General features: G+C 37.8%; 1 protein-coding gene across 2 annotated transcripts; it reads right to left on the bottom strand.

Annotated features, from left to right (window-relative positions):
* Positions 1–18,847: 18,847 nt before the first annotated feature.
* LRP12 (LDL receptor related protein 12) lies at positions 18,848–89,384 on the bottom strand. 2 transcript variants are annotated; one of them, XM_049853816.1, is made up of 7 exons: positions 88,944–89,384; positions 58,789–58,869; positions 41,173–41,308; positions 30,805–31,007; positions 26,347–27,451; positions 24,383–24,515; positions 18,848–21,148 (listed from the first exon to the last, which is right to left on the bottom strand). In XM_049853816.1, the coding sequence occupies exons 1-7, from the start codon at positions 89,020–89,022 to the stop codon at positions 20,279–20,281; spliced, it is 2,607 nt and encodes an 868-aa protein (XP_049709773.1). In that variant the 5' UTR covers positions 89,023–89,384; the 3' UTR covers positions 18,848–20,278. The 2 variants fall into 2 exon arrangements, with proteins under 2 accessions (XP_049709773.1, XP_049709774.1); XM_049853817.1 differs by having other exon boundaries at positions 58,789–58,845; positions 88,944–89,382.
* Positions 89,385–110,690: the final 21,306 nt, after the last annotated feature.

Raw genomic sequence — 110,690 nt, 5'->3', positions numbered from 1 at the left:
GACAGAACGGACGTGGGGCGGGGCAGGGAAGGGGAGGGGGCGGACCACCACCCGCCACAACGACAGAAACACCCGCACCGACCCTAACCAGAACGGAACCACTTGATCTGGACTTCCTTTTAAATATTCTTTGACTATATGAGGAATAAATCTTCAATTTCACTAATTTGTAGGCCGAGTGTGAAAGCTCTGAGTAAAATGTATTTAAACCAAAACAACTTGATATCAGCTGTTCAAGGAGCCCTGGTGGAGCACCTGTTAAGCACTTGGCTGCTAACCTAAAGGTTGGCGGTTGAAACCCACCATGGGGGAGAAAGATGTGGCAGTCTGCTTCCATAAAGATTTACAGCCTTGGAAATCCTGTGGGGCAGTTCCACTCTGTCCTATAGGGTCACTCTGAGTCAGAGTCCACTTGATGGCAATGGGTCTTTTGTTGTTGTTATCTGATCAACTGTTCTCCAGGTTTTAATGTTGCAGCATATGAGTAAGTTTTTCTTGGAAAATAACACACTGTAACTCTAAAGATCTAGGTTTCTAGTCCCAGCTTTTCCACAAAACTAGCGTAGAGGTCCTCAGTTAAATCTTTTATCCTCTTGGTTCCTCAGTTTTCTCACAAAAAGCTGAGATAATACTGGTTCCGACCTTCCCTCCAGATTTGCTTTGAGAAGCAAATATGATGATGGCTGTGAATGGCACAGAAAATGCTATACAAATTCACTCAACAGCTACCAGATTTAAGGACAGATCATGGTGGGGTATTGGAAAGACAGCTAAGTGGTGAAGACAAACATTTCTACCCTCAAGGCGCTAAGAGCCAACCGCGACCACCTACGTATTTCAATGTATAGAAAAGAAAATTCTATCTTTGAGAGAGGGTAAAGAGTTTAGATGAAAGGGAAGGCTTATTTATGGCTTGAAGGAAACTAGATGTAAATATTCACAAAGAGATATTTGAACCAGGATACAGAAGATAGAAATGTGTAGACATGAGGGCTGGGAAGAGGAGATGGCATTCTGGATAGTGGAAACAGGGTGGGTAGAGGCACAGAGGGGGAGATGGGAAGTCTAGGAGTCTGAGCTCTATTTGATTAAGCTAGGAGGGCTAGAGTCAGACTGAACCATGGCCACACATTTACTCACAGGTCGGAAGAGGAAGAGAAGTCAAAGAACGAACAGATAGAAGAGGGCACTGTGAGAGAAGGCAAGAATGCAGAATTTTAAGAAGGGCCACAGGATCAGATGCTGCGGAAGGGTGGGAGAGTGTGGTGAACAATTGTTCCAGCATACATTCTCTTCCTTATTCTGGTAAATTTCTTTGAAGGGGAACTGCCCATCCACATTCTCAATGAACTTGCTGTGGTGAAACCAATGGTACCTGCAGCTCTGAGACTGAGCTTCTTGCCTTGGCTCTGCAAGTCATGGTAGGGCATCCTCCCAGCCACTGCGGTGGGCTCAGTGATGGGCACATGTTCCAGGCACACTAGACATGCACCCAATGACAACTGATCCCCAACTTTTGTTGGGTTGAACAGACAAGAGATTTGTCTTTCTTGCCCGCCTTGAACTGCTCCCGCCACCCCCAATTATGAAAAACAAAAAACATTGCCATCAAGTTGATTCTGACTCATAGCAACCCTACAGGACAGAGTAGAACTGCCCCTTAAGGTTTCCAAGGCTGTAATCTTCACAGAAGCAGACTACCTCATCTTTCTCCTGTGGAGCAGCTGGCGGGTTCAAAGTGCCAACCTTCAGACTGGCAGCAGAGCTCTTAACCACTGCCTCAGGACTCCTTGTCTTGAATCCGGGGTGATGTAAACAAGAGGCTTCTGGGAACCATCTAGACAACACAGGAAAATAGTCTTTCTGTGAACTAAGCCAACACAGAGAACAGGGGGTAAAAATGAAGAGAGACTGGGTTCTCATGACATTGAGCTCCTGAAGCCAACCATGCCTGAAGCTCTCCTTGTCTAGATTTTTCATTTAAAGTGGTTTACTTTGGGTCTTCTGTTACTTTCAACAGTCAATTGGCAGAAACTAGGAAGATACCTATGGGTTTGGTGGTCATGCGTGACCTTAAAGACAGTTTCAGTAGTGTGATGCAAGGTATTATTTTTGCCAAATTTCTTCAAGCCTCAAATTACACAAACCTCAAATGGTGAAAAATTAGAAAGCATCAACAATTTAAAGTTCCACAGATTTGGCTGTCAAGCCAGGAAAAAGAAACCCAAGAAAATTGTGTAATTATTGTCAAAAGACCATTATGTAAAGGTGAAATATAATAATACCCCTACAAGCTGTGCAAGTAAGCACCATACTAGGAAATTAAGATTGGATGTCAGCATGGTTGTGACATCTTTTCTAGAACTCCAGAGATTAAGGATTTCAAAGGTTTCTTTATCTTAGACACTTTATATTATGAAATGCCCTGCAATACAACACAAAACACTCTCCTCACATCTAATTAATACAAACTTTTATCAGGAAAGGAGATTGTAGAATGTCACTGAAGCAGGAAAAATGGCTCATTGAAAGTCACAGGACAGCAGCAGAAGACAGAGGAGGATATGTTTAAGCATGAAATGCTGGCTTGCTAAAGGGGTATTCCTCACACCACTGTGCAGGTTGAAGCTGAGCCAGGGCAAGCAAGTATGCTTAGAGGTGGAACACTGTCTTCAGTACACCCTCAGCTCCCTTTTCTTTGCCCCATTCAGCCACTTCATTCCCCGGACACTCAGTGCCCCCATTAGCAGTAAACAAGGATTACTGAGACTCAAGGTAGGCACTGCTGAGGAGGTGGGAGGAGGATTCCTGCTGGTTTACATGCTTCCTGCTGGGGAAGGAATCAGTTTAGAAACATTGCTCCTCAGAGGAGTATTTTCATGTGAAGGGAAGGTTGCAAAGATTGTTGATGCATAATCCACAGGAACACATCTGCTTCAAGTGGGTTGTTATTGTCATCATTTGCCATGGAGTCGGTTCCGACTCATGACTACCGCATGTGTGCAGAATAGAATTGCTCCGTAGGGTTTTCAAGGCTGTGACCTTTTGGGAGCAGATCACTTAGCCTGTCTTCCAAGGCGGGTGGGTTTGAATTGCCAACTTTTTGGCTAGTAGTTGAGCACTTAACTGTATGCACCACCCAGGTGCAACTGGGAAGGAATACCTACACTGGCAGTTTTAAGCACATCCTGGAAAAGTTGACTATAGCAGTGTGCTATGGCTGCTGAAACAAATTACACAAACTTGGTGGCTTAAAAAAACATAAATTTATACTCTTACGGTTATGGAGTCCAGAAGCCTGAAATCAGTTTCACTGGTTAAAAGTCAAGGTGTTGGCAGGGCTGATTCCTTCCAGAGTCTGGAGGGAAAAATCTGTTTTCTTGCCTCTTCCAGATTCTGGTGACTGTCAGCATTCCTTGGCTTGTGGCCACATCACTCCAATCTCTGCTTCATTGAGCTCATCACTTTCTCCTCTTCTGTATCAAATCTCCCTCTGCCTCCCTGTTATGTGGACAATTGTGGTTGCATTTAGGGCACACCCAGATAACCCATGAAAACCTCCCCATCTCAAGATCCCTAACTTATTCACATCTGCAAAGTCCCTTTTGTCATATAAGATGCATTCACAGGCTCTAGTGATTAGGACCTGGGTGTCTTTGAGAACCATAATTCAGCCTGTCATAGTGCCACTTAGGTGGCTGACCCAAGACCCTGCCTTCTTAAATGCTGGGATAGAACACCAGGCTCACATTGAAAGTCTGTTCTGCCCATCCTGCCAGCAGCACTAACTTATGATTCTAGAAACTATCATTCTCCTTTGACTCACTTATACTGTGTCTTATTATTTCCAAATGATTTTGAGAATTCTTAACAGTATAAATTCCAGCAATGTAATAATGCTTAGGAAAATAAACTGTTCACTTGATTAGAAAGAGTATAGTAAATTGATTGTAAGCTTGCACTTGGAAGCCAAATTGACCTGGATTTGAGTTCTGGTTTTAGCACCTGTTGGTAGAGAGTCAGGGAAAAAGAGCGAGACCCTCAAGAAGGCGGATTGACACAGTGGCTGCAACAACGGGCTCAAACACAGCAATGATTATGAGGATGGCACAGGACCGGGCAGTGTTTTGTTCTGTTGTATGTAGGGCTGCTATGAGTCAGAACTGATTCGATGGCACCTAACAACAACATCTATGAATTCTTTTCTAAGCTTAGTAACTGTTCTAAAGCACTGTTTCTCACTAACAGTGGTACCAATTAATATCGTGACTGCAAACTTAAAAGAATTCATTAAAGCACAGCGTTTGCTAGAAATTAATAGAAAAATCAACTGTTTTATTCTACATGCCAACAACTTTCTTCTTTGTGTTAATTTTTTAATGTCAGATTCACAAGCTCATGAAATGCTTCCACCAGTTTTGAAAATAATGTTTTTTAAGAAGAGCAAATCTTTGAAAAAAAAAAAAAACTGTTTGTAGTTTTGCTACATAGACCAAATAGGATTTAATATTGTATTCTATACTTTTAAAAATAAGAAATAGAGTAAAATTCACCTTTTTCAGTGTACAGTTCTATGAATTTTGACAAACACAGTCATGTAACCACCACCACAATGAAGAGAGAGAACGTTTTCATCATCCCTGGCAATCACTGATCTCTTCTCTATCATGCGTGTTTTATTTTGTTTTTTAAAAGAAGCACATTTGGCTTTAAGCTTGAATACAAAGCAAACTGCAGGGTGTCTTCAAACCAGAAAAATTTACCGACTTCCTTTCTAAAAGTCACCTGCAACCTTGCAGTACTGTTCTAGTCCCCTACATCCAGGAAAAAAAACTAAAACCCTTGATGCTGTCTAAAGAAAAAGGGACTCAGTGGCAGACCCTACTGGGATTCACTCCAAGCTTTTTGGGAATTCAGGGAGGGCCTAGGCCAGAACCACAGCCAGGTCCAGAGCAGGGGAGCAGGTGCTCCTTGGAGCCTTCACAACACTTTTTTAAAGTTATGTAGACGTAACGGTCTTAAGACTCTCATGAGCCAGATGTTAGAGGGAAAAAGCAAGACTACAAAATACAGATTGAGGACACTCAACATGTATTCCCTTTTATAGGTGCTTGTTCCCTGGTGGCACAGTGGTTAAGAGCTTGCCTGCTATCCAAAAGGTAGGCAGTTTGAATCTACCAGTTGTTGTTTAGAAACCCTATGGGGCAGTCCTAGTCTGTTCTATAGGGTCACTATGAGTTGGAATTGACTCGACAGCAACGGGTTTCGTTCTTTTTTGGTTTGCCCCACCAAGGCCCATTCCCTCTGAAGTTAGAAACTTCGAACCTTGCTACCTCTGCACTTGCAGTGCCTGGGTGGTGCAAACGGTTAATACGCTCAGCTGCTAAACAAAATGTTGGAGGTTCAAGTCTACCCAGAAGTGCCCCAAAAGAAAGGCCTGGCAATCTACTTCCAAAAAATCAGTCACTGAAAACCCCATGCAGCACAGTTCTATTCTGACACACATGGAATCACCATGAGTCGGAATTGCCTGGATGGCAGCTTGTTACTGGCTACCTCTGCACTGTTTACGTCATCCAGTTTTCCTTTGCCTTTATCCCTCTAATGGAAACGGGAGGTGGTGGAGTTGTATACCTTCCTTCTTCCTTAAAAATGCTGTTCACCTTAAACAATTACTTCTTGGGAGAGAACTACTATTTCATTGTAAGAGGTATTTATTTAGTACCAGACATGGTAAACAGAGTGAAAATATTGTTTGTAGGTCAAGGATGATGCCTAACTACCCATCTGTTATATAATCGTGTGCTTAAGGACACTAATCTGTGAACTTCTGGAAAACAAAAACTGGATCATATTGACCTTTGTATTCAAAGGCCCATCACAGAGCACAGCAGTACACGGCAAGGGCTCGCTGTTTTCATTTTCACCTTGTGAACGTTACGGTGTTGTGCTCTGAGCGGGACTTTAGTGTTTGGGTCATATTAACAAAAACACAGTTGGAGTCTCCCTTAGATTTCTTTGGAGCTTCAAACTCAGTTTCAGCCTCATTTACTTCTTAATTCACACTTTTGTCTTCAAGGAAGTTCATTTGAGCGTTAGGAAAAGCAAGTATTGTTGCAAAATATGTTAATTGCAATGCTGAAATGAGCCACTAGATGGCTTCTTGGAAGAATGATTCTTTTGGTTTGCCCAGCAATTTGTCATCAAAAAATGGTAAATCACTCCTGGTGACCTATGTTGACATAGTTGTTATCCTTTATTCAAAATTGGGAAGGGAAATACCTTGTTTATTTGTTCCCTTAAATATGATTAATGCATCCTTTTGTGAACATCTATAAGGTACAAGTCCGGTTTCATGTTATAAAATGACAGCTTACTAGATTTATAAAATGTCTTTTTTACATTAAGCAAAGTTTTCACATTGTGATTTAAAGAGTATATAGTTTGATCATGATTATTCACTTTTTAAAAAATAACGAGAGTTCTTTAAATCCTGAGCTTCCACCTTGCATTTCCAAGATCATGTAGTTCACATACATCAGATTTACACAGTCCTTTTCAGGTATGTGGCCTCTCATCAACTACACTCGAATCGTTCATGTATACTAGAACACTCACAGAAATACCAAAACCCTAGTCACACATTCAATAAGGAAATAAGTAACCACTTTTTTTTTTTAAGAGAGAGCGATGGAGAAAAAGAATATGATATTAAAGTTATTCCAACAGTATCGAATTTTGAAATACCATTAAAATTCTTTTCTGATTTCTAGTATTTTCCCTCATGTCCTTGAGATATATTTATTCCTTTTTATATTTTTTATCTGGGAAAATACTATCTGGTACATAGAAAATTGATATAAATGACTTTTTTTAAAGTAAGGCATTTTTTTTTATTGTCACAATATAAAAACTTGGATTCCCTTTGCAATGGGACTTTCAGAAGAACAAGAAAAAATGTTAATTAGAAATGTAAATGAAACAGTCACGAGAAAACACTTATATAGTTCTGGGACACAGAATACACCATTACTCAAGTCAGTAATTCCTCATTTATTATAGTTAAAACCAAACAGCTTTCAAGTGGAAAGACGAACTATTGGAAACACAGTTGTGTAGTTAAAAGCGAAATGGATTTTGGCTTCTCATTCAAGGGCAAAGAAAAAAGTGAAATGGACCATAAGTGTTTTTCCAGTTAGCAGAAAGAGTTCAGTGTTTTTAATCTGATTCATCTCTAATGCATCATCTGTGGTTCAGGCCTAGGGTGGAAGGGTGTCATTGTCAGGTACAGTCCAGTGGATTTTCAACTCACAGCAACCCCACGTGACAGAGAACTGTCCCCTTGGGTTTTTGTGGTTATAATTTAACAGAAGCAGGTCACCAGGCTTTCTCCCAGGGAGCCACTGGGTGGGTTCTGACTGCCTGCCTTTTAGTTAGCAGCACAGCACTTAAACGTTGAGCCACCCAGCGTTCCTTTTGATTCATCTTTATTTTGCATACTGTTTTATCCCCAGTGCTAGCATTTGCAATGCCCAGGGAAAAAGGATACATGGAGAACCCACACCTGAGAACTTCCCACCTGAGGTGCTGTCCTGCACTGTGAGAGGCCTTGTGTGCTTGTGTGTGTGGGTACCCCAGGCTGCAGGTCCACCCTTGGTGTGTGCAAGCTGGTGGCTTAGTCCAATCCTAGGAAAAGAGATCCAGGGAAGAAAACAGACAGATCCTGGATGAGGGTTCAGGCCATCTGGACAGGGCATTCTAGGGCTCTCGGTACCAGCAGTGTGATCTAGCAGTGACGGGGGAGGCAGGCACGTCTTTGGGACTGTGAATTCCTTGCCCCACAGGGAGGCTGGACGGAGGCTTTCTAAAGCAGGAAGCTCAGGTAGTTCAGGTCACGAATGGGCATTAGCTAGAACACTACCTGCACTTAGTAGTCCTGTCATAAATATCTGTGGAATAATTAGTTTTGAATATGCTAGGCATTGGGCTAAGGCCAGTACATACATTGTCTCATCTATACAATAACTCCATTCAACAGATGTAAGAACTATGGTCAGAGAGGTTAAGTAAATTGCCTGAGTAACATGCTTACTTGATCAGATTTCAAGGCCAACAGTATCCACAAGCACCACACTGTAATAAGTAAACGAAGACGTGCAGTATTTTGTATTTAAAGTGATAAAACATCTTTTCCTGCAGAATAGCCAAGTTATTTATAGAGGAATAACTTAGATTCAAATCCAAAAGCAAACAAAGGGGGGGGGGGAGAGGATATTATTTGTGTTTTTGTTCTCTAATCTTTTTAAACAGATTTTCTCGAGATTTATATATGACAAAGTTCACCCATTTAAACTGTGCAGTTCAATGGTTTTCGGTCTACTGACAGTTGTACAATTTTCACAGAATCTAATTTTAGAACTTTTTCATCATCCCCAAAAGAAATCTGTACCTACCTGTCAGCAGTCACAGCCATTCCCTACTCCTTCCTTAGCCCTGTTGTTAGGTGCCATCAAGTTGGCTCTGACTCATAGTGACCGTATGTACAACAGAATGAAATGTCTGATCCTGCACTGTCGCTACAACCATTACTATGTTTGAACTCATTGTTGCAGCCAGTGTATCAATTCTTCTTGTTGAAGGTCTTCCCCTTTTTCACTGACCCTCTACTTTACCAAGCATGATGTCCTTCTGCAGGGACTGGTTCCTCCTGATAACATGTCCAAAGTAAGCGGGATAAAGTCTCATCATCCTCATCTCTAAGGAGCATTCTGGCTGTACTTTTTCCAAGATAGATGTGTTCATTCTTTGGACAGTCTGTGGTATATTCAATTTTTTTTTACCAACACTGTAATTCAAAGGCATCAATTGTTTGATCTTCCTTATTCATTGTACAGCTTTCATGTGCATATGAGGTAATTGAAAATATCATGGCTTGGGTCAGACACACCTTTGTCCTCAAAGGGGCATCTTTGCTTTTTAATACTTTAATACTTTTTAATACTTTTGCAACAGGTTTGTCCAATGCAATCTGTCCTTTGATTTCTTGACTGCCGCTTTCATGGGTGTTGATTGTGGATCCATGTAAAATGAAATCCTTAACTTCAATATTTTCTCTGTTTTTTGGTCCAGTTTTGAGGATTTTTTTTTTTTTATATTGAGGTGTAATCCATAGTGAAGTCTGTGTTCTTTGATTTTCGTCATTAAGTGCTTCAAGTCCTCTTCAGTTTCAGCAAGCAAAGTCGTGTTACATGCATATCTCAGGTTGTTAATGAGTCTTCCTCCAATCCTGATGCCACGTTCCTCTTCATATAGCCCAGCTTCTCAGATTATTTGCTCAGCATACAGGCTGAATAAGTATGGTGAAAGAATACAACCTTGACACACACTTTTCCTGACTTTAATCCACGCAGTATCCCCTTGTTCTGTTTGAACAACTGCTTCTTGATCTATTTACAGGTTCCTCATGAGCACAATTAAGTGCTTTGGAATTCCCATTCTTACCCACGTTAATCCATAATTTGTTATGACCCATACACACAAATACCTTTGCATAGTCAATAAAACAGGTAAACATTTTTCTGATATTTTGTACTTTCAGCTAGGACCTATCTGACATCAGCAATGATATCCCTCATTCCATGTCCTCTTCTGAATTCAGCTTGAATTTCTGGCAGTTCCCTATCGCTGTACTGGTGCAATCACTTTTGAATCATTTTCAGCAAATTTTTACTTTCACATGATATAAATGATATTGATAATTTTCACCTCCTTAAAAAGCTAGAGAAATAGAAATACCATATGATTCAGCTACCCCACTCCTATGAATATGTCCTAGAGAATAAGAGCTGACATGCAAATAGACATACGCAGTCCCATGTTCACTGCAGCTTTATTCACAATAGCAAAAAGATGGAAACAAACTAAGTGCCCCTCAACAGATGAACTGGTAAACTGTGCTACATACGCACAATGGAGTACTATGCAACAATGCAATGATGAGTCCACAAAACATCTTGCAACATGGATGAATCGGGAAGCATTATGCTGAATGACATAAGTCAATCACAAAAGGACAAATATTGTGTGAGACCACTATTATAAAAACTCAAGAAAAGGCTTACACATAGAAAAAAAAAACAATCTTTGATGTTTACAAGGGAGGGGAGGACAAATCACTAACTAGATAGTAGACAAGTGTTAGCACTGGTGAAGGGAAAGACAACACACACTATAGTGGAAGTCAGCACAACTTGACCAAGCCAAAGTCATAGAAGCTTCCTAGACACATCCAAACACCTTGAGAGACTTAGTTACTGGGGCTGAGGGCTAGGGATCATGGTCTCAGGGGACATCTATGTCAATCGGTATAACATAGTTCATAAAGAAAATGTTCTACATCCTACTTCGGTTAGTAGCATTTGGCATCTCAAAAGCTTGTGAGTCGCCATTTAAAATAAATCTATTGGTCCCACTTCATCCAGAGCAAAGGATAATAATAATAATAATAATAAAAACCCAAAGACACAAGGAAAATATTAGTCCAAAGGACAAATGGACCACATGAACCACAGCCTCCACCAGCCTGAGCCCAGAAGATATAGACAATGCCCAGCTACCACCAACTGCTCTGACAGGGATCATAGTACAGGATCCTGGATAGAGTAGGAGAAAAATGTAGAACAAAATTCAAATTCACAAAAAAAGACCAGGCTTACTTATCTGGTAGAGACTGGAGTAACCCCCGAGACTATGACCCCTACATGCTCAGAACTGCAGCCACTTCCAAAGACCAGCTTTCAGCCAAAGATCAGATAGGCCTGTAAAACAAACAATAACACACGTGAGTAATATGCTTCTTAGATCAATCAAGTATACGAGTCCAAATGGGCAACACTTTCTCAAAAGTAGAGACAAATAGGCAGGAAGGGACAGGAAAACTGGACAAATGGACACGGAGAACCCAGGGTGGGAAGAAGAAGGTGGAGAGTGTTGACACATTGAGGGGATCAATGTCACAAAACAGTTTGTGTATATATATTTTTGAATGAAAAACTAATTTGTACTGTAAACTTCCACTTAAAACACAGTAAAATTAAAAAGAAAACAGGACAGTACCTACAAAAAAAATGTGTTCTTTCAGAAAGCTCTACTAATATACAAAAGGCATACTACAAGGTAAAGAGGGAAGCTCTCCAAAGAGGTTCTTTTCATTTTGAAAACGAATCGGTAATATCAACCATTGTTTTAGTTACCTAGTGCTGCTATAAAAGAAATACCATAAATCGGTGGCTTTAACATACAGAAGTTTATTTTCTTACAGTTTAAAAAAAAAAACAACCCAGTGCTGTCAAGTCGATTCCGACTCATAGCTTTAGGAGGCTAGAAATCCAAATTCAGGGTGTTGCCCTAGAAGAAGTCTTTCTCTCTCCTTGAGATTCTGCTCCTGGGTGATCTTCATGCGGTTTGGCATCTGTCTTCCACCATCATCTGCTTCTTGTTTAGTCTCTTTTATATATCAAAAAAGCCTGACTCAAGAGCACCTTACACAATTCCTGTCTTACTAACGTGACGAAGACAATCCATTCCCAAATACGATTATTACCACAGGCGTAGAGGTTAGGATTTACAACATTTTTTTGAGGCACACAATTCAATTCATAACAATCAGTAAAATTTATTTTGCAACCTCAATGTGTAAGGCTCTTAAAGAGGCTTTTGCATAGTCTTTTTTTCTTTCTTTCATTTAACCTTACAGTAACCCTTAAGGGTAGATGTTGTACCCATTTTTCCAGTGAGACAGCAAGTCTTAGAGAGATCAAGTGATTTATTCAGTTACGAACCTCTTAAGTCGTAGAGCCGGGATTCAAACTGTGATGTGCCTGTCTCCAAAGCTCATGCTTTCCCATCTCACTGTACCCCATTATTCCTCATTAGTGAAGCTACCATGTTGCTTTTTAGAGTATTAAACTTCTTTGGGCTTGAGCCTCCCCCAGAATTTGGGAAAACCCACCCTAACTGACCCTTCAGTACCTTTACTTGAAAACACTCTTGGCAAATTCTTTTAGAAAGACATTTCATTATCAATGAACCATGTGTGTCCTAAGGTAGCATACCAAAACCGGTTGTCATGGAGTCAGTTCCAACTCATGGCAACCTCATGTTTATCAGAGTAGAGCTGTGCTCCATAGGGTTTTCAGCAACTGAATTTTCAGAAGTAGATCACTAAGCCTTTCTTCTGAGGTACCTCTGGGTGTACTCAATCATCAGCCTTTCCGTCAGCTGCTGAGCTTGTTAACCATTTGCGCCACCCAACTAAAACCAAACCAAACCCATTGCTGTTGAGTTGATTCTGACTCATAGGAAACCATGGTGGCATAGTGGTTAAGATGTACAGCTGCTAACCAAAGGGTTGGCAGTTCGAATCCACCAGGCGCTCCTTGGAAACTCTATGGGGCAGTTCCACTCTGTCCTATATGGTCCACTATGAGTTGGAATTGACTTGACGTCAATGGGCTTTTTTTTTTTTTGATTCATAGCGACCACCCAGGGGCTTGCAAATGTTCTAGTACTGGTTTTCAAATTTCCTTAATCCTCAGAACACTAACTGTACTCATGAGGAATCTGTGTGTAGATCAAGAAGCAGTCATTCAAACAGAACAAGAGGATACTGTGTGGTTTAAAATCAGGAAAGGTGTGCATGAAGGTTGTATCCTTTCACCATACTTTTTCAATCTGTATGCTGAACAAATAACCTGAGAAGCTGGACTATATGAACAGGAACATGGCATCAGGATTTGAGGAAGACTCATTAACAACCTGAGATATGCAGATGACACAATCTTGCTTGCTGAAAAGTTAAGAGGACTTGAAGCACTTACTGATGAAGATGAAAGACCACAGCCTTCAGTATGGATTACACCTCAAAATAAAGAAAACAAACATCCTCACAACTGGACCAATAAGCAACATCATGATAAACAGAGAAAATATTGAGTAAAGGATTTCATTTTATTTGAATCCACAATCAACACCCAGGAAAGTAGGAGTCAGGAAATCAAAGGACAGATTGCATTGGACCAATCTGTTGCAAAAGATCTATTCAAAGTGTTAAAAAGCAAAGATGTCCCTTTGAGGACAAAGGTGTGCCTGATGCAAGCCATGGTATTTCCAATCACCTCATATGCACATGAAAGCTGGACAATGAATAAGGAAGACTGAAGAAGAATTGATGACTTTGATTTATGGTGTTGGTGAAGGATATTGAATATACAATGGACTACCAAGAGAACAAACAAGTCTTTTTTGGAAGAACTACAACCAGAATGCTCTTTAGAAGCAACCATGGCAAGACTTCAACTCACAAAGTTTAGACATGTTATCTGGAGGGGCCACTACCTGGAGAATGACATCATACTTGTAAAGTTGAGGGTCAGTGAAAAAGAGGAAGACCCTCAATGAGATGGATTGACACCATGGCTACAATAATGGGCTCAAGCATAACAATTATGAGGATGGCACAGGACTGGGCAGTGTTTCGTTCTGTTGTACATAGGGTCGCTATGAGTCGGAACTGACTCGATGGCACCTAACCCCAGTTAACGTCCTGGATATATGACAGAGGACCTGAGTTAATATCCTTTTAACAAATGAACTGTCTGTAAAACTTTTTTCTACTTAAAATAGTAATAGTTTCAATTTAGTGTTTCTTATATATTAGGTACTGTGCAGTGGTAATGATGGTCACAAATTCTTTGCAATTTCTGCTATTGAGAGTGGGGTCTATTTCTTTTCCCATTGGATTTGAGTTGGTTTTAGTTATTCGACCAATAGAACATGGTTCGACATCCTGGGACTTCTAAAACTAGGTCATAAGAAGCCTTGCAGTTTCTGCCAAGGTGTCCTGGAACACTTGTTCATAGATCACAGATTCTATGCTGTAATGAAGCACAAGCAGCCAAATGGAGGGGCCCACATGGAAAGGATTCAAGACTCCCAACTGACAGCCAGTATTGACTTGCCAGCCCCATAGGTGAGCTCTTTTAGGAGTATATCTTCCTGCCCCAGCTGATGCCAAGTGCAGAAGGGATGAGCAGATCTCACTGAGCTCTGCCCGGATTACTGATTTGTGAGCAAACTGACGACTGCCTTTGCTTTAAAGTTTGGAGGTGATTTGTTTTGCAGCAATAAATAACCAGATCATGTGCTAAGTCCTTTATATATCTCATCTCAGTTTATTCCTCACAATAACCCTAAAATCCTAAGGTAGTTATTATTACTTTAAGATGAAGCTGAGGTTCAGTGAGTTTGCAGTGGAATTTGGATAATAATCCAGGTATCAAAACTGCAAATTGAAGATGGTTGTTTTCTCCTGATCGATAGTATATCATTATTCACTTTATTCACAAGACTAAGACTACAGTAAGGTGAAAGCTTAGTTCCACCCTTACTGGCTGTATGCCCTTGGGTAAATAGAAGATGTAGTTTATATTCCACAGGACTGTGACGATTCCAAAGATACATATAAAGAACCTGGCAGACAGCACTCAACAATTGGCAGATATTTTTGCCTTGAGAATTCTTCCCTATAATATGATAAACCATGAGCAATATATGTGGCTTATGTGTTTGTTTTTGGTGTGTGCCATCGAAGTTGATTCCAATTCATAGCGACCCTATAGGAAGAGAACTGTCGCCCAGGGTTTCAGTGGTTAAGAGCGTGGCTGCTAATCAAAAGGTTGGCAGTTCTAATCCATCAGACACTCCTCAGAAACCCTATGGGGCAGTTCTATTCTGTCCTACAGGGTCACTATGAATCAGAATTGACTGGAGGACAATGGTTTTTTTTGAATCTTTACGGGAGCAGATCACCAGGTCTTTCTCCCATGGAATGCCTGGTGGGTTCAAACCAACCTTTTGGTTAGCAGCCACACACTTAAATCACTGCGCCATCAGGGCTCCTTCCCTTGTTTATGTGTATGTACCTATAGGTGGCACAGGGGTTAAGCGCTCAGGTGCTAACCAAAACGTTGGCAGTTCAAATTCACCAGCTTCTCCTTGGAAATCCTATGGGACTGTTCTACTCTGTCGTATAGGGTTGCTGAGTCAGATTCAACTTGACAGCAACAGGTTTGGCTTTTAGTATGTATATATAACATATATGAGTATATAATTAACACAGGCTGCTTTGAAGTCTAGAAAATTACTGATTAGTCACTTTTATCTATATCACTTCCTCATTATGAAGATCCCTTCCAGCTCTAAGTGTCTGTGAATTTTACTTTCCTCCTTCTACCACCCCAAATGCTGAATACCTTAGAATAAAATGCAATCACAGTCAACTTCAATCCCATGCCAACATTATCTACAAGCAAGCTGGAATTCCTATGCTATTCCTGAATGAGTTATTCTGAGAAAAATAACTCTACTGGCTGCTTCTATCAGTTTTTAAACAGGGACCTACCCGAGTCAAACAGGTTCTATGAAGTTGGTATCTCCTTCTGGAGTTTAAGGGAAAAGGAGTGAGGGAATTATCAAGCAGTTTGAACGAAGAGCAGCAGGAATGTAAACTGGTATAAGCAGTATAGGGCCCACAGTAGGTACTCAATAAATATCTACTAAATTGATGTACTCTTTTATCCCTTTTAACCTGTCTAGTCCATTTATTTCAAGCTCAACAGCAGATGATGGCGGTAGCAGCAGTAGCAACAAACACCTGAATAGCTTCTGGAAAAACTCCTCTTCATTCTGTGCTTGACAAGAGCTAATGCAGTGGCTACTGGCCCTAAAAACCAAAAAAAAAAAAAAAAACCAAACCCAGTGCCATCGAGTCGATTCCGACTCATAGCGACCCTATAGGACAGAGTAAAACTGCCCCATAGAACCCTTCTAATACAACTCCTTTTGTTTCTATTCTCTCCCATACTAATATTGGAGCTCTGACTGACAGGCTGATAAGACAAAACAAAGTACTGGATGGAAGGTCAAAACCACATAAATATAAGTAGTATCGGTTAAAATCTGTATCCTAAAAACAATACATCTTTTATAAATGCTCTTGGCGCATTTAAAAAACTGAGAAAAGACAAGGAATTTCTCAAAGTAGATGTAACACAGACAACATTCTCTAATCTTGATGTCATAAAAATAGAAAATCAGAAAACAAAACTGCCATCCACATGAGAAATCCTATCTGAAAGAAAAAAAAAGTTAAAAAAAAAAAAAAGCCTCTTTTATACAACTCTTAGGTCAAAGTCTCATAGTGACTGTAAGTTGGAATAAACCAGATGGCAACGGAGGTTTAGGTCAAAGGGGAAATCAAAACTGAACTGCAAAACCCGTAGAAAAAATAACAATGACAAGACTAATGTATCTAAGTTTAAGCAGTACTCAGAATTAAGTCTATGCATTAAATCTCATATTAATGATTAAAAAGACATCATAAATGAATGAAATGACCAACTAAAGGAGCTAGAGAAAAAGCAACAAAATAAACTTAAGGAAAGCAAAAAGAACATTTATTTAAGTGGAAATTAATTAGAAAACAGAAGAATGATAGAGATATCCAAGGCATAGTACTTTGGGGGAAACAAACACATAATGGAAAAACATACCTTAAAAAATAAGGCAATAAACATAATACAAAATAAGGAATAAGAAGGCGGAAAGAGCTGTATAGAAGAGGAAGAGAGAACTTTCCTCAACTGTGGGCAAATAAATTTGAAAACCTGGATGAAACAGGTTATTTCTGACAGAAAACCTCCATGTACCAGTTGCCAAAGAAGATACCAAAATCTTCTCAAATAACGTCCCAAACATCCTCCAAGCTCAGACGATTTCACTGAAATTTTAAGGAACAAACAGCATTAGCTATTTTAGCGGTTCCAGAGCACAGGAAAAAAAGGAACCTTTCCAAATTCTTTTTAGGGCATCAGCATAAAATTGGTAACAAAACTCCTAAAAGACAACACAAACATGAAAAACTACAGATGAATCTCACTGATGCAAAGAGATGCAAATATCCTAAATAAAATATGGAACATACTTCAGAAAATAATACACACTGACCAAGTGGAGTTTATTTCAGGAATGTAAGGTGGTTCAAAATTACAAAATACATTAATATAATTCATCATATTAAAAGATCCAAGGAGCAAAACTGTATCCTCTTCATAGATGTTGAAAAGGCTTATGATAAAATTCAACATAAGCATTCTTTATTAAAAATTTTTTAAAAAACAGGGATCAAGGGATCCTTCTTTAACATGACTAAATGCATCTACCTTACCTCTGTACATTAGAGCCAGAGCTATTCAACATTATTACAGGAGTGCTAGACAATACAATTAAGACAAAAGGCTACGCAAATTGGAGGGAAAGTTGTGTTTCACTGTTTACAGATGACATGATTGTGTAGCTGGAAATCTAAAGAAACGAGCTGAAATATTACAAATTAAAAAAAATAGAGTTAGGTGGCTGGTACAAAATTAACATTTATAAATCGTTAGCCTTCATATAAACTAAAATCAGATTAAATCATATTAGAAAGGCCTTCTTTAATGATGGTAACAAAGAGGAAATTCCTAAGAATAAATTGTAAAAACATGTATTATATCTCTATAAAGTTAAATTTAAAACACTTTTGAAGGGAGTAAGTACAGATGACCTGAACAAATAAAGGGCATCATGAGTTAAAGTTTCAACATGACAATGTCAAATTTCCCTAATCTATAAATTTAAAGCTGTTAAAAAAAAAAAACGGACTTGTTTTGTGGAACTCAACAAGCTAATTCTAAAGTTCAAATAAAAAATAAGAATATATGAAACATATTTTAAAGTCACAGTTATTAAAATAGTGTGGGACTGGTACAAAAAGAGAAAGGCTGATCAACTGAACAGGTCTAAAAACATACTCAAAAATGGGAATTTACTATATGATAAAAGTGCCATTTCAAATTAGTGGGGAAAGAATGGATTATTTAATAAATAGCTTTGAGATAACTAGGTGGCCACCTTAAAAAATAAAAAAAGGTGAAACCCTAAATTCAGGATGGGCCAATGATTTAAATGTGAAAATTGAATAATAGAAATACCCAACTTTAAGTATTTAAACTCTAATTAGGTATGCCAACTTTTCCCTTGAAAACAAAGGTATAGAAATGTATGTACAGTATGTTGCAATTTGCACTACCATATATGGCATTTATAGAAATGGATAATTTTATGTATGCATATGGTATCTCTGTAGGGATATTCAAGAATCTGGTATCTGTTTCCTTGCACGGGAACTAAAAGGCTGAAAGTCAGGGGTAAGAGACTTACTTTTTACTGTCTGAACCAGGAGAATGTGTTACTTAAATTAAAAAAATAAATTAAAACACGTAATAGTAAACAGCCCCTTCCCGCCTCCTTTATATGATAGTATGTGGTGGATTTCAACTGCTGACCTTTTGGTTAGCAGCTGAGCTGTTAACCACTGCGCAACCAGGGCCCCAGTATATTAGTAGGACCTAAGGAACATTAACTTGGTAATCTAAACCCTATCAGGAGAATATTCTATAGGGGTCTGAGATGTAGCTAAAAATAATATAAAAAGAGGACTGATTGAGTTATTCCATGTTACACCAACTAAGAGGCTGTTTCCTCATAGGCAAAATAATAATCAGGCCCTCAGGTATCCTTACCCTGGAGTGTTGGTATAAGCTATTACTATTAGTTTAGAATATCTCCTCTTCCCCCTTTGTTTTCTCTTCTGGATATACTGCATATTTTATGGACTGAATTTGTACGTGCACCAAAATTCAACAAAAGCAAAGAGCACATGTGATTTAAAAAGTACCTCAAGGCAATATAAAAAAAAGTCATTTTAATTTTTGATACATATTAAAACATTTTAGTCAGTCTCCTGACAGCATAACACAATACACAAGACCTCAAACGTGCTTTAAAATGACATTCAGCAAAGTATTTAAAGTTTAATAAATAGCAGTAACCACACACAAATACATTATTCATACTCAATCATTAAGGTACTAAAACAAGACAACTAAAGAATAAATAAACAGGAATTGACAATACAAAAAATATGCAGGGTCTTGCAATTCACTCTACTTAAAAAGGGGGGGTGATCTGAATCATGTCTTGATTTGCGTTTCTCCAACATTAGTACAAGCCCCCCCATGAATAAAATATATTGAAAAAAAAATCACTTTCTTAAAATAATGCAATCTTTAAATACAACAAATAAATATGAAACCAGCAAAGCAATTTAAAGTTGTAATAAAAATGCACACCTCCCCCCCCGCCCCAATAAAAGCTATGGAAATACACAGTCACTGTGGTAGCAAATAATTGTATTTAAAGTGATAGTGCTTGTGCACTAAACTCATCTGAGATCTTGGTAAGATTTTAGTGCAAATCCCTACGGTCCAATATGAGCATAACCCTGTACCAGGGAAAGACATTACCAGTTGGAACTTATCTTGTACAATTTTTGTACATATTTTATAAAGTTCAAGATTTAATGCATAGTAGAGTATCTTCATCCACTTAATTCTGTCCCTAAGTAGAGATGAAAGAAGAAATGACTTGGGATTTTACCACTTGGTTTGTACCATATTAGAGTATTAAAGTCAACATTAGAAAATCTATAAAAGTTTTGTTTTTGCCAATATTTTATCTAACTCTATCTAAATGTCACATCACTGCATGTTAAACATAAGAGAAAAATATTTAGAGAAAGATATTCCTCCCTCTGACAAGTTCATATGATGATGAAATACAATAATATTTAGACAAATGTTATATAAATAAAAACACAGGCGAGTATAATGGTTTTTTTTGTTTTTGTTTTTACATTAACAACCTTAACATCTAGTAGATTAAGTTTCAAGATGTGCTGGCAAAAGCATAAAGGGTTCAATTAAATGACGATATTATATTGTACAAATAAACCTTAAACATAAGATAAACTGATGGTAAAATGAGTTTCAGCAGCCATATTTCTACAGTAAGTACCAGGATAAAAACAATTAGAAATATATGGAAGAACATCACTGAACAATATGAATACATAATGTATTTGTAGCTGCTAAAATAGTAAACTCTGAAAGTTTATAGGTACAAGAGTTACTTAATTTAACCATGCAGGCTAACACATCCCAGTAAGAAATCACCCTGCATCTTTTTTCATTTTAAACTAAAACTAGTTTTAACTGTAAAGTTACAAAACAATGAATTGATATTGCTCCATCTTGTATACAATCTCTTATTTGATTCGTACCTAACAAAGCAACAAAGCCTCGTCATCACTTGTTTCATTTTTTAGTGTTGCTTCTAAGCAAGTGTCTGGTATCTGTGCAGTGTGGACGATGCCACAGTGCTCACACGGACCATCTCCTCGATTACTTGGCCTTACTCCAGGGTTTGTTGCACTAAATGGTTGTCTAAACCCTTGTCCTTGATCTGAGGCAAGATCAAGAAGAGGTCTGGAGCAGTCATTCACATCAAAGTCTGAAGCTCCATCAGAAACTGGAATTAGCATTTCAACATCATCATCTTCTTCTCTTCCATTTACCCCATTATCAAGTTGTCTCAAGGGACTTTGGTTCTGATTTATGGAGCTTGATCGCCCTAATGTAAAACGTACCCAACGGAGCCCCTGAGTCATACGGCTTAGTGCACTTGTGAGCTGGTGACGTGCTGGACTCACACTTGGGGGTTCCACACTTGTCACATCCCTTCCATTGTCTGTATTACCACCTCGGGTACTCTGAGTTGAGGAACTTCCACATGCTGCCACAGTTGCTTCAACTGCTGTTGTGGGAGGGACTTTCTGGGGTAAAGGAGCTGCAACCCCACCAGATGCTCCTGCGGTCTCTCTTCTCTCATTTTCTGTGTCTGTGTCATCAGGATCCACGGAAAACAAACTTCGGTGACTACTGTTTCTTTCAGGTTCTCTGCTGGTACCCTGAGTAGGGACAACCTCATCTCCATCTGCTGATACCAAAGCCAATGACCCTGAATGACGTGATCTTGCAAAATTAAAAATACGATTCCAGATGTTGCTGGATCTGCCTGCCATTGGAAGCCTAATCGAAGTAAATCCAAGCTGAGATCGTACAGCTAGCCTCAGGTTTTCCAAAACAGAAGCCTACAAAAGTAAGAAAAGAGCTTTAAAGATGGCTAACAACAAGGTACTGAGACGAAAAACACCCTTCTATTAAGAATGTGTTGTGGCAAAAAATTGTATTACCTGTTGATGCTAGGGTCTAGGGAGAATGAATTAAATTCTCTTACTTCTAGAGGTTTACAGCACTATAGAATCTAATCTGTAATTTGAATCACTGCTCACTGTGTTTAAAAATTTCTTGACACTTCATTTTATATATACACCTTTAAGATACTTAATGTCAATTACAAGAGCTATTTTGTTTCAAAACTGAATAGTGCCTGTTTTCCCCCCTAGTAAGCCAATCCTTGGTACAGAAGGCTAGAAAAGGAAATTATTTGATACTTCTACAGCCAAGAAAGTAAAAGGACCTCCAGTACAACTGACTAAATGACCTAAAATGTCTGTGAAAACTAGGCCCTTTATTTTCGTAAAAATGCTGAGCAAGTTAGATTCAATTTACACAGCTGAAACTATTCCTAAAACACGTGAAAAATATATTTCACAGAGTTGGCTCTCAAGGATTTGTTGAGTGAATGGATACTGAGGACTTACTTACATTGTCACAAATGAAGGATTTTTTGAAAAAGAGCACAGAAAACAGAACAACAAAAAAGCTAGAAAGATTAGTTTATAGCACTACACAATGGTATTCTGAGACATTTGGATTCCCGCCCGGTCTTCAAAGATTTTAAAGTTTTATTTTCTATGGTTTAGTGTTAAGCATAAATTACCATATCCTTATTCTTTGAAAACTGGTGATCTTTAATTGGTATATGGGAGGTACATAATCTGTACATATACAGATTACCTAACGGAAAGAAAATCTTTTCTTTATTCTAGATTAACGAGTTTATGAATTATTTTTAAAACCTACAGCATTTACTTAAAAAAAAAAAAAAAAAACTTTAAGCGCCACCTAGTGGTTATAAAAAAAAAAGTAGTATTCAAACTTGGACCAAACAAAGCTTTCCTAAGTCTGGCATTTAGTATTTAAAATACAACATTTCTAGGAAACAATGGTAAGTTGATATTCTCTGTACCAAATGATGACTATATAAATAACAATATAAAAAAGTCATTAATTAAGGTTTTTCCTACTTTGAACACAAAAACCAACCCATGAAACTTTTAGTTAGCAAATTATACTCAGAGAAATGTTTCTAAAATACAAATTCTTACCAACAATTTTCTATAAAAGGCTCAAAGTGACGGTAACCAGGCTCCAATGGATGAACTCTTAAAATCCAGTTTCCCCTGTCAAAACTAATGTCTCTTGCCTTTCCCCTCACAGAAAAAGGAGGAGGAGGAGAAGGAAGATGAGATAGTGTTATGTTCTCCATCCTTCTTTGTAACTGGTCTTCATTTATTTGTGATTTCCATACATAATCCCTCAAACATAATTCATGGAAAGCTAAGAAGCCACAATCATATAGGAATATTTCAAAATCTGGCCTTAGTATAGCACGAAGTATCAGTAAGAAGTTCGGATATCAACACACATGGATTTCCTACACAAATGAGTAAAATTATTCACTAATTAACAAGTGCCAGGAGTTGGAACTGACTTGACGAGCAACTAACAATATCAACAACCATAAAAAAAAAAAAAAAAGAAGTGGTCCACACCCCTTATGAACCTCTCCACAGGCTTGGACCTCAACATTTAGCATTCAAGCTCTAACTAAGGCTCTGTGTGAGTAGTACTACATTAGTAATTCAGCAATAAACAAAAGGCTTTTCAGATGTTCTTGGGTTTATCACCCATCAAGATCACCAATGCCTTCAGCACACTTTAATGCTGACTTTAACACTATACTCTGTCGAAATGAGATGAAGCTCTCTACTCAGCTGAAAAAAACATAAAAACAAACCAGTTGCATTGAGCCAATTTCGACTCATGGAAGTCTTTAATTAAAAGACTGACAACTTAACATTATATTCTATGAGGGGTCTCATGAATACCTTAGGAATCACTTTATATACTTCTTCAGTTTAAAAAGCAGAAAGCATTCCTATTTTGAGATGGTGAATAAATTATTTTTCTTTTGAAAAGCTGCTACAGAAATTTGATAATTTGTTCCCAAAAGTTTCAAGCTTGTGAGTTTAATAGAATAAAATCTAGTTTACCATTTATTAACATATTTTAAGACTTTGTTGAAATAGAATTCTCTCCTAAAAGTAAATTATAACCCTAGAGAACAGGGTAGTCTAAGAGTTTGGTGGTGGTGGTGGCAGGTAGAGGATGGAAGAGAGGTGGAATGACAGAATTAACTGTGGTCTCAATTCCTACCTAAGAGAAACCATCCCCAAAGTAGAGCCAATAACAAAAAAGTCACAATTTAGGTTTTCCCTATTTTGCACACAAAATACAATCAGTGGGCCTCCTATTTAGTTAGTAAATTAAGCTCAGAGAAATGTATTTAAAACACAAATTCTTACCAAAGATTTTCTAAAAGACTCAGAGTGACAGAGAGTAACCAGAATGCTTATTAACTGAAAAGGAGGTGGTCTTCCATTTTGAACAGAATTAAATCACTGGCAAAATAATGTTTATCAATTTTTCTTAACTCCAATACCAGGAACAATGTTTAGAAATGTTTCTGGATGAATTTACATTTTAACTGTGTAAGCAACATGCCTAAGATGAACCCTGGCACATTTTAGGCATTAAAAAATATTTTTTAAAAATTGCAGAGACATTTAAAGCATGCAGAAACATTAATAAAGGATTTGAGTTACTATTTAAATAGATGAACTCTTAAAATCTTGATGTGAAGAAAATTTCCCTCAAATCAGACGAAAAGGTTAACTTCATGTCAATTACTTTTACTTATAAGTGGTTAGTCTAGAATGTTACTAATATAGTCCTAGCATATTAATTTTAGTATTCACTCTTAAACCTTCTAAATGTTTCATTCAAGTAGAAAATGATTTCTCTAACTTTACTTCTGGATTTTAATGCACTAAACTATCTTAAACAGTAAAGTCCCATAACCAAAGCAGCAGCAGTAAAGAACAAATGCAGACTTTTGGATTTTGTAGTATGTTAACCTACAATGAAAAAGCGTAATTTTAAGTCCTTCGTATATTTAATATTTGACTTGACTGTAAAAATTCTGGCATAGTCTTGGTCAAGGGCCTTTGCTTTACCACATACACATATAGATTTCATTTTAAGAAGTATTGAGACAGAAATCATAAATTGCAATATACCTGATTAGGTGAACAAACAGGAAAATCTTCAACTGGTGGAATTAAACCCTGAGCAATCAACTGTCCATAAGAGGGGGGAGCTTCTCTTCTTAACAATTCTGCTTCCACTCTTGACAACTGTGTTTCAAATGATCTTTGAGAGTAGATGGGGGATAAAAAAGTAAATAATAATAAAAAAAATCAAAAACAGGCAAGATAAAACGATGTTTTTTTTTACAAATTATTATTAAAACAATCTGAATTTTAGTATATGTGAATCACTTTTAAAATTTAGTCACTCAACAAAACTGAATATCTAAACCATCCCTACACTGGGAATACAAAGATGAAGCAGTCTGTCCTCATGGGGCTCAACAGTGGTAGGTGCCTGGGTCACTACGTTTCAATAAATCGGAAATGCCTGTAAAAGGGAGAAATAAAGATACTAGGTCTTTAAATCCCTAAAGTCACAGGGGTTCAAGACATTAGATGAAAGTATTTGAAATCTATTAGAAGACATTTTATTCAAGTCCAACACACTTATTTTTGAGATAAGGAAAGGAGTGAAATGAGTCACCAATACACCTTCTGGAACTGCTAGTTCTTGAATTCAAGGCCTCTGTCTCTTCACTGTGGTCTTATGCTGCAACGTGGTAAAAGGTTTTCTTGGCCATTTACACTTGCCCAAAGAAAAGGTGCAGCAATGATTATTCTGATACTGTACATCTGTGTGCATCTGTGTCTTAACTATCTCATACGTAAAGCTTGTTGTTGTAGTAGTTATTTGTAATCTGCTGGAATAGAAGGTCATTGTCTCCACAACAGCCTCCTTCCTAGGTGGCCTTTCCACCATCAACTTCTCTCAGGCTTATCCATCCTTCACCACCCTGAAGGTCAGCTCTGACAGTGGGACTCCATGTCTCAAAAACGCTTTAAGGATTAACCATTTCTTACTGAATCAAAAAGAAATCTCAAGCGTGGCTCTCACTGAGTGCCACAACATAACACCAGTCTTGTCTTCTATTTGTCCTTTGTATGTATTTTAGGCTCCAAACAACTATGTGCTTATCCCCTGAGTAATACTGAGCATTCCTACTTCTATATATTTGCCCAGTCTATTTTTTTCAATTGCAATCTTTCCCTATCTACATTCAATTAATTTTTCAAGGTACATTTCAAATGGCACCTCTTCAATGAAAGCCTTCCCAATTCCCCATCAGGTTACCCATTGCCATCAAATCGATTCTGACTCATAGTGACCCTATAGGACAGAGTAGAACTGCCTCAGAGAGTTTCCAGAAGTGCCTGGTCCATTTGAACTGCCGATCCTTTGGTTAGCAGCTGTAGCTCTTAACCACTACGCCATCAGGGTTTCCCCCACCAGGTTAGTTATCTTGATTTTACAGCACTTTGTTTTCGAACTCTTAAGAGTGCTTATATTTTTGTCTACTACCCAGTCTACTATTTTTATTTTATTCCACTCGGCATTCCTTCCTCCAAATTGTAAACTCCATGTGAGATTATGCTTTATATGTGAAATAGCTGAATTAATATATATAGAAACACAGGCTAAAAAAAATGACAAGAGTTGCAGCTTGCAAAATTCCTATAAAACAGAATAAAATGAAAACAAACTGGTAAATACTAGCTTTCGTCTAAGTAATTATTAGTTCTAATGTGTTCAGCCTTTTGAGTCCTGGGTTTTCACACTAATTTTACATATTATAAACAATATTTGGAAACCCTGGTGGCATAGTGGTTAAGAGCTATGGCTGCTAACCAAAGGGTCAGCAGTTCGAATCCGCCAGGCGCTCCTTGAAAACTCTATGGGGGCAGTTCTACTTTTTTTTTTTAAACAATATTTACCCATTTCTATTATAAAACAAAAATATATCGCTAATCACACTAGAGTACTTATGGAAAATATTTTGGTCATGTCTTTATTGTAGAAAGCATACCCACTATAGTTTTGTCTTGATACTGACCTTCGTTCAAACATTCTTAGAGAATAAAGTTTACAAGTACATCCCAATGCGATGACGAGTAACAGGCCACAGATAAGGCTCCCTATGACGGCTGCAGTTATGACTCTGGTAGGCACAATGACTGGGCAATTCTCCTCATCGCTGCCATCACCACAGTCATCTTGAGAATCACACACCCAGCTCTCAAACACGCAACGATTGTTTTTACAATGAAAATTTCCTGGCTGGCAAAAAAAGCAGTTTTTTTCATCTGAACCATTTGGGCAATGATTCTGGTAGTTGCAGCGATCAGAACGAGGATAACAGACACCATTTCGGGAACATGGAAATTCTTCCTTTTGGCACATGGTACAATTGATTTCATCCCTTCCATTTGGGCAATGCCAGTACCCATCACAACGCTGCTGCTCAGTATAACAACCCCAGTTACCCCCACAGGGTATTTCCCATGGCAAGCAGAAGCCATCCACTTGGTAAGTAGCATTAAATCCTCTTGCAGCATTCACTTTATCAGCACAAAAATGTACCCTTATTTGTCCAGAAGAAGAAACAACTGTAAGGGGTGCATGAGAATCAAAAGCAGTTAACACACGCAAAAGCTTGTGTGGATTCTCCTCTAACCCATCGTATATTTTGACATAATCGCCGTAACCAGTACCATCAAGTTTAAAGTCAGTGAAGCGTAAAATGACTTTACGATGATCACCAGTGTCTATTAACCAGGTGCAATTGCTTCCAGGAGGATAAAAGTCTGGATAATTGGGAGAATTAAAAGTACCATAAAAATATTTCAATGACTGCCCACAAGTTGGCACATCACAATCTATTTCATCTCCGAGATCTAGGCAGTCAATGTTTCCATCGCATTTTAAAGATTCAGGGAGGCAAGTGTAAACTTTGGTGAACCGAGACAGACACTGGAACTGGTTGTAAGCACAAGGTTGAAAAGCAGCAGCTGTTGGAGAATTAGCTTCTTTGGCACAGATCTCTTCATCGGAACTATCTCCACATTCATCCATGTTATTACATTTCCAGGCTTCTGGTATACACTTTCCATTACCACAACGAAACTGATCACAGGCACAGTTTGGTTCCTCGGATTTCCCTGGAAGTGGGGGAGGGCATAAGGAAGGAGGAGGAGGAGAGAAAAACATACTCTTCAAAATATACATAAAAGCCAGTGATTAAAAAAATTTTTTTTGCAGTTTTACTTTTTAAGAAATTGTTGTAAAAGATATATATATATATAACACAACATTCACCGATTCAACATTTTCCAGTGTACAATTAGTCACATCAATTACATCAATCATGTTGTACAACCATCACCCATAATTGTTACCAATCTTCCCATCACCATAAACAAACTCAAACTAAAGCCAGTGACATTTTTATAATCAAAGTTGATTTAAGCCCAAGTGATAGGGGTTTTAAAGAAACTTATTTTTAAAAAAAAATAGTTCTAATGACAAATTTGTACAGGTATAGTAATTACTCAATTCATACTGCTTTATATTGTTTCAAGTAATCCTAACACAATATTAGTATTTTGTAATTTCTGTTGTTTTATCACAACGGCGAAGTTAAGTTTCTATAGAATTCTAATTCTCTTAGTGATCATTCCAAGTCCGTAGCGAAAACAAACAATCCAACATTAGATCCCTGCCTATACGCGCTGCCACTGAGTCAGTTCCAACTTATAATGACCCTACAGGACAGAGCAGAACTGCCCCACAGGGTTTTCAAGGCTGTAATTCTTCACAGAAACAGACTGCTACATCTTTCTCCTGGGGAGCGACTGGTGGGTTTGAAGCGCCAACCTTTCGGTTAGCAGCTGAGCGCTTTAATCATCACACCACCCAGGCTGCTTATTGGATCCCAAAGCCCCTAAATTTTGACAATGTTAGGCTAACATTTATTTCGCCATTAACAAGCCATTCATAGTAAAGACTTTCTTCTGAGGCTATAAAGGTCAAATCAGGTATGCCTTTTCTTTAAAAGTTTATAGACAATGATCAATCATATGAAAAAAAAAAATATTCTGAAGTAACTTCCAGGGTATGGGTAAGCACTTCAGGGAGAAAACAATTATTTTTTAAATAAACATATTGAACATATTTAAAAAGAAAACTGATCTTAGCTTATAACACTAATTATCGTATCAGAACAAGTCCACAAGAGCCAAAATATGACCCTGAGTATATCCCACCTGAATTTAGAGACCATCTGAAGAACAGATTTGACGCATTGAACACTAGTGACCGAAGACCAGACGAGTTGTGGAATGACATCAAGGACATCATACATGAAGAAAGCAAGAGGTCATTGAAAAGACAGGAAAGAAAGAAAAGACCAAGATGGATGTCAGAGGAGACTCTGAAACTTGCTCTTGAGCATCGAGCAGCTAAAGCAAAAGGAAGAATTGATGAAGCAAAGAACTGAACAGAAGGTTTCAAAGGGCTTCAAAGGGAAGACAAAGTAAAGTATTATAATGACATGTGCAAAGAGCTGGAGATGGAAAACCAAAAGGGAAGAACATGTTCAGCGTTTCTCAAGCTGAAACGAATGAAGAAAAAATTCAAGCCTCGAGTTGCAGTAGTGAAGGATTCTACGGGGAAAATATTAAACGACGCAGGAAGCATCAAAAGAAGATGGAAGGAATACATAGAGTCATTATACAAATAAGAATTAGTCGATGTTCAGCCATTTCAAGAGGTGGCATATGATCACGAACCTATGATACTGAAGGAAGATATCCAAACTGCTCTGAAGGCACTGGCAAAAAAACAAGGCTCCTGAAATTGACTGAATATCAATTGAGATGTTTCAACAAGCAGATGCAGTGCTGGAGGTGCTCACTCGTCTATGCCAAGAAATATGGAAGACAGCTTCCTGGCCAACTGACTGGAACAGATCCATATTTATGCCTATTCCCAAGAAAGGTGATCCAACCAAATATGGAAATTATAGAACAATATCATTAATATCACACACAAGCAAAATTCTCCTGAAGATCATTCAAAAATGGCTGCAGCAGTATATTGACAGGGAGCTTTCAGAAATTCAGGCTGGATTCAGAAGAGGGCGTGGAACTGGGGATATCATTGCTGATGTCAGATGGATCCTGGCTGAAAGCAGAGAATACCAGAAGGATGTTTACCTGTGTTTTATTGACTATTCGAAGGCATTCGACTGTGTGGATCATAACAAACTATGGATAACATTACGAAGAATGGGAATTCCAGAACACTTAATTGTGCTCAGGAGGAAACTTTACATAGATCAAGAGGCAGTTGCTCAGACAGAACAAGGGGATACTGATTGGTTTAAAGTCAGGAAAGGTGTGCGTCTGGGTTGTATTCTTTCACCATACCTATTTAATCTGTATGCTGAACAAATAATACGAGAAGCTGAACTATATGAAGAAGAACGGGGCATCAGGATTGGAGGAAGATTCATTAACAACCTGCGTTATGCAGATGACACAACCTTGCTTGCTGAAAGTGAAGAGGACTTGAAGCACTTACTAATGAAGATCAAAGACCACAGCCTTCAGTACGGATTGCACCTCAACATGAAGAAAACAAAAATCCTCACAACTGGACCAATGAGCAACATCATGATAAACAGAGAAAAGACTGAAGTTGTCAAGGATTTCATTTTACTTGGATCCACAATCAACAGCCATGGAAGCAGCAGTCAAGAAATCAAGAGACCCATTGCATTGGGTAAATCTGCTGCAAAGGACCTCTTTAAAGAGTTGAAGAGCAAAGATGTCACCTTAAAGACTAAGGTGCACCTGACCCAAGCCATGGTATTTTCAATCGCATCATATGCATGTGAAAGCTGGAGAGTGAATAAGGGAGACTGAAGAAGAATTGACGCCTTTGAATTGTGGTGTTGGCAAAGGATATTGAATATACCATGGACTGCCAAAAGAGCGAACAAATCTGTCTTAGAAGAAGTACAGCCAGAATGCTCCTTAGAGGCAAGGATGCCGAGACTGCGTCTTACATACTTTGGACATGTTGTCAGGAGGGACCACTCCCTGGAGAAGGACATCATGCTCGGCAGAGTACAGGGTCAGCGGAAGAGGAAGGCCCTCAACGAGGTGGATTGACACAGTGGCTCCAACAATGAGCTCAAGCATAACAACGATTGTAACGGTGGCTCAGGGCTGGGAAGTGTTTTGTTCTGTTGTACATGGGGTCACTATGAGTCAGAACTGACTTGGCAGCACCTAACAACAACAGCAGCAATCATATTAGGATTAAAGGAAACATGTTTTTGAGACCTAGGTCTATGGCAACTGAACGTTTAGCTTCTAGGTGCTCGGTCTCATCTCCTTTGATGACTGAGCCACAATCAAATGGACAATGTTAAGAAAACTAGCCCCAAAGTGGCTAAGCAGTTAATACTATAGAATTAAGTTGACTTTCTTATTATTTAAAAACACACCTGAAAAATATGCCAGTCTGAAGCCTTTTCTAGATATGTTGTCATCCGAATGGAACCTGATCCAGACGTGGTCTTGTGAAGAAATATACGGCGGTGGAATTGTGGAACCACAAGCTCTGTAACTTTCAATATTCTTGTATGTTTCTATCGTCAACCAGTCTAAACTGCATCTTCTGGACCCTTGAATATCAAAGTCCTGAAAACTATAAATAAAATGTCAGAAAAGGCTATTAAAAATAATTTTGAAAAAAAAAAAAAACTTTAACAATACAGCATAACCAAGGGCATTATTATAACACCGCATACCTTAACTGATTCTCCTGGGTTTTCCAGGCACATGACCTTATCATTCACAAATGATAACAGTGCTTCTTTTTTCCTAATATCTGCATCTCTTTCCCAGATTCAAGAACAATACTTACATTTCATAAATAATACCAGATTCCAGAAAAATGCTAAAAAGGGGACAGCGGGCAACTTTTTTCTTCTTCATGGGAACGTTCCTAGCCTTTCACCATGAAGGATCGTCTGGATGCTGCTGGTTTTAAGGTATGCTGAGTTCTTTTTTTAATATCAAAAGTAATATATCAATAGGCTCATTGTAAAAATTCAAATAATACAAACATTTATAGCGTGATAAGTAAAAGACCTTCTTTAAAACCTTCCCTTAGATTACTCCCTGGACCGGGAGTAACTACTAATCATGTTGCTTATCCTGCCAGACGGCTGGCCATGAATTCACTTACAGCACACGTGACTTCCTCTATATAAAAGGAAGCGCACCTTAGATGTTATTCTGCAACTTGCTTCCAGCCAAGTGGACGTGGGCATCTATTTGTTCCTTTCACTACGCAATGGTCACACCACAATTTATCTGTCTCTTTCAACAAGTTTTTCCCTTTAAAACAAGGCTTTTATTTGGTCACATCTTACTAATCAGACACATCACTTATTACACTGGTTCACTGGATTTTAGTCTCGTTATAATGCTTAACTGCTCAGAAACTTCTCTTTGTTTTCTGATTCCTGAGTTTCAAATAATGCAAAGCACAATGATCTTTTCGGAAACTCTGTACAATAAACGGTGAGAGAGTGAGAGGGAATATATGTTGTGTATACTTAAGAAAGACCACTTTTAATTCAGAACATCCTAAATTATTCTGGTTTTGAGCCAGAAACACCACTCTATAAATCTGATGAACTGAAGTATACATACAGCTTTCTTTTAGATTGGATTAGATTTGTTCATCTGCTTGCTTAATGTAAATATTATAGTTTACTTTTCCAGGAAAGAAACTAGCACATATCTGAGCAAAGTAAAAAATGAACAACGACTTTTCCATAGAAAGCCGTGAGTTTTGGAATACATTTTCACATAAATCATCTTATACCCAAACATTACATCTTATAGTTCATAAAATAAGGGCTTGAGTAAAAGGCAAAAAATCAAATAAATAAATGCACGTACAAAATTAAATACTGCTTATAAAAAAGGAGAAACCAAAATGTCATTTTCCTCGATCTGAACAGGCAGCACCAAGAAGGGGTCTGACTTTATTTTCTTGCCTCTGTCTTAACTAAGCGATAACGAAGTCTACAAATTTTACACCATGATGTTTCTTTAAAGATTCTGAATAAGTGTAACAAAGGCTGATAAGACAATGGTTTCCAGTTTTTCACTACTATGAATAACACTTTAAAGAATTCTGAAACATGTATCTCTCTGTATACATATATATGAGCAAGTATTTCTCTAGGACAGACATTTTTAGAAGTAGAATTGCTAAGTCAAAAGACACAATTTCACTTTAAATTTAAGACACTGGTTATACTAGTTCACAATTCCACCAGAAGCGTATCAAAGTACCACGCCTTTGGCAAAATATGATGTTCTAATTTTTAAAAAATCTGTTGTCAATTATGCAGATAGAAAAGATTTATCACTGTTCTATTTTACATTTCCTTAATTACTGAGATTGAAACACTTTTTCCTATGCTTATTGGCTATTTCTGTATCTTACTGTCAATTTGTTGCATCCTTTGTCTATTAAAAAATTTCTTATTTAAGAGCTCTTTATATATTATAGACAGACACCTATTTGGGTCCATGCCTGTTATGTAAGATACATGTACATCCACCCACATCCACATTCTCCCCAATAGTTGGTGTGTCAGTCTTTTTAATTTTAGCCATCGGTGGGTGTGAAATGGAATCTCTCATTGTGGTTGTATGTACATTCCTCTGAAGATTAATGCTGAGAATTTTTTCATGAGCTTACTGACCATTCTTATACCTACTATAAGTGTCTTTTGCCCATTTTTAAATACTGGGTTGTCTTCTTGAGTTATAAAAATTCTTTTTATATTCTGGATAACAAGTCCTTTGTTAGATATGTTTTGCTAATATTTCCCCTAGTCTGTGGCTTGTCTTTTCATTTTCTTAAAGTTATTTTTAGTGACCAGAAGTTTTAAATTTTAGTTTTGATGAAGTCCAATTTACTGTTCCTTTATGTTTAGTGCTTTTAGCATTCTAAAGTACCTCTGCCTACTCCATGATCAAAAAGATATTCTCCAATGTCTTCTACTAAAACTTCATAGTTTCAGCTTTTACATTTATATCTATAATTCATATTACATTAATTTTTGGTGTGCTCTTAGGTAGGGGTTGAGATTCATTTTTTTTTTCCTCCTTATATTTCCCTAGTTATTCTAGCACCAGTTGTTGAAATAACTTTTTTCTGTTCACTGAGCTGCCTTGGAGCCACTGTGGAAAATAAACTGACCATACCATGTGTGGGTCTATTTCTGGGCTCTTTTCAGTTCTTTGATCTATTAATTGTATCTTTCACAACACTACACTGTTTGATTATTGTAGCTTTAAAATATGTCATTAAATCAGATTGCACGAATCCTTCAAGTTCGTTTTTCTTTTTCAAGATTGTTTTGGTTATTCTAGGTCCTTTACTTTTCTATATAAATTTCAGAACCAATTTGTCAATTCCTATAATCATAATAATACAGGGCCCTGGTGGCTGCTAACCAAAAGGTTGGCAGCTGGAATCCACCAGCTGCTCCTTAGAAACGCTGTGGAGCAGTTCTACCCCGTCCTATGGGATCGCTATGAGTCGGAATCAACCTGACAGCAACTTTTTTTTTTTTTTAATAATCATATCATTTGTGAATAAAGGCAGTTTTGTTTCTTTCCAATCTGGATGCCTTTTATTTATTTTTCTTGCCTTATTACACTGGCTAGGACCATCACTACACGTTGAATAGATCTGGTTGAGAGTAGATACCCTTGTCCTGTTCCTGATCTCTGGGGGAAAGCATTACATATGATGTTAGCATTTGGTGTTTTATAAACGCCATTTATTAATTTGAGGAGGTTCCCTTTTGACTGTATACTGACATCGTGAAGGCTATGTTCTAGAAACTGGTTCAGAAAACTTTGTATAAAAAGACTAGATAATGTTTTAAGCTTTGTAGGCTACACAGGGTCTCTGCTATATATTTATTCTTCCTTGTTTTTAACAAGCCTTAAAAAATGTAAAAACCATGCTTAGCTTGTAGCCTGTGGCCATAGCTTTAGCTTGCCAACACTTGTTCTAGAGAGTCTAGATTTGGTTATTTTCCTCTGAAAATATTAAATTTTGTTCCATCATCCAGTTAAATTACTGCCTAATCACTTTGAACTTAGGGGGATTTAGTTTACACTTTGGTAGAGAAGGTTTGTTTTGGCTTTGCCCTTAGGGTGAGTCTTAACCTTTGGACATTGTCTTTACTTGTAAAGCATGATTCTTCTGGGTTTTCAATAAAAATCCCAAGGTATTTACCAAGCCCTCTAACTGAGCAAGATGTGAACTCCAAACATATCTTTCCTGTGATGGACAAGATTTAAACTCCAAACTCTGCCTCTGTTATTGTGCCCAGTGGTTGAAATTCTTAGTTTTTTTTTAGCCTTCCTGCTTTCTACTGGGTTCTGCTGCTACTTTCCACTGACTTCCTTGGAGTCTCCCTTAAGCATGCACAGTTCAGAGGTCAGCCAAGGATTTGAGGAGAATTTATATACAGAGGTAGGCCCTCCCTACTCTGTAGCTCTCTCTCTTCCAGGACCTGCCTCTTCAATTTCCGGTCACTAAGACAGCCTCACTTCCATTCTCTGACACTTCAGGCTGACAAGACTGTGGCTTTCTGCTTGGGTTCTAGGGGAGATAAGGACTCCCCTAGAACGGGGGCCTGGGCAGAATCTTTAGGGAGCAGACATGAAAGAAACATACACTCATCAGCGTGGTTTCCTCCTTTCATGGACTGAATCCCCTCTGGTTTTTGCCTGCTTCTGGTTAATCTCCAGTGCCAACTTTTTTTTTTTTTAATTTTAATCCAAAGTTGATAATTGATATTTATAGAAGGCTAGTCCTATTCAACCTAAGGAATATAGTTTTAATCCACTAAAATGTTTAAACTTCATGAGAACAGGGACCTTGTCCAGAAAATGAGAAATAATCAATACCTATTTTTTTTTTTTTATTCACATATACACTACCGGATTCAGTTTGCTAATATTTCATTTAGGATTTTTTAATATACTCATAAACAGAATTAGTTTTTCTTTTTTATGCTTCATAACAGTTCACGTAACACAGTCATTGTTTACATACCTGTGCCTTGTGCCTCTTTAGAATATAAATTTAGAATAGAGATTTTCAATTTATCCATGTTTTTTGGTTGAATTGGCTTTTCCTAAACTTCTTGTGAGTCAGTTTTGATCATTTAAATTTTCTTAAAAATTACTCATTTATTTTGATATTAAAATTGATTAATATAAAGCTGTACAAAATTTCTTACAATTAAAAAAATTTTCATATATGAGGTCTTGAAATTTGCTTGAATTTTTTTATATAAACATATTATTGGCACTTTAAGGAGAGTTTTTGTCTCTTCCTTTCTACTTTTTATATCACAAATTTCTATTTGCTATCTTATTACACTGAATAGGACTTCTAGTACAAGCAGTGAAAGCACAAACTCTTCTCTTGTCCTGACACTAACTTCAACATTGCTTTTTGTTTTTTTTTTAAAGAGACATCATTTTATTAGGTTAAATACAGTCCTTATCTATTTACTGGGTAAAACTTTTCTGTAAAACTCTCTGGGTGTAGAATCCTTTTTTGAATACTGATTCAATTTCTTTAATGGCTACTAATGTAATGTTTGCAAATTCTTCTAGAATCAATTTTGGTAATACACATTTTTTATAAAATAATGCATTTTATCTAATTTATAAAAGCATTAACATAAAGCTGTTCATAATATTTTCTTTAAAATCTCTATTATTGTATTTATAATTATAATTATAGATTTCTTTGTTCATTTTTTTTTTTACTTGAATCTTTTTTTCTTCACCAGTCTTACCTTAAGATTTGCCTATTTTCCCAGTTTTTTAGAGACCCAGTTTTCTGTTTTACTGAATCTTATTATTTTTTCCTCTAAGATTTACTCTGTAGTTCATCTAAACTCTTGAGTTAAACGTTTAGGTTATTTATTTTCTATCTTACTAATTTTTAAATCAACGCATTTAAAATTGTCAACATTTCTCTAAGTACTCACTTTCAATGTCTCCCAAAAGTTTTAGCATGTAATACTTTCACTATAAAAACCAAAAACCCAAACTCATTGCCCTCAAGTCAATTCTGACTCATAGTGACCCTACAGGACAGGGTAGAACTGCTCCATAGGGTTTCCAAGGAGCGGCTGGTGGATTTGAAGTGCTGATATTCTAGTTAGCAGCCATAGTGTGCCGGAGCCCTTAACCACTGTGCCACCAGGGTTAAGAGCTTGGGCTGCTAACCAAGAGGTAGGTAGTTCGAATCCACTAGCCACTTCTTAGAAACCCAATCAGGCAGTTCCACTCTGTCTTATAGGGTCCTTATGAGTTGAAATTGACTCAATGGCAACTTTTACTATAGTGATTTAAAAAATATTCTGATTTCCACTGTGATTCCCTCTTTAATGCAGGAGTTATTTAGAAATATGTTTACACACGTCTAGGCTTTGTTGCTATTTTTTCCTCAGCTTTTTTATCGTTGGTCTCTAATTTCACTGTATGTGGCCTGAGAATACAATCTGAAGGAAGCAGTCTTTTACACGCATTCAGACTTCCTTTGTGATTTAGTGTATAATTTTTTAATAGATGTTGTACATCTTTGGAAAGAATGTGTACTCTCTATTCACTGAAATAGAAAAAAAACCACATATACACAATGCATGCTCCTATGAAAGGAAGTCTTAATTTTATCAAATCTTCAATATCTTTACTCGTTTTTTGTCTGTTTAAGCTTTTAAATTTTGATTAAAGATGTGTTCAAAAACTCCCACTATGATTGTGAATTAGTCAAACTTTCTTGGTAATTTCCTACTTTTTGTTCTGCATATATTTTAGGATGTATTAGGTACATGAAGTTTACCATTACTGTTTCTTCTCAGTGATTATCCCATTTGTTACTAATATTTTGTACCTTAAATTCAATTATATCTGATGTTACCTACCTATACTAGCTTACCCTTGACCACAATTCCCAAAGCTTTTTTTTAAAATACTTCAGTTTCTAGAGCAGTTTTGGGTTTACAGGTAAATTGTATATTAAGTACCGAAAGTTCCCATATCCCCCCCGGCCCCGCACACTGCACCCATTATTAACATCTTGTATTTCTATGGTACATTTGTTATAACTGCTGAACCAGTATCAATGCACTGTTATTAACTGAAGTAACATTACAACAGGGTAACGTTTTTCTACCCCCATTTTAGACTTTCTGAGTTGATTTTATTCTAGGTGTGTCCTTATAAGCCCTTTATAGGGGGACTGTATAAACCAACTAACCAATTAAGAAACCCAATCAGATCTTCTGATTTTAAAGGACAGATGAGTTAATCCATTTGTGCAGTTTATTTAATATCTTTTTTTTTTAAATAATTTCAGAAAGAGGGGGAAGGTATTCTTTTTTGTATTAATAGTTTTTTTTAAAGTTCCTTTTCGTCTACTACATACTCGAGACTATTGTATTTTTTTAATAGTTACCTTTAGATGTTTTAATTCAAACACTAAAACACTCTTTTTCTAACAAAGCCCAGCCCAGAGTATTCAGTGTTTCTATTCTCTTCTCAAATCAGGTAGAAAAAAAAAATCACAACTTTATTTTCACTAATCTCTAATTGAAAATTAGTATTTCTTTCGATTATGAAGATAAGCAACAAACCATAATAGTATTTACAGTACCTGTCACCAACAGGAATCACATATCTCATATCACATATTTTCATCTTACATTTCAGTTGTTTCATGTATATAAGAATTTTATTTACGCTCAAAACTACTACTCTGAAATTCCAGTACTTATTGGAATCATCACTTGATCTCATTCATGTATTAATATGCATATCTGCCATACTATAAATATTTAAAAATATCTGATAGCTATACTTCAATGTAATTGGTTCCCTTTGTAACATTACAATGTATTTTATGACTTTAAAAACTTCATTCTGGGAAAGGGTCCGTAGGTTTTACCAGACTACCAAAAATGTCCATGGTATAATATAGCTATGAAAGAACCCCTCACATAATAAAGTTTACATTATCTGGTGTAAATTCGTGTTCCAACTTGATTTTGTTGACGGTTTTAGCACTAGATTTTCCACATTCTGGAATTTTGGGTTGTAGGTTGCAGATTTTTTGGTTCTCTTTCTTTTTCACCCTTCCTCCCTCTATGGTCCCCCACTGTGTCTGTTCTGCAGTTGCTTTTAACTGAATCTCCACTCCAGCACCAGACTGTTGCTCCTGTCATGGAGCTGGTGGTGGTAGTGTGTGGCTGAGTTGATTCTACCTCATAGTGACTTAAATTCATATTTATTAGAGTGTGTCCTCCCACCTTTCTAAAAGCCCGCAGTCCCTTATAAGTTCAGACATTGGTTAGTGAGTTTTTTTGTCAGCTTCTTTCTTGAGCAAAACCCTAGTCCTTGGCGTTAAGTATCCTAAGGGAGCTAGGAAAAAAAAAGGATCAAATCCTCTATCTCCTACGGCCTTTGCTGACTTAGGTGGGTTTCAAGGAACAGGCGTGAAGTAAAAATGCCTTTATGTCACCATCTTTAACCAGTTTTATATCAAGAGCTCTCAGTCCGGTTAGTTTACAGTCCATAATTTTAGTTTCCCTCTTTTATCCAGATTTTAAAAACCATATTTCAAATTCCATTTTTATGAAGAACTTTATTTTTATTTTAAATTCAGGAAAGACCATTCATTGTCTTTTTATCAAAATGCTTTAAAACATCTATCTAAATCATATGGTTTTTCTTTTGACTTGTTAATATGGTAAATTAATAAAAAATTTCCTATACTGACTCATCTTTGTATGTTTACATGAACTGAACTTGATTATGGTATATGATTCTTTTGAATAATTTATTTAAGCTTTTACATCAATATTCACAAGTGAAACTTGTGTGTCTTTGTGTATATGTGTGTCATCTTCTTCATGTTTTAGTACTACCATGATAATAAATATTCGGCGAAAAATTAGAACAATTACTAAAATCACCTTCTAATCCTTATTAAGTTGTGTAAGTCTAAATTCATTAACTTATTCCAGAATTTAAGAAATCTCTTTCAGAAGTAGGGTTTAGTTATAATTTTGTTCTGCATCAGTATTGTGCTTGGTTTTTAGTGTATCTCACTTTGTGAAATCTCAAGTATCCAACATGATCAGAACCAGATGGTGGTACTCTACATAACCTCCTCTGTGCTAGCAAGGATTTCCAAGTTTTACATAATGGCAAGTTTAATTCTGGGGTTGGATTTTTAGTTCAAAGGATAAAATCTCTACAAATTCTAGTTTTATGTTGAAAAATATCCAATATTTGGAATCTCTATGGTAAACATGATTTTTTTCTTTTGTAAACACATTTATATTTAGTCATATTACAAGTAAAAGAAAATAGGCATATTTTTCAGATTCCAACACTGGTATCTTTGTAGGATAATCTTCATAGTGCACCTTACCAATCAATCAGGTAAGACAATCAACCATCTCACAGGGAAATGGAGCAGCTTGTATATAAGCTCAACTCCAGGGTTCCAAAGGATGTGGCCCGTGACAGAGGGGACCAGAAATAAAACAAACCACATGGCCCTTGTGAAACAGGGGATGGATTACAGTTGCATTTCTCAAGAGAAACTGTCTCTATGAGTTAATAAATATAAAAAGAACGATGGAAAAAGATATAAATAAGTTTTATTTACAAGCTTTATTTTTACAAAAGTAAAATGAAGGGATCTGAGTTTATGACCTGCAAAGCCTCTTTTAAATCTAAAAACTTCCATGATTCCTACCCATAAAAATGTTACATGTGAAAGGATGCCCAGGGTGCCTGCAGAACACTGTCTCTGGGATGGGTGTGACATCCTTCTTTGTGCTTCAGTTCAAATTGCAGTTCTTTGTTGTTGTTGCTGTGTGCCATCCAGTCGATTCTAACTCACAGAGACCTTACAGGATAGAGCAGAACTGTCCCAGAGGGTTTCCTTGGCTATGATCTTTACAGGAGCAGATTGCCAGGTCTTTTCTCCTGTGGGGCTGCAAGGGGGTTCGAACTACCCACCTTTTGGTTAGCAGCCAAGCACTTAACCATTGCACCACCAGGGCTCTTAGTTTGCTTAGGCACACTTTTTTTTTTTTTACTTCAGGGAAATATATATTTTTAAGTAGCCTTGATACAATTTCCTTAAGCAAGCAGTATCTAGTTGTACTGAAATTTTTTCTCCTTAATACCCTATTTCCACAGTTTTTCTCTGTAACTAATTCACTAAATGTTTTTATAATTAATCTTAATCTTATTTATATCACATTTATTTTAGAATCATAAACTCTTGGTTATTTCCCTAAGAATGTCTTTCACTTTGTATTCTTAACAAATGCTCTTTTGTTCAGAGTTGTAAAAAGACTAAGGTTATAGGCTAGATCCCCAAGTAGATTGGCGAGTTTCATTTGTCTGTCCTACGGCCAGTGATTATAGTGTCGATCCTAATAAGCCATTCTGTGAATGTGTACCTTTTGTTTCAAAGGTGGGTAGAAGAATTTGGGTGGCTCAATGCTAACCTACCATTAGAAAATATTCAAAACACGCACTCTACTAATAGTAGGTAAAGGATGGGTCATTATTCTTACCTGTAAGATGGAACTGATAGGTATAATTTATTACATTTTCTAAAAAGCTTCTTTTTATATTACTGTATGTGTGAACAATGATACCTGGGAATTGAATTTATATTTTGTAATAAAATAATATATAATAATACAGAAAGGTATCAGAATTACCTTATGGTAATGATTTCCCCTGGGTTTGCCCTTATGAACCAGCTACAGTTGATTTTTGCAGGATATTCAGAAGGCCAGCCTGGGCTGGTGATTATACCACTTGGTGCTCGAATTTGTTCTGGAGTCTCTCCACAAGCTGGAAGATAGCCAAAACAATCTTGGCTAATTATTATACTTTAAAACACAGTATTAAACATATCAGTGTTTATTAAAACAAAAAAACTTTAGACATCAAATCATATAAAACGTGGTATTATCAACCATGAAGAGTTTCTATTACTCTAATGAGGTAGGTTCTTTCCCTCCCTTTTAGTCAAAGTCTCTTATCCTAATTAAATACACATTTTGAGCAGGCATGCCCAAAACTAAACCCACTGCCATGGAGTCGATTTTGACTCATAATGACCCTATAGGACACAGCAGAGCTGCCCCACACAGTTTCCAAGGAGTAGCTGGTGGATTCGCACTGCCGACCTTTTGGTTAGCAGTCGAGCTCCTAACCACTGCGTAACCTGGGTAGATATACACGTTTTTGCATTGGATCTCTGAATTACAGTTTAAGAGTCAGGATTGCTAGCTTTGGTCACAGAAACTGAGCTATCTATTTTCAAAGCTCACCTTTTAAATTTGTTTTCTATATTATAAACTACCTAAAATTCAACATTTACTGAACTACTCTGTGTTTATATTCTTAGGAACACCATACTACACATTTAGGACAGTTTAAATAAAAGAATATAAGTAGTGTTCTGAATAAAATATAAAGAGAAAGCACATAAACATGCCTGTAAGATGCTGGATTTTAATTTTTGTTAAGAAGTTAGCCAAAAATTGAATAAAGCAAGCAAAACGTTACCTCAAAATTTTTGCAAAATTATTTTAAAATCTGTTAATTAGTACTCCCAAGCTTTATTACAGGGCTATACATAATTCCTAAATTATTTAAAAAATAAAGCCTTGAAATAACCAATGATTAAAATATTATTTTATGATTAGATATCTGAATATCATAAAAGAAAATACTTATGCATACATAATAAACTACTATCAACACTTTCCTTGATTATACTCCTTGCATTATCTTGAATTCTCAGTATAAAACTGTTACCATCTTACTTACCCAGAATTCAGCTGACAATCTGACAGATTATTCTCTCCCAATTAAAAAAACATCATCAGGGTTCAAAAAATTATGTGATAAATATTTACGCCTTCAGTTGAACTTAAAATCCTAAAACCACTTACTTAATACTATTTCAACAAATTAGATTACTGAATTTTACAAAAAGAACAGGTGAGAAGTAGCAAATTAGATGTGAGGAAAATAGCTGCCAGAGGTATGCAGAGTTATCAGAAGTGAGAGGCAATTTACAGAAAAATAATACAGAGTACATACATAGTGAACTGAAAAATCATGAGAGTTCAAAATATATAAATTACTACCTATCTTCCAAAAGGTAAGAAAAGACTTGTGTTATAAAAAATTAGTTAAGAGACATACTGATCTAAAAGGCTTGTTGAATGAATAAATGAATTGATATAAAGAATGTGCTTGATTCAACACATGGCCTGGACTCCCATGCTATTTGAGTTCTCTTTAAAAATCTGGTAACTCAATTTGTAGACAGCCAAATATCTCTACTGAAATTATAATTTGGAAAAATGACTTAAAAAAAACAGATTATAAGACTGTTCAAGAATGCTGAGAAATATACTATGTAATTTAGAAAGGATTTTTATCTCTAATGATCAAAACAAAGTAAGCTATATTGCTTAGTCAATGCTTATTTCTACAAAATAACCCATTCCCTAAAGAAAACATGTAGTCGAAGTTTTAAAAGTATATTCTACTACAGAAAAATGTTTATGTCTAAAATGGGTCCACTCCAGAATTAGGGTAGATTAGCAAAAGGATCTTGTTTTGAATCACTCATAGAACACACAGATTCATGCCATAGAATACAGGGATATATATCAAGGGCCTTTTTTTTTTTTTTTAGCATACATCTCATCGCCCATGCAAAGTCAAAGCTTTCAATTTTTTAATTGTTAAAATTAAGAGTCAATTTCCCTTATAAAAAATTAAATTTTAATAAGTGGTACTTTAAACCAAAAACCAAACCCAGTGCCGTAGAGTCGATTCCAACTCATAGCGACCCTATAGGACAGAGTAGAACTGCCCCATAGAGTTTCCAAGGAGCCCCTGGCTGATTCGAACTGCTGACCTTTTGGTTAGCAGCCGTAGCACTTAACTACTATGCCACCAGGGTTTCCAAATTGTACTTTAGAGACAATTTATCCAAAGGTAATTCTATTTTAAGAGCTTATTAACAATAAAGCACCAGAGCTCTGCTTCTACCTGCTCTAATGAGTTGTATCAGTAATGTAATGAAAAAGATAGCCTGAGTTACTTCTAAGATCTTTTTCTTTATTATCTCTTGCTAAACCATTCTGGAGTAACATAACGAAGGAATTCTTAAGTTCATGAACATATAAGTATACAAATAAACAAGGAAAACCAATCATTCACCTCTGAATGTAGAAAATTATTCATTTTCATTAAAAGATTCATCTACATTAGAGAGAATACTACAATTTTGAGTTACAGTGTATTTAACTACCAATTACAATACCGACATATAAGTACTCAAATACTTACTAGCTGATTTAACAGGAGTGAGATAAAAACTAGGTGGGATTTTTATTCTGACAAAGCAGAAAACTGTTAACTTTTAAATAAATTTATAAACTTTGGAAAAAGATTAGAAAGAATGTGATTAGGTTCTTATTTCATTAGGTTTTGCTTAAAATTCTTTTTCCAAATTTCTTAGAAACCTATAGGTGGTGCTCTTATACCAAAAACTAAAGTTATATTCTGGTATAAAACCAAACCAAACCCATTGCCCTCCAGTTGATTCTGACTTATAGTGACCCTATACGACAGAGCAGAACTGCCTCACAGGGTTTCTAAGGAGCAGTTGGTAGACTCAAACTGCTGACCTTTTGGTTAGTAGCCGTAGCTCTTAGTCACTGAGCCACCAGGGCTCCCTTCCGATACAGATGCTCAAAAAATACATACTGTGAATATTTTATTTTCACAGAACTGCCCAAGGACCAGACATAACACCCGTAAATAAGAACAGTTAATTTAAGATTCAGTATTTTACATTTCTAATTCAATAACTGCTTTTATAACATTATTCTGAAATTTAATGAGCCTTCTCAATCAAAAACAAAACTATAGTATTATGAAGTTTCTCCCTTAATTGGTTATGAATACATATATTAATTTTTCACATTTGCAACATGATTTTAACATTTTGTTTCAGAGCCAGTGGCTTTTTATTCACATAATTTTTCCATGCACAATACACTGAGTATATAAATAGTGATACTGTAGAACAATCACAACTTTTTCCTTTCTATATCTAAGAAGGCAGTGAGTTTTCTTTTTTTTTTAAATCTAAGAAGGAGGAAATTCAAATGCTAAAAAAAAAAAATTAGTATAACCCCCCATTGCCGTCCAGTCGATTCTGACTCACAGCAATCCTACTGGACAGAGTAGAACTGCCCCCTAGGGTTTCCAAGGAGCAGCTGGTAGATTCGAACTGCCATTCTTTTGGTTAGCGGAGGAGCTCTTATCTGCTATGCCACCAGAGCTCCAGATTAGCATTACAAACCATTAAATAATTTTTTTCTATCTGTTTTAGGTTAAGAGTTTGCTTATATATACTGGTAGATTTGGCATCAGGAGACCTAGTCAGATACGCATCTGCTCTGTCACTTATTGGCTTTGCCATAGTTGCCAACTACTAAACCTTTTTGGGTTTTGGTTTTCTCATGTATTAAACTAAGGGCTTGGTATCTGAATATCTCTAAGGTCCACTTCGAGTATCAATCTTCTGTTCTTCAAAAAGTATTTTTCCTTACTAGTATTTGTTATCTTTCAACACAAGTATCTACAAGAAACTTACCTATATAAATTTACTCTGGTCAGCATCTTTATTTATGAACATTCAAGTATTTTTGCATGATGTCAAAATACCTATTTTTTTTTAAATTGTACTTTAGATGGTTTACAGAGCAAACTAGTTTCTCCTTAAACAGTTAGTACACATATTGTTTTATGACACTGGTTAACAACCCCACAACATGTCAACACTCTCCCTTCTTGACCTTGGGTTCCCTTTTACCAGCTCTCCTGTTCCCTCCTGACTTCTACTCCCTGCCCCTGGGCTGGTGCGCCCCTTTAGCCTTGTTTTGTTGTATGAATCTGTTTAATTTTTGGCTAAAGGGTGAACCTTGGAGGTGGCTTCATTACTGAGCTAAAAAGGTGTCTGGGGCCCATACTCTTGGGGTTTCTCCAGTCTGGGTCATACCAGTAAGTCTGGTCTTTTTTTGTGAGGTAGAATTTTGTTCTACATTTTCCTCCAGCTCTGTCTTGGGACCCTCTATTGTGATCCCTGTCAGAGCAGTCAGTGGTGGTAGCCAGGCACCATCTAGGTGTACTGGACTCAGTCTACACCTCCTTAATTTTTATACATTTCCCATGACTGCAGAAATAGAAACCTCCAAAATCAAAGGGGTTTCTAACATTTATTCAAGAGACAGAAACTCTCAAGTTGGACCTCATCTTCTTCATAGGTGTATACAGTGATTAAGTTACCTGACTAGTCTCAATAAGCCTATTTAATTCACAGTGGAATGACAAATAATAGACAACGTACTACATGATTACAATGCTAGCTGTGCTGCAGCCACCACCAGTCCGTCAGTGGAGGCTTCATGCTGCTGTAATGCTAAACAGGTTTCAGTGGAACTTTTAGACTAACATGCACTAGGAAGAAAGGCCTGGTGATCTACTTCTGAAAATCAGTCACTGAAAATCCTAAGGATCATAATGGCCCAATCCACAACCGATCACTGGAATAACAGAGGACTGGGCAGCATTTCATTCTGTTGTGCACGGGGTCACCATGATTCGGGGGCTGACTTGACAGCAGCTAACAAGTTAAGCTACACTAAAAGGTTAACCTCCTCTTCTGGTTCCATGTCCAGAACGTGGCACCAGGGATATCATCGCTGATGTCAGATGGATCCTGGCTGAAAGCAGAGAATACCAGAAGGATGTTTACCTGTGTTTTATTGACTATTGAAGGCATTCGACTGTGTGGATCATAACAAACTATGGATAACATTACGAAGAATGGGAATTCCAGAACACTTAATTGTGCTCAGGAGGAAACTTTACATAGATCAAGAGGCAGTTGTTTGGACAGAACAAGGCGATACTGATTGGTTTAAAGTCAGGAAAGGTGTGCATCAGGGTTGTATTCTTTCACCATACCTATTTAATCTGTATGCTGAACAAATAATACGAGACGCTGGACTACATAAAGAAGAACGGGGCATCAGGATTGGAGGAAGACTCATTAACAACCTGCATTATGCAGATGACACAACCTTGCTTGTTGAAAGAGAAGAGGACTTGAAGCACTTACTAATGAAGATCAAAGACCACAGCCTTCAGTATGGACCGCACCTCAACATAAAGAAAACAAAAATCCTCACAACTGGACCAATGAGCAACATCATGATAAACGGAGAAAAGATTGAAGTTGTCAAGGATTTCATTTTACTTGGATCCACAATCAACAGCCATGGAAGCAGCAGTCAAGAAATCAAAAGACACATTGCATTGGGCAAATCTGCTGCAAAGGATCTCTTCAAAGTTTTGAAGAGCAAAGATGTCACCCTGAAGACTAAGGTGCACCTAATCTAAGCCATGATACTTTCAATTGCATCATATGCATGTGAAAGCTGGATAATGAATAAGGAAGACCGAAGATGAGTTGACGCCTTTGAACTGTGGTGTTGGCAGAGGATACTGAATATACTGTGGACTGCCAAAAGAACGAACAAATCTGTCTTGGAAGAAGTGCAGCCAGAATGCTCCTTAGAGGCAAGGACGGCGAGACTGTGTCTTACATACTTTGGACATGTTGTCAGGAGGGATCAGTCCCTGGAGAAGGACATCATGCTTGGCAGAGTACAGGGTCAGCGGAAAACAGGAAGACCCTCAACGAGGTGAACTGACACAGTGGCTGCAACAATGAGCCCAAGCATAACAACGACTGTAAGGATGGCGCAGGACGGGGCAGTGTTTCGTTCTGTTGTGCATTAGGGTCGCTACGAGTCGGAACCAACTCGATGGCACCTAACAACCACAACAAAGGGTTAAACTAAATAGAAACTAGTTTTGAATTTATCATGCATGCTGTCAGTTAAGAAAGGGAGATTTAACTGAGGAATGACTAGGTAGCGATTCTCCGATGGACTTCCCGATGAGATGATACCAGTTTCTTGGTTTAAAATACAAAGATCTCACTGTATAGTTTAGAAAACAGAGGGTGAAACTGATTGAGAAAGGATCAGGACTTGATGTTTATCCTAACACTATTTTAATAATTTCAAGAAAAGCACGGAACTGTGGTTTAAAAACTAGATTAATGTGCCATACCCATTATCTTTAAAACAATTATTTAAAAAATAGGAAGTTTTCAAACAACCTCTAGTTAGAGGACACAGGAAAGATGATGACTTCAAATTATCAAATAAACTGCCCTTCAGTGGGAGGTTTTATGGTTCTAAAGGCTGAAAAAAGAGGTAAGCAAGGAAATTTATGATTAGAGCTGAAGTACTTACAAAAGAAAAAGGAAAGTATAATTTCCCGCTCCACAGATGAAGAACTGGATTTCTTTTCAAAGCTGACAAGGGTTGACACTTCATGCCTAAAAGTAGCTGAGACTAAAAGTTACCTGAAATCTTTGTGCCTTTGGTTTTAATAAATCATATGACAAATTCAAGTAAAAATCTGCTATGTTAGCTGACCACCTAACTACCTGAGACACATGAAGGACACAAAAGAAGCAAAGAGAATTCATCCTCTCATGGAAATTATAGTTTTGTAAAAACAATAGATACTTATTAACTGAATCCAACAAACATATAAACAATGATTGAAAGCATTAAGACAATTCAGTAGAAAATGCCATAATGCATATTTAAAGTAATTTTAAATAAACTGTCACTGTACATGTGGTACTATTAAAAACACAGAAACAAAGGTCCATAAAAAAAGAATGTGTTATATAAGCATAGAATGGAAACCCTGGTGGCATAGTGGTTAAATGCTACGGCTGCTAACCAAGAGGTCGGCAGTTTGAACCTGCCAGGCGCTCCTCGGAAACTCTATGGGGCAGTTCTACTCCGTCCTATACGGTCGCTATGAATTGGAATTGACTCAACGGCAGTGAGTTGTTTTGGTTTAAGCATAGGACAGGGAGTGTTACACTTGACTGTAATGAAGAATTTCTTTTACAGGATCAGTAATAGGTTGAGCCAGAGTAAAGAGCACATTACAAACTAGTTAAAACAATTCCACAGACACTAGTCAAGCCAAGGTGGGCTACTATGAAAGGAAGTGATGTGATTGAAATATTTTATAAAGATTACTTTGCAGTGTTACAATCTGTGGGAAGAGATAATGGCGAGGCAGAGAAATTAGCTAAAAAGCCAATACAGAAGCTCCTCTGTAAAATTTTATTTTACGAAAACTTCACTGGAGAACAAAAGCATGTTCACTCTGTTCATGAGCAAACAATAGCATTTATGGTCAATGGTGGTCATTTGGCCATCTCAGTTTTCAGAGTATAGAATGTTTTATAAACATTATTACTTTCATTATGGCTGACAAGTACAAGCACAAAAGTATTGAAAATGCTATTATGAAGGGTCTGATTCCAACGCAAGTAAGAGTATGTCTTTAAAAAAGTCTCCAAAACAGAAAACCAGTCAGCAAATGGTGACTGCTGGATGGCTATATTGGACAAGAATATGAAAGACTAACAAGTGAATCAAGCAATATATAGACAATATTATGTCTATGCAAGCTATAAAAAGTATTGAGACATGGAGAAATCAGAATATGTAACTTAGATAATAGCATGAAAATCAGTCATCTACTGGCCCAATATTAATTTCGAAGGGTAGGAGTTTGAAGACTTAAAGGCTAAGTACATGGAATGGTGTGAAGGATGAGATTTCTGTTGCAAGTCATAAGTTTATGGTTTATAAGTTCAAGTCTGTGAATATCATCAAAATGAGGGGTGTGCTAACGTTTATTGAATTCTTACTACCTATCACGTACTTTCTTTTCCCATTCTATTTAACCAATGAGAAAAAACAGAGGCACACAGAAATTAAGTAACATTCCTACGTTCACAGAGCTAGTAAGTGTCACAACTGGGATACGAACCCACACAACAGGCTTCAGAAGCTGTGCTCTTAAACATAAGGCATACTACTGCCCACTAAGGAGCTCTCTATGCCACTTGGAATAATCATCAGAGTGAAGGGCCGCTGTGTCAATGGAATTTCAATTAAGACCAAAGTGGTCTATTTTGGGGCAAAAAAAAGCCACCTATGGGTCCTATATTAACATGGAGAGAAAGGGTACAGAATCACATAAGGACACAGATGAAAAGAGTACATTTAGTTTTAAGCTGATTCCCATTTGCTAGAAATCCATCTAAGAACTGCAAGCAGGCCTCAACTACATCTTAGTCTCCTCAGCATTAAAAAAAAGGGGGGGGGGGTTTAAAAAAAGAAAGAAAACAATTTTATAAACAGCATTCTAGAACCTACCTTTAATAATAAGAATGTATGTATACTTAAGGGTGTGATGATAAGGGCATGAAGTAATAAGGGATCAAGCGAAGGCTAAGGAAAAAAGGGACAGGGCAACGGAAAAGCAGAGAAAGCTGGGTGACTAATAAATAGTAGTGTTCAAAAAGATGGTTAAGAGTGGAAGGATACTTCAATTTCCCGAATGAGGAAAAGAAATCCATTTTTGAAGCTTGGAAGCACAAAAGAGATAAGGCAGAAATCAGCATTGGAGCCAACATAAACTGGCCTTGGAGCTCACTATTTCCTAAGCCATCTTTATCAGCTGTCACATATACAATAGGTCAAAGAGTGCCTCTCCCTAAATTCATGTCAACCAGAAACCTTACTTGAAATACGATCTTTGCAGATATAATCAGCTAAAAAAGCTCAAGGTGAAATCATCCTAGATTTATAAAAAAAAAAAAAAAAAAAATTTTTTTTTTTTATCCAATGATCAAAATCATCACCATTTTTTGCTTTTCTATTTTACATTTTACAGTTCATATGGGTGTCTGGGTTATAAAATAAGAGGACACAAAAACACACAGAGCAAAGAAGACCATGTGAAGATGGAGGCAGACTGGAGAAGCAGTTAAGCTGCCACAAGCTAATTAACATTAGGAGCTATGAGAAGCTGGAAGAGGCAAGAAAGGACTTTCCCCCAGAGGATGTGGAGGGAGCACAGCCCTGCCGACACCTTGATTTCTGACTTCTGGCCACCAGAACTGCAGGAGAATAAATTCCTGTTGTTTTAAGCCACCAAGTTTGTGTTAATTTGTTATGGCAGCCCTAGGAAACTAACACAATGTGGTTTTCAGTATGCTCACCATCTTCTTCTGGGAGTGTTCCAGTCTCCTAGCATCCTTGTGAAGGGTGGTACCCAGAAATGAACATAATACTCTCAGTATGTTTAAGAGAGGAGTAAAGAAGAACTGCCATCTGCTTTGCTCTGGGTACTATATTTCTATTACTGTAGTTTAATATCTAATCACCCCCTTACTTATACTGGGCTACTGGTCAAGTAAAATCCTAAGTTCAGGTTGCTCACAGGCTAAGTGACTAGCTTTCGCACAATAATATAAAAATATATAAAGATCTTTTTATATAGCTTAATAAATATTTGATTATATAACGTTACAACTATATATAATATTACGGAAATATCTGACATAAAATATATTATTACAAAATAAAACATTATACATAAGACAGGCAAGATTGTTGTTGTCAGGTGCCGTCAAGTCGGTCTGGACTCATAGCGACCCTGTGTACAACAACAGGAGGAAACACTGCCCAGTCCTATGCCATCCTCACGATTGCTTTGCTTGAGCCCACTGTTGCGGCCACTGTGTCAATCCACCTCACTAAGGGTCTTCTTCTTTTTCACTGACCCTCTATTTTACCAAGCATGACAGCTAAAAGGACTGATCCCTCCTGATAACACATCCAAAGTATGTGAGACGAAGTCTCACCGTTCTTGCTTTTAAGGGAACATTCTGGCTGGACTTCTTCCAAGACAGATTTGTTTGTTCTTTCAGCAGTTCATGGTACATTCAATATTCTTCAACACCATAATTCGAAGGCATCAGTTCTTCTTCGGTCTTCCTTATTCATTGTCCAGCTTTCCCATGCATATGAGGTGACTGAAAACACCATGGCTTGGGTCAGGCGCACCTTAGTCTTCTAAAATGACACATATAATTATAACATATAAAAATTATAATACCTCCATAAGTTTCCTTTCTAAAACTTAATAGGAGCGCTCTATTCCAAAGCTTAAGTGTCTCATAATAAACATTCTGAAGGTAGGCAATGGCTTTAAGAATTAATAGTACTGGAAATCATGGCAGCATAGTGGTTAAGTACTACGGCTGCTAACCAAAAGGTCGGCAGTTCACATCCATCAGGTGCTCCTTGGAAACTCTAAGGGCAGTTCAACTCTGCCCTATAGGGTTGCTATGAGTCAGAATCAACTTGATGGCAACTGGTTTGGTTTTTTTGGTTTTTATACCAATGTATGTGTTCTTTTTTTTTTTTTAAATGGACTCAAGTCTTGTATTTCCCCACTTTCTTACTTTAAAGAATAGTGTCTTGAGTTCACACTATATTCTATTCTTATATTTTGAAATCCTAGAAACCCTAATGGATTTATTATCACTTAAAATATAATAAACTTTCCTTCCTTTCTTCACCTGAAACACAGATAATTATTATAACACTGAGTCAAAAGAACTGGTATATCTTTTAAATAAGTTTAACGAGAGGGTGGATAATTGTAAAATAATATTAAAACCACATGGAAAAAGTGCAAAAGACCACCTGTACCTTCTACTTCATTCATGTAACTTTTCATTACAAAAAAATATAAACGGCTATTAAAGAATCAGTTTAAGCTGTATTTCCTTTCAGATTCTTTATTTGGAAAATCTGAAAATTGTAAGATTAAAAAAAAAAAGAGTTATTAGACAAGATGTTCTTGTCTAGGCAACTTGCCAATTACTTTTTACTCCTTAAAAGGAGATTCAAAATGCCATGTTATAGTACTTAAACCTAAAACTGTGGTTAAAAAAAAAGTCATTTTACTACAGTGCTGTACACTATTATAAAATGTTGCTAACTTATCTGTAAGCAAATTAACTGCAATTTAGAAAATAATATGTCCAACTAAAAACCAAAAAACCAAACCAAACCCAGTGCCGTCGAGTCAGTTCCGACTCATAGCGACCCTATAGGACAGAGTAAAACTGCCCCATAGAGTTTCCCAGAAGCACCTGGTGGATTCAAACTGCCGACCTTTTGGTTAGCAGCCATAGCACTTAACCACTACGCCACCAGGGTTTCCCCAATTAAAAAGGCCACAACTAAATCATTAGGTTTAAAACTTACAGGACAGGACTAGCAATGTGCTAGGCCTTTGAGTTTAGAATAAGAACTATAAAATGCAAACACACAAAAGCAAGAAATGGTGACAATTTTGATGGAATAAAAATTCTAAGAAAATAAAGGATGAAAAGCACTTAATGAACTATTTCAAGTTTATTTTATACATGCTGCTAATTCAGTTAAGAGGAACAAGGACTAAAAAAAGATCTTTCTAAGTTAGATATTCTCTTTCTCGGCTCTCAGAAATCTATCAGTTTTGCCATGACAAAAGATTCCAAGTCAAATGTAGACTCAAGACCAAATTAACTCAGAAAGAGCTCTTAGCTATTGCTGTTGAAAGGTAGGAACACTTAGAAGCTGTATCACTGGTGAAGTGGGGCTAGTTTGTTATGTAACAATCTTCTACCTGAGAAAGCAGCAAGCCCCAAAATCCGTTCCCATCAGTAATGAGAAAATCTTTTTTTAAATTTCAAGCTACATTTGCCTAACTACAAAGGAAAACGAACTTCATTCTCTTCTTTGCAATGTCACAACTTTAGGCCATGAACTGAAAAGAGAAGCAAACAGTACATTTCTGAACAGGCTGGGGAAAATAAAAGGCTGGGACTTTAGAGGAAACACAGCAAGAAAAAAGTTAAAAAGGCGCTCATAGCCCAGTGTAAGGTCTCTTATACATTGCAAATAGCTGTGTATGCTGGTAAATCCTTTTTGAAAACCATCTGTCGAAAGGTTTCCAGGGTCGTTAAATTATTCATGACCTTCGATACAGTATTTCTACTTCCAGAAATCTATGCTAAGAAAATATTCTTATAAATAAAAACAGCTAGACATATGTTACGGAGTCCTGGTGGTTCACTAGTTAAGCGCTCGGCTGCTAACCAAGTATGTACCTGCAGCATGATCTGGGCTACAGAAAAGGCACTGGAAACAACCTACTGATATGTTTAAGGACATTACAATACAGCCACTTGGTGGAAATTTTATAAGGCATTAAATTAACAGTTGTGAAGACCAATGAAAAAAATAAAATGCATTCTACAACCAAATGTTAAGTAGAAAGGGCAGAAAATAAAATTAGTTATGATCCAAATGCATATACAATTATACTTAATATATGCATAGAAAAACAATAAATGAAATAAATTACTATCATTATACTAGAAAGTAAGATTAATGGGTGATTTTCTTAGTTTTTTTTTTGTCTTTTTTCAATTTTACTACACATTTAATAAAACTATAATGAATAAATAGGATTTGTGAAAACAAACAAAAAACCTGATCTGGAAACAATCAAGAATGCCAAAAACCAAAACCAAACCCACTGCCGTGGAGTTGATTCTAACTCATAAGGGCCCTACGGGAGAGAACTGCCCCACAGTTTCCAAGGAATGTCTGGTGGATTTGAACTGCCGACCTTTTGGTTAGCAGCCATAGTTCTTAACCACTATGCCACCAGGGTTTCCCAATCAAGAATACGAAGGACATAATCATCTTACTTCTAGAATTACCCTGATTCAAATCAATATCAAGACTGTAAAGTTCAGTATAAAGTAGATATATTTTAAAAATCAAATATATTTGTTTGAAGTGTGCAGAAGGCCTTACTACAAGTCAACTTGACCTAAAAAGTTTCACTGCATGTAGCAGATGAGCAGTAATTTAGCTACTTACAAAAATTCAGACATTAAAAAAAGAACATTAGATATTTAATTTAGACATTTTTTAGAAAGAACATTAAAATAGCCCTTCCTGCTCTCTCCTATATGCAATTAAATTACTTGGTAGTTACTATGATATAATTTCATAATGATTTTCACATTTTAGTAGATTAACAAAAACACCATTTGTCTTTTCTCCTTTATATCTGAACCAGATTTACCATCTGGACCACGAAAAATTCTAAATTAAAAAAAAAAGATTTTATCCAATAATTTTTTCCCATTATATAAGCACTGGATACATACTTCATGGTACTTTATTTACTTAAGCTTTCTTATGACAATTCTGTGGCAAAAGAACACGCAAAAAGGTAAAGACATCTTTCTTGGCAAGGATTTGAGGACGAGAAAGATGAAAATGAGTATTAGAAATAAAACAAATTATCCCAAGCAGAAGAACAAAAAAAATATTATGAATTAGAAATTAATACACATAAAAATTCATGAGTAAACAAAAATAAGCACTTTTATTCTTCCTAATTAATAAAATAACAAAACCCAGCACCCAAAATAACAAAAGCCACTATTAATTTATTTACTATCCCCCAGACACAATAATTGGGTCTTTTATAAATTCATCATCTATTTTTATATCTATGTGCCATAGGATTCCCCACATTAAGGCCACATTATAGGTGCACTGCGCATACTTTATTACTTCCCCCATTAAATGACTAAGCTCCTTGAGGCGAGAGTATCTTACTTATTGCTTACTCCCACCCTTCCTGGCACAAGGTCCATATCAGGGGCTTAATACATACTAAAAACCAGTAACCCATACTAAGTGAACGGAATTCATTACAGGTAGAGTGACTATCATCCTGGTTTGTCCGGGACAGTCTTGGTGTTGTCTCTGGTGCCAGCATAATAAAAACAACGTACCCTTTCAAAATGTCCTGATTTGGACACTTAACATATTAACACCAATTGTAGACAAGTTAAAAGTTGTCAATAACTGTCCAAAATGCAAAAAATGAAAGGACTAGGGCAACGAGCACAGTCAAACAGAGTAACAGAGGTGAAAGAAGCAGGTGGAAAGCAGAAGCAGGTAAAACCACAGAGTACTGAGGTACCTTACCATTTCTGCTTCTTGCGGGTCTCCTGAGAAAGCAAGTCCTACATTTAGAGATTTTTCCAAAGGCTAGTTCTCTTATTTAGGCCAGTGAAAGGGCTCGGGTTTCAACTTGGGATGCAAGGAATTCAGGAGGTTTATACTGTATTGGGAAGCCCTGGTGGCATAGTGATTAAGAGCTACAGCTGCTAACCAAAAGGCTGGCAGTTCAAATCTATCAGGCGCGCCTTGGAAATCCTATGGGGCATTTCTACTCTGTCCTATAGGGTCACTAGGAGTCAGAATCAACGTGACGGCAATGGGTTTGGTTTTTGGTTTTAAACTATATTAGGAATCCCCAGGTGGTACAAGCAGTTAACATGCTCATATGCTAACCAAAAAGGCTGGAGGTTCAAGGCCACTCAGAGACACCTCAAAAGGAAGGCCTGGAGATGTACTTCCAAAAAAAAAAACAACCATTGGAAACCCTATGGAGCACAGTTCTGCTCCTGACACATACTGGGTTGCCATGAGTCGAATCAACTTGAGGACAACTGGTTATTATTACTATACCAAACATTACATCTCCTATAGCTCAGTACTGGCCTAAGAAAAACTGATGGATCTGTGTATCCAGAAGCACCTTTTGAGACAGCATCCACTTATTTTTTATAATAGTATAATCAGAATACATTTCATATTATTCTTCTTCTCATTCCATAGATGATTTTACAAGACTGCCTTTTAGGAAAAATATCAGCCTTTAATGAAGTTCCACTGGCCTCTGAAATGAAGTATTTTACTGTCACATAAATACATTTAATTAAAACATACAGTTCTAAGTATATGGTATTCAGAAGCAGAAAAAAAGCCAAGACTTAAACATGTAAAACATTTTTCACATAGTGCTAAAATTTTTAATTGTTGAATTATTTTTTCAAATAGGAATTTAAGAGTAATTGCTATGCTTAACAAGAGCTTACTAGTTTAATTTCAAGCAAACAGATAAAAATAAGCAGACTCTAATCTTGGTGAGTTGAAGCAAAATTCAGAATTTAATTAAATACTAAATCTGTCCAAATTTCCGTAACTTCTCACACTCCATATAAACCTGCAAAACCCAAAAAAAGCCCAAACAAATCCACTGCTGTTGAGTCTATTCTCACTCATAGCAACTCTATAGAACAGAGTAGAACTGTCTCATAGGGTTTCCAAGGTTGTAAATCTTTAGGGAAGCAGACTGTCACATCTTTCTCCTACAGAGCGGCTGGTGGGCTTGAACCGCTGATCTTTCGGTTAGCAGTCAAGTGCTTAACCACTGTACCACCAGGGCTCCTTATGTAAATCTGCATAACTAGGCAAACTAATATTTTGCAAATGACCAATGTGTACTACACAATTATGCATGGGTAAAAAACCACTGATAGTTCAAGAAAGGCCAACTGGATTTTAACGTTAACAGAGAGGTTCACTAACATGATTTCAGATTCTACACTGCAACTGGCCTTTAAGGAACTACCTACCACTTGCTGAGTTTTAGTGCATTCTCAAAGAAGAATATTCACAATTATCTGAAAAGGCTATTAAAATACTTCTTCCTTTTTCAGTTACACATTTGGTACACGGCTGGGTTGGCTTCCTATACTTCCGTCAAAATACCATGTCGCAAAAGACCGAATGCAGAAAGATGAGAATCCCACTATCTTCTTTTAAGCCAAACACTAATGACTGCAAAAGTATAAAACAGTGCCAATGCTGCTTCTTTTTTTGAATTCAATTCAATTTTTTATTTTTCTTATTAATGTTTTTGTTTTGGAAAAAATATTTTTCACAGAATTATGTATTTATGCTATTATTTAATAATGGGTTTATTACTATTATTTTCAAATAAATGAATAAACCTTAAAACGATTCTCAGTTTTAATTTCTAATACAGTAAATACTGATATATCAAAGCCCCCCCCCACAAAATCTCTTTTGACGTTCTCAAATTTTAAAAGCTTAGAAATGGTCCTAAGACAAAAATTTTGAGTATCAATGAAGGGGATAATAGCCATTTGGTTGTACCAATTAATGTATGTTTTCAAATAATCTTCTTACTTCATAGTAACGCCTTGGAAAAAGTAATCATAATTCTCATTAGCTACTCAAAATAGAAAGAAATGGAAAAAATTAAGGTCACTTTTAAAATAATTTTATTTCTAACTGATGTACATAATTATATGCCACTTGAAAGCATAGGAAAATAGTAAAACAAACTGTAAAAGAATTAATGCAGGCTACTGAGGCAACTGCTTTTCATTTGCAGGAAACCAGCTTGTCAATGGGTTTGACTAGCATACATCAACTCTTAGATTATTTAAGTCTGTTAACTTTCTGACTATAAAATCAGACATAAAACAAAAGAACTTAAGAGTTTTGCTTTATGTGAGGAAAAATAAACCATGAAATGACACACAAAAATCAATCAGTGGACTGATATTGTCAAATATACTAGGCGTAATTTTTTTTTAAACAATACAAAAGTTATCAAGAATGTAGGGAAATAATAAAAAAAACAGTAAGAAACCCTATTTCAGTAGTGCAAGAATAAATGTTTTTCTTCTCCTAGGAAAAAAATAGTAATTTGGCTGTGGAAGTCACCTAAAAATGAAAATTTTTATAGTAAGGGGCCTTTAAGAAATTATTAAGTTATAAAACCTTACATGAGTGGGAAAAATGCATTTACCACAACCAGTTTTTGAATTTCATGGACACAAATATGTTGTTGTGTTGCTTTTTAACAGCAAATAAACTGTGCACCCAAGTACAAAAGCTTTATGTAAAGCAGTACTTTAATGTAAATATCAAGCAAAATGCGTAATTGCTAAGGCTCTAATGGTAGGAATTGTACTCAAAATTACATTTTAATAAATTTCATTCTATATAACTTTGTATGGAAAGAAAATACTAATTCAATTTGAGCTAACGAGCTAACTTTTGTCTTGGTTCAATGTTTGTCTAAAAATATAGTTACGCAGTCTGTTTAGAAAAGTGTAATAAATCCATAGGCATGCAAGTATCAATTTTATCTTATAAGAATTTCTCTATGTTCCAGTTGCTTCATTCCTTATTACATGCTGCAAAATGCAGTAATAATTTTATTGCCAAATATCACTTCATAAGATAGCAGGTGGCTTTCAATATTTACCATATAAGTCATGCATGAAATTTAAACATTACAAAAAAATGACTTACCAGTTGACACTCCTGAAATATGCACAGTCTCAGAATGTTCTGCAAGAGGACCATTTCCTAAAATTAAACATAACGAATAAACTAATTTCCAAAATGAAGTTTATAAAAAAATTTCAGATTCTCCCTTTAAAAGAAAAACTACATTGAACTATTTTTAATACTCATAAACTAAAGTCTCATATACTAAAATATTTGAAATGATACTATGAAGCCCAAAATCATAATGATAGTAAGGAAAACAAAATACGGAAATCACAATATGCAAAGTCTGTTTAATACCAGAAAAAATTTCCCATCAAGTTAATAATCAAAAGGGAACTTAGTACTATTACTAGAAAAGAGGGAACCACATGCGGGTAAAAAATAGTGTTCTTCTAGGAGCATGCTCAATCCATTCACAAGTTGTTAAAAAAAAAAAATGACTTGCATTCTCCTTTAAATTTTTTAATTTTTTCACAGTAACAAGTCTTACATTTTTAAGAGCAAGGACAGAATTATATCTTACTTTGGTAGCCCCTGATTCACTATACCTCCTAGCACAAAGTTGGGAGCCTGGAAGCATTCAAATAACTTGCTGAAATGAGTTACGGCGGGTCATCTAATAAAAGTATCACTTTAAAAAGACTTGCACAGAAAGTACTGAGGATATTTACTTCTTCAAATTAATGTGAACAGTGTCCCTTCAGGCATTTATTTTTATAACTCCGTAAAGTATATTATTATTACTAAAGAATAAAAAAAGTGATAAAACTATTTTTAGCTCAACTACAGGTAGGTATATCTTCCAAAATAAAAAGAAATGTGTCTTTCCATTAATTAATTTAGAACGACACAGTGGAAATGGTGACATAGGCATGTAAGCCATATTAAACCCAGTGCCGTTGAGTCAATTCTGACTCATAGCAACCCTATAGGGCAGAGTAGAACTGCCCCATAGAGTTTCCAAGGAGCGCCTGGAGGATTTGAACTGCCGACCCTTTGGTTAGCAGCCAGAGCACTTAACCACTATGCCACCAGGGTTTCCATAAGCCATATTAAGTACACAAATAAGTTTGATCACCATTATTTTAAAGTACTGTACATTAATTCCACATAAGCCACAATTTACATTTCCCAATAATATAAAATGCTATATTCATAGAATTGAAGCTACTAGAAAATCTTCACCCATTTCTTTACCACACAAAACTTAGAAAAACAGGTAGCATCAACAAAATGACATAAGAAACTGATTCAATAAAGCAACCAACAAGGTTTGCCAAAGATGAGTATATCAATTGCCTACACTTGTGCTACTAGCAAGGAGGCCGGCCTTACTGGCATCTTCAGGAGCTTATTATCAGAATCTGCATTTTAACACACCCTTCCGCCCACCCAGTGATTTGTAAGCACATCAACAAACTTGAGAAGCACTAGCTTAAACCTCCTACATCTATATGATACATCATTATACGGTTGTGTAATTTGTGATCCTGAGGGTTCCAATACCCTTAGGTACACTGTTAAAGCATATTCAGGAGACTTTTAATGTTAAACATATTTTATACATTAAGCTTCTTTTCCCAACTCAATAAATAAAGATAGGCAGAAGGAAAAAGGCAACATAATGTAGTGTTTTAGAGTGTTGACTCTGAATGAGATTGCTAGCATTTTAATACCAGCTCTATCACTTACCTGCTGCATGATTTGGGGCAAGTTTCCTAACCTCTCCACACCTTTTTCATCTCTAAAATGGAGATAATCACACCTACTTCATAGGATTAGATGAGCTTAGTAGAATTGGAGCCCTGGTGGCAAAGAGGTTAAAGCGGTAGACTGCTAATTGAAAGGTCTGTGACTCCGCTGGAGAAAAATGTGTCAGTCTGCTTCCATAGAGATTTACAGGCTTGGAAACCCTATGGGGTCACCATGAGTTGGAACTGAGTCGACAGCAGTGGGTTTGGTTTTTTTCAGGTGTATGTGTGTATGTATGTGTTTGTCTGTGTGTGTTGATGTCAAGTCAATTTCGACTCAGTGGCCTTAAAGGACAGAGTAGAACTGCCCCACAGGGTTTCCAAGGAGCGCCTGGTGGATTCGAACTGCCAACCTTTTGGTTAGCAGTCAAGCTCTTAACCACTGTGCCACCAGGGCTCCATACATGTATATGTATATATAAAATTAATCTAAATCTTCATCAATATGCCAATAGATAAATATAGCCTTATAGTAAAATATTCAACAAACTGAACAAAATAAGTCTTTATGTCCTAACTTGGGAAGACAGGCACATTAAAAATGTTTCAGAATAGCATTAAAGTGTGATTTAATTTTAACTCTAAAATTATGTACATATAGTTTAAAATATGCATATTTTATATAAGCATGTAATATACATGTATACGCATTTATGTAAACATAGAAGAGTTAAGGATATATATATAAACTATAGAGGGAAACCCCTGGAACTGGAACTAAAGCCAAAACCAAACCCACCGCCATCAAGTCAATTCCGACTCATAGCGACCCTACAAGACAGAGTAGAACTGCCCCAAGAGTTTCCGAGAAGCACCTGGTGGATTCAAACTGCCGACCTTTTGGGTAGCAGCTATAGCTCTTAACCACTATGCCACCAGGGCTTCCAAACTGGAACTAGAGAAGATTTGTTTTGTATACTTCAAAATTGATCAAACTTGTTATAACAGGCACAGACTTCTTTTTTTAAAAAAAATTTTAATATTACTAAAAGCAAGCAAGCAAGCAAACAACAGTTTAACAGAACAGTTCATTTGATACCATTCTGGATAAACCGAAGTCTGATAAATACTATTAAATATTATAACTTCAGAAAAGTATTAATGATTTTTAAAGCCAGTATGGGCATACCTCGGAGATACTGCAGGTCTGGTTTCATATTATCACAATAAAGCGAGTCACATGAATTCTTTGGCTTCTCAGTACATATAAAAGTTATGCATACACTATACTGTAGTCTATTAAGTGTACAACAGTATTGTGTGTAAAAAAACAATGTATATGCCTTAATTAAATACTTTATTGCTTAAAAATGCTAACCTTCAGTAAGTCGTAATGTTTTTGCTGGTGAAGGCTTTTGTCTTGATGTTGATGTCTGCTGACTGATAAGGGTCGTTGGTGGTTGCTAGAGGTTGGGGTCACTGTGGCAGTTTCTTAAAAAAAGCAAACAATGAAGTCTGCCACATAGACGGACTCTTTCTTTCATGATAGAGTTCTCTGTAGCAAGTGATGCTGTTTGATAGCATTTTATCCACAGTAGAACTTCTTTCAAAATTGTAGTCAGTTCTCTCAAACTCTGCCGCTGCTTTATCAACTAAGTTTACATAATATTCTAAATCCTTTGTTGTGATTTCGACAATGTTCACAGCATCCTTACCAAGAGTAGATTCTATCTCAAGAAATCACTTGCTTTGCTCATCTACACGAAGCAACTCCTCATCCATTCAAGTTTTATCATGAAATTGCAGCAATTTAGCCACATCTTTGTGCTCCACCTCTAATTCTAGTTCTCTTGCTGTTTCTACCACATCTGCAGTTACTTCCTCCACTGAAGTACGGAAGCCCTCAAAGTCATCCACGAAGGTTGGAATCAACTTCTTCCAAACTCCTGCTAATGTTCGTATTTTGACCTCCTCTGAATCATGAACGTTCTTAATGGCATCTAGAATAGCAAATCCTTTCCAGAAGATTTTTAATTTACATTGCCCAGATCCATCAGAGGAATCACTATCCATGGCAGCTATAGCCTTACAAAATGTATTTCTTAAATAATAAGACTTGAACGTCAAAATTACTCCTTGATCCATGAGCCGCAGAATGGATGTTGTGTTAGCAGGCATGAAAACAATATTAATCTCCTTGTACATCTCCATCAGAGCTCTTGGGTGATGAGGTACACTGTCAATGAGCAGTCATATTTTGAAAGGAATCTTTTTCTAAGCAGTAGATCTCAACCAAAACAAAACAAAACAAAAAAAAAACCCTACTTCTATCCAGTCTATTCTGACTCACAGCAACCTTATAGGACAGAGTACAACCGCCCTATAGGGTTTCCAAGGACTGCCTGGTGGATGTGAACTGCCAACGTTTTGGTTAAGAGCTGAACTCTTAACAACTATGCCACCAAGGTTTCCTAGGTCTCAACCAAACCCTCTGCTGTCGAGTCAATTCTCATAGAAACCCTATAAGACAGACAGTGGGCTTAAAATACTCAGTAAACCATGCTGTAAACAGTTGTGCTGTCATCCAGGCTTTGTTCCATTTCTAGAGCACAGGCAGAGTAGATTTAGCGTAAACTCTTAAGGGCCCCAGGATTTTCAAAATGGTAAATGAGTACTGGCTTCAACTTAAAGTCACCAGCTACATTAGCCCCTAACGAGAGAGTCAGCCTGTCCTTGAAGTTTTGAAGACAAGCATTGATTTCTCCTCTCTAGCTATGAAAGTCCTAGATGGCATCTTCCTCCAATATAAGGCTGTTTTGTCTACATTGAAAATCTGTTGTTTAGTGTATCCACCTTCATCAATTATCTTAGTTACATCTTCTGGATAATTTGCTGCAGCTTCTACATCAGCCCTTGCCACTTCACCTCACCCTTTTATGTTATGGAGATGGCTTCTTTCCTTAAACCTCATGAGCCAACCTCTGCTAGCTTCAAACTTTTTTACTGCAGCTTCCTCACCTCTCTTAACCTTCACAAAATTGAAGAGAGTTAGGGCCTTGCTCTGGATGAGAACTGGGCTTAAGGGAATGTTACAGATGGTTTGATCATCTATCCAGACGACTAAAACTTTCTTCGTATCAGCAATAAGGCCGTTTTGCTTTCTTATCGTTCATGTCTTCACTGGAGTTGCACTTCTAATTTCCTTCAAGAAGTTTTCCTTTGCATTCACAACTTGGCTGTTTGGCTCAAGAGGCCTAGCTTTTGGTCTGTCTCAGCTTTTGACATGCCTTCCTCACTAAGCTTTATCATTTCTAGCTTTTGATTTAAAGTGAGAGATGTGGGACTCTTCCTTTCACTTGAACACTTAGAGGTCACTGAAGGGTTATTAACTGGCCTAATTTCAGTATTATCATGTCTCAGGGAATAGGGAGGCCTGAGGAGAGAGAGAGAGATGGAGAACAGCTGGCAGATGGAGCACTCAGAACACACACAACATTTAGTAAGTTTACTGTCTTGTATGGGCATGGTTCGTGGCACCTGAAAACAATTAAAATAGTAACATCGAAGATCACAGACCACCATAACGGATGTATTAATAATGAAAAATTTTGAAATGTTGTGAGAATTACCAAAATGTGACACAGAGACATGAAGTGATCATATGCTGTTTGAAAAATGGTACTGACAGACTGGATCAATGCAGTGTTGCCACAAACCGTCAATTTGTAAAAAACGCAGTATCTGTGAAGCGCGACAAACTGCAATAAAACAAGGTATACCTGTAAACAGCACCTTAAAATAGAAAATATTATGCAGCTAATTTTTCATACATTTACTCTATCTTAACCATGGTCCTATTTAGAAGTTAAAAACCAATGACAATTTCCGTTAACATCAAATAACTGTCCTTTTTTGGGGGGGAGAAGGGGGTTTACAGGACAAAAAAACAAAACAAAACAAACAGTAGCTATCAGGTTGATTCAGACTCATGGCGACTCTGTAGTTCGGAGTAGAACTACACATAAGGTTTTCAATGGCTGTGACTGTTGGGAAGTAGTTCACCTTACAGTATACATTTCTTACTGTAAATACCAATTGGAGCAAGTGGGCTACTTAATTTAGGTGTACTGCCATAACAAAAAGTATTTTTACAAAGATGTGACTTATATAACACAAGTATTTACATGTATCAGCAGACAGCTCAAAAAAACAGATTTCTTGATACAAGGCAAATCACATTCTTCTTAATGTCCTTCTCCCAGCCCCCAAGAAAAGAAAACCCTGTACCCAGAAGTATGTACACACACACCATTCTCCCTACTATAATTGTTCAAATGCAGCCATTTTAGACGTCTTGCAGAGGTCAACCATTAATGGTAGCATACGCTGAAAAAAATATAGTCTGATAAAATATTTCTCTAACTATACATTAGTAGTTGACTAACTAGTTAACTGATCAGCTAATTAACTAGAGAACTTCTAACGAACTGTTTCTCAGGTAGGAAGATTTCATTACCACCTAAATCAGAAAATAAGTATGCATGAATCACCAAAAAGGAGACCAAACAATTCCACTCCTGGATATTTGCCCAAGGGAAACGAAAATATAGTCCACGCATAACCGGGGTTTCAACCATGCTTTTCAATTTTAATTTTCCTAATTCTTTTGAGGGCCAAACAGACAGGTCTTCCATTCCACCCCCACCCCCATTTTTTTTAAGACAGCAACAAAAATAAAACCTCTTCTCCCTCTATCTCCACTTACCAAATTTTTAGTGAAATTTCAAGGCTCAGTTAAGCGTCAACTCGACAGAAAGCTTTTGGAGAACACGCTAATCAGAAGTGACTACTACTTTTAAACGCGTATGGTCAGCATTTGGCATCCTTTAATGAACAAATGGTTAAGCACTTGACTACTAATCAAAACACTGGCAGTTCAAGCCTACCCAGAGGTACCTTAGAAGGCAGGCGTGGCAATCTGCTTCTAAAAGGTCACAGCTTTGAAAACGCTACAGAGCAGCTCTTCTCTGCACATACAGGGCTGCCATGAGTTGGAATGGACTCAATGACAACTACCAACAATGAACTAATGCATCTTGTCATGAAACATCAACAGCTGCTAACATAAGAAAAAAGGAGATAAGAAGACATCAAGTGCCATGATGTCTTTAGTGTGGAAGAACACACTAAACAAAAGAACTTGAAACTGATCAAGCCTCTACCTAAAGCAGCACCGTCTAACAGAACTTTCTACAAAGATGGAAATGTTCTATAATACTGCTATTCAATATGGTAGCCATTAGTCACATGTGGCCATTCAGCATTTGAAATATGGCTAGTGCATATTAAAAAAACCCAAAAAACCAAACCCACTGCTGTGGAGTCAAGTTGATTCTGACTCATAGCGACCCTATAGGACAGCGTAGAACTGACCCATAGGGTTTCCAAGGAGTGGCTGGTGGATTTGAAATGCCAACCTTTTGGTTGGCAGTTGAACGCTTTAACTACCATGCCACCGGGGCTCCAGTGTACCTCAGGAACTGAATTTTTTATTTTCCTTAATTTTAATTAACTTTGAACTTCAACAGCCACATGAGGCAAATGACTATTACATCAGACATTGCAGTTTAAATCTAATTACCAATTTATAGGAAAAGCTTTAGACAAAGGAACATTTTTAAGTTACACTACAGAGGTACCATCAGCAAACTCCAGACTGTGGGAAACTCTAAAGAAATAATGTCTTTAACAAATGTACTATAAGGTAAAAAAGACAGACAGAGGGAAAGACAGGAAGGGAGAAAGGAAGGGTGGGAAGGAGGGAGGGAGGGAAGAAAGGGAGAGGGAGTGGGAAGGGAGGGAAGGAGGGAGGGAGAAGGGAAGGATGGAAGGAGGTAAGGAGGGAATGAGGGAAGGAAGGGCAGATGGAAGGACTGATGGAGTGAGAAAAAAAAAAAAAGGTTCTTTGGAGGGGTACCTATAAATTAAAAAAGACTTAAGAGAAAAAACCCAAAACCAAACCCACTGCAATAGTCAGTTTCGACTCATAGTGACCCTGTACGACAGAGCAGAGCTACCCCATAGGGTTTCCAAAGCTGTAAATCTTTAGGGAAGCAAACTGCCTCATCCTTTTCTTGTGGAGTGGCTGGTGGATTTTAACCTCTGACCTTTCGGTTAGTAGCAGAGCACTTAACCCCTGCGACACCAGAGCACCTGCTTAAGGGAAGGATCAAGCAATTATATGTAAATTACTTGGATTCTGATTAAAAAACATTAATGACATTCATGAGACTGTAAATTTGAACCTAATAATTTAATGAAATTAAGAAAAAATTAACAATAATTCCTGAGATATGATAATGGCATGATACTTATGATTTAAGTAAAAGCACCCTTATCTTTTAGAGATGCATTCTGTAATCCTTATGGATGAAACGATATGATGTCTGAGATTTTCTTCAAAATAATATGGGGGAAGAGGAATTTAATAGGGCATAAATGCAGCAGGATTAACCCTGGGTTAATGGTTGTTGGGGCTAGGTGTTGGGTACGTGGGGTTCATTATGTTATCTTATCTACTTTTATAAATATTCTATATTCTCCATGACAAAATGTTTTTTAAAAAATAAAAAAACTCTCTAATAGCATACTATGCTATTTATATGGCACAAAAAATGCTCTGTAGTAGAAATTTGTGAAACGACTTATGTACCCTAAAAGTGCATAGGTGTCTTAAGATCAGGTATTTTTAATCTTATGCATATTTGTATTCCCTTCAGTATCTTAACCTAACATCTTATATATGCAAATTATGTGAAATAAAACCTTTCTAATAATTTATTATAAGCATGGAGACCTGGTAGTGCAGTGGTTAAGAGCTTGGTTGCTAACAAAAAGGTCGGCAGTTCAAATCCACCAGTTTCTCCTTGGAAACCCTATGAGGCAGTTCTACTCTGCCCTATACGGTCACTATAAGCTGGAATTGACTCCATGGCAATGGGCATTATAGATTTAAACTTCTTTCTATATATTTAGTTTTACAGACAACATTGTAAGGAGCCTTATGCATAATTCATATTAAGCTATGTGATGAGAAAGTAATAGAGAAGAGCACAAAACCCAGGTCCTAAAATCCTCAAATCTGATATGCAGTAGCCTGGCCATCATCTTTTACTGTGAAGATGTATGTACAGACAGCAAAGCCAGCCAAATATATACTTATGTTTTACCACCAATAAGGCTTTTGCCTCCAAACCCTCACACAGTCTGCTAAAAAGATAAGCTTGATAGTGGAGGGCTCGTTTTGCCTAGGCTATACATAGACAGGAAGAAGTCCTTATGGCTCTGTGATGAAGCTCTTGGCTGCTAACTGAAAGGTTGGCAGTTCGAACCCACCCAGCTGCTCCGTGGGAGAAAGATCTGCAATTGACTCCTATAAAGATTACAACCTAGAAAACTCTATGGGGGCAATTCTACTCTGTCACACGGGGTCACTATGAGCTGAAATCTACTTGACGGTACCCAATAACAACAACAGTCGTAGGCAGGCCTAAGATATAGAATTAAAGCAGGCCCAGTAGCCATTTTCTCATTTCTCACATTCAGATTGAGTCTTGGCCCTCTGTTTCTCAGAATGTCAAAATGGAGAAAAGGCCAGATGTGGGAAAAGTACACTAAAAAGCACAAACTAGACAGTGCACAGGGCACAACGGGTCCAAACTCCTCCTTCCTGGATTTCTCGGGGGGTCTTAAATGTGAGCAGAGATACTCCTACACTAAAAGATATCAAGAGAGAGGAGAACCATGTTCCTACCACTGGGTCCCAGTAATGATCTTCACCATTCTACTTTGGAGACATGCAGAGAATATTTTCAAGCCCATAGACATGCAGTCTAAATGTCTCTCCAAAGCTTAACTCTTCGCTACAAACATCCTCCACACCAAATGGTCACAAATCTTGTACTTCTCTATTTCAAGTGACAGGAAAAATCAGTTTTTATAATTCAATCCATTCCATTTTGATCATCTGTGTTAGAAAATCTTTCTGCAGAAGCATCTAAAGAAACTACTAGGACTATCTCTTCCAGTAAGCTGCTTCACATTTGAAAAGTCCAGTCACTCCACCAGACAACAATTCTTCGAATACTTTTAAACTATTCCACGAGTAATTGATATTACCATTTTAAGGTACAGGATGTTGAGACTCAAGAGATTACACCCCAAGCCTAAATCTCATAGCTAATGAGGAACAGAAGAACCAAGTATGAAATGCCAGGGTCTTTTGCCACCAAGACTAGCAGATGTAGAACCATCCTTGATAGATGCTCCTCTGTTAATGATATAGGGCAGTAGGAGAAAACCAAAGGTACACTTACATACCCCAAGGAATGAAAGAATTTTTAAAAGATGGGTTGGCAACTATTTTCAAAAGCAACCCAAAAGACAACACTAAAATCTAATATAGATAGTATATGATAGCAAGATGATAGAGTGGAACGTATATGAGCCTTGACAATCAAAGACCTTGAGTTTAACTCCTGCTTTTGCTACTTTTTGCGTGTGTTAAGTAAATGCCATAATAAATTTCACTTCTACATACCTCAACATGCTTCTCTAAAAATACGGACATTCTCTTACATAACTAATGCTACTACATTAAAAATCAATAATAATCCTTGACATCATCTAATATACAAAACCAGTTGCTATTGAGTCAATTCCGACTCACTGAGACCCCATATGTTTCAGAGCAGAACTGTGCTCCATAGGGTTTTCAATGGCTATGACCTTTTAGAAGCAGACTGTCAGTCTTTTTTTCTGAGGCACCACTGGGTAAATTAGAACCACCAACCTTTCAGTTAGTAGCCAAGTGCCCAACAGTTTGCTCCACCCAGGACCCCCATCTAACATAAACCAAAAACCAAACCTGTTGCTATCAAGTAGATGCCAATTCATGGTGACCCCATGTGTTACAGAGTAGAACTAAGCTCCATAGGGTTTTCAAGGCTGGCAAGGAACTATAATCTTAAATTCTATGGGTAGAATTTAATGACACATAAAGCAGTACAAGAACCATAAAGTAGTATAATCTTTTTTGAAAACACAAACCTTGGTTTTAATTGTGACCTTGAGAAAATTATTTCTCTGTGGCTTAGTTTCCTGTAAAATGGAGTTAAAGCTGGGTCCATCTCATAGTTTTGGTATAAAGGTTAAATTAATATATATAATGCATTTACAGCAATGGTGTGAGGTGCAGAAAGCAATTTGGTCTTTGTTCTGGATTCCTGAGAGATAGACCACACCTGAGGTTAACGACTGGGAATTGGCCAGACCAAGAGGAAAGACCTGGTGGCCACATGCTGACATGAAGTAATCATGGCCAAGTGCGGAGGCAGATAAGAGCCCAGAACCCAGACTCAGATGGGCTTCCTGGTTGGCAAGAACATCTGTTCTCATGAGAGTTGCACATCCCTAGGGACACAGAAGCTTCATGTTGGGAACCCTCCCAAACCTCCCCCTATGCATCTCTTTGTTTATATCCTTTTTGGTTATAATCTGTAGCCACAGTATGGTATACTGCCTGTGAGACTCTAAGTCATTCCAGTAAATTATTGAACCCAGTGGGACAGTGGGAACAAGCAGGTCAGGAAGTGAGGGTGTTGTGTGGTCTCCCAAGTTTGTGGCTGTCATCTTGAAATGGTAATGGGAAACCAGCCCCGAATCTGTGGCGAGCAGACCAGAAGGGTGAGATGTGGTGTGAACTTCCCAAACTTAGGGCTGGTGTCTGCTTATTTGGCAGTCTGAAGAACGGTGTTCTAACTTGTGACCTTTGACCTAGTTCCAGGTGACCGGAGTCAAAGAAGGGCTGCTGAGAGTTGGTCTGAAGTGATCCAGCTCCAGGTAGCTGGCACTGGAGAAAGAGTGTTTCTTGGGTGGCTGACAAGAATGGAGAAGTGGGAAGGTGAAGACTGGATCAATCTCCGCATTTTGGGCAATAGATCTCTACCGATCTTTGCCACACCACTGACAACGAAGGTGAGATTTGCCACTTTGCCTCTTCCTTAGCATAAATGCCTGACACATGATAAGTGTTCAATAAAAATTAGGTTATCATTTTATTTTTGTTGAGAGTTTTGAAAATATCCCAACTTTTTGACCCAGTAATTCTACTTTTACAACTCAGTAATAAGAAAAATAAAAAATCCAGTTAAAAATTAATAAAAGCAACATTAATTTAAGCATTACTTATGACTTGAAAAAACTGCACACAGCCTAATGGCCAACATAAGGGAAACAGTTTATGAAGAAGGAGTAACATGGAAAACGTTCAAGACATGCCAATATCAATAAGCCCATCTGCCAAAGATCGCCATTTCTACTAGTCACATATGGATGTTCATTTCCTCACATTTTGATTTTTATGTCTTGATTGAGCATTTGACCACTTTATTGAACATTTTGATTTTTACATAATTACTAAATTGGTATATGGTACTTTATTTGTATTTCTTCGACTGCTTGTAAAGTTTTGTTTCTAATTTTATTAGTCATCCAATTACTGCTCCCACAAATTGCCTTTTGTCTATATAAATCTACTGAGGAAGAAAATTAAGATTTGATGTAGAGAGTATTTACAATAGTTATTTAATAGCCTCACAACAAATCTCCGGGGTAGATATCATCAAATCCAGCATCTTGCCATTTAGAAATCTCAATTGATGGCAAACCAAAATTAATGCAGAAAAACACTAATGATTTGGCACCTCTGGCTCATCTATCAGCACCATGAGCAGATGAGTCCCAGAAATGAATTAAAAAGAGTAAATGTATCAGGAATTAATCAGCTTACTTACAAGCTACATTAATGAGTTTTGGGAGGTGTTTAAGTAAAACTACAAAGAGGCCGATGGTTATGAGCACAGATTCTGCAGCCATACTATCTAGGTTCAAACCATAGCTCTTCCATTTACTAATTATGAAGGCAAAGACACTTAGCTTCTGTTATGGACTGAATTGTGTTTCTCCAAAAATATGTGTTGGAGTCCTAATCCCTACACCTGGAGATATAATCCTGTTTAGAAATAGGGTTTTCTTTGTTTTGTTGTTGGCAGGCATGAAGTCATTTCGGACTTAAGGTGACTCCATGTGTTAAAGTGTAAAGTTGTTCCATAGGGTTTTCTTGGTAGTAATCTTAACAGATGAAGATCCTAAGTCCTAAGTCCTTTTCCCCTGTAGTACCTCGGGTAGGTTCAAACTGCCAAACTTTAGGTTAGGATTCCAGTGCAAACCACTTGTGTCATCTAAGGACTTTGTTTGTTATAATAATGGAGCCATGTAAGTGTAGGGTGAATCCTAAATCTAATCATTTCTGAATTATAAAAGGCAGATTAGACACAGAAGCAAGCACAAACAGGGTGGTGGTGTGGGGGATAGATGCCACGTGAAGATCGCCAAGCAACGGAGGAGCACCTGGGCTACAGAAGCTGAAACAGACAAGGATCTTCCCTCAGAGCCAATGGAGACAGAGTCTTCCTCTAAAGCTGGCACCTTGAATTCAGAGTTCCACCCTCCTGAATCATAAGAAGAAAGATTTGTTTTTTTAAAGTCACCCACTTGCAGTATTTCTGCTACAGCAGCACTGAGCAAACTAAGACAGCTTCTCTGTTCCTCAGTGTTCTTATCTGAAAAGTAGAAATAATAATAGTATTTAGGCTCATAGGGTTGTTATAAGAAGTAAAGGAGTATGTGTGTATATACCTACCTGTATGTACATACACATACACAAAGCAATTAGAACATTGCCTGGCACAGAGTAACTGCTATGTAAGTGTTTGCTACTATTACAAGAATGAGTCTATACACTGGTCCCTCGTCTCCTTGCTACTTCACATAGCATAGCTTGCTACTCAAATACTAGTATATTGTGACTATTTCAAAATAAATATTTCTACTTTAATTAGATACACACAGTTGGGTGATCAAGGTATGAGTAAAAAAAAGTGCTCATGATGATACTACAGAAATAATTTCTTAAAAAAAAAAGTAAAAACAGGAGGAAAACAGAAAAAGAAATCAATATAGATCACATCTACCACAGGGGTTTCTAATCTCCTACAGCAGTGCTTCTCAAACATGAATATGAAATAAATCACCTGCAGATCTTGGTAAAGTGAAGACTCTAATAAAATACTGGGGGGCAGGGCCTAAGATTCTGCATTTCTAACAAGCTCCCAAGTGGGGCCAATGCACTGGTTTAAGAACGATACTTTGAAAAGCCAAGACCTGGGGTTCATGAACTTTAAGGAGTTCTGGAGTCACACGAAATCATATACAAAATTTCCTGTGAATGTGCATACGTGGATTTTCTTTTTTCTGAGGAAAGGACCTGCAGCTCTTACCAAACTCTCAGAGGTGGGGGTGGGAATAGAGAAAAGGGCAAAGATGGAGTTAGAGAGTTAGGGAGAAAGATGAGAAAGTCACAAATCAGCAGATAACACAGAATAAGATTATATTATCAAAACCTTGTATGTGAGGTCACTCAGTAAGTTGTGGAGTAGGGTTTGATTCCAGGTGGTCTGATGCCAAAGTCCCTGATCTTAACCTACACTGAAATGCTGGTCATATACCAGGCTACTAAGAAAATCAATGAATCAGAAACAGTGAAAGTTCAACAGGTCCCAATTTACCACACAATGGAAGTTTAAATGGAAAACAAAGATAGCTCCAAAATCTAACCACTTGAAAACACAAAAATGCCTTTCTAAATAACTATTGGGTTAAAACAAATGTTAAAATGAAAATTACAGTTCACTTAAAATTTAATGAAAAGTAGAAATATTCATTGTAAATGTGTGGAATATGGCCAAAGCACTACTCAGAACAAAATATACACTCTTTTTTTTTTTTTAAGAAAACTGTTGTTGTTAGTTGCCTTTGGGTTGGCCTCTGACTCATGACAACCCTATGTTGTCAGAGTAGAACTGTGCTCCATAAGGTTATCAATGGCTGATATTTCAGAGATAGACTGCTAGGTCCTTCTTACAAGGGGCTTCTGAGTGGACCTCAAACCTCCAACCTTCCTGTTAGCAGCCAAGAGCGCTAAGTGTTTGCACTACCCAGGAATATCTTTCAGATAGTTTTGTTGCTGTGTGTTGTTAAGTCGATTCTGCATCACAGTGACCCTACAGGACAGAACAAAACCATCCCACAGGGGTTCCTAGGCTGTAATCTTTGCGGGAGCAGATCACCAGGTCTTTTCTCCTGCAGAGCGGCTAGTAGGTTCAAACTGCCAACCTTCTGGTTAACAGCTGAGCATCTGACGATTGTGCCACCAGGGCTCCTTTTTAAGAAATTAGATAAAATTAAATATAATCAATTGGAGCTCTGGTTCCAGGTAAGACGAAGCAAACACGTATCTTCTATTACCTGCCACTGAATTCAACTATAAAACATACATGGGCAGCTACTTTTGAACTCTGAAAAACAAATATAAGGAGGCAGATTGGGGAAGAACAGCAGAATGTAAAGTCCCACACCAAGTTAATGGTGTGTTTCACTTTTTTTTGCATCTGGTTTCCCCCAGGGTGAACTCAGTTCAACCCAAAACTTGGAAGTGACCACTACAGTGCAGAGTGAGATACAGCTCGAGGAATGCAAAAGGGCACACTTAAAGGGGAAATACTTCAGGGCTTTTTCTCTCTTCTGTCACATTCCAGCCCTAGGGTTGTCCCACAGTAGTGGCAGAAAGAGAAGTCAGAAACTGAAGTCTCCACAAGCCAAAATTCTGAGGGAGAGGAACATTTCTCTCCATTCAATGGAGCTTCAGTTTTCCTCTTTTGCTTTCTTCCCTCCCTCTATCCCTCCTACCACTTGGCCCTAATGACAGTGCAACACGAAACTGGGAGACTTTGGGCTGTATGGTCAAAAAAGGGGGGTAGGAGAAAGAGTCCAGGGAACTGAAAAGTAAGAGCGAAATAACAGAGGGTGAGGATTTCAGGAAAACGACCCCATAAAGTTTTTTATGAACTCTTGGTGGGGGGCGTTGCAGTCCTGACCTGCACATGCATAAATTTGATCCTAATTAGCAGAGCAAAGGCTATGGAAACTGAGCTAAAAGGTAGATTTCCACCCAGGTGCAAGACTGATGACTAAGAGTCTCCCATGAGGTACAGTCCTGAATAGCATTGTAAAGGCTTTTAAAATAGAGCTGAACCAACTGGTCTCAAACCACCTGGAGCAAAGGAGAATGAAGAACACCAAAGACACAAGGTAATTATGAGCCCAAAAGACAGAAAGGGCCAGATAAATCAGAGACTACATCAGCCTGAGACCAGAGGAACTAGGTGGTGCCCAGCTAAACCAATGACTGCCCTGACAGGGAACGCAACAGAGAATCCCTGATGGAACAGGAGAGCAGCAGGATGCAGGCCTCAAATTCTCATAAAAAGTCCAGGCTTAATGGTTTTACTGAGACTAGAGGACCCTGGAGGTCATGGTCCCCAGACCTTCTGTTAGCCCAAGACTGGAACCATTCCCAAAGCCAACTCTTCAGACAGGGATTGGACTGGACTACAGGATGGAAAATGATACTGGTGAGGACTAAGCTTCTTGGCTCAAGTGGACACGTGAGACTATGTGGGCAGTTCCTGCCTGGAGGGGAGATGAGAAGGCAGAGGGGACAGAAGCTGGCTGGACAGACCTGGTGAATACAGGGTGGAGAGAAGGAGTGTGCTGTTTCATTAGGGGGACAGCAACTAGGAGTACAAAGCAAGGTGTATACAAATTTTTGTATGAGAGACTGACTTGATTTGTAAGCTTTCACTTAAAGCACAATTAAAGAAAAGAAAAAAAACAGAGCAGACACTGAAACACTGAAAGGTAAGGCAAAATATCAGCATTTCCTACAGGATATAAACAAGACACAGACTCATAATACTCCAAATGTCCAAGATACGAACCAAGATTACTCAGCCTCCAAAAAAAATCATGAAAATGCCAACTCATGTAAGACAGTAACAGATGCCAACAAGTTGATACAGCTGTTGGAATTATGTGACTGGGACTTTAAAGGAACTTTAAAAAAATGTTCAAATGAGCAATAAAAAAACTAAAATATGAAACAAAGAGAAGAAATAAAAATGGAAATTTTTGAATCGAAAAATATAATAATCAACATTAAAAACTAGACATGCTATACAGCAGATTAGAGACGACAGAAGAATCAATAAAACTAAAAAATAAACCAAAAAACCAAACCCACTGCTGTAGAGTCGATTCTGACTCATAGCAACTCTGCAGGACCAAGGAGAACTGCCCCACAGAGTTTCCAAGGCTATAATCTTCACAGAAGAAGACTACATCTTTCTCCCATGGAGTGGCTGCTGGGTTTGAACTGCCGACCTTTCAGTTAGCACCTGAGCTCTTAACTGCTGCACCACCAGGACTCCTTAAAATCCCCAACCTGAAGACAAAAAAAAAAAAAATGGGGGGTGGGGAACCAGACAGTCAGAAATTCAATAATGAAAGGTCTAACATTTGTGTCACTGAAGTTCCAGGAGAGAAAAAGTGAGTGGGGCTTAATTTTTTTTTTTTTTCTTTGAAGAAATAAAGGCCAAAAACCTACAAAGTTCGGCAAAAGACATAATCCTACAGATTATGAATTCTACAGATTCATTCAAGCTGAGCAAACCCCATCCAGGATAAACCCAAAGAAATCCATACCCAGATATAATCAAGTTTCTGAAAACTAAAGCCAACAAAAACAAACCTTGAAAGTAACTAGATAAAAAGCTATGCTGCATCTACAAGGACCAATGATTTGAATGACTGTGGATTTCTCATCAGAAACTATGAAGGCATGGGAATCAATAGAAACTATCCTTAAGGAAATCTAAACCAAAAACTAAACCCATTGCTGTCGAGTTGATTCCGACTCACAGTGACCCTACAGGGCAGAGTAGAACCACCTCACAGAGTTTCCAGAGAGCACCTGGTGGATTTGAACTTGCTGACCTTTTAGTTAGCAACTGTAGCACTTAACCACTATGTCATCAGGGTTTCCTAAGGGAGTCTAGGTGCTGGATTTACTATACAAAGATATGATCAAAGAGCTAAAAAAAGTCTAAAGAACTGAAATAAATATGAGAATGATGTCTTCCCATATAGAAAGTGCCGATAAAAATGATTAAAAAAACAAATAGAATTTCTGGAGTTGAAAAATATAAAATCTGAAATGGAAAAATTCACAAGAAGGGCTCAAGAGAAGATCTGACCTGAGAGAATTAAAAAAAAAAAAAAAGAAACAGAATTTAAATATAGGTCAATTATTATTATCCAGTATGAGAAACAGAAAGAAAAAGAATGAAGGAAAATGAACAAAGCCTCAGAGACCTGTGAAACACCACCAAGTATAACAGTATACTGAGAGTCCCAGAAGGAGGCAGACAAGGGCAGAAAGAAAATTTGAAGAAATAATTTGATTAAAAAAAATTGATCTATACACCCAAGAAGTTGAACAAAATCCAAGTAGGATAAACTCAAAGAGATTCACACCTAGACACATAATCAACCTATCAAACGACAAAGGCAGAATCTTAAACACAGCAAGAGAGAAGCAACTCATAACACATTGACAGTCTCAAGATGATTAACAACTGATTTCTCATCAGAAACTATGGAGGCCAGAGGTAGCAAAACTGTCCTTAAAAAATGAAATAGAGATTGAGATATTCCCAGATAAATACCGATCAAGTGGATTCATCACTAGATTCTCCATACAATAAGTACTAAAGGGTGTGAAATGAAAAGTGCACTAGACAGTATTCAAATTCACATGAAGAAATAAATGGTAAAGGTAACTACATAGATAAACATAAAAGACAAGATAAACGCATGTTTTGTTTATAATCTATTTTATACTATTTGATTTGAAAGGCAACTGCATAAAGCAATAGTTATAAATCTGTGTTAAGAGATACACAATGTATAAAGATGTAATTTGTATGACAACAATGGCACAAAGATAGGGAAAGAAATGGAGATACAAAGGAACGAAGTTTTTGTGAACTACTGAAATTAAGTTGGCACTAATTAGAACTAAACTGTTATAAATTAAGGTGCTAAATGTAATTACTTGGACAGCCACTTAGAAAATAACTCGAAAAATATAATAAAAGAAATGAGAGCTGAATTAAAATGGTACACTAGAAAATATTTACTTAACATAAAAAAAAGGCTCTCTACAAAGGAACAAAAAAGGCATAAAACAGAGAAATAAACAGCAAAATGACAGATGTAAAACCTACTTTATCAGCAATCACATTATATGTAAATGGATTAAACACTCCAATCAAAAGGCAGAGATTGGCATAATGGATTTTTTAAAAAGACCACACTTTAGATTCTAAGATATGTTTTTCAAGGAGTGGCTTGTGGAACTGACATACCAACCTTCTGGTTAACAGCCGAGTCCTTAACCACTACGGCTCCAGGGCTCTGAGATAAAAATAAGATTGAAAATAAAAGGATGGAAAAAGATATACCATATAAACAATAAGCAAAAGACAACTGAAATGACTACACTAAAGGCAGACAAAATTGTTACTAGAGACAAAGAAGGACACTTTATAAAGATTAAAAAAAAACTCATACCATCAGGAAGATATAACAATTATAAACATGTATGTACTACTAACAATAAAAAAAAAAGTCCCCAAATATAAAAAATATTGACAGAATTGAAGGAAGAAACAGACAGCTTTACAAAATAGCTAGAGATTTTAATACTCCCACTTTCAATAATGAACAGAACGACTAGACAGAAGATCAAAAAGGAAACATAACACTTGAATAACATTATAAGCCTACCAGACCTAACAGTTATAGAACATTCCACTCAATGACAGAAGGATATATATTCTTCACAAGTACACATGAAATATTCTCCAGGACAGACCATAGGTTAAAAAAAAAAAAAAATTTTTTTTTTTTTTTGTAGGTTGGATCACTAAAAAAAAAAGCTCAATAAATTTGAAAAAATTGAAATCATAAAAAGTATCTTCTCAGATGATGAATTAAAATTAGAAATTAGTAACAGATGGAAATTCACAAACTTATGAAAATTTTAAAACACATCCCAAAATAACCCATAGATCAAAGAAGAAATCACGAAGGAAATTAGAAAATATTATGAGATGAACTAAAATGAAAACACAACATACCAAAGCTTATGGGATACAGTTGAAGGAGTGCTCAGAGGGGAATTTAGAGCTATAAACCCTTGTATTAAAAAAGATCTCAAATCAGTAACCTAACTTTCCATCTTAAGAAACATAAAAAAGAAGAAGAAACTAAACCTAAAGTAAGCAGAAGGAGGTAAATAACAAAGATTACAGTGGAAAGAAATACAAAACAGAAATATAATCAATGAAACTAACAGCTGACTCTTAGAAAAAGACAAAATGGACAACCTTTAGCTAAAATGACCAAGTTAAAAAGAGAGAAGACTCAATTTACTAAAATCAGAGATCACAGAGGGGACAGTAGTACCAACTTTACAGAAATAAAAAGGACTAAAAGGGAATACTATGAATTTATATGCCAACAAATTAGATAACCTAGGAGAAATGGAAAAATTCCTAGAAAGACATAAACTACTGAAACAGAAAAAGAAACAGAAAATCTGAATAAACCTATAACAAGTAAGTACATTAAATAGTAATTAAAAAAAAGCTTCCCACAATGAAAAGTTCGGGACCAGATGGCTTTACTGCTAAATTCTACTAAACATAGAAGAGTTAACACCGATCCTTCACAAATTCTTCCAAAAAATAGAAGAGGAGGTAATACTTCCTAACTCATTCTATCAGCCAGTATTACTGTGACACCAAAATCAGACAAGGCTATCACAGGAAAAGAAAACTAAACTATAAATCATGTACCTCTGATGACTATAGACACAAAAGTCCTCAACAAAATACTGGGAAGCTGAATCCAGTAACATACAAGGGTTTTAAACCATGACCAAATGAGAGCCATCCCAGTACATAAGCTTGGTCCAACACATAAAAAAAAAAATCAATGTAACATACTATATTGATTAATAAAAGACAAAACCACAGGATTATGTCAATAAATGCACAGAAAGCATTTGGAAAAACCCAACACCCTTTCAATGATAAAAACTGAAAATAAAATTGGAGTAGAAGGAGAGTACCCCAATCGGATAAAGAGAATCTACAAAAAACCTACAGCTAACATACTTAATGGTGGGAAACTGCTTACCTCCCCCCTAAGATGGGGAACAAGGCATTTAACAAGTAGTGGGTTTCCTAATGCAATTTAAATATTTTAATAATTTCTCAATTTTAATTTCTAATACTGTTTAAAAACATATATATCACCCATATTAAAAAAAAATTCACTTTGATTCCTAACAGTGGAGTCCTTAGACCAAAAGGTTGAGAACCACTGCTGTATACTATTCCCTTACACAAATACAGCATAATTTATTTGTATATTCTGTTACTCATGGACATATGAGTTGTTTCTAGTCTGGGAGTATAACAAATAAAGATGCTATAAATATTCTTGTACATATCTTTTGCTGCACGTTATATATCCATTTCTACTGCGTTTATACCTAGGAGTATAATTACTGGTGATAGGGTATGTGGAGGTTCACTTTTAATAGACATTGACAGTTTTCCAAAGTGGCTACTGCACATATAGTCTGAATTGAGATGTGCTAAGTATAAAACTTACACCGGATTTAGAAGACTTAGGACAAAAAAAAATATTGTTGAATATCTCATTAATAATGTCTTTATTAATTACATTTTGAAATAATATTTTAGGTATAGTGGGTTAGATATATTAAAATTAATTTCAATGGTTTCTTTTTCTTTTTTAATGTGGCTACTGGAAAATTTAAAATGACATATAATGCTTGGAAACCCCGGTGGTGTAGTGATTAAGTGCTACGGCTGCTAACCAAAAGGTCGGCAGTTTGAATCCGCCAGGCGCTCTTTGGAAACTCTATGGGGCAGCTCTACTCTGTCCTATAGGGTCGCTATGAGTCGGAATTGACTCGACGGCCCACCAGTGCCATCAAGTCAATTCTGACTCATAGCTACTCTATAGGACGGCAGTGGGTTTCTAATGCTTACATTTGAGGCTTATAGTGCGTATTTTTTAGTGCATATCTCTTGGATAGCACTGCTCCAGGGGGGAAACAGAGAGAAGTAAAATAGGCCATAGCAACACTGCATGTAAGAACCATCTGAGATGCTTATGAGAAGGGCACCCAGTTTTGAGGAACCAGAAAAGACTCCCCAAAGAGGTAACATTTAAAGGAAAGCTGAAGGACAAGCAGGAGTTAGTCTAGTGATGAAAATGGGGAGGAAAGAGCCAGGCAGAGGGAACAGTGTATGCAAAGGTCAGGAGATGAGAAAAACTGTTGGTGTGGCAAGAATATGATAGTGAAGAAGGGTGGTAACAAGAGACGAACTAGAAAAGTTAAAAATTAGCCAGACCACGAAGGGCCTAATGAGTTATGTTTGTGTCTTAAAAATAATAGGGGACTTCTGTTGGGTTTTAAACAGGAAAGTAACACAATCAGATTTGCACTTTTAAAAGTCACTCTGGCTGTTGCTACATGGATAATACACTGCATCAGAGCCAAGACTAGTTAGTGGCTGTTACAATAATGAAGGCAAAAAATGATGGACCTCAAAATGAAGAAAACAGCAGTAGGGAGAAGTGAACCTTAGATAAATCCCTACTCTTGAAGCTTCAGAATTTAGGACTCATATTTCTTCGATTGACTAACTCTAAACCTAAAAGATGTTTTAAATATTCATGAAAGTCAGTCAGACAATAAAAGGCTTACTTTCTTCCTTAAATTTGAAAAGGTAAATTCCAACTACTAAACATTCTACTTTGCTCCATTAAATCCCAGTGTTCTATAAGATTGGCAACATTTCCCGTTTCTATAAAAACTGAAAGTAAATTAAAGGTAGATACCATGTTACTCTCCTTCGCTGGTAAAAACATGGGAATAGAAGAATTTCACTTCTTCACCAAGCTGAAAGTAGCTGGGCAGTGAGTTATAAAATATTTGAGAAGAAAACTAGAAAATCGGACTGTCGGCTACATTTACTTTGAAGTTGCAAGAGCCACTGAAGTCGTATTTTCTGGAATAAACTATACAAGAAAAAAAGGTCACTTTCTTTTTCCAAATGTGTTTGGAAATTCACAAATCTACCAATATATTCTTGACTCTTCCAAAGACATAAAGCAATCTTCACCGATCATTTAGTAAAAAGTATTTAACTTGGCAAAAAAGTTATTTGAAATCTCCCTTCTGTCCCACTCTTTGCTACTTGTAATATGGCATAAAGTTGTGTTCTGCTATGCCATTTTTTTCACTGACAAAGATGACAGCCTTTAGAACTGATTTTGCCAAAGAACCATTCTTAGATCTCTCCCCTTATAGCTTAAGTTCTCATCCCCTGTCATTTGTTGTACAACTATTCACCACAATATCCCTTCTAGCACTAAGTGTTCTTAGCCTTCTCTTTTCGAGATTAAATAACTTCCTAAATGTCCAAACTGCTCTACTGAATTATAGGAAGAGAAATCACCCTCAACCTCTCTTAACTCCCTTCACTGTGACCTAATGATTTCACCTCATACTACTTTGAGAAAACAGAAATAAGCAGGTGTCATCTCCCAAACATACAGACCTAAGTACACTTGCACCAATATTTTTCTCCTTCCCTCCTGTCACAAAAGAGGAAGTACCTCCATTTTTCCTATCAAAAGGGCAACTCATACTCTTCTTTCTATCTCCATTACCACCACACTGGTCCAAGCTTCTGTGTGTCTCACCTGGATTATAGCCAAAACCTTCTAACTGGTCATCCCACCTCTACTCTTGCCAGTTCACATCAATACTCTACACAGGTGCAAAAGTGACTGCTTCAAAACATAAATCACATGTCACTTAAACCCCTCCAATAGTTACACTTAACATAAAATTCAAATTCTCTACCATGATCACAAAGCTCTAAGTGCCTGCCTATCGTTCTCACCATGCCTTGTCACTCTCCCTTATGACCCCTATGCTTCAGCTACACTGATCTTATTCATTTACCTGTAACACACCAGCTCTTTCACATTAGCTCTTCCCTGATTCTCAGCCTTTGGCATGTCGTCCCCATGTGCAAGATTCTCTTACACCAATCCTAACATGGTTAGCTATCCTTTAGGTCTTATAAATGTCCCTTATCAAAGAAGCCTTCCTCTAAATACTGTATTCTGTGTGTTATTTACCACCCCGCTCCTTGTTTGTTTCCTTTATAGCACTTATTATAATTTATTTGCTAGACTGTAAGCTCCATGAGGGCAGAACCCATCCACAGGTGGTAGTGGCTGTGCCTAATAATACAGTGGTGGCATAGTGGTTAAGTGCTACAGCTGCTAACCAAAGGGTCAGCAGTTTGAATCTGCCAGGCGCTCCCTGGAAACTCTGTGGGGCAGTTCTACTCTGCCCTAGACGGTCGCTATGCGTCAGAATTGACTCGACCGCAATGGGTTTGGTTTTGGGTTAGACATAAGCAAGTGCTCAATAAATATTTGCTGAATGAATGAGTGAAGAGAGAGACAGGATTAGGCTGCAATCCTGACTCACTACGTCCTAGCTGTTTCACCTTAGATAAGTCACAATTTCTCTGAGCTTCAATTTTCTCTACACAAAAAATGGGATAAATACCTTATAGGATGTTAAATTAGACCTACTAAAGATTAACTGACAATGAAAAAGACCAAGCACAGTACCTGATCTTAATTGGATGTTTAGTTTATTTCCCTCCCTTCTATAGCTTACAGCATGAGAATCCACCAAGCTAAAAAAGGAAGAGGCTTTGATGATTTGCATCTGAACAGACAGATTAATAACTTGTTGTTTGTAGAATCTAATCCCATACCTTAGAAAACGGGAATAAGTAGTATACATCTATTATCTAAAAAAAAAAAAAAGGGGGGGGGTGGAGGAATAAAGGAGGAGGAACAGGAGAGAAAGGTAATCTTGGAAATTATAATTCATCAATTCAAGTTCCTAAACTTACAACAACTTTCATTTGTTTATGAAGACTGGCAGTAAAAACAGGATTAATACTCACCCTAAAATTCTAAAATCAAAACATGTTCTCTTTACTTAGATCTATATAAATCTCACTTATATTTAATGTACTTACCTCCTTTTTACCTAACTTTCATTCTTTACATCATAATATTACTGAAAAAAGGTGAAAAGCAAAAAATCACCAACAACAAAAACAGCTCAGAGACACAAAAAGGTCTCGCTGTTCCCTTAATCTCTTGATAAGCTTTAAATTTGCTAACCATATAAGCCAAGATTTTTCAGTCCAAACATTTTCTTTAACTGCTGCTCACTCTTGAGCCTAACATCACTTTTATGTTTTCTTCAAAGAAGATTTTACTTTCTAGGAGCCTTCTAAATTATTTACCGTATTGAAATCGCCTCCATATTGTGCCTGGAATATTGCTAATCATCTCAAAGCTGTCACTTACTACTTTCTAACTGATAAAACCCATTGCCGTCAAGTTGACTGCGACTCATAGCAACACTATAGGGCAGAGGAGAACTGCCCCATAACATTTTCAAAGAGCGGCTGGTGGATTCGAACTGCCGATGTTTTAGTTAGGGGCCTAGCTCTTAATCACTGCGCCCCCAGGGCTCCTTCTACCTAACAACCACCTAGAATTTTACGGAATGTGCTGCCTACCTTCATATTTCCTTTTCATTTATGAATATGAATATATATATATGTATATATAAAACGTAGATTCTAAACTCAAGGATGGTTTTATGTTAAGCAATTAATTCAGCTTTATTCAATACATTTTATGTAATTAAGCTTGACTTTTTTAGAATTGGACTCTGGTTTAGATTTCTCATGTTCCACTTATTTCTACAACTGTTCTAAAATTGGAACTTCTAAGCTATCCTTACACTGGAAATTTATAAAATGCTACTGAATGTTCCATAAAATTCATGGGAAAAGATTAGATATAAAATCCAAGTTTAGTAAAATGAATCATTTATGGTACCACAACATCTAGAACAGTACTGTGCACAGCAAAGATCCTATCTATATAATAAGTTGAAAACCAGTTTAAACATGAATTATATCACAAGTCAGTATATGCCAGAAAGAGTTCTCATTGCTGCCAAATGCTCTAGCTGCATATAACCAAAATCTAACCAACTGCAACTCTTCAAGGCTACTGCAAAATGACATAAAAAACACAACAAACTTTCTAAATTACATTTTAAGGCTTTATCTTCATTTAAAAGCAGAGTTTTTCAAACTAATGATGGCAGTCCATTTGGGGGTCCAATGTTAATTTAATGAGTCCAGACACCAGCAAACAAAGAGGGTGAATAAACAGAAAATACCAGCATGCATCGAAGATACTATGGTTAGTATTACTTCATGAATTTTATTTTACACACACACACGTACATACACACACACAAGGAGTAACATAAAATGTACTTTAAGGTTGAATTTGAGGAAAAAAAATAAAAGTTTGAAAACACTGATCTGGGGGACAAACAGAAGCAGAAAAAGAACTGGACGTAAAGCAAAGAAGCTGTTAACGTTACCAAATTACGGTTTGGGAGTGAGCAAGACTAATAAAATCTTCGATGATGAGACCATTACACATTTGTAAAAGCCAGACAGCCCTACGTGGGAGATGAAAAAGCACCCTCCCCTCTCACAGCAGGCCTAAGACAAAGCCTAGTGAAGCTCACTGTTGTCCCCACTAATGTTCATATCCCTTCAAACTTATAAAGGCAGAGGTTATCCTTTAATTTCTCCTCCTAACTCTTGGGCACATTCAATTCTATTTAGATGCAGCAGCTCCCGAAAGGTAATTATTGGTCCTTGGATAACTACTTCTAGGAAATGCTGTCACGTGCCGTCACGTTGATTTGAACTCATAGCAACACTACAGGACAGAGCAGAACTGCCTACAGTGTTCTTAGGCTATAACCTTTACAGGAGCAGATATCCAGGTCTTTTCTCCAGCGGAGCAGTGTTCCAAGGTAGTTTCAAACCGCTGACCTTTTGGTTAGTAACCAAGTGCTTTAACCACTGGGCCACCAGGGCTCCTTGTAGAAAACAGTAACTGTACTATAATTCACAACTGAGACAGGATTTCAAATAAGACCTTAGAATTCAGGAAAGTAACTTGAAAGTATAATACACATTATAGTCCACCTAAAATGGTCATGTGAAGAGAATAAACAGCAAATAAACACAGATTTAAAATACATACATACATAAAGTATTTAAAAGATTCAACACACGACTTCTTTTGTCATTGCTGTTATTAGGTGTTGTCAACCTCTATGTACAACAGAATGAAACACTGCCCAGTCCTGCGCCATCCCTACAATCCTTGCTATGTCTGAGCCCATTGTTGCAGCCCCTGTGTCAATCCATCTTGCTAAGAATCCTCCTTTTTGTCGTTCATCCTCTACTTTACCAAGAATGATGTCCTTCTCTAGGGACTGGTCCCTTCTGATAACATGTCCAAAGTACGGAAGGCAAAGTTTTGCCATCCTCCCTTCTAAGGAGAATTCTGGCTTCTTCCAAGACAGATATGTTTATTCTTCTGGCAGTCCATGGCAGTGGTGGTTGTTGTCAGCTGCTGTTGATTTGGTGCCAACACATAGCTACCGTATGTACCAAAGAACAAAACACTACCTGGTCCTTTGCCATCCTAACAATTGTTGCTATGTCAATCCATGGTATATTTAATATTCTCTGCCAACATTATAATTCAAATACATCAATTCTTCTTTGGTCTTCCTTATTCACTGCTCAGCTTTTGCATGTTTACGAGGCTACTAAAAACACCATGGCTTGGTCAGGCACACCTTAGTCCGCAAAGTGATTTGAACACTTTAAAGAAGTCTTTTGGAGCAGAGGCACAACTTGGAGCTGTTTAACATTTCAGTTAATAGCTAAGAGTCACTGTGCGAAGTTAGTATTGGAACTGCCTGGATAATGACAGTCAACTTGCTTTTCTTTCTATTCTATGGTCTTTGTTAAGAGTGACTATGAATATTCAGTTATTTCAACAGAGCTTTCTAATTATTTTTGACTGTATAAGGAACTGTTTAATAAATTACAAGTAATATCTGTTTTAAGAGATAGAAGGTAATGGCTAGTTCTCAGATGAATTCACTACTCATCTCAACTACCGTATATTCGAGTTACACAAATTCCACTACTGTATTTGTTATGGAAGCACGCTTCCCCCCCCCCCATACTATTGCTGTTTTCTCTAACATGAACCCATATATGGTTGGAGAGACTGAAAACAGAGGACAAAAAGCATAGCCATAAAGAGAATTTCCTTAGTTGCAGAGTGACGGATTCCTTTAATCTCTGCTCATACAATGAAATGATCTGCCTGGCTCACTATCTCCTTTTTTCTTATACTTTGAAAACGTGCTGTGGCTTGAGAAGTCAATCCTTTGAATAACCACTTGCTAGTTTTTTAATTTGGTCCCACACTGTTGGAAAAAGGAGTTTCAGTCTTTGCCTACCAACAATTCCTTACCCATTGCCATCGAGTAGATTCCAAAAATTCCTTACTGAATACAAATTTTTGATAAGCACCTACTAGAACATCGCTTTGTGCTTAATACTATAGAATGTACCAAGACATATTATCAGGCTCACAATCTCTAATCGCTACAGGCAAAGAGATTTTTAGTTCAAACACCAATTATACCAGTTTTAATCAAAGAAGAGCTAAAGGAACCCATTTATGTATCTTTTCTGATCAGACATCACAGAAATTCAATTCTGATTACAGCAGAGGACCAAGCTGGACATTCCTAATCACCCTAGATTAAAGGTGTCTCCCACTTTCTTCTCTCTCTTGGGCCATTGCACCAAACCTGTATCAGAACTACACCCACCTTCAGGCTAGAAGAAACAACATAATAGCTTATTGATCTCTAATGTAGACCCAAACCCACAAGTCATCAACCAAGTAGGGATCACTGCCACTTGATGCAACGAAAAATCAAAAGTCATGCGATGAGTTTACTGGCCACACACAAACACACCACTGGCAACTGCCACATCAAGTGTGGATCAGTCTAAGCAAAAACCAAAAAACCTTAAATCCATCAGATAAGGGAGTAATACACTCCAAACTACACGGAAAAGACTACTATTTCCTGGCTATTGGCAAATGCCAATTTGAGTTCATTAAATTCTTAGAGTAATTTCTGAGGTTTTAAAAGTTACCATTACATTCAATCCCACAGATAAATGCTTTCAAAAGAAACAATATTTGCTCACGAATTACATGTTGCCTGAACATCACTACCACCAAATTAGTGTTTACCGCAAATGACTTTAGACTTCTTGTTAAGTAAATTTTCCCAAAGAATTATAACGTCTAATTACTTTATTCTGGAGAAATCAAAGCACCACTCCAAAAACTAAAGAGTAACTGTCTTCTTTGAAACACCCAATGTCTTTCACTAATAAAATAATAAATCTCTCAAGCAATGTTCTTTCCAGTTAATTCAATTTAGCTCTAGTTCTGATCTCAATGTATCACACAAAGCTTAATCATCACAGATAGTCTTCAGTCTTCTCTTAACCTCAAAAGAATATAACTAACCCGTTTAAAAAGTAGACTGGAAAAAAAACAAAAGTGACAACATTAGGAGACAATGATGAGAAAAATGACAAGTGAACTGGGAGTCAGGGCAGTCATCCGCGCCCTAGGAGGGAGAGCTCGAGGTGAGGCTGAAAACTATGTACTGGCCTTCTCCGTGTGCTGCTTCTAGGGAAAGACCAGGATCCTGCCCTCCCGAGGTGAACAGAGCCTCCGCCCCCGAGGCTGAGGGGTGGAAGAAGGCAGCCCGGTGTTTTTTCAGGGAGCGAGTGAAGGGAGGGATAGGTGCCGTGGGAATTTCACAGGAGACAGAACTTCTCGACCCCGGAAGGGTAGGGGGTGGCAGGACCGTCCCGACAGAGGCGGGGGGCGGTAGCCCCCCTTTCTCACACACGCACACATTTTCGTGTGTGTGGACTGTGCAAGTGGCTACGAGTGAGGAGCCGGCCGCCGGGGCCCTCGAGCCCAAGTCGGGAAGTCCGACAGTCACTCGTTCGTTCCAACAGGGGTCCCCCCGCGCCCGGGACCCCCAACCCCTGTTCAACACCCCGAGGTGGGCGAGTGGGCAAAAGCATCCTCTGCCTCCAACCTCTCCGCCGCAGCTACCCCTCGCTCGGTCTTTGTCCCGCAGGCGCCTGGGGTCTCTCCCCGGGTCCCCCGGGGAAACCCTGTCCTGGAGGCCTCGGGGCCCGGGGTCGCCCCAGCTTTGTTCAGTCAGCGGGGCGCGGAGACGTGGACACTTACCGTACACCCCTCCGAGAAAAAGCAAGACCCACGCAGACCTCCACCGCGGAGACTCTTTTGTGCTCCAGCGACGGGCCATAACCACGGCAGATGGAGGGAGCGAGGAGGAGGAGGAGATGGAGAAGTAGGAGGAGCCGGGGCCAGACGCCGCCACCGCCGCCGCCGCCGAGCCCCCGGCTGCTCCCTGCGCTCTCCGCGGCTACGGGAGGGGGAGGGGAGGGGCGGCCGCCGTCCGCGCGCGCTCCTGCCCTCCCTCCGGCCCTCGCTCAGCCGCTTAGCAGCTCCCACCCGGGGCGCCGCGAGAGCCCCCCACGGGGCGGCCCTCCCCGGGTCAGGAGCAGGCAACGCGCTGGCGTAAGGCGAGGGGGCGGCGAACGCGAGACTCCGGCCTCGCGCCGCACAGGATAGCCCCCGCCGCCACCCGCCAGACGGAGCGCGAGCCGGGACCCGCGCTCATCCGTGCTATCGGCAATCCCCTGCTCCGCCTGCCTTGGTGCCCGCCCCGCGCTCCCCCGGACTTTGGAAGTCTGGGGGCCGCTTTCTCCGCGACCGGAGCCTGAGGAACGAGGCAGTGGCAATCGATGAGCGAGCGCGCGAACGCCGGCCGCCGGCTGTTCTTGGGCTGAAGAGCGGGGGCGGGTCGCGGAGCTCCGCCGCAGTCTAATGCGTTGAAGCCGGCCCCGCGGGTGGGGTGGGGGCGAGTTGGGAGACTGAGGGTGGCTGCATGGAGAGGAAGAGTGGGTGGTTGGAGGCTGGGAACTTGGGAGTTCTTTTCCTCGCCCCACTTGCCTCCCCTTAATATCGGCACGGAGCTCGAGGTGGGCACCGGCGGGGGGAAGGAGGGAGCTGGGTTTGCACGCCCCTGCTCTGGGCATCCGAGATGAGTCGGGCAAGGCTAGAATGCGGAACTCTCCCAGTCTGGTGTAGGAGGCTGTTTGACATCACTCCGGGGGTTGGAGCTGGACCGGGAAGCAGTCTGGAGCGGACTTCGGGAATCGAGAAGTGGGAGGATTCACCCGGCATTCCCCTAATTTCCCTGAACCTTTTCCCGGCTGCCTACAAGTGTGACTCTTCCTTTCCTTAGATCCCTGTTGCACTTTCCAAATACATCTGTAGTGGCAGTGGCACGTCAGACCATCCGCTTTGAATTTTTTAAGTATTTGTCTACATGTCTTATCTCCCCTACCAGATTTATCCTTGGCCTTTTACGCGCACTTTCTCGTCTGTTCATTGAAGACGTACAATGCACTGTGCTGTCCTGTTGGCATAGGTTATCTCTTTTAATTTGTTACAGCCATGTGTGATAAATATTATCCGCATTTTATAGAAAAGAAAATGAGAATCGGAAAGGTTAAATTACCCAAAATGATATAACAGGTAAGTGGTAGAGCCTGGTTTGACGGCTTTTCTCATTCCAAGTTCTGGATTGTTTCCCCTATACCACAGCATACTCTTAACAGTGTTTAGTGCTTAGGAGGTGATCAGTAAATGTTAAATTCTAAGACATAATTTGGGGTATATTTAGGCTTTTACTCTATCCCCTACCTATTGGTCCCCTTTAAGATTTTTTCCAGGAAATGGTATTCCAAAAGGTAAAGAAAAATTTTATTAACAATACAAAATCCGATAATTAAAAAACTATTATCTGGAAAAAAAATCACCAGAATTCCAAAAACGTTTTCCATTCCCAGTGGAGAAAAAGGAGCAACTTCATTGTTCTTCACTAAACAACTTGCAGATGTTTGCCTTTCATACTTTTAGAGTTCCAGACTCCACTTGCATGCTTCTTGAGCTCTCCTGTAAATCACTCTGCTATGAACAGCTGTGTTTAGGACGCGCCCCAAGCAAAATGGGGAAGCAGAGAGACTGGGCTGCATTCCCCACCCCTCCACTTTTAGCATCTTTCAAAGAACCCCATCCCCAAGACAAGATACATAATGCCCTCATCTGCCTCGATTATCCCTACACCCACCCTTCCACCTCTACACTTGCTCATCCACCTGGACTTCTATTTTAGAACTAACCAGGTTCTCAGACATTTTAGTTTAAGACCCCTTTAACAGTCTTAGAATTTAGTGAGGACTCCAAAGAGCTTTTGTTTATATGTTGTTGTTGTGTGCTGTCAAGGAGATCCCAATTCATAATGACCTTATGTGACAGAGTAGAACTGCCCCATAGGGTTTCCTAGGCTGATATCTTTACAGGAGCAAATCTCCAGGTCTTTTCTTCTGCAGATCCTCTGGTTGGTTCAAACCACCAACCCTTCAGTAGCTCTTAACCATTGTGCCACCAGGGCTCCTTTTTGTTTACATAGGCCATATCTCTTGATACTTACAATTAGAAATTAAAACAAGAATTTTAAATATTTATAAATTCATTTAAATCAAAACTACATGTAAACATAAATAATACTTTAAAAATATATTTTTAAAATACAAAAAATTTAGTGAGAAGAGTAGCATTATTTTCCACCTTTACAAATCTCTTTAATGTCTGCTCTAATAGAAGGCAGCTGGATTCTCATAGCTGCTTCTGCAGCCAATCTGTTGAAATACATTGTTTTGATAGAAGCATTTGAAGAAAATGCAGACACACAGAGATACATAATTGGCATAGAGGGGACCTCATGTACCCCCTGAGATGATCTCAAGGCCACCCACCTCCCAGGGTCCTCAGATCACTTTACAAACTATTGATCTAGGGTCTAAACTTCAAAACCTAAGTATTTTGTTTCTCACTGGAAAAGATCTAACAAGTATTTATTATAAACTATTTCCAATGAATAGGTTGTTGGTTTTGCAAAATTCTGTTGCGCGATCTCTGGTGTTATTTCTATCACCAAGGCCATATTTTCCAACTACCGACCCTTCTTTTTTGTTTCCAACTTTTGCATTCCAATCACCAGTAATTATCAGTACATCTGATTGCATGTTTGATCAATTTCAGGTTGCAGAAGTTGGTAAAAATCTTCAATTTCTTCATCTTGGGCATTAGTGGTTTGTGCATAAATTTGAGTAATAGTCATATTAAGTTAATACTTGTGGGTATACGGATATTATCCTGTCACTGACAGTGTTTTACTTCAGGATAGATCTTGAAATGTCCTTTTTTGCCAATGAATGTGATGCTGTTCCTCTTCAATTTGTCATTCCCGGCACAGCAGACCATATGATTGTGCCTTTGAATTATGGTGTTGGCAAAGAATATTGAATATATCATGGACTGCCAGAAGAATGAACAAATCTATCTTGGAAAAAGTACAGTCAGAATGCTCCTTGGAAGTGAGGATGGCAAGACTTCATCTTTATGCACTTTGACATGTCATCAGGAGGGACCAGTCCCTGAAGAAGGACATCATTCTTGGTAAGGTAGAGGTTCATCGAAAAAGAGGAAGACTCTCAACAAGATGGATTGACACAGTGGCTGCAACACGGGGCTCAAGCATAACAACGATTGTGAGGATGGCCCAAGACCAGGCAATATTTTGTTCTGTCATACATGGGGTTGATACGAGTCATAACCAACTCAACAGCACCTAACAACAACAACTAAGTACTAGTAGCTGAGCACTTCAGTGTTCACTTTCTGAGAAGAATTTGTTTCATAAAAGAACATTATTTATACAAAATAAATCTAACAGAATATCAGACATTGGAAAGCAACATAGTCCAGAGTAGGTAGTGATTGTTATGGATTGGATTATGTCCCTCAAAAAGTTATGTTGAAATCCTAACTCCTGTACATGTAAATATGACCCTGTTTGGCATCCATGGGTGGTACAAACGGTTAACACACTTGGATGCTAAGCAAAAGGTTGGAAGTTAGAGTCCACCCAGAGGTGCCTCAAAAGAAAGGCCTGACAATCTACTTCCAAAAAATCAGCAATTGAAAGCCCTATGGATCATAGTTCTGCTCTAATACTCATGGAGTAGCCATGAGTCAGTGCTGACTGGATGGAAGCTGATTTTTGGAAATAGAGATTTTCTTTTATTATGTTAATCAGGTCACGCAGGACTGGAGTGGGTCCTAAATTTAATCACTTCTGAGTGGTTGTATAAAAAAGGGAAAACCAGGGCATGGAGAGAGACACAGACAGGAGAAAAAGACCATGTGAAGAACCATCTACAAGCTAAGGAATGCCAAGGAACACCTGGGGCTGCCAACAAGGAGGGACCCTACCCTAAAACCATTGCTCTGATTTGGACTTCTAGTGTGCAAAACTGTGAGACAATAAATTTCTGTTCTTTAAAGCCACCCACTTTGTGGTATTTTGTTAAGGCAGCACTAGGGAACTAAGACAGTTAAACTTTTTCATAACTAATTTACCTAGCTAGCTACTTAGATGCCCTATCCTTGGGCTATCAAATGACTCATATGAGACAGCACTTTGGAATCTATAAAAACTATAAAATGTTTAGAATTAACAACAGTCCCACTGCAGTTGGACTACTCATTTTGTTTGGCCAGGATTCTGATCTGCAGCCTATAAAGTATAAAGGATTCCTCCGAGATTTATAGGGTTCTTAACGCTGTGGTCCTTGGATTTGTAGATGGGCTTCAAGGGGTCTATTAGCCTCCTGATATTGTATGATAATTTTGTGCTCATGTCCTTTTATAAGTAGAAGACTCATTATTTTTATCAAATTCTTGAAGGGATGTGTCAACTATTTGAAAAAAAAGTTAAGGAAAATTGAATTAGGCAGCTATTTCAGTCGCTTCTTAATTCTTTTCCACGTGGTTCTTCTCAAGTGCATGCAATTGGGAGTGGAGAAGTAAATCAATGGCTTCATTTTGCCTTGAAATATTTTGTAAAGGGCCATGATTCCTCTCCACTTTATGGAGACATCCCTTAAATCACCCTTTTGTTTTTAATCTTAAACTTCTCTTTCCTCCTTGTTTGGTCATCGTATATACAGTGAAACCTGTGAGAGTCAGAACTAGACAGGACTGCCAGGTTTTCCACCTTTGAGAGGGTGCAGTCTTACCACTTCCTATCACTTGTTTTAGTGGAAACTATTGGAGTTTTCCTTCTCTGATAGGTTTCTACCTTACACAGGCTCCAGCTTTCGCAGGTTTTACTGTAATGATTTAATTTTTACCCTTGTCGCCGATAAAAGTTTGTTTCTTCCCAGTGTAGACCCTGCTCCATTTAGTAGCACTTGAGAATCTCATCAACACTGAAGTAAGACTGGGAATTTAAGTCTACCACTCTGAGTATCATCTTTTGTTGGAAAGAAAATTGATGATGACTTTTCTACTTGGCGTGCTGCCAGGCAAAGCTAAGTCTTTTAGCTCCCCCCAAAGGAGCATTATGTTTATTGAAAAAAAAAAAAAAAAAAAAAACTTCACAAGCACATATAAATAACTAAAAGGGAAAGAAAAACATTTTTTAGAGATTACAGTTAAATGCGATATCTTTCCAAGCAAATTGTAATTTCCATTGGAGTTTAATACTATAGGGTAGCAAATGAGATCCATCAATCTAGGCAACTTCTGTATTAGCATATTTATTGTGGCTATTATTTATTATGTTCTGTACTCTGACAGCATACCCAGCATTATACCAAGTAGTCACAAGATATATCCTGGCTCTAAATTGAATATCTCAAATTCACAAGATCTACCCTTGTAAACTCGACTTAATTGTAAAACCAGACCACAGGGCATGCATGAACTTATCATGTTAATAACACCTATCTCTTGTAGATGTCTGAAACACTTGCTCCCACCAAGAAAAAGGGAGTGAAAGGGGAATTAACTACAGGCACTGGTAATTACAAAGAGATACCCTGAGGGTTTTTTTTGCTGTTGTCGAACTAAGTTTCAAAAATGCACATAACTTTATGCTTTTTAAGTTCTTGTGATTGATTGAGGATACCAACTGGAAATGCTTTTGGATGGAATCTCATCCCATGTCCGCATGAGCCCATGAGCAGTGAATCTGGCAAGTATGATCGCAACTTGATGGTCCTTTATAGAGAACTTCTTCATTTTAGTATGTATAACAGAATATAACTGAGTTTGTACTCTGCCCAAATCTAAATAGGATTTGAGGTTCCTCAGTGTATTTGGCAATATAATATACTGTGGTGGTTAAAGACATAGGCCTTAAGAGTTAAACAGAGCTGGATTTGACCTAGCTATCTGACCTTGGACAAGTAACCTAACCTCCGTAACTCATATTTTCACATATAAAATTGTGGCTGCATTAAATTGTTTACATGCTTTAAGTGAGATGACAGTAATTGCTAATATATAGTGAGTGCCTGAGGTATGCTACACATTTAATACTCAAAACAGTCCTATGATGTAGATGTTATTATTTATTATCTTCATTCTTCAAATGAACTAAGGCACAGAGAGGTTCAGTAATTTTCCCAAGGCCACACAGGTAGTAAATAGCCAACATTTAAACTTGGCCAGGCTGATTACAGAGCATTCACTCAATCACTCCACCATACAGTATGTAAACCACTTAATATAATGCCAGGCACATAGTAAGTACTCAGTAAATGGCAGCTATTGTTATTAAAGACAAGTTACACTAGCAAAACAACCCTTATACTCTAATATAAAATTAAAAAAGTTATTTTTCTGTTGTCCTTTTGTTTCCTGGAAGTTAATCATTGAAAGCATACATTAAGAAATTGTACCACCTTGAGCTGTTTGAGTTAAATCAACTTAAGCCTCCTTTGGGAATTTTTTTTTAAGTGATTTTTTTCAAGTTTTTATTCCTTAGTTTTTGGAAAACATTAAGATAGTATCCATTAGATGAGGTATAAGTCTGACTTTTTGCTGCTTGTACTATTTTTTTCTGCAGTGACCCTGGAGTCATTATTTTTAGTTTCCTTTGAAGATCAGAGAACCCTAGGTTTGCTTATTGCCCTAATCTTCCCAAAAGATCTGTGACAGATTTTTCTGACCCCAAAGAATACATCAAATCGTATGAAAACTGCTCAGTTATCAGGCTGTAAAAACAGAGGTCATTTCTACTAAAGAATAGATTACTCCAGCTTCATCATGAAAAGAATATTCTCCTTGGAAATACCCAGGCGGGTTTGCATTTTGAATACGTACCAGCTGTGATGGAAAAGAACAGCCTTATATCTTTAGATTCCTGTATTCTGCTGCCCGACTTGCACAGCAGGGGATGTGAAAGAAATTGTGTCAAAAAGCATTTCAATATAAAAATTTTATTCTCGTACTCAATAAAATGAGTTAAGTAACAGAAAAAGCTAAGCACTTCACAACATTATGTTGGCGAGTTCTGGTCAACAGGGCACTCGATAACTCGAGTCATTTCAACTTTTGCCACATTATCACTAGCTGTGCTTAAGTACGGAGACTCCTGAGATGGTAACCTCAATTTATAAATGCTGAAACAAGCAAAATTTCATAAATACTTTTAGCCCTTTAGATGCATGCCTTAAAGGCAATTAATGGAATTAGCAGGTAGACCAGCTGGGTTTGGTAAGGTTGCTCTTTACCAGAGGCTGCTTTAGTTGCGCATGAATAGGGTAGAAAGGTCATAGTCCCAAACAGCTGTGCTGACTGTGCTGTCTCTGGATTAGATTGCCAACAGCTCTAACCTTCAGTACTTCAAGGACCAGCATATATCAGAATGAGGCTCCTCAGGACATTTTGCCCGTGGTTTATATTGCCTCACACAGGCAGGAGCAGAAGAACCACACTGCCTACCTCTTAAACTTATTCTTTCCCACGTTCTCCCTCCTTTCTATTCAGTGGATGGTCTTTCAAGAAGTCTATTCTGGTTTATGGTGTTGCCCACCCTCGGCACAACAGTTCACTGATTCCCTCAAGAGCCTCCTGTTAAAACAGGCTTCAGGTGTGTTCTGGCAAGATACTTGATGAACATTCCTTACTAATTCGGAAAATACATGTAAGAATTAAGTGAGGCACGGACTTCTCTCTGAAGTTGAAATAGTCTGAATTCATTCATCTTGTCCATGGTTCATGGACTGGTGCATTGGCTGCTCTGGAGGATGGAATCAGAATATTCAGATTCTGTCATCTCCACTGAGGGAGAGGGAGGAGAGAAGGCTCCAGATAGATAGGGACTCTTTTTGTTTTGTTGTTGTATCCTCAGCACCTAGAAGAGGGCTTGTCACTGCTCGGTAGATGTTCAGTAAACACTTGTTGAGGGACTGAATGAAGGAATTCAGGAATGAAATAGATCCCTGGGGGAAATGAGAGGCAAAGCTGCTTGTCAGGGGTAGTACAGAGACGATACCGGGAGAGAGAGGACAGAGACTTGCCTTGACATTAGTGTTTGGGTGGCCTGTGGTAAAGGCTGCTTGCTTTGGAGCCCAGGCACGAAAAGGTGCTTAGTCTTTTAGCAAGAGCCAGTAAACCTCACTGCAGGAAGATGTCCACATATCCTTGTATGCTGATAACCAAGGTATTGCTTAATCTGTTGTTTCTGTTTTTTAATTATTCTGGTATTGAAGCTGTATTTGTCTACAATTTTATTGCCAATGTCTAACATTTCCACTATGTTATAGGTTAAATGGGCTTTTTTTTATGGCCTCAACTTGCCTTATATGATCTATAAACTGGTGCTACTTATTTTATTGTCTGTTGAAATAAAAAGGACCTTTGTTCTATAACCCAGCAGAGACCCTTAGAAAAGAGGCATTTTCAAGACTTTCTTCAGAAAGCCGTGAACTAACACCTTGCCTCACATGTGCAGAGAAATCCTGGTTCAGTTGTATTAAGGTAAGCTCTGCCTTAGCATTAGTCTAAGAAGTGATGCAATCAATGCCCCATGTGAAGTCAGGATCAGAGGGCAGAGAAGGGAACACAGGCGACCAGGTCACTGCAGTAAGAATTCAAGATTTGTTCAATGTGTTGTGAATTTCTGGGTCATCACTCATTAGTATGTAAGTACAAAGTACACTTTCCAACTCCAAATGTAAATTATTTTCGGTTTTCATCATTTGATATTAGGTTATATCTTTTCTCCTTTAACGTGCATTTGCTAAAGATGATTCTTCAGCAAAGTACAATTGATTCTCTAAAAATTAACTAAAATATTGTTGGGATTTTAATAAAAATTCACATTTCTGAATCCTTGAGCTATTCTAAAGACTATAGACAATGTCAAACCAAAAATCAAACCAGTTGCCGTCGAGTTGATTCTGACTCATTGCAACCCTATAGGACAGCGTAGAACTTGCCTCATAAGGTTTCCAAGGAGTGGCTGGTAGATTCAAACTGCAGACATTGTGGTTAGCAGCTGTAGCTCTTAATTATCTGACTCAACCCTGGAGGTTCTATTCTGTCAGGCTAGTAATTGCAGATAAAAAGGAGTTTATAATTTAGTGGGGAAACAAATGTACAGTAAGTATAAGCAATGCTCATTTCTTTAAAAAAATATACTTATTGAGCACCTACTATGTGCCACTTACTGTTCCAGGTGAAAGGAATGCTTGGTGAACAAATATGGTAACTACCTGGTATGGATTGAATTGCGTCCTTTCCCCACCCCCCCACCCCCAAAGATATGTTGAAGTCCTAACCCCTATACCTATAAATGTTAATGAGTTGTACCTCATTTAGAGTGGGTCCTAAACCTAATCCCTCTGACTGGTGTCTTATAAAAAGAGCAAAATAGACATACACGTACACACATAGGAGGCAAATATCACATGAGGAACCATCTACAAAACAAGGAATGCCCAGGACTATCGACAAGGAGGGACCCTGCCCTAGAGCCGATGCCCTGCTTTGGATTTATAGCTTCTAAAATTGTGAGACAATTCATTTTTGTTCCTTAAAGCATCCAATTTATGGTATTTTTATTACAGCAGCACAAGGTAACTGAGATGTTACCATAGTAGAGCTACATATAAGGTACACCAGAACCACAGGAGAGAATTAAAGCCTCACAAAGGAAAAGCACTTGATTTGAAAAACAAAGGGTGAGTAAGAAATTTTCAGTGGAGAAGAAGGCGTACAAGGAGTAATGGAAAAGTATTCCAGCAGAGGGACAGTAAATGGAGATAGGAGGGCAGAAGACGGTGTGTTCTGGGAATGTAAAGTAGCTTGGTATTGCTGCCTGAAAGTGTGTGTGTGTGTGTGTGCACGTGTGTGTAGGAAATCAGATATATAATTAGAAATTATATCATAAAGAGTTTTAATGACATGCAAACGAGCTTATATTTTATTCTGTAAAATGTAGTTGATAAGGGGCCTTGAAAGAATTCTGAGCAGAGGAGTCATGCTTCCATCCAATGGAAGCTGGAATGGAATTGGAGGAAATCTGGAGACCAGTCAGGAGGACATTGCAGCAGTACAGGAAAAGCTAATGAGTGCCTAGTGGCAGTGGAAATGGAGAGCAGATAACACAAACAATAGTTGTTTAGAAGGTAGATTCCATGGCTCCCAGATTTTTAGTTTAGGCAGCTAGATGGTAGAAGCATGCCCTATGACAGGGGATATGAAAGAGGGAGTGAGGCTGGGAGAAGAGGGCAGAAAAAAAAAAGATGGGAATAACTTTGAGCCAGCAGATTCAGGTAGAGGAGTCCAATAGGCAATTGGATATGACACATGTCTCAAACAGAAAAATGGGCTGAAGGTAGAAAACTACCAGTATTGATAAGGCTGCTTTTAAAGAGGATGAATTTTTTCCTTAGAGAATATGAAAAGAACACGGTCAAAGATAGCATTAGTATTTCAGGAGGTGGTGGTCGTAGAGGGGCATTGGTAGTTCAGTGACAGAATTCTTGCCTTCCATGTGGAAGACTCATGTTTAATTCCAGGTTAGTGCACTTGATACTCAGCTACCACCCATCTGTCAGAAGAAGCTTGCATGTTGCTATGACACTGAACATCGAGCTACCAGACTAAAACAGCCTAGGAAGAAAGGCCCAGTGATCTACTTCTGAAAATTAGTCAGTGAAAATCTTATGGATCCCAAGGGTCCAATCTGCAACTTGTCATGGGGATGGTGCAGAACCAGGCAATGTGTCTTCTCTAGTGCATGGGGTCGCCATAAGTCAGAGTTAACTCCACCTTATATAGCAACAACAGAGGATGTAGAGGAAGCGGAAGAGAAATCAACAACGTGATGAGAGCGAAAATGAATGGTCAGTGCGTAGAAGGAGGTTCAGAAAAGCCTGTTTTCACGGAAACTAAGAAGAGAATTTTAAAAAGAGAGGAGAGAGAACAGTGTCAGTGCCAAAGAAAGGTCAAGTAATAAAAGGCCAGCATGTGAAGAGGAACTAGAATTGGCTACAAGAAAATCTAATGTACTTCTCTGTAGGACTCTACAGAAAAATGTTTGGTTTTTAATTTAAACCAAAGCTGAATTCTTGGCAATCTATATATTCTTATTTTATCAGGAATTTTATCATTTTTTTCTCATCCTGTTATGTCATAAAATTATCCAGTTTGAAATTAAATTTAACAGTTTCTAAGTTCAGCACAGACCCTAGATATAACAATGAAGTAGGTAGTTTATCTTCAACATCCAGTAATCTCTTTTATATTTTCCTTCTTCCCTCCACGTGCATTGCCTGTATTCTTTCCTCTGCCTTCAGATTCCAGGCATTTCTGCCTTTCTCACCCTCATTTTTCCTCCATGAGAAATGGTTCACTTTATAAAAAAAAATCTATAATGAATTCACCTTGAAGACTAATATGGTTTCTTTCTAGAAGTACTTATAATTTGTTGTTGTTAGTTGCCATTGCGTCCTCTTTGACTCATGGCGGCCCCATGTACAATAGAATGAAATGTTGCCTGGTTCTGTACCATCTGCATGATCGCTGGCGTGCTTGAATCCATTGTTGCCTTCCAACCTAGGGGGTTCACCTTCCAACACTATATTGGTCAGTATTCTGTTGTGATCCATAGAGTTTTCATTGGCTGATTTTTGGAAGTAGATTTTTGGACTTTTCTTCCCAGTCTGTCTTTATTTGGAAACTCTGCTGAAACTTGTCCACTATGGGTGACCCTGCTGGTGTTTGAAATACTGATGGCATTGCTTTCAGCATCATAGAAAGATGGAAGCCACCACGAAATAACAAACTAACAGGTGGGTGGCGGGTTTATCATTTATGAGTGGAGAAGACGTTAAACATCTTAAGTAGAGGTTTCAGGGTAGAATTTCAGCATGTGGGGAAGAAATTTTGGGTCGGAGACGTTTTCCCAATTCCCCCCTAAGATGACCTTTCACCATGAGGCAACCCATGCCTAAGGCAGAAGATATGGTAGTGCGTGAATGTCTAATTTTCCACCTAGAACCATACTAAACCTTTAGAGGATTTAAAGGTCACAAACATTTATTATATCGGTAATGTTCTTTTTGGAAATATACTTTTGGCTGATAGTATTTCAATGTACTTAGTTGCTAACGTAATAGCCAAAGAACACATACCCTTTATCTTGCTTAATGCCAATTACTCTGTCACTATTTTGCTTAAAGCTATTGGAATAACTTCAAATGTGGCTTGAGATAGACAAGTTCAGCTCTACAGAGGCCATGTATATCCATGTCCACTGAATCAGCTGTTTCCTAGTAAATTTTTTCAAGCAGTATTAATGACTGACTTCTGTACAGCCAAGTAGCTTGATCATGCTTTTAATTCAGTTGTTTAGGAAAGGGAAACAAGCCCATTAATCATTTTTCAAAATCCAGTTTATGCATGCAGTATAGAAACCATGTTTCCAAAAACAGTCTATGCTGAAGTTCTCTGATTGAAAAAAAAGAATTTCGTGAATGAAAAATGTCCATTGTTAGGAACTTCATTTCTAAAAGTAAAGGTCAATGACAAGAGGATTTGCCCAACCTGTTATGCAATGGAAAACTATATTAACTTTTGTTCAGTATCAAAAAAATAATTTTTTTTTTTTTTAGTAGCTCATTTAAAATGTATTGTGCTTGCAGGGATATGTTTCTATCTCATGTAAATTAGTTCTACTCTTAATCCTCTATTTATATTCAAGCCTCAAAGAACAAGGCTACTAATAAATATATTGTTTAAAAATATTATTTTTCCAAAAGATAGGAGAAGGTGGCCAAGCCCAGACATATCCTAGCCAGCAAAGGCCCAGTACCAGAGGCATGTGTGGATCTTACCTGAAAAGATAGAAAGCAGTAGATCAGAGATGCTTTCTGTTTTTTACTTTGTGTTTTGTAAGAAATGCAGAAGGGAAATCATTAGCACATTCCTTAATGTTCTGACCAGAATAAATTTGGTGAACTGATAAAACCTATAGTATTGAAGGAAAAGTGTACTCTAAGAAATATTAACATTACTCCAAAGGAATGACATAAAATTTGTCATCAAAGAAGAGAAGTAGGCATAGAAATGTAGGAATAGAAATAATCTGCTCAGAGCCTGGTGTGATTTTATTTTCTCTGAGGTGCTGTCAAGGACCATTGAATAGAAAAAGCATTTATAGAATCATAAGAATGTCAGAGCTGAAAGGGTCATCTCTGGTGTAATCTTCTAACTTTATAGGTGAGAAAACCCAGGCCCATTTATACAAGAGTAATAAAGGTGAATTCTGCTGGGGGACCGGCATTTTGGGAGCATGGGAACCTAGAACTATACCTACACACTTGGGTGAAATGAAGGAGGAAAGAGAGACTGACTTCCAGAAAGGAAGCCCAGTCTTATGGGAAGAATACTGTATATGAAGGGTACAGGAACAGAGAAAAGGTAGTGGCCTGAAAAATCAGCCTTACCTGAGGTAGCAGGAGTACCTCAATAGATGGACAGCACATAGCTGTTACCTGGAAGGTCAGCCAGCTGGCACTTGGAAATCCAGGCCACTAGTAGAACCTAGGAAACCCTGATAGCACAGTGGTTAAGCGCTTGGTTGCCAAACATAAGGTTAGTGGTTCTAACCCACCCAGCAGCTCCATGGGAGAAAGATCTGACGATCTGTTCCTGTAAAGACAATAGCCTAGAAAACCCTCTGGGGCAGTTCTACTCTGTCACTTGGGGTGACTACAAGTCAAAATCAACTCGATGGCACCTAACAAAAACAAGAACAGTTGACACTGAGCAGGCAGCAGGGCCCTTAGTAATTCGTCTTCAGTCCCTGGAAGAAGAGAAGTGAAATAAGAGCAAGATAGGGCTCCAATTCCAGAAAGACTGAGATAGCAGCTCCAAATAAAAACAAAAACAAAAACCCAAACCCGTTGCCGTTGAGTGGATTCTGACTCACAGTGACTCTATAGAACAGAGTAAAATTGCCCCATGGAGTTTCCAAGGAGCAGCTAGTAGATCCAAACTGCCCACCTTTTGGTTAGCAGCTGAGCTCTTACCACGCCGCCACCAGGGCTCCAAGATACTAGCTAGGTTAGAAATATATAATCAGCACTGAATTACGCTGGATGTTTAAGATGGGTATTGCTGCTCTAGAAAACCAAAACACATTGCTGTGGAGTCGATCCTGACTCATAGCGACCCTGTAGAGCACGAGAGATTTCTCGTACTGGGACACAGGGTGTCAGAGCTAACAAAAGCAAAGTGGATAGATATATGGTGTGTTTCAAAATGCTAGGACAGAACTCTCTAAATTTAAGATGGAAGTCCCTAAACTCCCCTTAAGGGAAGGATTAGTCTAAGAAATGCAAGTATGTGGAGATTCAGCGTTCCAGCTGTGAGGAGGAAAGGGCTTCAAGCTCCATGAAAATACATTTAGTCACTTCTAAGCCCTGGTGGTGCAGTGGTTAAGAGTTCAGCTGCTAAAAAAAAGGTCCATAGTTCCAATCCACCAGCCACTCCTTGGAAACCCTATGGGGCAGCTCTATTCTGTCCTATAGGATCACTAATGAGTCGAAATCCACTTGATGGCAATGGGTTTGATTTTTTTAATTTAATATCCCAGACCCCAAATTGTTTAAAACACTTCTGTGCATTGTCAGATTACGTTTCACTTTTTAGATGAACCTAATCTAGGGGTTTTACCCCAGCAATTCTCAAATATAACTTAAATTAGCAACATAGGGATGGAGAAGTAAATTTGCCCTTTTCTTGCTCATTAATAATACTGATTGTTCTTATGCATGAATTTAATAATAGAACTTTAGATTGTGGCTTGTTTGTTTCCAGCAAAGAGAGAAAAGTGAAGAACAATGAAAATATAATTGGAATATCATGCAAAGTTTCAGATGAGTAGGGTAATCTGCATTGGCTGGGAATTAAAACTATTCAGTTTAGCGTTTACTGAGATCCCACTACGTGAATAAGAAGCTTTGAACTGAAGGTTTACATGGCTTATTCTCACACTGACCATCAATAAAATGCAGAAAAATCTTTCTTCAGTATCTCAAGTAGCTAGCCACTAGCATTTGGATTATTTTTTAAATGTTACCAGGAAAACAACACATCTCAATACATTGTGCTTCAGTTTCCCATGCCAAGATTTGATTGGTTTTGTGCAAATTTGAGTCACAATAAATCTTGCATCTGCTGAATTTCTGCCATTTTTTTTTCAGGAGCTCTTCAAGCCAAGTTTTAGTGGGGACATGTGAAAATATCTGTAGGCTACAGCAAATACTTGAATCTGAGAAACTGAAGGGCACTTTGATGAGCAGCCTAAGTGTAGATCATCATGAATTAACTGTTGCCAAGCATTCATAGAAAAAAAATGGTGCCAGGTTAAGCAAATGATTTATTATTTGTCATCATTAACAAAACATTTAATTTAAAAAAAATCCCTTTTCACTCATCTTACTATGATTTTTTAAAAGTTGAATGCAATCTAAAAGGACCTCTAATCTAGTTTACTGACATTACAAATGAAGTATGGAAAAATTAAATGATTTTGAGTAGTGGTTTATTTTCAACCAGCAGCCACAGTGAATTGTTCTGAACGTGTCAGATCATGTCATACCTACTCAAAAATCTCCAAGGGTGTCCCAGCTCACTCTGAGAAAAAGTTGTCAAGATACACAAGGCCATATTTGATCTGCACCTTCCTGTTATGTCTCCTGGTTACCACTTTGACCTCACCTCCTCCCATTGTCTTCCTGGCTCAATCTACTTTAACCTCTTTGTTGTTCCTTGAGCAGACCAGTAAAAGTGCCACCTCAAGGCTACAAGAACTTTTCTACCTCAGATCAGACATGAGTACTGTTAACAAAATGCCCTGAGTCCAAGATCATGCAGAAGAGTTCATTCATACAGAAGATTTTTCAAATGTTGGCACATTTCATTATACAATATAAAAAACAAAACCACACACATTCATTAGTACCACCAAGGATCCCATCGGAAAAGCCTTTAAGTATTGAGGAGCTGTCAAGCTCATAGTGGTGAATTCATTTTTCAGAATCTGAATTTTCACTTGAAACCTTAAATTTTATCAGCAAAAAATACTGTGAGTTGTTTTTCTTGAGGTGACAGAGTCATTTTGTTCATTTCGAAGAAAATATAAGCCATATAACCAAGTATGAATTATCGTAGTCTGTCAGCTAGTCTTTTAATTAAAAATGGTGTTTGACAAAAAAAGTGGCTAGTTCAGGTTGCAACTCAATCTCATAAGCACTTTTCTTTGAGGTAAATATCCTACTTTGGTACATAGCAGAAGTGCTTTAGGCATACTTTCGATTTAATTAGTTGGCATACTAAAAAGACATGTACTCAAGAGGCAGGATTTAAATTTAAGAAATAGCAATATTTACTGATTCATCAAGGACCATTCTTAAGTGAAATTTTTTGATCTTTTTTTAGTACTGCGCATGACAGCGAAGAATACTTTGGTGCGACTGACTTGGTTCGTGCTATGGGGCCAGCAGTTTTATCCAGCATTGCTGTTGTACCATTAGTGCAAATGGCAGCCAGTATAAAAGGCAAATAATGTCTTAATATTATAAAGAAAATAGAGTTGACCTCACAGACCCCCTAAGAGGATCTTAGGAACCACCAGCATCTTCTGGAGAAGACAGGAGAAAGTGAAGAATAGCCGTCTAGAAGAATGGCAGAATTAACACACCAGGGAGATGTGGGATTGGCAGACAGCTTTAAGGGGTCATTTGTAGGTAGTGGTCATGAATTTGAAGTAAGACCTGTCTGTATGCTGTGTTTGTCCTTCCATTCACGTTCTGCTGCATTGTTGCAGCATGGAAAGGGAGGACAGTTGACCAGGATTGGGGTTTCCCCAAACAAGAATAAAGAGGTGAGAGGAGGCAAGGGAGTTGAGGACATATCCAAGCATGTAACTGTAATGACAGACCATCAAATATAAACTGTGTAAATAGATAATCGAAGACTTAAAGATGGTGAAGGACAGTGAGCATATGGCAAAATCAAAGGGTTGAAAGTCTCAGTATGGCCGAAGAAGGCCCTCAACAAGATGAATTAATACAGTGTTTGCAACAATGGGCTCAAACATAGCATCTATTGGGAGGATGGTGCAGGACCGGACAGCGTTTCGTTCTGTTGTAAGTCACTATGAGTTGGAACTGACTTGACAGCACCTAACAACAATAAGCTACTTTGATATAATACTTATAATGCCACTATTTCTTAAATACCTGCTCTGCTCTTTATGTATACTATTGTTAATATTCATAATTTTGATTTCACAGTTGAAGTAAGATTCAGAGAGGTGGAACAACATCCAAACTCCAGAAGATAAGCTAGATAACTGGGATCTTCTAAAAATTAAACACTTAAGCTCATCAAAAGACTCCACCAAAAGAGTAAAAAGAGAACCTACAGTCTGGGAAAAAATTTTTTGCTCTTACAAATCTGACAAACATCTAATCTCTAAAATCTCCAGGAAAATCCAACACCTCTGCAACAAAAAGACAAATAGTGCAATTAAAAAATGGGCAAAAGAAGTGAAGAAACAGACACTTCACCAAAGAAGACATTCAAGTGGGCTAACAGACACACGAGGAAATGCTCACTATCACTAGCCATTACAGCAGTGCAAATTAAAACCACAAGGAAATACCGTCTCACCCCGACATTACTGGCACTAATCAAAAAAAAAAAAAAAAAAAACCAGAAAATAACAAATGTTGGAGAGGCTGTACTGCTGGTGGGAATGCAAAATGGTGCAACCGTTTTGGAAAATGATATGGCACTTCCTTAGAAAGCTAGGAATAGAAATACCATATGATCCAGCAGTCCTGTTCCTAGGAATATATCCTAGAGAAATAAGAGCTGTCACACAAATAGACATATGCACACCCATGTTCATTGTAGCATTGTTCACAATAACAAAAAGATGGAAACAACCTAGATGGCCATCAACAGATGGGGGGATAAGCAAACTATGGTACATACACACAATATAATACTACCCAATGATAAAGAACAATGATACATCTGTGAAGCATCTTACAACATGGATGAATCTGGAGGGCATTATGCTGAGTGAAATAAGTCAATCATAAAAGGACAAATATTGTATGAGACCACTACTATAAAAAATCATGAAAAGGTTTACACACAAAAAGAGACAGTCTTTGATGGTTAGGAGGGAGGAGAGGGGTGAGATGGAAAAACACTAAATAGACAATAGATAAGTGGTAGCTTTGGTGAAGGGTAAGACAGTACACAATTCTGGGGAGGCCAGCACAACTCATTTAGGGTAAGGTCATGGAAGCTCCATGGACAAATTCAAACACCCTTAGGGACCGAATTACTGGGCTGAGGGCTGTGGGGACCGTGGTCTTAGGGAACATCTACCTCAATTGGCTTAACATAGATTATACAGAAGATGCTCTACATCCTACTTTGGTGAGTAGCACCTGGGGTCTTAAAAGCCTGTGAGCGGCCATCTAAGATACTGGTCTCACCCCTTCAGGAGCAAGCAAAAATGAAGAAAACTAAAGACACAAGGAAAAGAGTCCAAAGGACTAAGAGACCACAAATACCATGGCCTCCACCAGACTGAGTCCAGTACAACTAGATGGTGCCCAGCTACCACCACGGACTGCTCCAACAGGGATCACAATAGAAGGTCCCAGACAGTGCTGGAGAAAAATGTAGAACAAAATTCTAACTCAAAAAAAAAAAAAAAAAGGCCAGACTTACTGGCCTGACAGAGACTGAAGAAACCCCAAGAGTATGGCCCCCAGACACCCTTTCAGCTTAGTAATGAAGTAAGTCACTTTGGAGGTTCAACTTTTAGTCTAAGATTAGACAGACCTGTGGGACAAAACAAGACTAAAGAGGCACACCAGTCCAGGGGCAAGGACTAGAAGGTAGGAGGGGACAGGAAAGCTGGAAATAGGGAACAAGGTCGAGAAGGGAGAGTGTTGACATGTTGTGGGGGTGTTAACCAATGTCATAAGACAATATATGTACTGTTTAATGAGAAGCTAGTTTGTTCTGTAAACCTTCATCTAAAATAAATAGAAAAAAAAAAAGACAGGTGGAGTATTTGGACCCAAGTCTGTTGGATTCTGAAGGCCTTGCTCTTTCCTCTACATCATGCTGTTATACGCTAGCTCATTTTATCTTTTCAACAATAATAAGAGCTGTCATTTTTTGAACACTTACTATGAAACAGGCACTGTTTTATACACTCGACATGTATTATTTAATCCTTAAACTGCCTTCTAAAGAAGGAACTATTATTATTCTTTTTTTGTAAAAGTGAAAATTGAGGCACAGAAAGTTTAAATAATATGCCAAAATCAGCCAACTAGTAACTAGTGGAGCTTGGATAAGTGAAGGAGATGTCAATTTATAGATGAAAAAGCTGAGATTCAGAGAGGTCAATGACTCACTTATGGTTATAAAGCTGGTAAGTGGCAAGACTGGGTCTCTCAGGTCTTCCGAGTCCAAATTTCAAGACTTTGACAAGAGTAGTATAAAACTACCATTAAAAAAAAAAAAGCCTATTGTGTTTTAGGTGAAAATTTACAACACAGATTAGTTTCTCACTCAATAAAATTATTTTTTAAAAAGTAGAGTTCATAATGGCTCTTGAAAGATGTAAGAGCTGTGTAACGAGGATTCTAAATGTTTACCGTATATAAAACTTAAATAAAATGAATACAAGTGAGGGAGGCAGGGAGGAAGAGGAACACGAAAGAATCATTTCACACAGTGAAGGATGGCTATGCACCCTTGACAAACAGCAATAAAAGACAGTTCAACCAAGCATGCAGAAATCAGAAAACTGGATTGCTCTGTGGAAACAAATGTCACTAGCAAATGTAAAGATATCTTTTAAATCTATGAAATAAAGATTACCTTTTAGGGCTATGTTGTTCTTTTTCTCTTTTCACCATATTTAATAGCCAAATCACTTTGGTCAGTTTTATCAACATTTGTAATGCCAGCAATCATGCCTTCACTATAATAACGCTAAGTTCGTAAACCAAAATTTAAGAGCCTGAAAGAGTTCATTTATAAACTCCAAATTCTTCTTATTAAGAGTGAATATAACTATTTACTACCAACAGTAAGCTTTAACAATAAAGGAATTATCATTTAGGCAGAAGTTGAGTTCAGGCCTGAATATCTGGACAATGTGCTAGAATCTCCAGTAGCCAAGGAGCTCAGTGCACTCACTCATATACATATAACATAAAGGAACAATGACAAAGAATTGACACTCTTTTGGGAGATTACATCTCAATTTAAAAACTCAAAATATTATAAGCAATAAAGAGGTACTATTAGTCTGGTAAAATATTAGTGAAGTTACCCATCTGAAGAAATCTGTGCTGCTAAATTTATAAAAAAGGAGTATTATTCAATGGTAAGGTCAAGCTTGGTAAGGTAGAGCAGGTCAGCAAAAGGAGAAAGATGCTCAATGAGGGAGAGGCGGGGCCAAGATGGCGGACTAGGTGGACGCTACCGCGGATCCCTCTTGCAACAAAGACTCGGAAAAACAAGTGAATCGATCACATATATAACAATCTACAAACTCTGAACAGGAAATCATGGAAATTAATAGATAAATGATCACAATAATCAAAAAGAGGGACTAAATATAGGAGGCATTGAACTGCTAGATGGAGAGTGATACAAGGCGATATAGAAAGATACAAGTTAGGTTTTTACTTAGAAAAATAGGGGTAAATAATAAGGTAACCACAAAAAGGAATATCAATTCCATAACTCAAGAAAAACATAACGACTCAACAAACATAAACTTAAACATTATGAAAATGAGGATCTCACAATCTACTAAGAAAAATGTCTCAGCACAAAAAAGTATGTGGAAAAATGAAAAGGCCAACAACACACATGAAAAGGCATCAAAATGACAGCACTAAAAACTTATTTATCTATAATTACGCTGAATGTAAATGGACTAAATGCACCAATAAAGAGACAGAGAGTCACGGACTGGATAAAGAAACACGATCCATCTATATGCTGCCTACAAGAGACACACCTTAGACTTAGAGACACAAACAAACTAAAACTCAAAGGATGGAAAAAAATATACCAAGCAAATAATAAGCAAAAAAGAAGAGGAGTAGCAATATCAATTTCTGACAAAATAGACTTTAGACTTAAATCCGCCACAAAGGATAAAGGACACTATATAATGATAAAAGGGACAATTGATCAGGAAGATATAACCATATTAAATATTTACGCACCCAATGACAGGGCTGCAGGATACATAAATCAAATTTTAACAGAATTGAAAAGCGAGATAGACACCTCCACATTTATAGTAGGGGACTTCAACACACCACTTTCGGAGAAGGACAGGACATCCAGTAAGAAGCTCAATAGAGACACGGAAGACCTACTTACAACAATCAACCAACTTGACCTCATAGACTT

Source organism: Elephas maximus, chromosome 15 (assembly GCF_024166365.1).
Source record: "Elephas maximus indicus isolate mEleMax1 chromosome 15, mEleMax1 primary haplotype, whole genome shotgun sequence".
Classification (NCBI taxonomy): Eukaryota; Metazoa; Chordata; class Mammalia; order Proboscidea; family Elephantidae; genus Elephas; species Elephas maximus.
This window is presented reverse-complemented; position numbering and strand designations above follow the sequence as displayed.

What these genes read in the sequence shown, in the direction of transcription:
- LRP12 (XM_049853816.1), bottom strand. Translation starts at nt 89,022, where the DNA reads ATGGCCCGTCGCTGGAGCACAAAAGAGTCTCCGCGGTGGAGGTCTGCG. An exon ending in CTAAGAATGTTTGAACGAAG is followed by an intron (nt 24,516 to 26,346) that starts GTCAGTATCAAG and finishes CTACTCTCAAAG; the next exon opens with ATCATTTGAAACACAGTTGT. An exon ending in CTGTTTGTTCACCTAATCAG is followed by an intron (nt 21,149 to 24,382) that starts GTATATTGCAAT and finishes TTACTTTTGTAG; the next exon opens with GCTTCTGTTTTGGAAAACCT.